We start from the raw sequence: 144179 nt of genomic DNA, 5'->3' as shown, positions 1-144179 counted from the left end.
TATATATATATATATATATATATATATATATATATATATATATTCATTTATTTTTTCACTGAAAAAAACAAAGGTTTCAGGGACGTTATAGTTAGGCTGACATTTCACTTGTACAAAACCTGTGAAATTCAGCCATTACAGTGAACTACAACTTGCCCTCTCGCAATGCACAGCTGATGACGTCACATATTACATCACTCATGCCATGGTCAGTGACATCACTGACGACATCTCAAATTACATCACTGATGACATCATCCAGTGACTGTGAGTGTTTCTACAAAGTTCAAGAATGTTTCCATTTATATATGCCAAGGTGCATTGAGGAATGGGTGTATGAGTGTCTGTATGGATGATTCAGTGGGTGCATGACTGACTGCATAGGTGAGTGATTATACATATCTCAGTGAATGTATGGGCAAGTTACTAATGTGTGTAAATATCTGTCAGTTGGTGTGTAAGTGACTGCATGGGTTGGTGAGTAGCTACATTAGTGTCTATATGGGTTATTGAATGGTTGTCTGAATACCTGTATGGGTGTCTGAGTGTCTGTGTGGGTGGGTGAGGGGGTGTGTGACTCTCTGCATGGATGTGTGAGTGGGTGATTCACTGGGTGTATGGGTAGATGAGTGCTTCTGTGAGGGGCTGAATTGGTAAGTGAGCATGCGTATGGCTGTGTCGGTGAGTGAATGGATGCTTCAGTGATATATGGGTGAGTAACGGCATATGTGAAAGGCAGTATATGTGAGTGTTGGAGTATATAAGTGACTGTATGTGTTAGTGAGTGATTGTGACAGTGGCTGTATGGATGAGTGTGTGCTTGTGTCATTGATTGTATAAGAGAGTAAGTATGTGTTAGTACCTGTATGAAGAAGCGAGGTGGTGTGTGTATAACTGTATAGTTGAGTAAGTGGCAGTGTGATTGACTCTTTGGGTGAGTGACTATTTTATTTATTTATTTATTTATGATATTTGTAGAGCGCGAACAAATGCCCTAGGGCATCTCGGCGCTATGGACGAAGCAGAGTGAGGAGATGAGGGAAAGGGGGACTATTGGTTGAACAACCAGGTCTTTATTTTTTTCCTGAAAGTGGTCAAGGTAGGAGATGACCTGATGTCGGGATCAAGGGAGTTCCAGAGTTTGGCTGTTGATACAGTGAATCTGTGATCGCCCCATGATACCGTTCTGGTTCGCGGCACCGTCATGAGAGATGCATTCATAATAGATCGTAACGATCATTCGGGGACATGAAACGCCAGAGGATTCAAAATAAATCGAGGGCCTTGTTTATGTGGGGCTTTATAGGCAATGCAGAGGGCTTTGAATTTTATCCTATTTTTCACTGCTAGCCAGTGGTAACCTTTGATAGTTTGGGCGATGGGTTGGAATTTTGGGGTACCTGAAAGCATTCTGGCCGCTGCATTTTGTATGGACTGTAGCTTTTTGATGACATTGTGTTGGGCGTTGACAAGAAGTCCATTACAATAGCCTACAGAAGACATCACAAAAGCGGTGACCAGGGTTTTGCCAGAATTGGGGGGAAGAAAAGGGAGTATCTTTTTTATGGATTTGAGTTTAAAGAAGGATGAGGACATGATAGAATTAACATGGGCGGAGAAAGTAAGTTTGCCGTCAATGAGTACTCCCAGGTTTTTTACTTTAGTGACTGGGAGGGGAGGGGGGCCTAAGTCGGAGGGCCACCAGGAGTCAGGCCAGGTGGGGTGAGCTTGCCAAATGTCATGATCTCCATTTTGTTGAAGTTTAGTTTTAGACAGTTTGCGGTCATCCAAAAGTTGATGGCTAGCATGCCATGTTGGAAATTAGCAGCAATTTTATCTCCATTATCCTTGATGGCGAGGACCAGTTTGGTGTCGTCTGCATAGGATGTTAGGCTCATCCCCCAGTCCCTAATGACCTTGGCCAAGTCTGTTACGTAGGGCTGAGGGATGAGCCTTGAGGGACACCACAGGGTAGCATCATTTGTTTGGATTGTAAGATTCCCAGCTGGACAGTTAGGGTGCGGTGGGCCAAAAAGGATACCAGGAGATCTTTTGCTTTAGCTTGAATGCCTATAGCGTTGACACGGTCGATCAAGATGTTGTGATCGGCCGTGTCAAAGGCCGCAGTAAGGTCCAGCAGGATGAGCACAGCCGCCCCTCCTTGGTCAAGGGCAGTTCTTATCTCATCAATGGCTTTGCTGAGGGCGGTTTCGGTGCTATGATGTTTCCGAAAACCAAACTGGGTGTCATCAAGGAGGGAATGATCTTCAGTATATTGAGAGATTTGGTTATTCATCAATTTTTCTGCAATTTCTGCAAATGGCAAGCTAGCTATGGGACGGTAGTTGTTGGTGTTGTCAGCGTCGAGATGGTTTTTTGTAACAGGGGTTTGAGGAGGGTGTCTGTCCAGATTGCAGGGTAAATCCCGGTATTGAACATGGCATTGAACATGTTAGTAAGTTGAGGTGCTATGATGTGAGAAATTGGGATGAGAATGGCCGGTGGACAAGGGTCCTTGGCTGAGCCTGATTTGATGGCATTCATGGCATTAGCAACAAGGGTGGGATTAGTGTTGTGAAACTGCAAAAAAGTTGGGTGGGTCTTCGTAGTAGGAATGGGAGGGGAATCTTTGTTAATATTGTCGGAAAAATTGGTGTATATGTTATTTACTTTATCAAAAAGAATGTAGCTAGGTTATTGCAAAAAGCTTGGGAAGGTTTGGGGGTCGATTGAGGGGGTAGGTGTGACAATTTAGATACAACCTGGTAGAGTTGCTTATTGGAGTTTTTGGCTTGCTCAATTTGGGAGGAGAAATAGCTGCTTTTTGCATGCAGAATTAAGGATTTGTAGTGAGTGAGTTCTTTTTTGTATATTTTCTTTTCTTCATTGGAGTAAGTCTTTCTCCAGTGCCTTTCTTTGTTCCTGCATAATTGTTTCTGCTGCCTAAGGGCTTCATTAAACCAGGGTGCTGAGGCGGCACTCCGATTTTTGGAGGTGGATTTAGTGGGGACTAGTTTATTCATGGCTGTGGTGAGCCATTTAGAGTACTCTCTGGCAGCTATATTGGGGTTGTGTGAGAGATCTGTCATCAGAGAGGGTAACAGTTCTCTGAGTTGCCGGTTGTCCAGGTTTTTCCCTGATCTAAAGGTTTGTGAGGGGCGAGTGTTGTAGCTGGGGTGAGAGAGTGAGTCAGATACAATTGTGAACATTACCGCGTGGTGATCTGACCGTCCTAGAGGGAGGACCTTTGTAATGTTTATATTTTTATCGTTGGTGAATAGACCATCTAGAGTATACCCGGCTTTGTGAGTACTACCCACAACCAGTTGAGTGAGGCTGAGGGATTCTAGATCAAATAGGAGGTTTTTTGTATCGTTGTTTGCAAGATTTTCTAAAGGAAAATTGAAGTCACCTAGGATGGTGGTGGAGTTGTCAGTGGCCAGGGACTCCATCATTTCGGTGAAGGTGGTTAGGAATTGTGTTTTGCTGCCTGGTAGTCTGTATAGGAGGACACCTTTGAAACGTTGGGACGGACCTAAGGCTATGGAGAATTGCAGTGCCTCGCAGGTAGATAGTGGGACTGGGCTGGTGGATGTTTTTAGTTGGCTTCGGTAAATAATGAGCTGTTGTTGTAATACTTTATTCGATAACAGAGTATCATAAAAGTAAATACAAATTCATCACAGTAGGTAATATTAGATAAAAACAAGTTATAGGATATAAAAGCGAAAAAACAGGTTTAAGAACCAATTAAAATACACATCAATAGTAAAAACAGGTCAAGTCTAGTTTGTTTAAAAAATATGTTAATTAATAAAATACTAGTTAATATAATGGCACAATTATACCACTTTATGTCCTACCCCATTCTCAGTTGAACACGCTTTGTACGTATTTGCCATGCTTTCCCCAGAAATTTTGCAACTCCGCAAATTACCATCATGGATGTGGTATCTGTTGTTAAAGTGCGGAGGGCCACTGAATAATGACTTGTTCCCAGCTCTCTACTAACTGGTCTTAACCATCTTCTTCTAGGGCCCCTGTACGCCTTACAGGCAAAAAAGTAGTGAGCAAGGGTCTCAGTGGGATTTGCACACCCCGGGCAGGTAACTTGATGGTAAGAGGATCCTCTCCAGCTTCTAGTAAAGGCATTCAAGGGTAGAGTTCCATATCTCAATTTTAAGAACAATGTTCTGTCTCTCGGATTACTGATGAAATCTAGAAAAGGTTCTAGCTTCCTCTCAGGCTTATGGTCCAAGAACTGGTCAGTTAAGAGGCCCCCCTTTGAATTTGGTGGTATTTATTTATTGGTAAATAATGGCAATTCCGCCCCCTGTTTTTAACTTTCTGTCCTGCCTGAGAATGTTATAACCCTCTGGGGTGGCTACCAGGAGGTCAGGTTCTGAAGAGAGGTTGGTCCAGGTTTCAGTTACAAACAGTAGGTCAAGTTTGTTGGAGATGATGAATTCTGCAATTTCGTCTTTGTGTTTACTTAGGGATCGTGCATTGATAAGTGCGGCTGGGATTATGGTGTTTATTTGTTTATTGATTGTTGTAGTAGGGGGTAGAGAGCATGCTCGTACTCATAATGGGGCTCCCATTTTGTAGTGGCAACATGGGCAGGTGTTGTGATAATAAAGAGGGTCGTAGAGGTTAAAACTGAAGTCTGGACATTTGGTCTGTGAGCGTAGATTAAGGAGGGCCAGGCAACTGTATCTAAAAGTGCAAGCTGATGTGGAAGGCTTAAGATCTGTGGCCCTAGGCGCGGTCCAAGCGGGGACGGGCGCAGACGGGTTGCCTTTGGCGCGCCTCCGCTGCGCTTGCGCTTGCTCTCCACCCTAAGTAGTGTGGGGCCGTCGAGAGACTGGATCGCTGCTTGCGGCAACCGCCGGAAGTGAGGATGTGAGTGTCTGCTCCCGGTGTTGCCCTTCGAAACAAACGGCACAAGCCGGGTCGGAACGGGGCCTCGGGGCACAGAATGGCAAGAGGATTCTAGAGATCAGGTTTTTACCACAACAGTACAGTTTTTAAAAATAGAGTGCGGGTGAAAGTTTAAAAATGCTTTTAACAGCGAAAGCGGCACCTCTTACATCAGGCTGCCCGCGTCCACTGAGCTCGTCCTGTCTCTCCGCCCTATGTAGTCTGGGGCCGTCGAGAGACTGGAGCACTGCTTGCGGCATCTGCTGGAAGTGAGGATGTGGGTGTCTGCTCCCGGTGTAGCCCTCCGAAACAAACGGCACAAGCCGGGTCGGAACGGGGCCTCGGGCCACAGAATGGGAAGAGGATTCTAGATATCAGGTTTTTACCACAACAGTACAGTTTTTAAAAATAGAGTGCAAGTGAAAGTTTAAAAATGCTTTTAACAGCGAAAGCGGCACCTCTTACATCAGGCTGCCCGCATCCACTGAGTTCGTCCTGTCTCTCCGCCCTAAGTAGTCTGGGGCCGTCGAGAGACTGGAGCGCTGCTTGCGGCATCCGCTGGAAGGGAGGATGTGGGTGTCTGCTCCTGGTGTAGCCCTCCGAAACAAACGGCACGAGCCGGGTCGGAAGGGGGTCTCGGGGCACAGAATGGCAAGAGGATTCTAGAGATCAGGTTTTTACCACAACAGTACAGTTTTTAAAAATAGAGTGCGAGTGAAAGTTTAAAAATGCTTTTAACAGCGAAAGCGGCACCTCTTACATCAGGCTGCCCACGTCCACCGGGCGCGACTAGGTATGTCAGTCGCTCTAAGGGTGAGTGGTGGTGTGTGAGTGTCGGTATGGGTATATACGTGTTTATATCAGTGGCTGTATTGGTAAGTGACTGTGGCTGTATTGATAAGTGACTGTGTGTATGAGTGGCTGTATGGGTGAGTGAGTGGGTATGTATTAACTGGTATTGGTGTCTATGGTTTCTAGAATGGTAGTCTGAAATTTGGAATGGGTGTATGAAAGGTTATATTGGGGTGTTAGTAGGTGCATAAGAGAATATGTGGATGATGTCATCAGTGATGTCATTTGAGATGTCATCAGTGATGTCATGGGTGATGTCACTGACCATGTCATGAGTGATGTAATATGTGACGTCATCAGCAGTGCATTGTGGGGTTGCGAGTTATAGTTAGCTCAGCTAACTATAACAGCTGAATTTCACAGGTTTTGTACAACTGAAATGTCAGCCTAACTATAACGTCCCTGAAACCTGTGTTTTTTTTCAGTGAATGTCTACGGTTTTTAAATGCTAATTCCTAACTATAACGTCCCTGTGATCTTTGTCTTTTTCAGTGAATTTCTAAGTTTTTTTTATCTAGCAGTCACGTTTGCAGAGTGGTGGAAAAAAGGGGCTGGGTCTCCAACCAGCTCTCAAGAATTCTGCTGCGTAGGACTTACAGGGGCTACCAGGAGGGCTACTTGGTCACCAAGGTCCCTCTGGAGTAAAGTGGACTTTACCCCCCAACCAGTAATGCACCAGGAGGCACTTTAGTAGAGTGGTGGAGAAAAAGGGCATGCCCTCTGAAGACCTCCTAGCAATCAGGAGGTAACAAGACGGGTAGTTGGCCCCAAGGACATCCTTGTGGGAGAACTACCCCTCCTGTTACCGCCAGTAAGTCCCACACAGCAGGATTGCTGAGTTCTAATAGCAGCAGACCATGCCCCCTTTCTCCACCACTCTGCAAACGCACCTCCTGGCGCACTCTTGCTTGGGGGATGAGGTCCCCTTTGCTGCCTAGGGTTCTTAGGTGCCAACTAGCCTACATGCTACTTCCAGTAAGCCCCACACAGTGGGACTGCTGAGAGGTGGTCGCAGGCCACACCCCCTTTCTCCACCACTCTGCAAACATGCCTCCTGGCATGCTCTTGGTTGGAGGATGAAGTCCCCTTGCCTTTTGAGGGCCTCTGGGGGCTAACCAGCCCTACTGTTACATCTAGTAAGCCCCACATAGCTGGATTGCAGAGAGGTGGTCAGATGCCACGCCCCTTTCTCCACCACTCTGCAAATGCGCCTCCTGGTGCACTGCTGCTTAGGGGATGAAGTCCACTTTAGTCCTGAGGACCTTAGGACATAAAGGGACCTCATATCCCCACCAGCAGTGTGCTGACAGGTGCGTCTGCAGAGTGGTGGGAAAAAGTGAATGGTCTCCGATCACCTCTCAGCAATCCCACTATGTGGGGCAACTAGCCCGCCTTACTGGAGTTAACAGGCGGGCTAGTTGGCCCCTAAGGAGCCTCAAGAGCTAAGGGGACTTCATACCCCAACCAAGAGCACACCAGGAGGATTTGTTTTGTAATTTAGGAAGGGGGGCTGTTTGGTCCCCCCTTCCCTTGATGCTTTTGGGCCCCGGGGACTCCATCTCCCTGGCTCTGAACCATTTTTAAAAAATGTTTTAAATAAAAAAGGAGAGGGGCCGTGTGGCCCCCTCCTGAGGCCAATTTTGGCCTTGGGGCCCCATCCCACGGAGCTAGGCCTTTCTTTTTTTCAGTTACAGAAAGGGAGGGGGCAATGTGGCCCCCCTCCCCAGGCCCATTTCGGCCCCGGGGACCCCACTCCCCGGAGCCAGGCCATTTCATTGTTTCTTTTTTTAAAATTCATTGTGGGGAGCCGGCCATTTACTTTTTAAAATAAAATAAGGAAGGGGGACCGAGCGACCCCCTCTGTGGCCATTTTTGGCCCCGGAGATCCCATCCCCAGGGGCATTGCCAGCTGGTTGGGGACCGCTGAGGAGCCTGTAGGACCCCATGCTAAGCATGGGCGAATTTTGCGAATCTGGCGTTCGGGAATTTTGCGAATTTGCGAACTCGCAGTCCGCAAAATCCGCGAATTCTCGCGAATTTGCAGATTTTTTTTTTGTGTTCGCAAGGATTTCTGCCAGTTCGCAAGGATTTCTGACAGTTCGCAAGGGTTTTGTAACAGTTCGCAATCGCGAACTTACATGTCGGCTCGCAACGGTCACGATTATGTTGTTTCTACGTCTGGTTCATCATCATAGGTTCCCAGCACCCTCTGTTTCACCCCTGCCACCCTCTGTTTTACCCATGCCACCCTCTGGTACATCAATGCCTTATGCCACCCTCTGGTTCATCATCACTGTAGATTATGGGGGGAAAAGCAAGCACACCTGCCTGCTTCAACTGACATGAATTAATTTGGGGTTGATTTATTAATGTGTCACTGTTTTAAAATTCCAGTCTGGCACCTGCATCCTTATCTGTAATTTGCTTTCTGTTGCAGTGCAATTTTTTTTCCAGGACCTTTGTGGCCTACTTGTAGATATTCTATGAGCCTGCTGTGAGGGTCAGAGCAGGGTCATACAATTGTTGCAACTAGCAACTGAACAATTGTTGCAACTAGCAACTGAACTTTGGAGGGGCCCTTGTCAGGAAGCACTACAGGGAACGGTTACTAATGATGAGTTTGAACTTTTGAACCTGCTTTCACTTTTGCAAAACTCGTTTTTCTGCAGAGCAGCATTACAGCAACTTTAATGCCCCACCAAGCTTATATGAGAAAGTTGATTTCTAATCCAAAAGTTATCCAAAGAAAATCAAAAGGCCTCAAATCTAAAAAAGTGCAGGCAAATGTCAGCCTGAGGAGTTATTCTGATAAAAATAATAATTTTCAGAAGGTCTATGCTGCTTGCTAGTAGATTTCATGTGCGGAATTGCAATTTTTGTAATTTCGCGAGTGCGAGATTGTTGCTGCCCGCCGCACCTACATGTTCGCAATTGCGAACTTACACCGCAAAGAAAAAAAATCCGCTGCGTGCGAATTTGCGGATTTTGCGGGAAATTCGCGAATCTCGCGGATTGCGAATTTACCGAAAATCCGCAAAATCCGCGGGAGTAACGGATTTTCCGCCCATGCTTACCCCATGCCTCCTGCATATGCAACATTGACTCATAATATTTCTGTATGAACTGCGGTTTTAGATTTGCCAACATATACAATTTAATGGAGGCACTTTGCAATGTCAATGTGAACAAATGTGAATAATTACTATTATATTCAAGCACACATTTTCATGTGATGTTATTTACCATGTGCTACATCTCAACAATGTTTCAATGACATATCATAGGGCTGTCTGTGAAAAATAAAATGGTGTTAATAGCCAGAAAATGTGAGAAATAATGTCCTTACCTGCTGTTGTGGCATCTCATACAGTGAACGTAACTCGGACAGGACCTCATCAGCTAGCCTCTCCAATTCATCTAGAGTGACGTTAGGGGCCCTGTCCAGTAGTTTTTGCCATGGTTGGTAACAATTCAGGCGAAGCAGTAAACTCAGAGAAGGTCTGACCAGTACCAAAGCTAGGAAGCAAGTGAAAACCATTGGATATTGGCAAAGCAATCACCCTACGTTAACCTATGGGTGTGTACTATGATGCCAGAGGTTACACCTACGAGGTGTAGTATTTTCGTCTGTCAGGACGCCGAGGTCAGATACTCATCATTTGCTGAGCGAATACTTGAAAAATAATAGAACAAATCCCTAGCAACATCTTAAATGGCCGCTTAAGTGGTAAAAACTAATTTAACCATAAATATTTGCTTTTGATAACATCTAATATTTTCTATGTGCAATGGCGGGAGTGAAAAAGATACATGTACATGGGGGAGAGGAGTTGGCCTAACGGCTAGGGCGGTTGACCTCGAATCTGGGTAATCGGGTTCGATTCTTGGCAAAGAAGCTAAACATCCTGTGATTCTGAGCACATCACTTAATCTCCCCGTGCCTAACAAAAATGAACGTGTCCTCATGTAATGCAACTGGTGCTATTTAAAGCGATCTGATACCCGATTCGGGTCAAGTTCCCGCTATATAAAACTCTATAAAAAAAGGTATTGTACACAGCACACTTTTGACCGCTGTTGCCAGTGTTTAAAATTAAAAAAATTATATAATAATTAACAGGACAAATCCTACATAATGAAAAAGTTCATCTTCTCCATGCCAGATTTCATTTAAGAGATTTAAATAAAATATGGCCTTCAGTGAGTATTATCATATTTTTATTTTCCCTTTCATTATAGTTAAGTATATCTTACAACATGTTTAATGAAACCCCTTTTTTGCCTAGGGTAAACACACATGCAGTGGAAAATGTTATTGTTGTGTGCAATGTGAGTGTACGCATCAATAAGTTCATGATCTTTTTGGATTTCATAATAGTGAAAGTAGTACAGAAAGATTTGTTATATTATTTAATCTACATGCATACTTATCTTTCTAAATGTATTTATACAGATAGCCTCAGCTCAACGACCCTGCCAAAGTGCGTAGAATGCAACTTATAATGTTCCACCCTTATCCTGACCTTGCAACCATGCAAAAACATGAAGTCATCAGGACATTTCGCCTAGACTATCAAACTATCTTGGACTTATGCCATCAGCTTGAGCCACAACTTCCGCCTCTGAACCGAAATCCTACAGCAATCACACCTCTGGTGAAAACTGCCACATACTCCTTCCAACACACTGTAGGAGACTGAAGCAGGATGTTCCAAGCAACTTTTAGCGGTATGCCACTGGAATTCATGCCAGTGATACTGACCCACAGGAACAGCTTCATCCAATTCTCAAGTAGTGCAGATGAATTGAACAATGTGAAAGCAGAATGTTATGCTATGGGTGGCATTCCACGTGTCATAGGTGTCATTGAGGCGGACACACAGGGTCTGCTTTAGGGCAGCGCAGCTGGCGCAGTCGCACTGGGTGCTTACCTGGGGAGGGGGCGCTGACACCAGGAGGATCCTGTGTTTAGCAATAATTTACGATTTAAAAACACATTCAGCAGAGTTCCTTGTGCGTCCAGTTTTCAGGCAGCATTAAAAATGTTAAGATAACTTTTGGGGTTAATGTGCCTGCTCGAGAGAGAGATCAGAGTTTTGTCTAGGGGCAGTTTTGACACTCAATAAAGTAGCGCAGAGGGTTCATATGCCTGCTGCAAGGTACGCATATCGTGCCGATCACAGATCCGTATTTTATGTGGATACCTAAGTGGAGTACTGCTTTTGTCACAGAGATCCTTTTGTTACTGCAGTTCATAGGATACATCCTTGATATAGAATAATGACTGTTACAAACTGTCATTAAAGAGCTGCATGCAAACTGCATAAAATAGGTTGGGACGTTCTGATTGTTTCCTCAGTCTTTCATTATCTATTCCTAATGTTGTTGAAAAGTGTTTTTTGGGTAGATATACATTCTTATTAGTAAAGTCAGCCTTTACCAGTGCTTTAAACCAATTGAAATGTATGTGGGAGAGGAGCTATAGATAGATATGGGGCACTTTTTCCTGGTGGTTGTGAGGGAATCCGAGGAGGTTGTCATGAAGAAGGGTGTGGGGGCACAAGAAATGATTGTCACAACTGGCATCAACAGCTCGAAAGTTGGCTTTGTTGACACATATTGCTTTGGTACCACCACACAACAGAGAGCAAGTGTACAGCAACAGGAAAAAGTTTAATTCAACAAATGTTCAGGTGGTTTGCCTAAAAGATGTGTACATCACTAGAGAGTGCACATGCTTCTTTGGATCCACCCACAATTCTTCTGTGGTGCAAAATAGCAGCATACAACAGCAAATTGCACAACTTGTGATGGCCTTGCTTGCTGATATATCTTTGTTGGTATGTCTGTGTAAATATATGTGTTAACACAATTTAGAAAAAAATTCCCTTTTGTGTTATTCACTACTGCTAGGATTAAATTATATCCAAACTACAGTGAACCAAAGGAAAACTACTCAAGTTACAAATATAGCAACACGTAAGCAGATCTTCTTGTTTTATTATTAGCATCTTTATCAAAATGTAAACAGTACTATAGCCGTTTAAAAACACTTTTGATTGCATATCATTCTACACATTCATTAAAAATAATCACAAGTATTATGAGAGTAATGTTTTTTTCCGTAATTCTTTCAACAGTTGTTAACATTATTCAAATAAATCTTGTACACTTATCAATACATTTCACCATATTAAAAACAATAGTTTTATATAAAACAGATTAACTGTGTCCTTACGTCAACGCTTTTTCAGTGTATCTTGTGGTTTGTAAACACCTTCTTCAGGACTCACAACATTAAATCAAACAATGTTCTTTGTACCAAGCCAATTAATCTAAAAATAAATGATACATACAATTAGATGCATGAAATGCGTGTGCTCAAAGTTACATTTTCTTTGGTTCAGTGTATGCCTAAATCATAGTATGTAGCATGGAGCTACAATAAGCCTATAGTTCAGAACTAAATATTCTTTGGATCAATGTATACCAAAAAACATGATTAAATAGCACAGGGCTACAGTGGACCTGTTACTAAAATCCTTATACAATATCTAAATTAAAAGTAGAAGTAAAGTTTTTTGCTAACTGCTTAGTTTTATTATTCTAAAGCAGACTCAACCTAATATTGTAGCCATATTAATATTCATTGCTTACAGCGGTAAACATAGCAGGAAACTTATACTCTAGTTAATCTCAATGTAGGTACTCATGTTTTTAAGACATTCTATGTTCACCTCATCTAAAGAGTCTTTCCCACTCCTCTCTATTATTTAAGGCCTGATAGTGGGTTTAAATTTGGACATAAAGAACTGATCCCTTTGTTTCGTTTTTTATCAATATCACCACCACGTGCTGACACCTTTATTTTTTTCGAGAATGAACCACGTAAGATCTTCCTCCTTGTGGTTCTTCTCAGCCCAATGGTCAACAAGTGGGGCATTTTTCTTATGGTTTTTCAGCGCTGATCTATGTTTAGTTAGTCGCAGTCGCATTTCTCTACTCGTTTGGCTCCCAACTATAACAAGGCCACGACTACGTACATGTTCGAGGCTATTTAGAAAAGATTGAACCTTTATTAAGGGTAAATTAACTTATTTTTTATTTTTTTATTTTATTTATATGGTTTTATAGAGTATGAACCAGACCAGTGAGGGTATCAGAGCGCTTTACAGGTTTGAGGGTGGCATACAAAGCGTTAGGAAGGGAGGGGAAACAGTAGGGGAAGTTGGGGGATACATTATACATTATACAAGAAAAGCACACAGTTTAAGGTAAGAAAGGGGATACATTATACACTGTGCAAAAAAAGCAAGCAGTTTAAAGTTCAGGCTACAAGCAGGATAAAAAGATAGCAATAGGAAGACACAGATGACAGAAGGCCTACAGTCTCAACTCTTAGGTGGGATATCCAGGGGTGCAGCTTTAGGAGTCCTTTGCAGAGCAGTGGATGATGTCAAGGAGGAGGGTGGAAACAGGTCGCTCCGGTGATTGCGAAGTAGTCATCAGACAAGGTATTTGCCCATTAAGAAGATTTTAACAAGGGCGGAAGTCTTCTAAAATGAATATATTACTCTATTAAATAGGATGAAGGAAGGATACACCCCTTATCATTTTTTTAAGTGTATAAGAAAACGAAGTATTACAGTTTATGTAAGTATTTCAAAACAAATCATGATAACATTCTATACCAGATGCACTGAAAACTCTAGTAAAATATTTTAATGGTATTGTTAACAGCTAAAAACTCCCTATACTCCTCACCTGGACGAAGGCAGAAAGAAGATTTACCAAAAATAGCTTCTTTGTCCCGTTACACACTCCGCATTGACATCCAAATAAGGGTAAGCAATGGATATTAATATGGCGTAGAGGGAAGTCACTGCCCCTACATTAGTCCTTGCTTTAAACCTTGTTTGGTTATGGACATGGCACGTCGGTGTGTAGGGGGTGTTGTTTGTCCCTGTGCAATGTGGAGAGGAGATGCGTTTTCACAGTTTGTTCCATGTATGTTTCCGCATTGGCGCAGGTTACATACTGAATGCATGTCAATGTACATTGTGGCTGTTTGTGGGGAAATGCCTATCTGATGTGGGACAATGGTCATTTGTGGGGTTGTGCTCGTACATTGTCATCTCTTGGTTTTCTATATTTGCTTTCATGGTGCATTTTTCCCGCATGGCGCGTGGGATTTGCAGGCCTGTCGCTGGTTTTTGCAGCTTTTTGTATTGAGTTTGGCCTGATCGCTACTTTTTCTGCGTTCATGTTTCGCATTTTTGTGGTGTCGCGTTGGCTTTATCGCAGACAGTTGAGGCGTTGTCGGGGGCCTATTGCATGGTGCCTACGTGATGTGAATACTTAGTTCACATGGCGTTATTTTCCTGCGATAGACTGCGATGTTGAGAGTTGCGTTAAGTTACTTTTGCAATGGTTATCATACGTTCTTGAGAATATGCCCCATAATGTACAATATTTCTTCATCACAGATCACCTGAAATGGAATGCTTTGTGAATGCACTCATTGATCAGACATAGACACTTCAAGTGGATTGGTATCTGATTTGCAAAGGGGAACGTTTCGCCATAGGACAGCTTTCCTGTTGGAAATCGTGTTGGGCATCCTCCAGGGCAATGTGGTCAAGGGGACCACTGGCTGTCTGACCATAGTGTACCCAAACATAAAACATGTATTTTCAAGCAATGTACATAAAAGTTGTCTCCTTCTTTGCAGGCCACGTCCCTGCATTTGCAGCCATTCGCAGGGAGCCTCCATTGGGGCCTGATTATTGAATATTTATTAGGCAGGTCATTTGGAGCCCCTCTTTGACAGTCAGGGCATTGCTACCTGGCTATATATACATTATGCTGTACGGGTATGTAGACAACTTAATTAATGTGCTTCATCAAGGACCAGACAATTTGTTCAATTGTGAATCCAGGAGCCGTACGAGATGTCTTTTAGACACCTAATAATTCAGAAACAAAAACCGACGCTTTTGACACTTTCCATCCCAACACTCCCCAAGGTGAAGATAAGCTCCACCCACCTCTCCGGGAAGCAGACATTTGCACTGCGCCTCCTGCGTGGCTCCAGTGCTCATCTGCTGTGTTAGTGACAGGCCAAGATGTGCAGGCCTGTCACCTCTGTGTCTCACGAACCGTTGGTGCCACTGACACTCCCCCCTTCCTCTTCTCAGAACCCGTAGGAAACATTCTGTGAATAGAAAGCTGCTTTGCCTGGGGCGTGCTCCGAGTAATCACTTCACAGGAACCGATGAGGAAGAGGAAGTGCGCATTATTGGAAACTGTTGCAGCAATATGGCGACCCTCCTGTGTTGAGGAAGACCCGGACTGCTTGCCTCAGAGCAGCTTTCTTCATCTGATGAACGCCTTGATGCAACAGCTCTTCCGGTGTTTCTCTCACCCATGTTTAGGGTTTACAGCCTACACATTTATGTTCATATACTTATAACTGTTATTTGGCCCTTGCATAACACACAACCTGCCTCCAGAATATCTTTTCTTGCTTAGATCACTTTTCTCGTTTATTACTTTCCTCTCTTCTTACTCGCCTTCCTGCCTGCACTGCTGCTCCTGCAGATCCTGAATGTGTCTATTCACCTCCTTTTAACACTCTCTTTCCTCTCACATCCTCCTCTCCTGATCTCTTTTTGTGATTTTCCTCTTCTCTCATTCTGTTTTAAACACTAATTTCTTTCAATCGTCTTCGAATGTTTTCATGTCGCACCCCTCCTGTGCTCATGCTCGTAAACCCTCCATGTTCCACTTCTGACTCCACTGATCCTCCCAAACACTCTAGATTCCCCTGACTCTCTGTGGCCGTCTCGCACTCCCTACTCTTTGCTCATATTCTCTCTCTGCTCTGGGTCTCAATATATCTCTCTTCTCGATCACTTACAGGCCGGTTTTACTTCTCTTGATTCTCTGACCGTTTCCCGTCTCTACTAACTTTTTCCATTCATTGGGGCTTTTCAAATTTGCTCCAGGCCAGGATAACGATTGCCCATGTAAATAAATCACTTTTAGATTCATTGTAACTGAACGTATCTCACGTGTGTACCCAAGAACCTGACATGGCTCCAGACTTCTTGAACCACTCACGTAAAAGAAAGCTGTGCAAATCATTGGCAAGAGTAAGCAGATTCATAAATAAGTCATTCCTAAGACTGGGGTAAGTTACAATCCCTCACAGAAATATAGTGCTCTTTCAGGCCTGGAAATTCAGGAAAAATGCAAACACAACACAGTAGTGGTTCACTTTCACCAACTTAACCGGTTCGTGTTATGTTAAAATTACTTGTAGAGTGCACGTTCACCAAATGGTTTCATGGCGCTAAGGGCGGAGGGGAGAGAAGCGCAGCAGGGAACTAGATTAGATCACCATATGCTTGACTAAATAGCCATGTCTTAAGCTGTTTTCTAAACTGGGCATAGGAAGTCACCGATCTTAACTCCACGGGGAGGGAGTTCCAGAATTGAGGGGCCAAGATGGCAAATCTAGAGCCACCGTGCTTCTTGCATTCGAAAGAAGGCCTTGCCAGCAGGTTCAAATGGGAGGATCGCAAATCTCGAGAGGGGATATAGCATTGGATCTTGGAAGAGATGAAGGTTGGGCTGTTGTCCTGAGGGCTTTAAAGATAGTGTATCCCAGCTTGAAAGCACACCTCTCGGCCACAGGTAGCCAATGCAGATTCTTCATAAGAGGTTTGACGTGCTGCCACTTGGGTAGATGAAAAATAAGTTTAGCGGCTTGATTTTGAACCAACTGCAGGCGTCTCAGTTGATAAGCTGGGATGCCAACATACAATGAATTAGCATAGTCCAAGCAGGAAATAACCAAGGCTAAGATAACCAAGGTCAAAGCTTCCCTGGACAAGAAACTGCTGATCTTTCTTATTCTCCGCAGTTAGCTAGCTGGAACCACTGAGCAGATCTGGGCGTTTAGGGGGAAGTCTTTGGAGAACACTATTCCCAAACTTTTAGCAGAGCTAACTGGCGCAGGGGAGTTACCCAAAGAGGATGGCCAGAAGTTGGAATGACAGGGGTTAGAAACGCCACCCGTGAGAATCAGCTCTGTTTTATCTGGGTTCAACTTAAGTTGGTTGGTATTCATCCAGTCACTAATGAAGATCATGGAGTCTTGAAAGTTGGATACTGAGGAAGCTGAGGAATTGATGTCGAACACCAATTGAAGGCCATCAGCATAGTTGTACGTTTCTACCTTCCTTTCTCTCAGTGAGCGAATTAAGGGACAGAGATACAAATTAAAAAGGAGGGTGGGGAGGAGCCCTGGGGAACCCCACATGTCAATTCCCTCTTTTTGGAAGAGAAGTTACCAAGCTGCACCGCTTGACACCAATTTCTTAGAAAAAAAGAGAGCCACTTAAAATTGGCTGTTAAAATTGGTTGGCAGGTTTACTTTGAAAGTGTGAATCTAAAAAGTCAATTGGCAGCTGAGCAAGTGGCCTACCCCCCGTCACCATAAAAGTCTGTGGTAAAAGACTCTTTGCCATTGGCCTAGCAAAGTTGTGTCCAGCATAGCTCGAGATGGCCTGTTGCATTATGGAATTTCAGGATTTGCACATATCTAAAAATATATATGCAAAGAATCTAAATGGAAATCATTTCCTTGGAAGTGATCTTGAACATCTGGCCCTCCTGAAACTATGGTGGGCATTCCTGGTATAGACCTTCAGAAACTTATTTCACAAGTCCAGGTGTGATTGTTTCATTGTGATAGACAAGACAACTGCATTATCCTTCATCAGCAAGTGCAGTTTGCTGGCCCCATGGACTTATCACAATGATGTATCACTGCTATGGATATGGAAGCTGACAAAACAGGTTTATTCTGGAATTACGAACTTGGTAGCTGATTTGAGTGTCTATTTAAAATCTACAAGCAGGAAAAGAAATATGGTCCATATTTAGGAGATTTACTAAAGGAGCCAGAAAGGGATCTTTAGCATTGGGGTTATTTTGGAAAAGATAAACCTCTCTGCATCTGTTGGGAGCACAAAACCTCTGTAGCATTTCAAGATGAGGAAAGATTGCACTGTTGCCAGCCCCACGGAAGGGTTGGGCCGAGGTGAGAGTTTGGAACTCTGGATTTCTCTGAAGAAGGTATTGAGGTCAGGAACATCTTAGGCTAAACAAATGGAAGCACTATGAAATGTAGGGCCTATGGACACTATAGCATTATTTTATCATGCAGAATAGCAAGTTTCACCGAATATATCCTGTATCTCAAGTAATCATACATGAATTCATATTCTGTAAGTGTACACCTGAGCAAAAATTTTGGTTAGAAGAATAGACTAAAGAAGATAATGAATTAATGCAGTTTATGTAATTTGTAGCACTGTACTTGCTGGGCAATAAACATTAATTTTCTTTGATAGTACATGCACAGAGTAGTGCCAGGATCTGTTACTCGGAGATTCAACTAAATGCTTAATACAAAAATGAACACAAAGTACTTTTTAAAATACACTGTCCATGTAGGGCCATCACGTTATTTGTAAACATCACTAAAGAAGAGCCAACAACACAAAACTCCTGAAGGAATTGTTTTAGAAAACCTTTCAAACATACATTAGATGATCTGTTGAGTAGATCCAATCAAATAAATCAATCAAAATCAAACAAAATAATAGAACATAGTAAATAGTAAGAGGCGTAGTCAATGCTGCGATGTTAATACAATTATTTTACTATATTAATGGAAGTGTACAGTCTTTGAAAACCAATAACATAAATAAAAAACACTTGCAGTTTTTTAAGGATGGTTTTTCAATTGAAATATTATAGATCTTAAACAGTTTAAATACAATTTCCTTGTACGATCATATAGTCATTGTAGGGTCATATAGTCATTTGTTACACAACAGTGTTGTAATGTATTTCCATGAGTGTTTCAGAGAATGGAACTTGTATTACTGAGGACAACTACCTAACCAAATCACAAAAGACTCTTTGCCTAGAGTACATGTGGTTGTATTATCTCATTGTTTCGCAAAGAGTGATATGGGTGAAAAGGTTGAAGTTGTGGCCTCCTAGTGGATTAAAAACATGGGTCATCTTCAGAACAGAAGAAATTGAATAGAATAAAAAATGCATAAAATGTTAATGGAAATGTTTTTGTAAAGACTGTAAAACTGTAAAAAGATATATAAGCAAAACCACAGCCCGTGAAGGCTTTCTTGTTGAAAGATGTATGAACTGCTGAAGGATTACCGCTTCTTTCATCATAATACAACTTGCTGTTTGTGAGAAGTTGGCCTGATATATGATGCTCACTAGTTCTAGTGATCACCTTGTATCAGTCCAAACAACCCTTATGGTGATTGGTTGTAAGTCAGCCTTATAGACCAGCTATCCTAATGGTAGCATGGACAAAGCAGTCTTAGGCTAAACTCTTTTGGCATGTGAAGCCAGCTGTTTTACCACATATAACCCCTTGAATATCAAATGAAAGGACACCACACAGGTAGTTATGAAAATAAACAAGATATTTATTAACTAACATACACCTCTGAACTCTTTATGAGGTCAGAGGGCTAAGCACATGACAAGACTCTTCAGAAAAATACGTTTAAGTTGCACGAATTACAATGGTGCTCTAGGGGCACGTCAAACCATATACTAAGTAAGTAGGTTGAGAAAGTCGATAGAAGGAATGGAGCTGTCCAGAGGCTGTAGGATCGCTGGGACTACACTATCCTAACTTTAGGTAAGTAATAGGAGGCCCACGGAACACGTGTGCAGAGTGTGAACTCACACGCGAGATGCGTAACAAAGTCAATGGACAGTACAATTTACGAAAAAGGTAAGTACGGACAGTTCTGACTAGCTAGGACTAAAACGACTGTAAAACTGGACACTAGGAGAGTCAATCTACCCTTGAGCACCGAAATGCTCTTGTTACCTCACCCACGGGCTGCGGGTGCATATATGTGAAAGTGCGTCGGGTTTCTGCGTTGAAGTCAATGGAGCCTTGAAAAAAAGATGCTGCAGGCGACCAGGAGGAAGCTGTCCGGAGCGATCCAAGGGTGGATCGAGGAAGATGGATACCTGAAAGCAGAGGGGACAATGTTCACAGTCACTAGCCAGTGACTGGAGTGGAACCAGGAAGGAACCAGATGCTGTCGTCGCGATCAGGTGAAGAGTGGACGCTTGACCCTGCAGTCACGTGGACCAGGAGGTGTCTTCGACGACCAGGATGGAGGCACGAGCTGTCCCACGCAGGTTCTCGCTGTCGGCGGTGTTGGTTCCGGATTCGGTATCAACAGGCCTTGGCAAAGGCAACCCATGCAGTGAGGGGAATCGGCGTCTGGTGCGGACCAGGAGGGTCCGGGGTGCTTCTCCTTTGCAGGGAAGTAAGGGCCAGTCTGGAGCAACCAGACCAGTGGTGTGGATTTCAAGGATCGTTGTCTAGGAGGCCACTAGACAGCCGGCAAGTGACCAGACAACGCGCCGAGCAGCAATCAAGAAAAAGGGCCCCACGCAGATCTCGTGAATGCTGGAGGGCTGATCTTCTGTGCAGGAGCTGCTCGGGGCTGGGGCTTCTCAATCCCCAAAGCACTTTGTCGAGGATACCTCAGAAGTCATGCTGGAAGCAAAGTGCAGTTTCTTCAAGATGGCCTGTCCCACATGTCTCGTCGCACCCACGGATCTCAGCTGTGCTGCAGATGTAGGTTGAGGTCGGAGAGGTCTGGAAGTCCAGGTCTCGTAGGGTTCTGAAGTCTGGATCCACTTGGGAAGACGACAAAGTGAACCGCTGGAACGCTTGATGGTGCCTGCTTGTGCAGGGTGGTCACTCCTTGGCCTTCAGTCTTCTGTGGAGCAGAACGTCGAAGTCCAGAGTTTCTTCTTGTAGATTCAATTCAGGATAATCTAATTTGGAATGGGACCGGCTCCTACTTTTATTCTCCGAAAGGGGGCTGTACTATGACTAGGTCCCTCCTTTGGGTGGGACCAGGAAGGGGGGTGGTTACACCCCCTATCCTTTGTCCGGTTTCGCGCCAGAGCTGGGGCTGTAGTGCCCCAGCAACTGGTTTGAGCCGGTGTATGCACAGGGCACCTTGTGTGCCCCAAGCATGTCTCATTCCTTTCAAGCCTATCCTACCCAATACACAAAATCCTGCCTGGGGTGGTGCTAGCACCTCCCAAGGCAGGAAACCCTTTGTCCAAGCCTCCCTCGCTGGAAGGACTCCCAGCAGCAGGAGGTCAGACTTGTGTCTGTGGAGGCAGCATCCATTTTGTGATGCTGAGGCTCGAGTTAACTGTAACCAAGGTTCACAGTTACATACATGCCGTGTCCCTCTAAAAGGGTGGAATGCTACCCCCATCACCAGAATTGGCGAGGAGGTAGTATTCCAATTCGTATGACACCTAACTCGACATGTTTTGATAATACTATGCCAAAGTTAGCAATAACCGCGAGGATTATAATGCGCTTAAGAGTATATGGTATAGCGTTATCATGGAAACAGCTAAAGGACTTGGTTCTGAAAGCTGCAGACAGGCTCAGCTCATGCTAGAGCACTATCTCACATAATTCAAGCACTCTGCCTCCAGGATTGTTAAAGTCTGCCATAGGAGTGACTTATAGGAGTATATGTGTCCATTTTAGGTTTAGATATAGGTATACTATATCTAAAGCAAAGGGTGATTACACCACCTTGCCCCAGCTGATTGATCAGCCAGTTGTGTCAGATTTGGATGGCCAGCCAGAGGTGGCATAATACATGCTGCAGCCCCTGGTAGGCCTTGGGTTCACCTATGCCCTGGGTACCTATGGTACACTGTACAAGGACTTACAAGAGTGACCCAATACCAATTAGATATGTACCTAAGGTACATGGAGTCCATTTTAACAGAGAGAGCAGGAAGCCTGTGGACCTGAATAGCAGAATCCCAAGCCAACTAAGTCGAAAACCAGCAAAACACTAGGCAAAACGTTGGGGGCAACCATAGTCAGATATCCACCTTCCTACACTGTTATCCTACCATCTCAATCCCCCAAGTGAGAGCTGGAAAGGTGGGAGCAGTAGACTCCTTGTTTAGCGATATACCACAAGACCTCCTTCTGCTCTTTTTTAACTTTATCTCTAGCGATACCTTTGGAATCAGGAGAGAAATGTGAATAGGACAGAGGAAGCCCAAAGGTCTTTGAATAAGACAGAAGTTCTGTTTCCCTTGAAAATGGGCCCCTAAATTTCACACTATTGCAATGTTCCTTTCTGTTCTTCATAGGGGAGAACTGCTGGAGAACCTGTTACTTGAATCCCCTACATGCCTCCGTGAACATCTCCTTTTGTATCAAGAAATCTTAAGATTAGGTCTATATCCTGATTCTCCACTCCTCTAGGAGGGACTTTAAATAGTGACAGCAGGTATACCTCTGCCCAGGGCATTATCTTGCCTCCAGAACCTGGAATTTCATATTGTCCTGTTGATTCACCTATCCATTTGCTGCAATATTCTCCTTGTCTGTCACTGTGTATAGGCTCACAGTCTCGCCAGTGGTATAGATATTATTATCCATTTGTGAATGCATCCTTTTTGTGGGTCTTGCTCTTCTTTTGGGGTCGCTGGTAACGCTTGTCATAATTGCCGTCACCTTTGGCATAATGATGCCCATATTTGCTAGCTTGTGGCATAATTTGTGGTCCTATTTCTAGGCATGCATTGCATTTCTTTACATATTGTGGGCATTATTGCCTTAACTGTTGCCGCTTCTGGAATATTGGCCGCAGTTATATATATTTTTTTAGGTGGTACATATATCGACATGAGTGTGATGGGGTGTCTATCCCACGTGCCTGAAACCCCAATGTATCTACCCCTGTCGTCCATCCAAGTGGCGTGTACTGCGAGCGGGAAGGATTTCCTCATCATGATACTCACCCCCACGAGCTGGAAGTGAACCCTGCATGTGCCAACATGGTGTATCCCCATCTGTGCATGGTCTTGCATACATTACCGATCAGGTGGGTTTCTTGAAGCAATACAATATCAGGGGCCTGGCGTTTAATGTATTGGAGGACCACACTGCATTTGATTTTATCCCCCAGCCCCTTGACATTCCAACTCAGCATCTTAACATCTTTGTACCATTGTGTAGCCATGATGGATTAGGATGTTGCTGATGCAAGAACCACAACAAAAAACAAACAATGTTCCCCCTCCCGCCAATCCCCCACCCCGCTGCCCTGCACTCTGGGCGTAGAACTGCCCATCGAAAAACTTGCAGAGTAGAAGAAAAGTGGGGGTGGAGCACTCCACCTCCCTGGCCCCAGCTGACTTGAATGTACTTCCCCAATTAAAACACCAAGTTCGTAGGAGTCAACAGCTGTAAAAATTGCAATAACTAGGTGGTCCACCACCTGATCCAACCCCACCCTAGGCCCAAAGAAACCAATTCAGGTTCAAATAAAGGCTCGGTCTCGTCCTCTGGAAGGCTCCCTCCTCTTTGTTGCTGCGGTCGCGCAGGTTCCCGACCTTCCTGTGTTCAATCCAATCTGCCACTGCTTCCGGATGGTCAAAGAGCCAGGTCCTCTCCTCCGCCTCAACTCGGAGACGTGCTGGGAACAACATTAAATATTTCAGGCCCCTCTCCCTGAGACACCTCTTCACCGCAAGGAACGTGCGTCTCTGCTTTTGCACCCTCTATGTGAAGTCTGGAAAAAAGTAATTTCAGCATTCTCATAGTGGAGGGGGGCTCCCATCCTGGCGTTCTGGAGGATAACATCTCGATCACGAAAGTTCAGGACCCTAGCCAACATCGGGCACGCAGGAGCGCCTGGCCTGGGACGACCGCCCGGGATCCTATGGGCCCTTTCAATAACAAAGAATTTGCTGAGGTCTTTAGGTTGCAGGTGCTTCAGGATAAGGTCTTCAACAACTGCCCCTCATCCTTTTCTGGAACTCCCAAAATGCGCAGGGTATTGCACCAGAGGCGCCCTCCATAGTCGCCCAGCTTCAACTCTGTAAATTTGTGGAAATTCTGAAGGTCTTGGACAACTCCTTGGAGCTGTGTGACATCTCTGATCAAGCTGGTTGTCGTAATTTCCACCTGTTTGATCTTCTCATTTAGTTTGGTCAAGTCCGCCCTAATGAGGTTCACCTCGATTGCCATAGTGTCCATTTTGTGCTAAAGGGAGGTTTTGACATCAGCAATAGCGTCCATAACGTCCTTCAGCAACAAGTCTTCACCTTGCTCACCCAGGGAGGCGCCTCTTGATTGCTGAATCTGCAGCATGTCCTCAGGTGTAGTGTAACGGTCCAGTTTGTTGGATTGTGCTGTTTTAGGCCCTCGGGTTACTGCGGTCTTGCCTCTGTCCATTGCGCCGATACGGGCCGGTACAGGCCCCCCTGTCAGAGTCAAACCAGGCAAATGAGGATTGCAATTGTATAGGCTTGGCGGCCACTGGGCACCCGCCCCACCGTGGAGATGGTTCTGAGATATGGCACATGGCTAAAAATGCTGCAGGCTAGAACGTGCTGTATTCCCTCCTCTGTGGCCGGGTGTCTGCACCTTTTCACTGGCTCCTGGGCCCCTGCGTTCGCTATGCCCTGAGCTGTGTCCCAGTTAGGGTGGAGAGGGGGGAGTTTTATCAAAGTTCCCGCTCCCGTGCACTAATTGGAGCAGGGATGGCTCAGCCGGTGGAGGGGGGGGATTTTCCCTGTGCCCCAGTTCAATAATGATGTCCCCGAGCCCCCTGCTCCTCACCACACCTCCAGCTGAACCATATCAGGCTCCCTCAGGCCCATGGGTCCAGCTCCAGGGTGTCCCGGCGCAGCCTCTGTCCTTTCTCCCGGGGCCTACAGGTAGTCGGCCTCCGCAAACCAATGGAAAATGGCGCCCAAGTCTGGGGCTTCCCAGCCCAACCGCGGCTTCCTCTCCGGGCCTTCGTGGGTGCTTGGCTCCGATAGACGCCAATCCTCGGGAGGAGGGCACACATGCCTCCCTCAGTGGCGGTTGATTTCTGGATCGTCTCCCAGGCCCAGCGTCACCACGGGAAATAAGTGGCGCTGCTGCGTTGCTATCTCGGCTTCTGGCAGCACCGTGGGCGCCGTCTTCAGCGCCGCTAGTAGGCCCCGATCCACGAGCTACCACAACTTCAGCCACACACATCGGTTGAGAGTGGGGGTGGAAGGATTCGGTGCTGCCAAACCTCCGGTGCACATTTCCAACTTCGGAAGGATCGGATCAGGGTAATGGATAGACGTGGGTAAATTCAGGGTGACAGAATTTCATACTAAGCGGTCATCTCGGTTCGATGCTTGGCCACGCCCCATCTTGGCAGCAGTTCTTGATACGGACATCTTTAGTTGTGTGGTCTCCAGCCTGTACACAGTGGTGATCTGGCAAACAATTGGCCACACTTGGAATATTATGGCCATATTCAGCATTATGATGAGCAGTGCTGTCATAATAGTGTTCCTGTCATAATTGTGACCATCCCTGGAATTACTTGGCCATCCCTGGCATGCGATGACAATATGTGAACATGCAAGGCCAAATATTTTCATATGAGGCTACTGCTGTAACTGTTGTTTCATTAGTTATGATAGGAAATTTCATACTCATTCAATTGTTTGCCTCCCTATCAATGGGCTGGTGTAGTCACTACAGGTAATTCTCCATAGTGAGGTCATTGCTATATTTTTTCTGATGTGCTTCCAGCTATAACTTTTAAGTGTTTTTGGTAGCTATGAATTTGTTCCATTGCTCTGAAGTAGTCCTCATAATATAAAAGGTAGGAGTCTCCTGTTCTAACCCAGTTGTGAGCACAGAATAGGCAATGGGACTTGATGCCAAGACGCAATGGAGTATTAAGATGCTCTAATACCTTATTAATATGGCTAGGGCAGGCCATGTGTACACTGCAGTGAGGCAAGGCTATCAATAGTGCAGTATACTGCACCCCATTTACAGCAGATGTTTACTACCAAATCATGGGTTAAGGGCCCAATTTCCTTGTTTGTATTAGGGCATATGACACTTTTACTGCGTCAATGGTACTGGTGAAGAAATGTGATACTATAATGGAGCACAAAGCATCTGTGATGCCTTGGTTTTGCTTACAGGATAGGAGATGAATCCCCATACCATGTATATGATTCTAAGGGAGAGGATCAAATGACATAATCCTGGCAGTGTCCACCAACTGATCAACATCAACCTGATACACATGCCGAAAGCAGATGGACTGTGGTCGTCCCAAAAATAAGTTTAGGCTCATACAGGATTGAACATAGGACCGCTTGCGCCTTAAACAAGGACTACATCCATTGAACAATGAGTTGCTGTGTGGTTAAGCTGGATGAATAGCTTGTGCTATTACATCATCAAGCATTTGTATAATGCCCGAGATCCGCTAATGTGACATCTTAGAAATCTAACAGTGCGCAGTAATTAAAGAAGGGAGTGTATATTTGGTTGGAGAGGTGTGTAGTTGTAGTATGACTTATAGGGGAAGAGTTGGGTGTAGTGTGTGGGTTCCCGACACTGGGTTTGTTTGTGTTGCAGCAAACTTGATGTTGTTGTTATGCTTGCAAATGTACCTAGAATAATATGAGAACTAGAATGTGCTTCATGCAGAATATTTTCAACATATCTGATTGAAGGATAGTCCACGATGAACCATCTCATTGTTAGCGGTGGTGGCTTGACCCAGGGGAACAAACAAATGCCACATTATGTGGGCCTATGGTCCACCAAGAGACATTGAAGGTGCAACCCAGTGAATCAAGAGACTTCACATTACAGGACCTAGAGTGAATCTAGGGCATGGGTCTCCAACCTTTCCTGTAATAAGAGCTACATTTGTTCAATCAAAATCATTGCGAGATACCATTATTAGTGTTGTACTAATGACCATATCTGACAAGATTACCTTAGTTGCCACTCTCTGCAAGAAAACCAGCAGTGATCACCGCAGTGCATCAGAAGGATTGCCAGCAGTAATGCGAAAAAGGTTTTGTCAGTTTAGAATGCCTTTACATGGGTACCACATAACAGCCATAGCTGCAATGCACGTTCATCAAGGTAATACCGTTAGTAATAGGTCTTCCGATTGCCACACGATTTATCATTCAAATACCTGCTTTAAATAAGCTGGTATTTGAGCTAATAAGCTCTAGAAATACATACATTTTCATCTGAAATATACACATTTTTAATTTTGGTTTACATGTATTAATTTAATCAAGCAAAAGCTTCACAGGAGAGCTTCTTACAGGCTGCTGGAGAGCTACCAGTAGCTCATGAGCTACTCGTTGGAGAAGCCTGATCTAGGGGGTGCACCGGGAAGTGGAAAATCACAACCTACGGGAATCCACAAAATACAGCTAAGGGAACTTTAAGGTCTACCTAAAAGGGGAAACGGAGCAACCCAAGAAAATCCATAAGCAACACACTGAATGGGTCTATGGGACCACCCTAAAGAAGAAAGGCGCAACCTATTGTTGTGGGTGAAATTAGTAAACGAAAGTGACCGGTTGTCCATTAGTGATCCTGTGTGTGAAATGTAGTATGATTATTAATTATGAGAAGGAGAGGTTTAAGGAAGGGATTTAGAGGATAGGTTTACACACGGTAAGTATTCTGTTCCAAGGCCTTGCCTGGCCCCAACAGATACAAAGAGGGATGACATTCTTAAAATCTTGGCTGTGTACCTGAATGCGTGGGAAAGAGAGGTTTAATAGAAGTAGTGTTGTCCCCAGTAAATGTGATGAGAGGGTAGTAGTCATGTGACTCGTTTAAAAATTGGATCAGCACAGGTGTCTGACTGTATGTTTTAAATTGTGAAAGGAGAAATCAATATTCAAGACATATAAACTTATTTCAACTCTTTCCACAGAACCACAAACTTTAAGTTTTTGACAAAACTTAAAGGTTTTCTTTTGGATTAACTTGATGTAATTTACAAGTGTAATCCCAATGTCAAAGGATTTAATCGAAAATAAAGTGGCTTGTCCATCATTTCTACGTCTGACACTGTATTTCTTAGAAATCGGTCATAGAATGTTTTCCTCTAATTGAAAGAGTAACCAGCCCAGGGTGTGATCAATTATACAATATCGTACTTTCAAATCCCAGACACAGCAACCAAACCTTGCAAAAATGCTACTTCCAAAACTAGGGTTTCTCTAACTTTTATTGATTACAATATAAATTTGTTAAAACAGATTCAGGAGTCTCCTATCAGGAATCCGATACAGATAAGGAAAGACCTTTTATTAAGTTAATGATGGAATGAGCTGCATACTTTTTTAGGAGCAGATAAGCTCTATATCTGCTTCGTCTAACATCCCATACCCTTTTACAGAGAAGGCACTTTTCTTTAGGCAAGGGAATTGAATTGTCTAACTTGAAAATGTAAATGCCAATTTCAGAATTATTTACAGCATTTGAAATGAAGCGTTACGATGCATCGGTCCGATATACTATATCCAGCAATCAAATCACTGTGAAAAATTGGGTTGTTGGTTTAGGGGGTGTGAGTCCTTCTCAAGCAACAGCCTCAATCCTTGTTAGGTTGAACCACATAAGTCACCAAATTAAGCTGTGTTTAACCTTAGGTAGCTTGGCACAAAAGCAGTCAGGTTTAGCTTAAAGCCAATTTGTAAAGTATTTATGCAGTACACAAATAGTAGTAAACTGAAAACACAACACAAGTAAAATCTCACAACAATTTAGAGTACATTTAAATAAATTGAGACAAAAATATCAAATCCAATCAGTAGAAATGGAAATTTGTAGTTTTAAAGATTTAGATAAAAGTAGCACCAAAAAGCGCAAAGCAGTAATGGGCCGTACTGGATAGGGACAAAGTCACAAGTTCAGGTTGACCGCTATGGAGCGCAGACCAGTAACAGGACCAGGTTTGGCCCGCTGAGGAATGTACCTTATGTCCTTGGTGCGGGGTGTGCACAGCGTTGCTATGCAGGGCTTCGAGTCACTTTGTGCCGGATTTGGTGGAACCTTCAGTTAGGCTGTACAATAATTTTAACCCCAATTCAAATGGTCCAGGACTGGAGGGTCCCACTTGTTTTTTCAGGACTGACTCGGGCTGGGTCTAGGTACAAGTTCAAGATGGTTGGAGCCATTCCTGTTCCTAAGGCTCTGATCAGGCGGTCAGCCAACTAGCCCTTGAAGTCACTCTGGTAGTCATGGATGCAAGCAGAAAAGCAGCTCTCAAGCATCAGGGCAGTCCTCTGAGGGCACAAGGCAGGCTTCAGGCAGCAGGGCAGCCCTCTTGTTGCAGCAGGGCAGTCCTCCGAAGTAAACAGCAGGCCAGAAACAGACGGTCAGTCCTCTGAGAGTCTTTCAGCAGGTCCAGAAGTGAATTGAAGAGTTGGTCTGAGGGTCAGAATTTTATACATGGTGCTCAATTTGAAGTGGGAAAAGCTTCTGGAGTTTTCTTTCCACAGAAGTGTCTAGAATTGCCTGCTTCCCTGTCCTGGTCTGATATTGTCTGGGAGCACAAATGCCTAGTGTGAAGTCCTTTGCTAGTGTGCTGAGGCAGCCCCTTTACAGTGTAAGTGTGGAAGATAACATCTATCCCCCCACCACCCAGTCTCTCTATTATGTGGCTTTATGGGAGGAATACACAAAGGCCAACAGCCACTCACACCTAGTCATGTGACCCAGCAGCATGTTACAGGCAATAAATGGTTACGACAACGAAATGCTAACTTTCTAAAAGTATAATACAAAAAGGAATACCCCTGACACCATAAATCACACAATTGATTTGCTAACAGAAGCCTTTTTAATTGACTCTGTGTTATCAAAAACTGTTTTACTACTTATTTTATATATATTTTCATTAGTGATGCACACTTATTGTTCAGTTTCTATATAATACATCTACAATATTTACACCTTATTCATCATACTGTACATATATCTACATCCGTTCGTCAGAGCATGAAATCAACAATTTTGTTAACTCAAACGAAATCTTACTTTAACTGCAATTTGCAAGGTTATACATTCTCTTAGTTCATATTTGCTTTCAATATATACAACCAAAAAAGTCCTACTTTTTTAATCTTGTCAAGATTAACTCCTTTCTTGATCAAGTCCACATATGAGTCTTATGGTCCTTTTGGCATTGTAATCACCACTTTGGAGTTTACATTAATAATTCATAATACATGTAACCGGGAATCAGTCTTTTGTTTACCAGATATTAGAAAAATTGTTCACATTCACTTGTGATTATATGCACATTTATAGTCTCGCTCGTTGGAAAGGAGACAGAAAGTGCCGGTAGTACGCCGAAGGAGAGGAGACGGAGAGCCCCGTGAGACGCAGTGAAGCGGAGAACAAGAGACATCATGCGAAAATAAGCTCAAAGACATAAATCGAGTGCAAGATTCTCACGCCTAAGGCCCTTGAAAGAAAATAAAACATCGGACATACCGCTCATTGAAGTACACCACAGGAGGGGTGACAATTGACAAACACGCCCCCCAACAACAAGAAGGCGGATATAAAGTTGTCCTACACCACACAAAAATACAGCCCTGAGGAAGACCTTAATAAAACGTGATAATGAAGGTCCAACACCAATAAGGTCGAAACGCGTCGGCGAGACTATAAATGTGCATATAATCACAAGTGAATGTGAACAATTTTTCTAATATCTGGTGAACAAAAGACTGATTCCCGGTTACATGTATTATGAATTATTAATGTAAACTCCAAAGTGGTGATTACAATGCCAAAAGGACCATAAGACACATATGTGGACTTGATCAAGAAAGGAGTTAATCTTGACAAGATTAAAAAAGTAGGACTTTTTTGGTTGTATATATTGAAAGCAAATATGAACTAAGAGAATGTATAACCTTGCAAATTGCAGTTAAAGTAAGATTTCGTTTGAGTTAACAAAATTGTTGATTTCATGCTCTGACGAACGGATGTAGATATATGTACAGTATGATGAATAAGGTGTAAATATTGTAGATGTATTATATAGAAACTGAACAATAAGTGTGCATCACTAATGAAAATATATATAAAATAAGTAGTAAAACAGTTTTTGATAACACAGAGTCAATTAAAAAGGCTTCTGTTAGCAAATCAATTGTGTGATTTATGGTGTCAGGGGTATTCCTTTTTGTATTATAAGTTTAATTGATTCAAACCCCTGTCTCCTTAAAGAATCATCCCCTTTATATAGACAACTTTCTAAAAGTGGCAGTTTCAGCATTTTCACTTAAAACCCGACTTTATAATTTAAGAGGGTTTGAAATTACAATCCTTAAGAGACCAAACTGAAGATTCCCATCGACTCCCAATCACATGCTACCAAATATTTAAATGTAATAGGGTAACCCAATTTTATCCTATGAGGGAGGTAGGCCTTGCAGTAGGGAAAAACAAATTTAAGATTTTGTGACTACCAGGACATGTTAAGCTTAAATGTACATATCCAATTTTTTTTAATAGACTGCACCTTGCCCTATGGGCTGTTTAGGGCCTACTGTCGGGGTGTTTTATATGTATTCAAAATGAAGGTTTGGGCCTGGCAAATGGTTTGTTTTGCCAGCTCGAAATTGCTGCAGGGGGAGGCCTGAGACATGTTGTAAAGGGCTACTTAAGTTGATGGCACAGTCAGTGCTCCAGACCCACTAGTAACATTTAATTTACAGACTCTGTGCATCCCTAATACCACTTTACTAGGAGCTTACAAGTAAATTCAATGTACCAAATCTGGTGCAAGCCATTGTCACCATGTTTAAAGGTGTGAGCAAAATCACATTAGCACTATTTAGCAGTGGTAGAGTGCACAGAGTCCTAAAAAACAAAAAAATGGGTTCAGAAAACAGGAGGAGTGAAGTCGAAAAGTTTGGGGGTACTCTGCAGAGGAGGGCAAGGTCAATAATCAGCGTGAGTTTTTCCACAATCTTACTCTGTTTTAAGGAGTACAAAAAGCTATGTGCTTGAGACTCTGCTAATAGGGCCCAAGAATCTAAACCCAACTCTTTCCTTAGTGCCTGGATCATCAAGTTAGTAGGAAGAGATTTTTTAGATACTGGCTCCTAAACACTCACTTAGTCAATGGTCAAGAGTCAATAGTTCAACCCTGTACAGAACTTGAGGCACTCATTTATGTAAAGTGGTTATTTTTAAAGGCTTAAGCAAATAACCTCCAAAACAGGGGTCAAACCTTTTAGGTGCATTAACAGCGGAGAGAAGAGACTTTTTTAATACAGCTAAATGATGATCTCATTTCAAGTTAGCAGCAAAGTATTTGAAAACCCCCACCTGTTGCAGCACAACATTATTTAGAAACCAAGTAAACTTCTTTGCTTGTTTGGAAAATATCAGTGTATTCTCCACATTGACAACAACACTATTGAAATCACAATATTTACTATGGACCTGACCTTTGTGTTGTACGTCTAGTGGGGTAGAGTCCATTAGAACTAGATCATGAGCATACATGAGACACGGAATATTGATATCTCCAATGTTGGGGGGAAAGAAGCTTGTCTTTGATAATACCATAGTAAGACTCTGGCCTCAGACCATTCATAACTGGAATTGTATCGGTCAGAACGCCATGACCATTCAAATCAACCTGGACCCAGTTACAAGAATGCAACTGTAGGATTATAATTAAGCAGCAAATACCATGGAATACCATAGCTCAATAATATTGTCCACAGTCTACCACAGTCAACCAAATCAAATGTGGTATGTAATCAACAAAACAGCAACATAGTTTGCCCGTTTTTGCAATCTATCTCTTCACCTTTGTCCAGAAGACCATACAGTGCTCCACAGTGGAATAAGTTTTCTTAAATCTGAGCTATTCTCTACGGATAATGCCAAGCCCAGATCTCAACAATGTTTGAGCATAGATCTTAAACATTGTGTTCAGCTGTGTGTTTTAATGTGTTCTTGGCGAGCTCCCCTGTGCTGTCTTCCTTATGAATCGGATAGATAATTGCACCCTGCTATGAACTGGCTATCATCCCTGTGGCTGGGACGCATTTAAAGAAAGGCCTAAAACATCAGTCCATCAGAGAGGGCCCATCTTAAATAGGATAGCAGGTAAACTATCCAGACCACCTGTCTTCATCAGCAAAGCTAAAAGCTCTGCTGGCTAGGGGGTTGTCCTAAAGTGTACTGCATGCATAATTAAGGGTAGATACGGCCCTATCTTACCAGGCAGTGGAGACTCACACTTGTGGCAGCTGATACTAGTTCAGGTGCACAGGCAGGCAGACCCCAATGAGCCCTTATCTATAAAATGTGACTAGTCTGCTTTTACTGCGATTGGTGAAAGATATGGAATCTGCACTGCTGGCTGGGGTTGTGGGGTTGTGGGGATCAAACCACTGACCAGGAAGATATAGACCAAAGCCCAGCAGATGGAAGTCTCTGTGGATGTTGCATGGCAGACATTTACTGCCCAGGAGCCACAATAATCTTACAGCCTGACTTAACAGAACAGTCACAAGGACACCTTCATTGCACAAGGTTCAAAGACTTGCAGGAAACATTTCAAGTTTATTTGTGGCGAATCTGTATTAATTAGAAACAAAAGGGGGGTCAAGGGGAATGTTTTATGACCTGTCTGCTCGCTCCCCTACATCAAGATACATAACACACAATAGAGCAGATCAAGTCAAGGAAAAGTATGTGCCTACAGCAGTACCCGTGCGGTAACTGCACAGCGCTAGAGGGTAGTCTTACTACCCAGCGTGTTTTTAATCCTTGACACCAGGACTTCTGTTTAAACGTTTCCTGTAGTCCTGTTAGTCAATTTTATTTTATTATTTGAGCACTGCACTTTTTTCATTCACATCATTTGTAGATGTAGATTATGTTCATCACTTTCGACATCCACTCCCGCATTGGCACCATGTGGGCGGACCAGGGATGGCATGATCAACAGTTCCCACGTGACGTAAACTCCACCACATGGGTGGTCTGATGGGAACTGTTTCAGCCTCCCGTCACCAACAGCTTATACTTTTGGCAGCCTTGCTTCACGCATTCACCACCAGTACTGCACGGGTACTGCTGTAGGCACATACTTTTCCTTGACTTGACCTGCTCTATTGTGTGTTATGAATCTGTATTAACCCTGACTTGTTCTGTAATTTATGGGAGCTCATATTCCCTCCTTTCGGGCCTGAGGGAGACATAGAGATGGGAGACATAGAGATTTTTTTCCTCACTATTACGGGCCAATTACGATCTCGTCCGGAAAGCATTCCTACCGAATCAGTTCTGGAATACTTTCCGAACGACTCGACCATGAGCTACCCGAACGACGGATCACAATGCAATGCATGTTAAATCCCACGAGTCGTACGGAATGCAATCCATCTGACCGAATCATCTGGAACCAAGCACGATGCGACCGACTCCTTCGCAAATGCTTAAGAATAGTATTCCTGTTTGGAATCAGACTCAGTTTACCCCGCAAACAGATGATGATGCATCTGACGCGGTTACTGATGACAAGTGGAAATTGTCAAAAACTGTATAAACAAGCATTGGCAATGCCAAAATCAAAGAATAAATAATCTAAGTATTAGCCACACTCACCAATTCACCTTTAGAAAGAGCCAACCACATGGCCATGATCCTTTGCTCTAACACAACTGCTAAGAGGTCACAGGATTTGCCACACATCCCCTGCTTTCTGCCTCATGCACTCACACTTCACCCACCACACAACTTGCATAGTTTTTGTCAAAACAATTGTCACAAACACACACTCTTTTTCATATTCACACTTACCCATACCTTCCCACTCACCCTCACCTTTACCTTCACCCTCACCTTCACCCTCACCATGCCCCAGAGGACACAGCCCCGTTTTTCAGAGAAGGAGTTGGAAGTGTGTAGTGATGAAGGTCCAATCAGGAAAGTAGTTTTTCAAGATGCTTTAATCCATGAAGATAACATGTAGTAAGGTATAGGACATCATCTAGTTATGTGGTAGATCAGAGCCCCACCAGGAGCTGCCTGTCAGCTGCTCAGCCCATGACCAACTGTCGCTCTGCCTCTCTGAGTCCCAACATTCCGAGGCATCATCAGACTCCAACATTCTAACGAGTCAGAGCACAGGCACTGGCTGAGCAGGGGAGATAAAACACCTTACAGTATAATATGCAGCATACTACATATCTCCTTTCGTTCTAACAGAAGCATTAAACCAATAAGTGAATAACAAATAGCGAGAGAGAACAAAGGAAGAGATAACAAGGAAGAACAGCAAAGGAACAGAAACAACGTCAAGGAAAGGATTAAGCAAAGCAGCGTGAAGAGACAGGTGGAAGAAAACGAAGAGGAAGAAGAAGAGGAGGAAGAGAAGAGTAAAGCTGAAACCGATAGAGATAACCTAAACTCCACGGACATAGAAAAGATGTGATATAACCTAGGGCGCAGAGACTTTTTTAAGTACTTACAAGTGAGGTCAGTTCTGGTAAAGAAACAGGGAGGAGATATGAATTTTCAAAGAATCGAACTGCTGGAATGTGTAAGGGAAGAAGGGGGATCCTCCATCTCGCAATTATACGAAGAAATTTGTAAATATAAAAAGGATGATTGTGATAGAATGTATGTGAAGTGGAGAGTCAAACTAGGTCTAACAGGAAATGAGGCAGAGAAGTCATTAAAACTGTCAAATTCAGTCTTAAGAGTGGCAAATTTACAATCTCAGCAATATAAGACTATGTTTGAACTTTATTACACTCCTCATAAAATAGCGCAGTGGGGGGGAAATAACGGGGGCATCTGTCCGAGATGCCAATCCACACAAGCAGATACAATTCATATGTTTGCATCATGCCCCTCTCTGGATATATATAAAAAATCTTTGGAACAATTTTTCTCCGATTCTCTGGGGATACATTTAACTTTGACAGATGAAGTTATGATTTTGGGTGTAGTGAGGGCGGGTGTAGATGTTCTTCACCATGAGTTTCTGTATTTAGCTATGACTCTCAGCAGACTATGCATAGCTACACTCTGGAAGGACCCTAACCCCCCAACATTAAAGCAATGGATCTCTCGTGTACTGGCCATATATATATTAGAAATGGCCCTATATGAAAAAAGAGGGAGGGGAAAAAAAGAGGCTGGACGGAGGATATGGGCCCCAATAATTGAATGGAAAAGGAGGCTGGGAGAGATTTAAGATGAAATAGGGGGAAAGTCAGACGCAATTAAGAATATGTGATATTTCTTAATGATGGTCTTCTATTGTGTCTGAGATGAATTTTTCCCATTTTTAAAAAAAAAATTTTACTTACTCTTCCCAGTCTAAAGCTCTTTGCGTATTTGGAAAAAAATGCTTTATTAGTTTTAAATTTGGCGATAATGCTTTTTTGAATTGCAAGAATATATATATATATTTTTTGTTTCTGTTTCTCTGGCAATGTATTATGAATATGTAATTCTGATGTTGATGGAAAAAAAAAAAAAAAAAAAGATGTGAGGAAAAAAACAAGTATCCAGAAGATGGAAACAACAAGGGGCAGAAAAACACAGACGCACCAAAGACTAACCTCCGAACGCACCCACTGGCCAGGCAGGCAGGAAGGGAAGGAAGAAAAAGGCACGATGCAAAACGGACACCAGCCTCCACACAGACACAGGAAAGAGGGAGTACTAGATTTCCTCCTGAACAGGGAAGGAAAAGAATGAAAAAGAATGAAGGAAGGCTGGAGGCAAAAGACGACAACAAGAAGTGTAGATCCAGATACCAAGGATGACAATGTGAATGACACCACGAGGAAAGCTGGACGAATAGGAAAAAAGAGAAGAGGCAAAGTAGATACATACAGTATAACTAAAACGTCCCTCTATTTTCAATAAACAATATAAATACGACATAAATGTAAGTGTAACATTGCGTTATACAAAACACCAAAATTACAAAATGTAAATAGACAATCAGTCAAAGGGACTAAAACCCATGACTGTCATCTACTCCTGTGTGAGGAGCACTGTAAATGGGACTTAAACCCATATAACACCCTATGTAGGGTGACTGTGTAAATGTAAATGGGTAAAAGACCCATAAAATTGTGCCCTGTGTAAGGGTACTAAGTAAATGTAAAATGGGACTGTGACCCCCTAAGACGCCCTGTGTGAGGGTGAAAATGTAAATGTAAATGGGACTGTAACCCATAAAAGGGTGCCCTATGTAAGGGTAAAAAACGTATGTTACCTATTTAGGCAAAAGTATGTAGGCAAATGGGGCTAGTGCCCATTCCCATCCCTGTGTAGGTAAATGTAAAAATGTAATGACTCCATAGTGGATGCACAATGAATAAATAGTGCGTATGGCATATGTAAAATGCACAATGAGCTCCTGTAGGTGAGTGCCCATGTAAGCAGAAAAGAGAAGTGCACATATGCCATCCCTATGAAGGGAAACGTATGGTTTAGGATATAAAAGTATAAAGTGAATAAATGTACCCCTGAAAGTGTTAACAAAAGTCCATGTGGGTAGAATGGTGAGCTGAAACAAAACCCACCCAACAATCTCATGCAGGATAAGTGTGAGTAAAAGTACTTGTGTAAAGATGTACCTAGAACAAAGACAGGTGGACAAGGGGTATCCATAGCCACTAAAATAAACAGCTTAAACCACAAGTAAAAAAAAAATTACAATCTGTGACTGTTCGAATAAATGAGCATGCTCTGTCCACTGTGCTTAGTACTGAACCCATGATTTGTGTAGCACAGATAAAACGGTGTGTATTCCAGAAAACGGGCCACGCAGAGGTCACATGCTTGCACCCATTTTTATTAAAGTTCCCGGCTGCTCTCACCACAAAGAAGAGCTTTTGAACTTTAGCACTCTTCAGGAACATCTTCAAGTTTGTTTTGCCTTACTCGTGGTGTACTCCTCATGTAAAAACTTATGACTGGGAATGTGGTTCTCTCCTCAGACTCTCTGTGTTCCAGCTGACTGTGCATTATTGCATTTCAAGTCTCAGCCTGGTCTTCAAAGTTTGCTATAATGCTGATGTGTGTAACGCAGGATTACAATGACATGAACAGCCATTACTCCTACAGTTAGCAAAATTAATGTTACTTGTCTTCTCCCATGTATCTTCTCGCTCTGCCTTGCTCTCTCTTTCCCTTCTCATTTTCTCTGTCACTCTGTTGTTCCTTTCTTGCTATCTGTTCTTTTTTCACTCTCGTTATCTTTTATCGTATTTTGCAGTGATCTTCTGTTAGAAGGAAAAGGGATATATGTAGTATCCTGCATATATATTGTAAGGTGTTTTTCCTCCCTTGCTCAGCAAGTGCCTGTGCTCTGACTCATTCGAATTTTGGAGTCTGATGATGCCTTGGAATGTTGGGACTGAGAGAGGCAGAGTGACAGCTGACAGGCAGCTCCTGCTGGGGCTCAGATCTACCACATATCTACATGATGTCCTGTACTTTACTTGCAGGATACTACAAAGTGCTTGTAGATGAAATAGTCAGAGTAGAGCCACAGTTATTTGGGAACCAAGTCCAACAGACCCCCTGTCCCAGAGAAATAGGACGTGGGACAGGATAGTCAATAAGGTGAACACTGAAGCACATTGCCTTCACATAATGGATGATATCAGGAACAGATACTATGATGTTAATCAATCACATGTTTGTTAAGCACTACTACTCACCCGTGAGGGTCTCAAGGTGCTGTTGGAGGGGGGGTTCACAGGTTCCAGTCCATCAAGGAGGGGGTCTGTCGAAAGAGGGTAAAAAAACTGCTGGCCAGATAACACGCCCAGAGCCGGCAGACTGGCGGTGGCCCTTCCTGCACCACCTGTGCACTTTGCTTCCTGGGAGGAGACGGTGCACGCCGTCCTTCAGCCGGAGAGGGTCTATGGTCTACCAGAAGCACCGGAGTCTGGTAAGTACCTATTCCACATTCAAACAAACTTAACAATTATACCTCTTTAGACATCACTGTAAAGGATACAGCTATACAAATGACTGTTAATACATGAAAAAAGTAGAGTCAATGTGCCTGTGATGTGTATGTCATATTGACAAACAACATACCTGCAATGAAATTGAAAATGCACAATACTGGGAGGAGCCAAGCCAGCAACCACGATGGCCGCCTGACTCCTCGGCTCCGCTGACCCGCCCGCTTTCTGCCCGAAGCGCACCGGATCCTGTTGTCTATCCTGTCTGGAAGCGGGCGCTTCGGAACCGCGCTGGGCTTCCGACTCGGATGATGTGCTCCCCGTCGATCGGCTCGCTGTGGACCCGGAGCTCCGTCCTCGTCCTACCCCTCCGTGGCGTGTGAGGGTCCGGGTCTTTGTTCCTCAGTGCGGCTGCCCCTGGACTCGGCAACAACGAACGCCTGCAGCGGGAGGGATCGGCGGCTGGCGAGATACTGTTGCAACAATTGCTACAGTTTGCCGACCGACCCTCCGCGCCTCCACGCTTGCTCTGGAGATTGTAGCGGGCGCTACATTGTATCTTTCGCCCGACTCAAGATCGGCGCTGGACGAGTCCCCGTTCCTTGGCGCTGCGGTTGACGCCATCTTACTGGACGCTCTGCATCTCGGCTCGCAGCTTCTGGAGAACTGCATGGGTCACTCTCCATCACATGAGCAGCTTCTAGCAGAATCCGGGCAGCTGGAGTTTGCTTTGCAACGTTGACCCGTGATAACTGCGCCACTTCATAGCACTATCGGCTTTGTCATCGGGATGGGCTCCGGCGGACGCTCCAGCGGACGACAACATGGCGACGCCTTCCGGGTACAAGAATCTGCTGCTGAGACACCCATTGTGCTTGCTGATGTTTTACATGCCCTACGCGACCTGCGATTATTTATTAAGGCGAGCGCCCGGGTCCTGGGGGACCGTCTGGATGCTGTGTTGCCTGGAGAGCCTTCGAACGATTGCACTGCTTGCTACCCCTCGCCAGCCCTGCTACACCCGGTGATCGGTGGTGGTGTCCTGCGTATCCTGCCGTGTGTTGCAACGCGGAACCTCCCGGATGAATCGGCTGCCGGGCCCCCCACCCTGGATGTGCTGAGACATGTGGCAGTGGACCCTGCCCTTCGGCTGGAGACTTCTTGTTGGTCGACCTGCTTTGTGCCCACCTTGGGGGCCCCCAGAGTGCCCCCCTGCTCTGCCAGGAGATTGTTGCGTTGGCCCTGGCTAGTCGGCCTTCAGGTACTGTTGCTGGGTTTCCATCCTGATTGGATAGTTACTGACTGTTTGGCGCTACGTGGGACAGATCTCTGTGTGGGGTTTTTGGCTTGGTGGTGGTCCCTACATCTGCGCCTCTCGTCTAAGATGGCCGCTGCCCGCCCGGACTTCATTGTTAGGCTAGATCGACGGGGACAAGGCTGACATTGTCTTTATGTTTTCCAGATGGTCGGATGCTGTTATGGGTGACGGAACACTAGCATTGCTGGGTTGATGTATGCTACTACGGTGTCGGGTCGGAATCCGAGGAGGGGTGGCCAAGGGTGGACGCGTTAATTGTATGTTTCCTTTACCTGGGCCCTCCCCCGGTCTTCTGTGACTTCTTTTCTCTCTTTTCTTTCTTCTGCATTTCGGGTACTCTTTTTGGGGCGACAGACACTCTGCTAGGGGGGGTAGGCCGTAGCCTCTGCATGTGTGTAGGGTGGGTCGGGTATTCTTATGTTTGTTTTTTGTTACTATGGGCCTTGGTTTTATTTCTTCTACTTTTCTTCTTTTTCTCCTCCTTTTTCTCGGGGTCATTGGGTGGATTATTGTGGTGTGGGAGGTAACTGCCGACCGTAGTATTGCTTGCTTAAAATTTCTCCTGTCCGGTCTTCTGCGGTCAATTGCTTCGCTCATATTGTTTGCCTGATATTGATGCTGCTACTTGCCCACTTATGTCCTGGATGATCTATTTTGCCTCTGATCCTCTTTAGCTTCTTTTATGGACATACTAAAAACTTTAAAATTAAACCTCACTTCTCCTGAATCCCGGTGGCATGTATGACTCCAGTGTAACTCAGTTTTATCCTGTTTTGTGCTCCATTGCTGCCGGGTCGCCATATAGCTTGCTACTCTGCTTGAGATGCTTCCGAGGCCGGCCGGATGGTTGTAGGCCCGTATTTGTATGTTTCTACTTTGCAATAAAGGTTTTCAAAAATTAAAAAAAAAAAAAAAGAAAATGCACAATACTCTAACCATGTACATACTCCTTACAAACTCACAGCTAATTTTTGTGCCTCAAACACCAGTCACAGGTGTCAGCCATCTTGCCAGCACATTTTCACTCACTGCCAGGAAAGCTGAGTCACAGGTAAGCTCTTTGGGATGGCTGGGAAGGTGGGTAGGCACAGGCCTGATGAAAGTTGTAGTCACAGCAAACACTCTTACTCCCATATAGCCCAACAAGTCCACCTGGAGCTATGCTTTCCTCACAGTGAGTAGAAAAGTACTGACAAGATAGCTGACACTGGGGACTGGTATCTGGAGCTCAAGGCCTTGATGGGAGCTGTGGTCAACTCAGACGCTAGGCAACAGGGTCAGACATCTTGCCAGCACATTTTAACACACTCTCAGGAAAGCTGAGTCAAGTCACAGGTAGGCTCTTTGGGATGGCTGGGAAGGTGGGTGTGGGCACATGCCTGATGGGAGTTGTAGTCACAACAAACACTTCTCCTCACACACAGCCCAACAAGCCCACCTGGAACTATGCTTTCCTCACAGTGCGTGGAAAAGTAATAGCAATATGGCTGACACTGATGCATGGTCTGGAGCAGAAGGTCTTGATGGGAATTGCAGTCAACTTAAACAACAGGCACCACTGTCATACATCTTGAATGTACACTTCCCTCATTGTTAGAACATGTTCTCATTTCTCATTTGCTCAGGGACTGCATAGTTCCAGGTGTGCTGTTTGGGCTCCCTGGCAAGGTGTTTGGAGGAGAGGGCATGATGACATTTGAATTCAGTTTAAACACTCCTCCTCCCACCCAGTACAAACAGATACCCAGGAAGCATGTTTACCTGATAGAGAGTAGAAATGTACATACAAAATGGCTGACACTGTCAACTGGTGTCTGGACAGCTAAGCCCTGCTGGGAGTAGTGGACAAATAGGCACCATTCATCAGTGACAGACATCTTGCAAGTATATTCCCACTCACTGTCAGTGAAGCTGAGTTACAGGTAGGCTTTTTGTGCTGGGTGGGAAGGTGTGTGGGAGACAAGACCTGATGGGAGTTGTAGCCATCGCGAATACGCATCCTCCAAAACAGCCCTGCTAACTCCTCTGTGCCTATGCTTACTTCACAGTGAGGGGAAGTGTACTGACAAGGTGTCTGACACAGGTGATTGATGTTGATCTTGTAGCCAACTCCTATCCAGGCCTTGTGCACCAAACACCATGCAACTGTGTCAGTCATCTTGTTAGTACACTTCCATTCACTGTCAGGTAGCCATTGGCCCAGATGAGCTGCATGTGCTGGTTGGGAGAAGGAGTGTTTGTTGTCACTACAACTCCCATCAGGCTCTGTCAGACACACACCTTCCTACCCATACCAAATAGCTTACCTGGGACTCTGCTTTCCTGACAGTGAGTGGCAATGTGCTGCCAAGATGGCTGACACTGGGGATTGGTGTCTGGAGAACAAGGCCATGATGGAATTTGTGGTCAACTTTTACAACACGCACCAGTGTCAGACATCTTGATAGTACTTTGCCACTCACTGTTAGGTAGGCATAGTTCGAGGTGTTCTGTTTGGGCTGGCTGGGAAGGTATGTGGAGGCTTAGGGCCTGATAGGACATGGAATCTGGGCAAACACTACTCATTCCAAACTGCACAACAAGACCATCTTAACCTATGCTTATCTGAGAGTGAGTGGAAATGTACTAGCAAGATAGCTGACACTGTTGCATGGTGTTTGGGGCACTAGGCCTTGTTGGGATTTGGATTCAAGTTTAACACCATGCACCAGTGTAAGCTTCCTTGCCAGTACACTTCCCCTAACTGCCAGTTAGCCATAGTCTCCAAAAAGTTAGCTGTGCTGGGTGGAAGGAGGAGTATAACTTACATCAGGTCCTGTCCAACATACACCTTTTCACCCACCACAAACAGCTCAACAGGAACTAAGCTTACCCACAGTGTTTCAACATGTACTAGCAGGATGCATGACACTCGACACTGGTCTCTGACTGTTCCTCAACTACCAACAGGGCCTTGTGCTAGAAACACAAGGCACCAGTGTCAGCCAGCTATGTTAGTACATATCCACTCACTCTCAGGAAACCATAGTTCCAGAGGTGCTGTTGTTCACGGTGGTACAGGCCCTGATGGGAGATCTGGCCATAGATTACACTCCTCCCTCCACCCATCCCTACAGGCCCACTATGAAGCATGCTTACCTGACAGTGAGTGCAAAGGTAACAACAAAATGCCTGAGAGTGGGAGCTGGTGTGTAGAGCTCAAGGCCATGAGTGGACGAGTTGTAAAGTCAGACACCAGTGACCAGTGTCAGGCATCCTGCGGGTACATTAAGACACACTGTAAGCCTAAGTCCTGTTGGAATGTTTGCACTGGGCGGGAAGGTGTATATAGGAAAGGGCCTATTGCGAGATGAAGTTGGTGCAAACACTCCTCGTCCCATACAAACTAAATAGCTCATTTGAACCTATGGCTACCGGACAGTGAGGGGATGTGTACTAGCAAGATGGCTAACACTGGGGACTGATGTCTGAACCTATCACAACTACCACATTTGCCTCTGGGCTACAAACACCAGCCACCAGTGACAAAAATCTTGCAAGTACACTGAACAACACTCTTCCTGGTGGCTTGTTGGGGCTGGGTGGGAGGAGTGTAAGTTTCACAATTAGAGCACACGCACACAAACCACAGTTTATCAAAGTTCTTTACCACAAAATGTCAGAAAGCCTAAGTTTGAGAACTCATCTGTCTATGGAGTCAATGTACAAAATGCATGATCCGTCTACGCACTAAGCTAAGCAGTCACACATTTTGCTACTCACAGGCATTCACATGTGTAGAATGAGATGAGAACAAGAAGCACCTCACTCACACCTTTCCAAAATATATCTGGGAAGAGTAACAGACTGAGTGTGTGTAGGCAGCAACACCAATGTGACTGCTAAAGACAAGCCCTAAGCACAGTACCCAGGCCACAAAAATACCTACTGGGAGAGAAAGACTACGTATGTCACCGCTGAAAGTAAAGATGTGGACAACAACAACCCACCTGTGTCACACACCAGTCAATTTCTCTGGACAAGTAATGTCAACCAAACACAACATGTCAATGAATGCACATAGCTGGACATGTCCATCAATCCACAACTTGTTCGAAATACATTGTACTCCAAAAACATAGGCCCGCGTCATGGATGATGGAGGCCAATCTACATACATTAACTCATCATTAGGTCTAGTAGCCTATGTAACGGGTATGATTTGAGGGGCAGTGGACATTCCCATCAATCATTGTGCCTTTTATGTACTCACAGGGCAAGCTGGGAACACCACTGGAAGCAACCAAGACAGCCAGTCCCAGACTCTGGTAGACCAGGATCTCTCCCAAGTAGAGGTCTCTCAACCATCTTCGGACGATGAGGAACGACCTGGCCCATCAGGTGTGGGTCACCCCACAGCACCAGCAGCGGCTACCTCAGGATCCTCCGCGACCACTCCCCCCTCAGCTGACAGCACCTGTCATGCTTTGGACCGATTCGGAAGATGTGACAGATGCAAACCTATCACTTTGGCTGCATAGATTTAAGACCGCCTCTGCTGTTTAGATATGTCTGTATGTTCCCTAGACACTTCACTTGCCTGCACTACCCACATCATTCCTTGCCTCCCCTTCTCTCTGCTGCTGATACCACATCCTCTAGGAGCTACTATGGCTTGTACAGTGCTCAGGGCCTAAGCTTTCACAGAGGAGGAGAACAAGGCCCTGCTGGACACCCTCCTGCCACTGTACAGCCAGCTATATTGCAATCCAGAGGAGTAGGTAAGTGATGATTAAACTGCATTTTCACTGGACATGTGCAATTACCATTCACTGCTAGCATTAGGAATCTAATTGGCAAGCATCTAAATTGTTTTTTTTTTAACTCTAACAGTGTGTAGGGAACTGTTCTGGACAAGTACACTGCTGTAGAAGTGTGTGTACTGGGGTAAACATCTTATCACTGTTCTCATGGGACAGAGTAATCATTGAACACAGGACAACTGCACATAATGCCATATGCCTACCCCTTGAACATTGTTGCCAATCTGACCATGACCAATGTGGTCAAGTGTCTGACTCAGAATCATGTTGAATGTGAACTAAAGGTCTGTCCCCATGTCATTCTTACAGGTCAAACCCCATGAGAAGGCCACAATATGGAGGATCATTGCCCGGAAAGTGTGCGACCGTCATTGCCACAAGAGGTGGCAGGACCTTCGTGGCTGGACCAAGAAGATCGCCGAAGTTCAGCTCGGCCTGTCACTTCCAGGAGGGCGACAAACCCTGACCCCACACATGCTCCAAATCCTAGCAGTGGTCTTCCCTGACCTGGATGGGCAGTTGAAAGCCAAATGGCAGCAAAGAAGGGGGTGAGTGTGTGGCTTGTCGCACACCTTTGTTAAACATGCATGTTACAGTACCTTAGCCTGCTGCCCATTTTACAGGTTACTGCCAAACCCACTGATCATTTTTGGAAGATGCATATGCACAAGGATCACTCGATGGCCGGTTATGCCCCTTTCATCAGGGAGATGTGAGTCAGTTATGTTCAGAGAAGTGACAGTAGTGCCGTGCTCATGTGTTTTCCACAAATTATGCATGTGCATGGAGGTAACCTTCTGGAGCAATGCAATTGCACAGCATGTGCCAGCACATTGACTAATGTATGTTCTCGGTGTGGTTTCCACAAATCTGTGAAGCATGTTGTTATTGGAGCACACAAGTATGAAGAGGCCATGCTATACATCCCTGCAGCAGGTGATATCAATATTGAGGCCTTGGTGTGTTTTGCTCGCTCATTGTGCCAATGTTAGGTCCAAGCCGCGGTGCCCAGTGTTGTAAAATGTCTCCCATGTACCAATTACAGGTATGCTAACTCTGGTTATCTACGTTATATGAAACAAAGGTGCTTAGCTTATTAAAACATAATTACAATACAGTATAGGAACACAATGGAATACTATACGATATTAGGTTTTCCTAACCCAGCCGGGAAAGGAATTTATTTTCAACGAACAATGTCAAAAAATATTCAATACATTTAAGATAACATGACACAAGCCTGTGCCGTACCAAAAGGGGAAAAGAAAAATAGAAGTAAGGTGAAAGGGTGTTTTTCAGGCAAAGGAAAAAGGAGCAAGAACAGGGCACTGTAAATAAATCAAAGATCAATAGCAGTGTCGCCTGGAGTGGAGTGTACACAATCTCAATTAACAATGCTGTGAGTGTGAACCCACTCATTAGTGTCGACGTTTCGATCCCTAATGCTCAACTAGATACATGGGATCATCATCAGGACTTTAACAATAAACAAAGCATGCCTGAAGGAAAAATAAAGCCTGTTAGGAGAAAACAAGAGAAAAGAATTTTTTAAAAAACTTAAGGAGTACTTTACACATGTCTGCCAACTTTGTATCACACTCGGATTCGCAGTGCGTGAACCGGTGCAAGTGTTTGTGCCGGGTACTGGAACATTAAAAACAGTTTTCACAATACTCGGAATCGCAGTGGCATGCGTGAGTTCCTGCGCCGAAGGACTGTGTGGTGATAGTGATTGTTCCAAAGGGGATTGGAATTCTCATTGTGCTGTGATAGTGCAAGGCTTGGGTCGGTTTCACTATTATTGTGACTAGGGGTGAATATGAGGAAGGGGATGAATCTGTGAGCCTACTGTTAAAATCAGTTCATACCTCTGTTGTTCGAGGTGAGGAGCCTCATATGGGAGGTTTCCTACGATTCCAAAGTTGTAGCGGTAAGTGTCACACAATTCTGGGGGCAAAATTTAAGTTGGAATTAGGTTACGAGTCCGCCTGTTTAACAAGCAGTGAGAAAGTTAGTCCTATTCAGAACGTACCAGGGGGTTATCTGTCGTAGTGGTCCTTGGTAAGGTCCATTCGTATTAGTGGATTTCTGCGAATTGCCACTCGTTACCCATTTTGGTTGCGTCTGATAGTGATACTGAAAATATAAATATAAGCGGGAGTAAGGTTTTAACCAGACTTCCAAGACACGGGGCCAGGAAGCTCCGGACTATAGTGAAAAAAGTTCAGGGAGACCTACCTTTTACTCTTAGTGGGAGCGGGATACGGGCTTTTTAAAGTGTAGGCAGCATTGTCCATACACAGGGCGCCACCAGTTTGGCGTGCAGGCGCTGAAATAAGGAAGGGAGGTTTTTTAGAACGCAGCTCCAGAGCGGGCCACGGTCTGAAAGATAAAGACGCATGCTGGTGTACTTACTCAGTCTAGATGGAGACTCGCCTCTGCCCGGGATACTCGGTCAATGCCGGTTTCCATGCTGTAGCTGGTGCCAGGGAGCGATTTGTATACTCCCTCATAGGTCACGTGACTATTACGGCGGTTGCCATCTTGGAAAAGGAAATTATCATTGGTGGTCGCCATCTTGGAATATATGGCTATGCGGACCGAACGTGGGAGTGTGGTATATCAATAGTGACAGTGACATTGTGACATTAAGAGAGATGAGTGACAAAAATAAAGCAATATTAAAATAATCTGGGCCCAAATCTGTTCTTGTTTTCTATATTATGTCCTGCTTTCCTGTTAAACGTTGTAGTCATTTTTTGATTTCATCTTCGAACAGTACAGTTTTGTTTTACTCTCTCTTAGTTACGTGAAGCTGTTATCACAGTTCATTAGTCCAATCACAGTAATGTAGTCCAATCCTCACTCCGATTGAGACCTGTATGAATGGTATTGAATTGAATGATGGATTTCAATTCCTCCCGGTTAAGCAGTTGCTGTAGATTACCACCTCTTTGTGGTAGTTTGACGGACTTCAGGATGGTCCACCTCAGGTCATCTGCTGTGTGATTCATGTTGGCAAAATGTTCAACCAAAGGAGCGTTTGGGGTTTCACATCTTATACGACTCCGATGCTGGCTTATCCTTGTTTTTATTTTTTGTGTTGTTTGCCCTACATACACACGAGGGCAAGGGCATAGGATCGCATAAATTACATTGTAACTATTGCAGTTCGTGAAATCTTTCATGTGGATTGTGATGTTATTGTGACTAAAAGTGCTCCCCTCCAGTGTCAGATCACACACAATACATTGACCACATTTAGCATGACCTCTAAGTGGTGGCAAACCCCAGTTTGATACAATTGTATTGTTTGGGGGTGGTGCAGGTAGGGCCGCTCGGACAAGATGGTCTTTTATGTTTTTACTTTTTTTGAATGCAAACAAGGGTTTGTCAAAAGTTAGTTGACCTGAGTTTAGGGTTGGCCAGTGTCGCAGAATAGTTTTACGGATTTTATTTGAGATTGGATCTGGATCTGGCGTCGCTATATAGACGACATTTTCCTAATATGGAATTCGGACAAGGAAATTCTGAATTCATTCTTACATTGGTTAAACAATAACTGTGACAATCTGCAGTTTACTCTCTCACACCATAACACTGAGATACCATTTTTAGATCTCACAATTTATCATGAGGAAGGCGAGTTATTAACTCGCCTTTACAGGAAACCAACAGAACGGAATACTTTACTGAGATACGACAGTAACCACCCCAAAGCTCTCAAAGACTCACTTCCCTATTCACAATTCCTCCGGATCAGACGAAACTGTTCATCAAAAGCTGACTATTTCAGGGAGGCAAATGTCCTGTGTTTGAAACTCAAAGCAAGAGGTTACCCGAGCAGAATAGTGAGAAATGCCTCAAAACGAGCATGGTACTGTCCGAGAGAGACACTGCTCCAACCAAAAACTAGGACAAATTCTGAAAGAATAGCTTGTGTCACAACTTTCTCTCCAATCTCAAATAAAATCCGTAAAACTATTCTGCGACACTGGCCAACCCTAAACTCAGGTCAACTAACTTTTGACAAACCCTTGTTTGCATTCAAAAAAAGTAAAAACATAAAAGACCATCTTGTTCGAGCGGCCCTACCTGCACCACCCCCAAACAATACAATTGTATCAAACTGGGGTTTGCCACCACTTAGAGGTCATGCTAAATGTGGTCAATGTATTGTGTGTGATCTGACACTGGAGGGCGCACTTTTAGTCACAATAACATCACAATCCACATGAAAGATTTCACGAACTGCAATAGTTACAATGTAATTATTGCGATCCTATGCCCTTGCCCTCGTATGTATGTAGGGCAAACAACACAAAAAATAAAAACAAGGATAAGCCAGCATCGGAGTCGTATAAGATGTGGAACCCCAAACGCTCCTTTGGTTGAACATTTTGCCAACATGAATCACACAGCAGATGACCTGAGGTGGACCATCCTGAAGTCCGTCAAACTACCACAAAGAGGTGGTAATCTACAGCAACTGCTTAACCGGGAGGAATTGAAATCCATCATTCAATTCAATACCATTCATACAGGTCTCAATCGGAGTGAGGATTGGACTACATTACTGTGATTGGACTAATGAACTGTGATAACAGCTTCACGTAACTAAGAGAGAGTAAAACAAAACTGTACTGTTCGAAGATGAAATCAAAAAATGACTACAACGTTTAACAGGAAAGCAGGACATAATATAGAAAACAAGAACAGATTTGGGCCCAGATTATTTTAATATTGCTTTATTTTTGTCACTCATCTCTCTTAATGTCACAATGTCACTGTCACTATTGATATACCACACTCCCACGTTCGGTCCGCATAGCCATATATTCCAAGATGGCGACCACCAATGATAATTTCCTTTTCCAAGATGGCAACCGCCGTAATAGTCACGTGACCTATGAGGGAGTATACAAATCGCTCCCTGGCACCAGCTACAGCATGGAAACCGGCATTGACCGAGTATCCCGGGCAGAGGCGAGTCTCCATCTAGACTGAGTAAGTACACCTGCATGCGTCTTTCTCTTTCAGACCGTGGCCCGCTCTGGAGCTGCGTTCTAAAAAACCTCCCTTCCTTATTTCAGCGCCTGCACGCCAAACTGGTGGCGCCCTGTGTATGGACAATGCTGCCTACACTTTAAAAAGCCCGTATCCCGCTCCCACTAAGAGTAAAAGGTAGGTCTCCCTGAACTTTTTTCACTATAGTCCGGAGCTTCCTGGCCCCGTGTCTTGGAAGTCTGGTTAAAACCTTACTCCCGCTTATATTTATATTTTCAGTATCACTATCAGACGCAACCAAAACGGGTAACGAGTGGCAATTCGCAGAAATCCACTAATACGAATGGACCTTACCAAGGACCACTACGACAGATAATGCCCTGGTACGTTCTGAATAGGACTAACTTTCTCACTGCTTGTTAAACAGGCGGACTCGTAACCTAATTCCAACTTAAATTTTGCCCCCAGAATTGTGTGACACTTACCGCTACAACTTGGGAATCGTAGGAAACCTCCCATGTGAGGCTCCTCACCTCGAACAACAGAGGTATGAACTGATTTTAACAGTAGGCTCACAGATTCATCCCCTTCCTCATATTCACCCCTAGTCACAATAATAGTGAAACCGACCCAAGCCTTGCACTATCACAGCACAATGAGAATTCCAATCCCCTTTGGAACAATCACTATCACCACACAGTCCTTCGGCGCAGGAACTCACGCATGCCACTGCCACTGCGATTCCGAGTATTGTGAAAACTGTTTTTAATGTTCCAGTACCAGGCACAAACACTTGCACCGGTTCACGCACTGCGAATCCGAGTGTGATACAAAGTTGGCAGACATGTGTAAAGTACTCCTTAAGTTTTTTTTTAAATTCTTTTCTCTTGTTTTCTCCTAACAAGCTTTATTTTTCATTCAGGCATGCTTTGTTTATTGTTAAAGTCCTGATGATGATCCCATGTATCTAGTTGAGCATTAGGGATCGAAACGTCGACACTAATGAGTGGGTTCACACTCACAGCATTGTTAATTGAGATTGTGTACACTCCACTCCAGGCGACACTGCTATTGATCTTTGATTTATTTACAGTGCCCTGTTCTTGCTCCTTTTTCCTTTGCCTGAAAAACACCCTTTCACCTTACTTCTATTTTTCTTTTCCCCTTTTGGTACGGCACAGGCTTGTGTCATGTTATCTTAAATGTATTGAATATTTTTTGACATTGTTCGTTGAAAATAAATTCCTTTCCCGGCTGGGTTAGGAAAACCTAATATCGTATAGTATTCCATTGTGTTCCTACACTGTATTGTAATTATGTTTTAATAAGCTAAGCACCTTTGTTTCATATAACGTAGTTATACCCATGGTACTTAGCTATCCGTTGGGTCCCCCTTGTTTCTAAAAAACTCTGGTTATCTGTCATACTAAGCTGTCACATAATTGTGTGGAAGATTCCATTCTATCAATTCAAAAGAGTGAGTCCATGTGTCTGACTCTAATAGTGACAACACAAGTCAAGTCATAGTTTATTGTATGATTAATTAAAATCTTTACAAATTTCCAAAAGAAATAAAAATATTTTTTTACATTCACAATTAAAACCAGACAACATTAATGATAGCCATTAATGATCACTGAGTAAATCAAAATCCAAATGTACAAAACAACCTTTCTGATCTAACGGAGCAATTTTGACCAAATAGTATCAAATTATCTCAAAGCAGGAATGTAATCTCCTTGTATCAATACACTCCTTTGTTGGGCACAAGATATGTTATTATTGTCTATCCTTGTGTAAAGTTTTTTTTTGTGTAAAGTTTTGTACTTTCAATGTAGTATGTAAAGTGTGTCTTATTGATAATATGGATTGAAATTGGTTTTGTAAATAATTGTGTATGTGTTTGTAAATGTTGTACAGAATGAATTTTTTTCTTCTTTTCATACATAAAGTTTGGTAAAAGCAAATTTAAACAACACTTAAATCAAAAGGTATAAATAAAATACCAGTGCAAACAAAAATTAGTTGTGTTTGACCAATAATCGAGACTAATGAGAGCTTGAAATAATTGTGGTTTAGGCAATTTTGTTGTTTATTGATGAATGTAAATGTATCATAAGATGATAGCACTAGTCAAAATTATGTTGTTGTTTGAACTGTGAGGATATGTGATGTTACCTATGTGTCAAGTACATACAGATGTTTTATGTGATTATTTCTTAATTTTGTTCACAGCATTAGCATCGGCCAGCGTAGGAAGCAGTCCCATGGATATATGGGGACCAGTTCGCCAGTCTGGGTTCAATGCAAAGTCGGACATGGAAGGATCCATTGGCGTGGAGGGTGAGGGTAGCCAAACTAAGGGAAGGTCTGCAACAACATCTACAGCATCTGAAGACCAGTCAAGCTCCAGTGATCACTCCATGGTGGTGGAGGAGACAGGGGATGTTTCCTCTACATCGGAGTCCACCACTACCATCTCCACCCTCCCAGCTGTTCCCAGGACCAGTGTCCATGGCCGGTCCCGTGGCAGAGGACCCTTCTCCTTCACGCAAGGCACCTCACCTCCTCCTCCTGTCTCCCCTGCTACCATCAATGTGGAGGCCATCAACATCCTGAGGCAGATCTCTGTGGGGGAGACAGTAGTGGTGAATGTCCTCCATGGGTATACCACTCATCATACACTAATGATATCATTCCTGGAGGGCACTCACTCTGACATGTTTGTCCTACACAGATACAATCCGGCTCTGACCTCCACACTGACGGTAGAAATGTCCCAGCTCCAGCTGTCCCTCCCCCTCCTGCTTCTTCCCCATCCACAGTCCCAACTACCCTCCCTCACCCAAGCACACGCAAACACACACCTCAAAAGCCACATGCCGCACACACACAGAAGAAGAAACACACTCACACACACACTCAGGAGACAGACAGCACACTCACCACCAGGGACATACCACCAGAAGACACGCATGCATCCACAGACACTCCACAGACCTCAGAACCCTCTGCCTCCCCAACCACAACCCTTGCCTCTCCTGTTCCCCATCTGCCCAGAAACTCTTCCTATGTGACCTTGGCCTCTTCCATACTGGCCCATCCAAACCCCCTCACAAGAAGAAGAGACAACTCCCCCCCCCCCCCCACCCCCTCCGGCCCTGATATCTAAACCTGCCACCCCCCTCTAAAAGTCCAAAACCCCTCCACCAACCCATACTTACACATATCAGACCAGTGCCTCCTGCCCAAAAAAGCCCTCCCAAACAATCTGAGTCCCTTCATGTTGCTGTACCTTCCATTAAGGGTTATACCATTCCCAAAAAGGTAAAACCAAGCCCATCCCACTCTCCATCAAGCCTTCACTCTACAGCTGTACCGCCCTCAGTCTGAGACTACCACTGCAGTGGACCCAATGCCTCAATCTGACCCAACCACTGCAGTGGACCCACACACCCCTCCGGATCGCATCACTTCCAAAACCCTATCCAGTCCTCCCTAGTTTTGTCCCTTTGGTACCTGGCATGCCCCCTATATGCCCCTCTCTGGGGAGGTGACCCCTTGCAGTGTTGGTGCAGGCACGAGTCTGTGGGCAAGTTGTTTATGCCCATTGAGCGTATGTACATTTATGGACTGGCCATTGGCCTTCAGTTATCTTACATTTCTGACCCTCCATGCAGAATAAAGCCTGTTTTAAGTTTTTAATTGCTGATCTCTGTGAACTGTGAAGCATGTACAATTAGTTGTGTAAGTATACAATGATGTCAGTATGGCATGTATTGCATATGGTCCATGGGTATGTTCCCTTTGACAGTATGTTGTCAAGATTTTGGTGTCGACGTTTGCTGGGTGTCATCTTCCACATCAGTTTTGGCTATGAGTATGACATGAAGTCACAAACCTTTACTTTCTTGCATCACAATTACACATAGGGCATGCTTTCATATGTCAACCTAGTGCCAGTGTTTAATTGTGCAACATTTTTAAATGAGCATGCTGCATATGTTTGTGATGTACTGAAAGACACCTGTCTCATCGATACACCTGGGTACATATGGAGTTTGACTACATGGTAGTGATTTTGGACACACCCATGTACACAAACTAATAGTACAAATCTTTCATGTGGCTTGATAGTGGGGGACCCATGTCTGTGTCTTCTTTAGATGTGGTAGACTTGTGCCAATGACAACCTTGCCACAGGTGGCATACCACTGTAGGCAAATACCCTTCATGGCTGTGTACTCATCTGATGCATTTCCTGAGCCCATGGTGAGTGTAAGGTGAGCAGTATTCTCACAATTTTCAGACCTTGTTGTCTCCAAGGACTCCACTTTCTGCAGGGGTTCATGTTAGGCAATGAGTGTGCTGTCTTAATAGTCCATTGCTTTCTAATTTATATGTCAGTCATGCCATCCTGCTTTCGTTTGGGGACATCACGTGTATGGTTTTTTTTGTCTGTCCATGCTTAGATTTCATATTTGCAATCACACACCAGTTGCAGTTGAGAATATGAATTGTGTGTATTTTGTCACTTATGGATGACTGACAATGGGGACCATTTAAGCTATGATTATTGCTGTTCCAGGTCACACAGAGCTGAACTAGGAGGGCTGTTAGGTCTGTTGGATTGCCCAGGGCTATATCTGGTAAACCAAGTGGACAGTGAGTGCACAGATGAGATGTGTGTCCGAATAGTGTGCAGATGCTATAGGAACCAGTGTCAAATCCATGCTCTTAGTTGGCACACAGGGGAGGATGTGTTTTTTTATGTGAGGCCTAGCTGCAGATGTGTTGTCTAAGGTTCATATTGCATGTGCTGAGCTTGCTTAAACAAGGGCAAAGGTGAGAGTGACTAGTCTTTCACATTTTGAGATGGAGTGGAGATTCATATGTCATGGTGGCAGGACGAATTTTGTGATTGTCAGAGAGTGTAAGGTATGAGTTATGTTCATAGGCAGTTCTTGTGTAGGAGACATGAGGTATCCACATTCACCAAATGTGAGTGGTTAAACATACAAGGGTGTGAATCAGAGTATGCAAGCCTGTTAGACAGGTTAAATCCTGTGCAAGGTATTGTAGGAATAGGTAGATGTGATTAGGGTATGACCAGGCAAATAAAGGTTGGATTCTGGCAGGAGATGAGTGCTGTGGTCTGTGTTACTACAGTGAGCGATGACTGTAAAGGGGAAGTTTCAATGAGTGAAGATAGTTGTTAATGTGAATATGTCAATGGTGGTATGGAGCATGGAAGTCATATGTGGCTGTGCAGGGCCACAGTGAGACAAGGTTAAACTTGTCATTTGAAATAAAGTGGTTAAGTGTATGTCAAGGGTATACATCAGTTGGGAAAATTAGGGTGCTGAGGGGTGACATATGCGAGGTTGTATAGTTGATGTATGTTGTGTTTGAATCTGTGGATGCATTCGTTTTAGAAATGTCAATCCATAGAGCTTAAGCAGAGTATGGTGGGTGTATGTTTATATACAAATGGCTGAGGACATATTCGTTGAGCAATGCAAGTGTCTTGTTGTGAGATGTGGTGATGTGTTAAGTGAGCATGTCAGAGTGGCCTGTGATGCTGCACTTTGTGATATGAGTGCAGTCCAAGACATTACTGAAGGTGCAACTGGTGATAAAGTGGTCCATTTGACATGTTACGTTTGACATCTTCTGAGGAGGTGATGAGTACAGTACATTGTGTACATGTCATGTACGTGAGAGGTGTTGTGTACATAGGGATGAAGAGTTGTTCTGTGAATGTAGGTGTGGATGTAAGGAGGACAGCACAAGCGTGAGTTTTTTTTTATCAGTTTTGAAGAGTTTGAGTACAATGCTTGAACTTGTGGAGGACATCTAATTTTCTGTCTAGATGCACCAGAGGGTGCTTATGACATGCTTGTGTGTGTATGATAGTTTTGAGAGATGAGCATGTACTTTGAGATGGATATGAGGGAGGTCATAGCCGCACAAGTGGAGATCAGGCAGGCCATGAGGCAATGTTAAAATGTACATATGTGCAGAATATGTGTATGTAAGTAGGCAAAAACAGTAGCCAGAGGAAACATGATGTGGAATGTGTTTGCTGCTGCTTGCTGTCTGCCACTAAATGGTTATGTCTGATTGTTGCAAAGGCTGCTCTGAGTACACTGACATATGCAAAACCTATTGTCCTCGCAGGACAATTTGCCTCCACCTAGCATTGCCTTGTCTGAGTTGTGTGTGGGCAGCTGTGTGGAGATACCGTTTGTAGGTAGTTGTAGTCACTGACTGTTCTTTCTTGCCCTTGCTTACTGCCTTTTGATGGAGGTGGTGATTGCTTATATTGAAATGTTATGATGCCGAAACATTGGATTACAGTACATTGCTAAAGGGCTATAGCCCCCTCAAGTGAGAAGTCAATGATGTGTGTTGTTGTACCACCTGGTGTCCGACTAATCCAGAAATGTATCCCCACACCAGTAGACTACACATGCATGGTTATTATTGGCATACTGACTTTGAATATTCAAGGTATGGGGACACTAAGGGAGAAGGACTCATTGTGATGATATATCTGGTTGCGCTGAGGAAAACACATTGCACTGTATGCAAACACATGTGACACAGGAACATTACACCCAGTTTCAATCAGTGTTTGAATTGTCAAGGTAACGCTTGTGTGTATGCATGGGTGCTCCCATTTTGCCCATTAAACACTGCCCCAGAGCGTGATGGAAATATGTCTTTGTGAAAGGTCTCCTTGACGTTTTCCTAGATTTTGAGACAGTGTTTCAGTGCCATATGTGGACATAGCAGACTTCATTCTGCACATATCCCTCATCCTCACAAAATGTACCCATATCCCCTGGCTTGAAAAAGGCTATGTCCATTGTGTTTGGGAGCCACAGATTGAGCCACCCCAATGGCATCCTCACTAGTACTGGCAGCTTATCTTACACAATAGGCTGTGTACTAGACCCTCCAACTCTGCTGGTGGATCCTACGCCCAGAGACTCATGCATACTCCTACTACTCTGCAGGACACAATCTGTACATTCAACATGGGATACTACAGCCTGAGGAGTATGATGCAGAGTTGCTGTGAGTGCTATTCAAAACAAATTGGAGGTACCCCTGTTGTGTATAGCAGGGAGGGGGATAGTAATATCAGAAAACTTAGAAGTCCCTGTTAATCCCAATAATGGGCAAAGCCTTCCTGTGGCTTTCACTATAGAGGAGGTCTGGCTAAGGGAATAGTTTTTCTATATATTGCTAGACATTATACAGATGCATCACATAAGCTAAGGAAGATACTGAATTTCAAATCAACAGTTAAATGTGACGGACAAACACTTGTTGTAAAGTTAAAAAATATAGAATTTATTGCTTTCCTCCCAAATGGGTTACAATCTAAAACAATGTCATAAATTCATTAAAAAACCACAAACCGTGGTTCACGTAGTATATTACGTTCAAGAAAATGGTTAAAAAGACAGTCAAAACAGTCTAAACAGTCGACGCAGCGTTTCTGTGCTTTCTTTCTTTTGACACCTTCTTCAGGACATTTGGACTATTGACGCCATATTATTCTGTGTCATGGGCTTTTATTCACACGGAGGAGCCACCGTCAATGAGGGGGAATTCACGTGGTCTTAGGACCTGTAGGTATATCTGTACTTTTCTGAAGAGACGTTCCGAACGTTTTGAATTGCTCGGGTTCTTTTGAGTATATTCTTTGTACATGAGCCTATTGATTGTAGAGCGGCCTCTTCCACTACCCAGAAGACGACTACACGGAGGAGCAGGGAGGCCGCTCTACAATCAATAGGCTCCTCCGTGTGAATAAAAGCCCACGGTTGCTTTGTAAAGCTCTAGGAAATTGAATAACCTGAGCAGCTAGCAACCCACTAGAAAACCCATTGAAAATCATCTGTTTCATGACACAGAATAATATGGCGTCAATAGTCCAAATGTCCTGAAGAAGGTGTCAAAAGAAAGAAAGCACCGAAACGCCTCGTCGACTGTTTAGACTGTTTTGACTGTCTTTTTAACCATTTTCTTGAACGTAATATACTATGTGAACCACGGTTTGTGGTTTTTTAATGAATTTATGACATTGTTTTAGATTGTAACCCATTTGGGAGGAAAGCAATAAATTCTATATTTTTTAACTTTACAACAAGTGTTTGTCCGTCACATTTAACTGTTGATTTGAAATTCAGTATCTTCCTTAGCTTATGTGATGCATCTGTATAATGTCTAGCAATATATAGAAAAACTATTCCCTTAGCCAGACCTCCTCTATAGTGAAAGCCACAGGAAAGCTTTGCCCATTATTGGGAATAACAGGGACTTCTAAGTTTTCTGGAGTTGCTGTGAGTGACATTCTACAAAGATGACTGTGCACACATACAGATTGGGAATGGTGTGCAGCGTCCACAGTCCACACCTGGTGACTAAATCCCACATTGTTGTAGGCGTTTCTTTATTTCAAAACAAAGATGGATTTTGTCGACAAATAATTAAAAGATGAATGCGACACAACCACTTCCAGGTAGTTGTATTGGGAGGCACTGAAATCACTACAGAGTGGCTGGGTTTGTGGAGTAGTGTGTTGTCTGAGCCAATATTCTATGGGTTTTTAATGTATACAGTGGCATCACAATGTCATACTTTTGTGCGTTCATTAGAGTTCTGTTGCCCTGCACTGTTTCATTGTGTGTTGTGGTGGACTCATGCATTAACTATGCGATACATACATATGTGTGGTTATGGATATTCCTGTTCCACCATCAAAAGTGTGTTTTTAATACTATTTGGCAGACTATATGTACCTACCTGATGATGACATTCCCTCACTGGACATGCACGACATGCTAAGGACTCATGGTCGGATTGGAATCGGAATGATGTTCGGGCACTCTGAAAGTAATTGGTAAACATTCTGTGAACATCTCTTTCACTGTAGCCTCTGTGCTTTTACTGGTCAAGTGAGGTTTCACAAAGGCACACTACTGCTGATCAAGATGGTGGTGTTTAGGTTAGACTATCCAAATGAGACTTGCCTCCCTGCAAGGCCCCTGCATACAACGCAATCTCCCTGCACCTGTCTCGGTACGCAAGGCAGTGTGCAAAGGTGAGTATTCTCCAAAGGCTGTCCCTCAGCCTCATATTACAGCACAGCTGGTGAGTGGACAACATACTTGCGCCACATTACAATGGCCTGGTAGGGACTGGTGAAGTAAGTCAGTCTCTTGGTGTGATTTACAGAGGCCCCAAAACCGTGACCCACATGTGACGCTGCTGCACCGTCCCATCGACCATGGTCTAATTTCACAGATAGCCAATCCAAGTCTATGCAGAACACTTTCTGACCAAAGTCAACACCCATAGGGCTCTATGATCTTCAGCCACCTCGTCGTGTGTGTCAGCCCAGGCTGAGACAGCTTCCACACACACACATGCAGTCATTGAGCTGCTGTGTGTGGCTGGTCTGTTATGTTTGTGCATTATTACCTGAGTATTTCACATGTTTTTAACGGATCATTTACTAGATGATGAGGCTTTATTTGTTTTTCAACAGTCCCTAGAGCACCATCTCCACTCTGCCCATTCGTCAAACTTGCCAGTTACTTTTGCTGCCACAGTGTGGGAATGTATTTCCTGCAAAATGACCTCTGGGTTCGTTTTTAAAGACTTCCTGCAGCATTCCCTCCACCTGTCGGTATTGAGCAACTGTTATTAACTGGTGTTAACCCCTCCTACCCCAAATTAGCCTCTACATTGCTGGTGGTATTTACTCCCCAATACCAGCCTGAACTCTACATTGCTAGGGGTATTTAAACCCCCAACCCCAGGTTTGCCTCTACATTGCTGGGGGTATTAACCCCCAATTCCAAGTTTGCCTCTACATTACTGGTGGTATTAACCCTCAACCCTAGGTTTGCCTCTGCATTGCTGGGGGAATTTACTCCCCAATCCCAGGTTAGCATCTACATTGCTGGGGGTATTAACCCCCCAAAGCCAGGTTTGCCTCTACATTGCTGGGGGTATTGCCCCCCAAACCCCCGGTTAGCCTCTACATTGCTAGGGGTATTAACCCTCAACCCCGTTTAGCTTCTATATTGCTGGGGGTATTTACACCCCCAACCCCACGTTTGCCTATACATTTCTGGGGGTATTTACCCCCCAAACCTAGGTTAGCCTCTACATTGCTGGGGGTATTAACACCCCAACCCCAGGTTTGCCTCTACATTGCTGGGGGTATTGACCCCCAAACCTCAGGTTAGCCTCTACATTGCTGGGGGTATAAACCCTCAACCCCGTTTAGCCTCTACATTGCTGGGGGTATTTACACCCCCAACCCCACGTTTGCCCGAACATTTCTGGGGGTATTTACCCCCCAAACCCAGGTTAGCCTCTACATTGCTGGGGATAATAACTCCCCAACCCCAGGTTAGCCTATACATTGCTGGGAGTATGTATCCCCCCACAACCCCATGTTAGCCTCTACCTTGCTGGGGAGAATAACCCCCCAACCCCAGGTTAGCCTCTACATTGCTGGGGGTATTTACCCCCCAAACCTAGGTTAGCCTCTACATTGCTGGGGGTATTAACCCCCAAGCCCAGGTTAGCCTCTACATTGCTGGGGTATTTACACCCCCAAATCCAGGTTTGCCCCTACATTGCTGGGGGTATTAACCCCCCATCCCCAGAATTGCCTCTACATTGCTGGAGGCATTTACCCCTCAAAACCCAGGTTTGCCTCTACATTGCTGGGGTATTTATCCCCACCCCAGGTTTGCCTCTACATTACTTGGGGTATTAGCCACCCAGCCCCTCCTTTGGGTCACAATTGCTGGAAGTATTAGCCCCCCCCCCGAAATTTGCCTTTGCATTGCTGGAAGTAATCTCTCCCCCAGTTTGGCTGTAGTTGTGCCCCTGCTTTCTCTTGTATAGTCTTTTGCGGGATAGTTGCGTTATTGTATAGGGGTGGGTGTTGGACTTACTGTCTGCGATGATGGCGTTTGGGGTGGTAGTATTCTTCGTAGGCGTAGATTATGGGGATGACGTGCGCAATGGGATACATGGCTGCACCGCCTCATTCGCCGGAATCTGTGGTGCGATTCGGAGCTGAATTACTCGCCTTCCGGATGCTCTGACATGTTTGTTATGGCGACCTATTCGGAGCATGGGAAGTACGCATCGTATTTGGGCGTTCGGAATCGGTCTGGGAAATGCCATTGGATTACTCCATATTGCGTTTCCGGAGGTTTCTCATTAGGAAAATGAAGACGGATTTAGAATGACCAAGCCTTTCGGTAAGTAAAGGGTTTTGGGCATCGTAATGCGTTGTTTGGTAGAACCGGATCCCAGTACAAGTCGTTTGGAAGACCTGAGTCCGGACCGCTCTGGGATGGCCTTCCTGGCGACATCGTATTCGGGCCCTTAATATTTAAACAGAGTCCCACTTACTGAAGTTGGATGTCTTAATTCTGGAAGCGTTTGAACCATGCCTGTACTGCTTGCACTTCCAGAGATATTGCGCCTTCACATTTAGATATTATCTCTAAAACCCAAATTATCTGGTGGTTGCCCAAGGTCCTTTGGGTATCCACACTGCCCACAAATCTTACCTTTCTTCATTTTTGAAATACTAGCCAATAATGTTTGGTACACCAAATTATTTCTTTGTGGTGTTAACCCAATTCCAGCATTAGCAGTAACCCTGGGCAAAGCACTACGCTACGCTCGCGTAGTTTGTGAAGTTTGCGCAACTGCAAACTCCGCAAACTGCGCGTAGCACAGTGGAAAAATCTGTAGCGTAGCGTAGTGCAGCGGTCATTTTTTGCTTGCTCGCGGTCCTCAACGTCAAGTTGCCGACCGCGAGCAAGCAAAATGACATCCTCGTGAGACTTTTTCCTTGTTTGCGATAAGCAACATCAGGTTGCTGATTGCGAGCATGGAAAATAAATCTCCTGGTGAAATTCTCAATGCGGGGAGGTCAGGTTTCTCATTGGGAGTGGTAGCGCATGCTCGCGACCGCTTGCGATGAGAAACTACCAGTCCTCATTGAGAAAGCTGCAGCTCGAGTAAAAATCTACTCGAGCGGCAGAAAAGAACAGCTCGCACTGTGCAAGATGCTGTTTTCAATGATTGCACAGTGCCGGATGCTTGTCCGCACTGTGCAATCATTGAAAATGACATCTTGCACAGTGCGAACATGCTACCACGCAGTTCGCGTAGTGCTACGCGTAGCTCACGTAGTGCGAAATGCACTTCGCGTAGCTACGCGTAGCGCTACTTTGCGAACTACGCCCACCCCTAATGCAGTCCCTCTCCAGAATACTGATGCAAGGGACTAGTTGGGACAGTAGCTAGTCTCCTCCTAAACTGTGTCCAGAAGAACAGACACCAATTGCCTGAGCCCCAGTAGCTCTGTTAGCTAGACTTGAAGACTTTGGAAAACCAGTCCCTTAGCACCCTCAAAGTATTCTTTTTAGTTTGGGAGAGAGACCCTGCAGGGTACCCCAAGGATCATCGCTAAGCCCCCCACTCTTCAACATCTACATGGCCCCCCTCGCTGCCATCATCAGACAACATGGACTCAGCATAGTATCCTACGCCGACGGCACCCAACTCATCCTCTCCCTCACCCAGGATCACATCACCACCAGACTCAGCTTCCAGGATGGTATGAAGGACTTTGCATCCTGGATGAGCAGTAGCTGCCTGAAGCTCAATTCGGAGAAGACAGAGGTCCTCGTCCTTGGACCTTCCCCCTCCGCATTGAACAACACCTGTTGGCCCACCACCCTTGGCAGCCCTCCCTAGCGCCACAGACCATGCCCAAAACCAATCCCCGACCCCTCTCTCTCCATGACCCGACATGTCAACGCTGTCGCTTCCACCTGCTTCAACACCCTCCCCATCCTCCAGAAGACCTTCAAATGGATCCCCCAGAATCAAGGAAAACCGTCACCCATGCACTCATAATCAGCAAACTGGACTACAGAAACGCCCTCAATACCGGGATCAACAAGTCACTGCGCCACAAACTAAAGACCATACAGAACACAGCAGCAATCTTGTCCTCGGCATCCCTCTACACGAACACATCACCCAACACCTGCAAAACCTTCACTGACTCCCAGTTGAGAAGAGAGTAACGTTCAAGGTACCTACCCATGCCTACAAATGCCTCCACAACACCGGCCCCAACATATCAATGATAGAATCTCCTTCCACGTACCCAAGAAGAACCTCTGATCCGCCGACCTTGCCCTTGCCGATACCCCAGTGCATCCGCAGAGCAAGAACCAATGAAAGATCCTTCTCCTTCATTGCGGCCAAGACCTGGAAAGAGTTCCCGACATCAGACACGCCCCCACCCTGCACATCTTTAGGAAGACCCTCAAAAGCTGGTTCTTCAACTGATTGGATCTGCTCTCTGCCCCGTCCCTCAGCACCTTGAGACCTTTACAGGTGAGTAGCGCACTTAAAATACCATGATTGATCCTGTTAACTTTCTTGGTTGGTGGATTTTAAGGTAACTTGATTTTTAAGACAACTTTTAGATTCCTAGCCACCTACATTCATACACAATAAGTTGTCTCTCATAGCCTCCGGGACTGCTGAGAAACTAAGGCAAAGGGCTAACTATCAACCCTATCAAAGTCCTTTCTGGCTTCGAATGTTTGAGTGCTAGTTGGCTAGTAAACATCTGCAATGTTCCTATGTGTGATGAACATATCAGATCATGGTTATTCTTGTCTATATGCTCAGGGACACGTGTGACACGTGTGACACCAGAATATTGTCGGAATGTCATCTCATATAAATATTATGCCCCATTGGAATTGATAAGAAGAAAATCTACCCGCAATGGAATGATATGTTAGTAAGAGATATTAGGGACCCAATATTTCATTATACAATATTGCGACATTCAACGTAGGTGAAGAAACCACCACATATGACTGAATGGCTCCATATTCTTCTATAAAGCCTACATAATATGCTCCAGTAGGAGAATATTCTACATTATCACACGCCACCTTTTTTTGTCAGGAGGTCGCTCCTCACTCTGTAAAGATTTGATCAATTGCCTCCTGTTAGCAGGCATACACCCATAATCCTGCTCCCCCAGTATGCACAAAAGTAGCCCCCTCATTCGCCTCACCCCAGCATAATGCAATATGACTATAAAGAAACTGCAAGTGTATGATACTGCTAGGAGTATTACTCACATCTTGCAAAAGTGTTTTACACGACTGCAGCATCTTCCCTTTAGGCAAACAAAAGTCTTGTTTACATGTTTCAAATGATGTCATTTGTCTGTTCTCAAAAATCTCTCTTATCATGCTGCATCCTCCTTACTTCAGTTCCAGAACCTAAGGCCATCAGCAGCAGGGGTAAAGGCAGAGTACATATGCATCTGAGAAAAGGGCGCTGGAAAGGAGGTAAGTGATGTGAGATGGGTTCATTTTCTCTGTATTTTAGTAATGTGGTCATTATCAGATTAATGAAAGGTAGCTAGGTCTATGTTTAGGCAACCATACATTCTCCCAATATGGTTGAAAATCTAACTGCTCAAATTCCAGAATCACCCCAGGCAGGGACATGTTGTGGTCCCCTACTGCGAAGAGAATTTAATTGCAAAATGGCTCACATTGAAATCTTCACCTCCCGCTCTCATGCCCTTTATTAAGTAACTATTTATTATCAGAATGATAATAATAATTACGATTATTATTATTAATTGTATTATTAGTAGTATCAGTAGTAATAGCAGTAGTAGTAGTAATAGTAGAAGTAAATATCGATTAATTACTTAGTAAATAATATTTGCCAGGTTTTATCACTAGCACCACAGGGCCTGCGTTGCTTAACTTATTGTTCTACTTACCTATCCATTCCTGGCTACCAAAAGAGTTCTCTCACTCTCCTTTTCATGGCTCGCAAGTCAATAAGTCCTTCATGAACAAGCTCTACAATCCTGAACGTTATAGCCACAACCAAGGCATCCAATCAACGAGGTTTGACAATAGACAATTCCAAAACAATATGATGGAAACAGTCCAATTCAGCAGGAGATATTTTACAAGTTGGCCATCCTTGATTCACATAATCCACAACCGTCCACTCTTGCTCTGAAATAGCATCATTGGTGATTGTGAAAATGGTGCTCACTTCTGCTTTCTCATCGTCCATAATGACGCTCTCTTCACAGTCCTTCTAAGGCAATCTAGAAAGACAATCAGCCATTATATTCTTTATTCCAGGTGTGTATTCAATGCAGCTCCTGCAACCTAAATTGCCGCTTGGCAATTCTGGGCATGAACCTACTACCACCTTTTGGGGTAAACAAATCAACCAAAGGCTTGTGATTCAGCCTAACAACACACTCCAATCTCCACAAAAACTGATGGAAATAGTCGACAACCTAGGAGCAAGCTAGGCCGTCACGCTCGAATATCAGTCCCAGTATGAATGGCTGTCTTCCTTTAAAAGGCATGGGCTAAATCCTTAGGACTCTGAGAAGATCTGTGCTGCTGATCCCTGCTGAGAAGGAGCTAGACTGTGGTATGCATTGAGAACTGGTCTTCCACTGGCAAAGCTTTAAAACCTGAGCTGCTACGCTGCTATGGGCTGCTTTGTGCTACTGTCTGAGACAGAGATTGGGGTTGACCCTTTATGGTCCAGGACCTCTCGCAGCTGGTCATCCAAAGCATTCCGCTCCATAAACCACTGCTGGCCTGAAACTGGCATGTGACCATGGGAGGGACACCCCTAAAGGTGCCTGACACCACTGCAAGTCCCTGCACCCTGCAAGAGGCCCCCTGTGAGATGGTCATCCTCATTATGGAACTATCCACCCCACAGATCTGAGGCCTGTGTACGACCCTTCAAGTGGCCCTCCGCTTAGTGGTCTCTCACCACTCTGAGCCTCCTGCAACCGGAGTCAAACTGCACTTAGGGTCCGGCATCCCTGATGTGACTATTGCAAGTTGCGATGAAGACCCGCTCATGGCCAACACTGACACCGTGTGATTCCTCTGTAAGATCCCAAGAGAGCTCCAGAGCGCATGTGCCTGGTTAAATCCAAGATTCAATTCATGTATGATTGGAGCCCTGGAAACTTAATCACGAGGAAACTGGAATTAATATAGGAGCCACAGAACTTCTTACATTTACCAAGCCTGTTTGCTTAGTATCAATAAACGTGTCCTCCCTGCTTATTAAAGAAAGACCATTGCTGTAACAATCTGTTTATTATTGTGAGTGACACATGTACTGCTCGACCTTCATCCCACCACCCTCCAAGAGTGCACATTGACCTTGTTTCCCTTGAGAGTCAAAGCCTATGAAGTGGGCCCTTTGCCCTCAGAGAGCTCCCAGCAGTATCTGCTGTCTGTGTATCGAAGATCAGTGCCAATGCTTGGTGCAAGGATTTCCCTATCTGCCCTTTATTTGCACAGGTGCTTAGCCGTCCTGAACCTCTGGTGCAAGGGGGGTTACTTGGTAATCCACTCGGAGGGCAATGGTACCTGTGGGCCCAGAAGAACTGTGGGAAACAACGGGAGTAGAGGAGGGATACTGCCCAGGAACCAAGCCCTCCCTCGGACCCAGAGAAGATACCTCCGAGAAACAGATTTCTAATTTAAAGTTTTTGGAAGGAGGTGGAAACTATAAACCTATCGTTTTTCTTTTTCCTTCTTTGCAACATTTCTACAGCACGATCCTGAGAGTTCGGAACCTGCCACATAGCGCTGAGGCTTCAATGAGTTACAAATGCGTCATGGGCACTCGTGCAAGCAGGGAAATGCCACTCGAGCCCGAAGTGGATAGTAACAGACAGTCATAGTGGGTTTAATGGACCCCTCACACTGGGCTCCTGTGCCACTGCACCTGCTGCACTAACGCTGACGCCACTCCTGTGAGGTTAAGATGCAGTGTGCTGGGCCCACCTCCTCATCGCGGGTGTGTTCACGGTCAGTTACTGTGGTGTGTGTGCTCACACACACATGTGTCATGATTGTGTCACTAAGTCTGGTCAGTGTGTTCCTCTTTCTCCGGTAGTCGAAGGGGGATACGGGCGAGGAGCCTCATCATTGTGCAAGACCCCCGTAGGCACGGGAAAGGGGAAGGGCTGTGACCACGGGGGTCTCTTGCCTGAGTCACGAGTCACTGGGTCTATAAAAACGAAGGGAATCGCTGTCTCTGCACGGCGCCAGTCAGAGAGGACAGCCGCGGAGAGGCCACACACCGTATAGTCAACCTACCAGCAGGTAAGAGATTCGCCCTGTCCGAGAGAGGACATAGACCGAGTCATGTAGCGCTCGTCGACCTCTCTCCCCCTACCCTCCCAACTGCTGTATATTATTATGTTATAAACATATTTTTTGTACATCACCGTATGCAACCCCAGCACCAGTGCAAGGCGCCTAGGCCCTGTGCCAGGGCTGCACCAAGCTGGCACAGCATCTCTGTGGTTGGGGTGACTGGGAGTGACGCCCTGTGACTGGCACTGAATCCCGTTTTCTTCTGTGGCACTGGGTGCAGCATGCCAGCCCCTGTGTGTGTGCCCCCGGGGGTCAGGCGTCCCCCCCAGCTGATGGAACCAGGCCCTGTTCGCCATCAGTAACGCCCATCACAGGCCACAAGTGACGGCGGGTAGGCTGCGTCACGGGAGGTCACGACCCTTCTTGGAAAGCAGCCGTGGCCCCTGCAGCGCGAGCCTTGCCAGGCACTGGGGTCAGGTGGCGCTGGTGGAGACGGGGATGCTTGGGGTGCTGGGGACCGAGCGCCCCGCTCTTCCTGAGCCCTCCCTGGCATGGTGATGCTGGGGGCTGCCGGGGTAGGTGGGGGTCGGGCAGGCCGTCTCTAACTCTGTCCCTTCTTGGTAAGCAGCCGTGCCCCTTGCAGCGCGAGCCTTGCCAGGCACTGGGGTCAGGTGGAGCTGGTGGAGGCGGGGATGCTTGGTGTTCTGGGGACCGAGCGCCCTGCTCTTCCAGAGCCCTCCCAGTGGATGTTGATGCTGGGGGCTGCCGGGGTAGGTGGGGGTCGGGCAGGCCGTCTCTAACTCTGTCCCTTCTTGGTAAGCAGCCGTGCCCCCTGCAGCGCGAGCCTTGCCAGGCACTGGGGTCAGGTGGAGATGGTGGAGGCGGGGATGCTTGGGGTGCTGGGGACCGAGCGCCCCGCTCTTCCAGAGCCCTCCCTGGCATGGTGATGCTGGGGGCTGCCGGGGTAGGTGGGGGTCGGGCAGGCCGTCTCTAACTCTGTCCCTTGTTGTCTTTCAGCCATGGGTCCCGTGAGAGCTGCCCTCCGGTTGCTGCTGGCACTGGGCTTCTTGCAAACAGCAGCGTCTTCTTTCTACGGTAAGGCCTTGTCCTGCAGCCTCTGTCCCTCTTCCCTACTCGCCCCTGAGCGCACATTCCTAAAACATGCTGGTAAAACTGTGCAGAATGAAAGGTGGAGTCGGCCCTGCCATGCTTTTAGCCTATAGTCTACAGGTTGTCCCCCGAGTTAGTACACCCGCTTTGGAGAGTGCCCTGTGCGGCGGGTGTCAGGGGGTGAGGCCGCTGCCGAGGACACTCTGGGCTCTCGACTGCTGGACGCGGGTGAGATCTGTGCGGACTGAGAGCCCTGAGCGGAAAGGTGACTGAGTGTGAGGGTAGAGGCCAGAGGCCGCCGTGACTTCGGGCTGGAGGGGACCCACTGACTGTCAGTTATGATGAATGTTACAATGACTGCCTGCTATGAGTGGGTGAGCTGTGCCTGCTATGAGTAGATGAGATATGTCTGCTATGAGTGGGTGACATACATCTGCTATGAGTGGGTGAGCTGTGCCTGCTATGAGTGGATGAGATGTGCCTGCTACGAGTGGGTGAGATATGCCTGCTACGACGAGTGGGTGAGATATGCCTACTATGAGTGAATGAGATGTGCCTGCTACGAGTGGGTGAGATATGCCTGCTATGAGTGAATGAGATATGCCTGTTATGAATGGGTGAGATATGCCTGTTATGAATGGGTGAGATATATCGGCTACCAGTGGGTGAGATATACCTGCTCTCATTGTTTGAGTCGTTCAATACTAAAGAGATGGTGCAGAGGCAGGCGGGACTCCCTCTAACACATAGCAACGCACATTCAGAGGTACTGTACCAGTTAACGCGCACTCTTCTCGATTGCACACATTTGTGCAGTGAATGAGGACTGCGCAGTCAGGGGTATTGAACAGCAATGCAAGCTTGTAGGCAGAGTACATCAGGATTTGTTGCACACTGCCGTGAACAGATCCATTAAGTAAGGAAGAGAACGATATCATGTTATCTTATCTCCTCGGTGCACAAGTGGTGCCTAGAGGTAGCTTTAGCTGTATGGTAAGAGCTATTGTCAGACACAACACACAACACACAATACAGAACGCACCATAAAACATACATAGACAGACAGGGGCTTTTGAACAGCCAATGTCATCCATTGGCTGATGTGGTTGAGTGAACTTTTGGCATTGGCTACCAGGATTGCCCAATGGCACTTCACTGATGTAGGCATCCTTCACGGTAGACACCCACCAGAGGCGCAACTAGAGCCACATTTCGGGGGAGGGAGGGGAGTAAGAGAAAATTTCGGGGGGGGGGGGGCTGAAACTTTAAGCAATAGGCAGAGTGGAGCTGCAGGGGCTCTTGGAAGGGGTGAAACAACAACAAAGCCTCATTAACATGCACGTGGTCTTTTTAAAGTTTTAGAGCCCTGTGAGTGCTGGGGTGCAGCTGTGTGTGTGCCCGGGAGCTGTCTGACACACACGACGGAAGCCCTTTGATTCCAATGGCTGATGCGCTCCTGACACCCACACACAATCATTGGCCCCTGCACTCTATCGGCTCAGTCTCACCCACTGCTTATCCATTCTTCCCAGGTGCTTCTGTCTCGCTCATCATTTTTAGATCTAGCTTCGATCGACCTCTGTGGGGTTTGTCCACCCCCTACAGCCATTGGTTACGATCTGTGGCGTATAGAAATGCTTACTTGTTACTGTTGCATTTGTGTAAATCCCCTCCTTTGCTGCTTAATTCCGGCCCTGGCGATTTCACTCAGAGAAGGTTTTGTTTGGCCATCACGCTGTACAGCCTCCTTGTTTTTCGTTTTCATTCCCCGGCTCGTTTCATTTTGGTGGCGGCTCCAGGTTTCTCTTAACGTCGGTGTGCTTCATTTAGTGTCCTCGTGGACAGTGCACTTCTCTTCGCCTCCAATGAGATATCGGGAGCTACAAGAGCAGTCACTGCCAGTCACAAGAATGCAGTTCAGATGCAAAATCGGATTTTGTGCGACGATTACTGACACCGCGGGATCAGAGAGGCACCGAGCTGGATGCCGAGCCTAGCCTTGACAGGAAGCATCTATTGCATTTAGCGCCTTACCTCAGTGGTGCCCTCTTCACAGCGCTGCTTGGAACAGCAGCATGAAAGAGGGAAGTGAAGCAACAGGTCAGGAAAGACTCAAAGTGCGCCACCAGGAAAGAGTGCGCGCAGCCCAGGAACAAGCAAAGCGCCCTGAAATGAAGGGACAGTGGGCGCTAGTCGGCAGCTCAATATAAAGGGACTGCAGCGCCACATGCGGCAAGGCAGCATTGCCGTTCCAGAGGCAAGGCAGCAGTGCCATTCCAGAGGACAGGGCGGGTCGGTTTTAGGCAGTCGCCCCAGACAGGTGTCCCTGCAGCAGGACAGGCGAAATCCTAGATGGCCATGGCAGCCTCAGAAACATGTCCAGCGTCGGATTGGCAATGTGGGGACTGGGGCAATGCCCGAGGGGCCAGTGTCCGAGTTCCAGCTGTGGGCTGCTTTTTTGAGCAGTCTGGGGGGCCGATTCAGACGGTGTCTCTGTTGTTTAGATACAGCCAGCGGCCCAGTGGGTGTCTGAGTGGCCCATCTGGAGGCAGATGGGCGCTCATTACCTCCTGTTTAGCAACAGGCAGAGGTGTCACTCACGTTCTCTCATTGGGCCGCCCATTAATGTATGCATCCTGAGTGGGGCAGGGGGTCTGAGCAGAAGTGGCTTCACTTGTTTTCAGGTGTGTTTCACCAGTGTAAAAGAATACATGCATTATTTTTATCCCCTCCCAAATTTTTTTATTACATTTTCGCCGCAGCAGGGTTTGGAGGAAAGGCAATATGCAAATGTGGGCCACTTTTTTTTTATAGCGTGCCCGGTCCAACCCTGTGTATGGCGTCTTCATTTTCAGATGAGCGTGTCAGCACTCTCCCTTGAGAACAGCTGAAACAGGATGAAGCAGGCGCGTGGTACATACTTCTGAGGGGATGCCATCCTTCATGGTACATTCTTTTGAGTGACCAGCATCCTAGGCACGCCACCGCCGTCAGCGACGAACCCCACTTCGCAGAGCTCCCTCCATACATTCACTGACTGAACCATTCTAATAATCTACCCTTCTTAACGAACTGCCCGGAGGATATGAACGCCTTTCTACACAAAGGTTCACTTTTTCGAAGCATTCACATACGGGCGCGACTGGGGGTGGTGCAGGACACTCAGGGTGAAGGCGGCGACAAAACGTTCCAAAGGGCATCATTTTCAAGAACCCGAAGGTAATACACAAACCGATATACCTTCATCAGAATTAAAAGTCTTTACTAAAGCCTAATGCGGCGATGTGCTTATATCGGTTGAAAAAAACATGTATTTTTCATTCCAAAGTAACCGGGGTTTGCTCAGCGCCTAGATAAAGAGGACTAACTTTTGGCCTGTTCGCATCAGTTACAATGGGCTTGTCGCGTGGAGATTACTCCGCGAGTTTCAAGCTTTCAAGGCCACTCTGTCTCTAGTTGGGCTTGGCTTTATTTCACGTTCCTGTCCTCAGTCACATCCCAGATCAAAATAATAAAACACGTTACCATTATGTGTCTTTCAAAATATTTCATGTCTGGCAGGCTCTTTTTAGTTGTCAAGGCCCTCAGAAAAAACGTTTCTCTCCCTTATCTAAGCCACTACTGTTTTTTTCGGTGTTGCCAGGGCTTTAAGCGGGCCGGGTCCTGCCGTGCTCAGCACAGGCACTTTTTAAAAGCAAGTGCTGAGACAGGGCACTATCTATGTGCCCTCACTCTCAGGATGGAAAAAAAATCTTTACTCTGTAGCAGTTCCCTGCTTTTGACGTAACTTTTATTTTTTTTGCAGTTTTTTATTGCAATACTCGAAGTGCTTTACATGAGCACCAACAAGGACACATTGATTTATTCTTTGGTAGGCACAGAGATGAAGTGATTTGCCCATAAACAAAGTCTAGAACAGGCTTCCTCACCTCCAAAATTGGGAGCACTAGCCATTAAGCCAGTACCTCTCACGCAGGAGCTAAAGCATTTTCAATATCAAGTACAAGAAATCCATAGTTGTATGTATGCATGTGGAATATTTATCTTATGCAGCTAACAACCTTTGACAAAGCCAATAGTCCTGGCTTGTAGGTGTAATGTTACTTGTCATATTATATAAGTGGAGGCAATGACACACAATACCAGTGGGGCGGCACACTATACTAAGCACAGATTTTTAGCATAAATTTTTTAAGGAATGCCCTTAATTATATCAGCCACGTCGCTTTGAGAGACCCCCCAGTTTTTTCATCCCACTTAAAGCCCTGACTTTTGCAGTTATATTCATGAGATGTTTACTATATTTGTGGATATCTTTACTCAAACAAAGCGATTGCTCCCATTGATTATTTCATTATTACCGTTTGTCCTAACTGCGCTATTCTTTAACAGCCACCGTCACGGTTGGATTGGAATTAAAAATCGTCCCGGGCACGCAAAAATAAAGTGGCCTACATTTGCATATCGCCTTCCCGCAAAACACTGCTTCGGCGAAATTTTATTAAAAAGGTAAAGGGGAGCTTTGAAAAAAAATGCACAGATTAGTTTACACTGGTGAAACACACCTGAGAACAAGTGAGGCCACTTTTGCTCAGGGCCTCTGCCCCGCTCAATATGCATAAATGGGTCAGCCCAGCGAGAGAAAGGGAGTGACCCTTGATAAAAGGGAGGTAATGGATGCCCATCTACCTCCAGAAAGGCCACTCAGGCACCCACTGGGCCGCTGGCGGCATCGAACAAAGCAGAAACCGCCCAAATCGCCCCCCCCAGGCTGCTAAAAAAAGCAGCCCACAGCTGGAATTTGGATACCGGCCCCTCGGGCATTGTCCGAGTGCCTGCGTTACCAATCCAACACTGGTCAACGTTCCCATATTTTAGTAATACAGTTCCACTGCTGCTCTACGCCCGGCAGGCCTATGTCGTCACTGTATTGAAACAAAAGTCAGGGGGTGCTGCCTGGCTCCTCCCACCGCTTCTATTGCGCCTTGCTCTGCACTGCTCGCAGCTGTTGTGAGAGCCACTGGCGTAACGAAAAGTGAGGGGGCCTCCCTGCACGGTACTTAGGGGGGCCCCCTCCGGGCTCAATCAGGAGCTCTTCCGGCCAGAGTTCAGTGCCGAGGGGGCCCCTCGGAGCTAGGGGCCCTCCCGCACCGCATGGGCTGCGGGGGCCTGTGTTACGCCCCTGGTAAGAGCCTGGCTCCCCAGGGCACAATAGGGTCGACTGCAAAGGTGGACGGGAATTGGAGGTGAGTAGCACGCAGCGTTTATCATTGAAATTCCAAAGTACAACTAGTCACTGATCAGGTGGCTATCTTGCAAATGCCAGTAGGCAGTTTGCTTGTTTATTCCTCGAATTTTACACTCTTCTTTGAAATATAGGAAACAGGAATACGTCTAGGCTCCAACTTGCTAGAGACAGCTGTAGTGACATCATTCAGCATTTGAAGCCCGATGATATCTCAGGGCTGAGCTGTCCTTAGACTCTCAGTAGCGTGGTTGTTGGCACTGAAGGGTGTTGGGCAGGGCACGTGGTGGAACTACTGGAAGTAAACAGGGCTCACAGGGCACATTCAGCTCCTTTATGACTAGGGTGACCAGATGGCCCCATGTACCCACTGGCCACCACTTTTTCCATTCCTGGTCTTTTCTTTGACATACCTTTCTTATCAGATGCTGAGGTCCAATTGGCTCAAATAAAATGTACCAAGTCTACATCTCCCATAATGCACTGTTATGTAGGTAAGCCTACTAATAACTCTGCAGAAGTAGCAAGGGTAGAAAAAATAGTACAGCCAGGGAAAACATAGATGGCAGTCCTGCTAAATCTTCAAGAGAGTGCTATTTTTGAAAAACGTGACAACGATCAAACCTAGAAATTAATAGTTGCCAAAAGGGTGCGTTTTTGAAAATCAGTCGAGATTGCGTAGCCTAGGAATTTGAAATGATTTTGGACTGCATTATAGTGATTAGAATTTTGTTAAATATACTTAGATCTGATTGTTACCTAGTATTATATTAATCACTTGTTTATGTTAGTCGAGTGGTAATCGTGTAGTAACAATCTCCAAACTCTCTGGACAAGCCATAAGAAATGCTTCTGGAGATCAGGATGCGCAGTTAAGGCCTCAGACGGTGTATATGGCGTGTCACAGACACTCTAGTCAGATATGACAGTGATGTCATATCATTTACTGCAGTGCTTAGTTTAAGCTGGTGGTTGCAGCACCCAGGATAATGTGTTGCATGGATAAAGACTTATAAGTTCCCACAGGCGAGACCAATTGCATTGCAAATGCTTCTTTTTAACTGCACAATTCTTAAAGGTTATCAGCCATGTTGCAACGGTAAAGCTGGGGCCAGCGTCGGCTATAAATCGGATTGGCCGGGATAACGCCCTGGGCGGAAAGAAAATGTGGCATTTGTTGTGGGGGCTGGGGTCGTAGCGGTGTGACGGAAGTGTGGGAGGAACATGGGAGGTGGGCAGGGAAATTATGGGGTGATAACAATGATTACATTGAGGTACATCAAGGGCTGATTACACCGTCTTTAATGGAACTCGACTGAGATCAAGTGGAATGGACGCGCTGCTCTTTGCATGACATTAAGTCAGGCAGTTCCCAGATGCGCCTCTGAATAACGGCGCCCTGAGCTCAGCTCGCCCATGCCCAAGGCCGGCCCTGGCTGGGGCATCGACTCATGAGTGCCCCGAGTCACGCCGAAGCGTGTACAGTGGCCACCGTTGACTCGTTCTCAGGTATTGCAGTCTACTCCAGAAAAGGGGACTCTGTGAGCCTCTAGTGGCGATCTGAGGTACTGCAAACTGCTACAGAAAACTATTCGTGATGGATTCCAGAACCTATAGTAATAACATAAAATACTCCACCTGCTCCTGAAATAATTTATTTCTGACTCCAGGACCTCTGTTTCTAATCAAGGCTCCTGCAACTTGATCTTTTGTAAACACCTACAGTACTGCAGCCTGCTAGAGAAAATATATGTTTCTCACTACAGTGACTTCTACTAATGACCAAAGGTACTGCAGTCTGAAACAGAAACATGATTTGTTTTTGAATCCATGAAAACTACTGCAGAAAAAATTGCTCTCTGACTCAAGTGACCACTAGTAACTATCTAAGATACTGCAGGATTCTACAGAAAGGTCTTACCTCTGATTGGAGACATCGCTAGTAACAAGCATTAGCAAAGCTAATTTTCAGTTACAGCCATATGTATTGGCTTTTCCAATTCTTGTTTAAAAGACTGAGACCGGTGGGCTTTCCAACACTTGTTACACATCTGCTCTCTGTGTCTCCTTTTCCCCTGGTTGTTTTCCTTACTCTTTCCCATCGACCCCATGTACATTTGCCTACTTCTCACCTGACTTTTCTCCTTAAGCATTTTTTTACCTTTCCCTGTCTCCACACCGCCTTTTTCCTTCCAACTTCTTTTTGCTTTTTCTCCTGGCTTTGCTCTTTGCTTTGTTTCTTTAATTCTCTCTTTCTTGACCTGTCCTTTTTGATTTCAAGGAACTATGGATACATGTATTAATAAACGGGAAAGGTTTACTCCCTCGAACTCTTCCCACGCTTTTGTGTATAGAATTCCACGGCAACTGTGAGAAAGCCTGTTGAAAATTGTATTTTCTCCTGAAAATAGCATGATACACCGGGCGAATTAAAAGGCTGTAGTTTGTTTTTTCATTACACAGGCTGAATTCGGGTAGGTACTGTTAGTTTGACAGCAGCACTTGCAGATACGTGTCAGACTGTAGGCTCTTCTTATAAATGGCACCACTGTGTGTTTTAATCTGAATTTCCTCTTTGCAGATGGGCTGGAAGAGGTGGAGACTTCCTTCGTTCTCAGGTGTGCTGAAGAAGCCAAGCACCTGGTGGATGCCGCCTACAAGCAAACGCGCCAAACGTGAGTCACGAAGGTTTGGGTATTACCGGTCATATCTATAGGAACATTTCTCAAGTGTAGGAGTAACAGGGAGGTATCAAATCCCGCCATCAGGCACAGAATGCCTGGCGGATTCCGACGTCTGACATGCCTCTTTAGGATTCTTTATTCAACTTCTGAACCTCCATCTTTCACCATCAAAGCTGACATCACTTCCTGTCTTCTGGTCTCTGACCTTCTCGGACCTGCACATTCACCGCTGCCACTACTACCCAAGATGCTCTTTCAGAGCTGCCACCATAACATGTTTTAGAACCGGCCCCTTCAAAATAGGCAACTACCTGAGTCTGGCCTTTAATCTCTCAACTCGTCCCTCTACAGCTGCCATCGCTGTTAGAGTGAAGAGAGAATTCACCATAGATCACCACCAGACATCCTATCATTGTTAAATCTCTGAACTCTGACCTGCCCTTTCAGAGCAATCATAACTGCCCGAATTCTAACTCAGCCCTTGGAGCTTCCATCACTGCTGAATCTATCATTCCGCCATCGGAATTCCCATAAATCCACGAGATTCACTCTATATGCACCCGATTGAGATCCGCCACCTCTTATCGAGCACCACTTCCTCCTAGGCTCTCTGGTGTCTGCTGGTGAAGCGTGCGCCACCGCTGTGTGTATGTGGGGTGGGTTTGTCTACCTTGTATGTGTGTCACACCTCCCTCTCTCTGATGGTGATGCCCTCATTGCAGCTTGTGATACTACGTCTGTTCTGTGTATGCGTGGTGGCTTAGTCTACCCTGCCCTTGTGTGTCACACTCTCCTCTCTCTGATGAAGCATTCGGTGCTGCTGGTGATACTATGTCTGTTCTGTGTATGTGGGGTGCTTAGTCTACCCTGTATGTGTGTCACACTCTCCTCTCTCCGACGGTGAAGCATTCATTGCTGCGGGTGATACTATGTCTGTTCTGTGTATGTGTGGTGCTTAGTCTACTCTGTATGTGTGTCACACCTCCCTCTCTCCGATGGTGAAGACCTCATTGCTGCAGGTGATACTATGTCTGTGGGGTGTCTTAGTCTACCTTGCCCTTGTGTGTCACACCTCTCCTCTCTCCGATGGTGAAGACCTCATTGCTGCTGGGGATACTATGCCTGTGGGGTGTCTTAGTCTACCTTGCCCTTGTGTGTCACACCTCTCCTCTCTCCGATGGTGAAGACCTCATTGCTGCTGGGGATACTATGCCTGTGGGGTGTCTTAGTCTACCTTGCCCTTGTGTGTCACACCTCTCCTCTCTCCGATGGTGAAGACCTCATTGCTGCTGGGGATACTATGCCTGTGGGGTGTCTTAGTCTACCCTGCCCTTGTGTTTGCCACCTCTCCGCTCTCCGATGGTGAAGCATTCATTGCTACTGGTGATACTAAGTCTGTTCTGTGTATGCGGGGTGGGTTATACTACCCTCCCTGTGTTTCACACCTCTCCTCTCTCCGATGGTGAAGCATTCATTGCTGCTGGTGATACTATGTCTGTTCTGTGTATGTAGGGTGGCTTATACTACCCTGCCCTTGTGTGTCACACCTCTCCTCTCTCCGATTGTGAAGCATTCATTGCTACTGGTGATACCGTGGACCTAATCTAGTTTAGAGGACAGATTACTGTGTCACAAAGATGATTGCTATCACGTCCGCCTTATAACAAGTGTATATCCTAATGTACTTGTAATAAGGTGGATGTGATATCCATCACATTTGTGATGGAGTACCCGCCTTCAACTCTAATCAGTACCTATGTTTGCTCTGTGTACGGGGGTAGCCATGTGTGTTGTGCCTCGTTTCTCTCTGCCGGTGAAGTATGCCACCCCTACTTTACTTCAGTTCTTGATACCCTGACGACTAACTCCACTCCTCATTCCTCACACCTAAAGAGATTATGTAGGAATTATGTAGGGATGTCTTCTTCCTGAGGCCAGCTGTCCAAATTTGTAGGATTTAGTAACAGTGCACCCATTTATGACAAGACCTGCTTGCCCTCATTACGCGTGGGCACTTTGAGCCAAATTTGTACTTTGAGTTTTACTGTGATTCACCACATTATTGTTACCATGTAAAATCTGATGGAATTAGTGCCAGCAAAGACACTGCACATGCAGAGTTTACAAACCACAGAGAAGGCAAAAATATGAAGTAGTACCAACTTAGCCCTCATTCCGAAGTGCGGAAATCAGAATAGTGCAACAACATAACCCCATGGTATTGATATTTTCTGGCACGACATTAGGATATGCAACACAAAAAGAGGGTCGACGGAATGCTGAACATTGTCAAACATTCACCCCTAGTCTCAGATATGAGTATAATCCATCATTATTTTGCTCAGCATGCCATTCCAGTCTAGACCCAGCCATATGCAAATCAGCACTGACCCTGCTCCTCATAGGAACAGTCCAGCCCGAACTGCCAGGACAGGTCCTCCCTGGACCGGAAAACAAGCATCCTGGAACCGGTTTTGGGTTATCACCCCTCATCAGCCAGGCTCGCTTGAAACTCAGCGCTTCAGCCTTCTTTTTCTAGGGCTTCAAATTTGGAGTTTGATGGTATTACCCCCATAAATTACACTGAGGTATAAGCTGCAAAAATTGTGCGGGCAAAAATAAGTCGGTGTTGTAATTATTGCAATACTTGGCATCTTAATTCAGGCATGAACTCCTATGCGTGCACAAATCAGCATTTACAGGCCACATTACGTGGACCTTAGTATTGACTATTTCAATTTACTAAACAGGTATTGAGACGAATGGTGGTCTGTAGAAAACCAAGTAGACAAGTTATTTAGTGATACAGTCCTGTTACTACAATACACAGATGATCTGCTCCTAATATCCATTCTATTGGAGGATTACTGGAGGACTGTTCAAGGGACCCTTTGCACATCAGAATTTCAAATTGTCAAGACTAGTCTAGAACACGTTACTCTTAGGCTAAATCTTTGTCTTTCTGTTTTGCCTGCAAGAACCCCCTGTCCAAGCTCACAATTTGAAAATCTTTCCTAATGGGGAGCTACAGCATGCGAGGAACACATTGTTGTAGAGAAGTTAGTTTAATAAAACAAGATAAAAGGGGTACACTCAGATTCAGATCTAGCAACGAAAAAAGTAACTGCACTACAGAGCTCACTTCTTTGATGAACATAAAAGTGAATCTGAACTTTAAGACCTGTAGCTCGAGTCCTCAGACGCAAGGTTTGCACTGCTGCGGTGCTGCTTATGATCTGTGTGTAGAACAATGTCTTCCTTTGCAGCACTGGCAATTGACACATTTCACTAAATATTGAAGACACACCGAATTGACCAGACCCAAATTATATTTTCCCTTCCCAGTTTAAAGAACAAACTGAAGCAGGGGAGCCTCTCGCCCTCGGACATCATGGCTTTCTTCAAGCAGCCGGTGGCAGGCAGCAGGACCGCCATCCGGGCAGCGGATTATATGGAGACCACCTTCCAGTTGTTGAAGGAGAGGGTGGAGAACTCCTACCAGAGGCCCTTCAATATCACAGGTAAGAGACTGTTGGATAGCCCTAGGAGGTGATTGTTCACTAACCAGCAACTAGCAAAGCGCTGCTCAGTCAAACCAACCAGAGAGGGCCCAGGGCAGCCACCGGCCGGCTGTTTAGTGTAAGCACTAAAAGACTGTTTAGTATTAATTATCAGATATTATATATTATAGCTGGCAAGAAGCTGCCCTTGAGAGACCAGTGAGAGACTCATCAGCGGGTTATCCAACTGTAGGACATCAGATACAACCACTGATAGTCAATCAATCAATGAATCAAGGGTTTGTTAAGCGCGATTACTCAACCGTAAGAGTCTCAAGGTGCTGGGGGTAGGGAGGGGGCAGGATCCATTGCATCAAGGAGAGGGTCGGTCGAAGAGAAAGGTTTTGAGGTTTCTTGCGAAGATTGGAACGATGTTGTCTGTCTGAGGTGGAGCGGCAGGGTGTTCCAGTTCTTGGCCACGAGGAAGGAGAAGGAGTCTGTTCATTCTAACGCAACACTGACAGACTGCTTAGTACAACCAGTAGTAGATTGTTAAGTATTGTCACCTAGATAATGTTCAGCAAAGCTACCAAAAGACTGTGTATTGCAACCAAAGAGAGACAGTTCAGACATTAACCAACCAAAGGTGGCGCCACACATCCACTGAGAGAATGTTCAGAAAGTCTCCAACCAGAGGAGACCGAGTACTACCAACAATAGACTGTACTGCATATGAAAGAAGTACAACAATCAGCAACCTGTTCAGTAGAACCAGCTAGAGATTCGAATATGTTGAGTATAATTAAGAATGTAGGGAAGCTGAAAGTAATTCCTATTTCAAGCTATCCCTGACAGATCAGTGGCCATTTTGGAATGGGTTAGAAGACCTGACATTCACTGCAACCACTGGCTTGCAGTAATGGAGACTGACTCACTTGAACCTGTACCAGCAATCATTGTCCGAAACCAGCCCTAGCAAACAGCTCCATGGCACCCAGCTCCTTCCCCCAGGGGGCCGGACCAGCAGTTTGCCAAGTCTGGCCTTGATGGGCAGAGAGAGACTCAAGTCCTCCAAGTACGACCTAAGCCTATGACCAAAAGAACATGACTCCTGAAAGCCAAATTCCCTTAATTCTCCATTCCCAGAGTTTAGGAAGGGGTGGTGGAGGAGGCTTTGTTGATGGGTGGAAGACACTCTCTCTGAAAAAGACTTTGCTTTTGGGAAGGGATCTGGGTCGCAGCCTTTATAGTCTAGATTGGAGCACTTGAGGTATAACCACACCAGTAAGGGCATATATTGTGTTGAGAAACCACTATTTCAATAGACAAAAGTTTTAAAATGAAGCATGTTCTGATTTTGTACTATATTTTTTAAAATTCTTTGTTAGTTGAAATTCTCAAAATCTCCTCAGTAATTGTTTCTTGAAATGCACTAAAAACACATTTCTTTGGGTAGACTTTTGCAGGTTTGCTATCGTCCCTTGGCTTCTTTCTTGAAATATCTATTCTACTGAAAATTCGTAATTTCCATTGTGGTTGTATTTCTAATTTTCGGCATTTTTTAATTTGTAATCGATTTAAAATGTCCCCAAAGTTATTTATCCTTTTGTTTATCAGACATATATCCTTCCAATCTTATTTGGATTTTTTTTGTACAGTGCCATATTTCTCTTACATTTTCCAGAATGCACTTTGTACATTTTATACTTAAAGAAGACAAGACTATGCGCAGATAAAGGAACAATTTGAGATGACCAGTAAAACAGCTCCCAAGCTAAACAATTAAGGATTCTTTGGGAAAAATAATTTTGATAAAAGTGCCTGAATTAGGCAAGCATGGTGAAAAAAAAATGAAACAAAACAGGGATTGGAATGGTTTGGCAAAAGTAGAGGGAGTTAAAAAGTATATATTCAATAATATAGGGGTTGGGAGGATTAGTAACAATTCAATAATACTTTTGCTGTAACCGTTTGCAGATATACTCACTGCTGAACAGCTTCACTCCGTCTCCAAGGTCACTGGTTGTGCCTATCAATCAATGCCCACAGTCTGTCCGAACAGTCGATTCAGAACCATCACTGGCGAATGCAACAACAGGTAACTGTGCTCACCTTGGCTTCCTTTGACATATAATGCCTGTGGGTCACTCTGAGCTATAAGTGGCCCACTGGAGTTGTGTAACTGTGCGGCTATGGTGTTTTTCCGCATAATTATGGATCTGCCACAATTGTTACATAATCCATCATCTGTTGCATAGTCCCCAGATTTTAACAAAAACAATTGTTCTTAGCTCAGACAGTTCATTCATTTGTGAAAATGCTGTGCCGTGTTTTGCCGCGCAGTGTAAGGACCCTTTGCCAAAGTACACTGGTCAGCATTCTGTTGCTAATAGCTATGTTTAGATGTACTAATGCGATGCACCCCATGCCCAGACAGTGTTAGGAAGTGTTAATATTACAAAATAATGAAGTAATACTATCCCAAAATGTACCCCATTACGCCACATAATTTGGTGTTTCTTGCCGCATAATTTCCTAAACCTAGCCATATAATTACGTCATCTCTGCCGCATAATTCCAGCGACTCTAGATATGAGCACCTGGTCCTCAGTTGGAGACTGTCATACATTCATTCAAGTTGTGTTTAACATGCTGTAAATTGTTTGCCATACATCTAACTCTCCCCTCCAATGTAAATTAATATGACAAGAAATGAGGAGGTCACTACAGAGAATGGATTATCTGACTACTTAATTTTAAAAAGGTGCCTTTCTCAGAAATGGGAGGGTTCATGTAATGTTCAGCACAATAAATTCCTTTGGACACCGAGAGCCTCCCCAAACAGGGAAGTTGCTATCAGTCCTTTCATGCAGTATAGTATAGTTAATATGTGCTTCAGGCAGGATGCTCTTAGTGGAACATGCACAGAACCAAATGTAGGCTGGAGGAATTGAGTACAGCCTGCGATAAGGTGACACCTGTCTTTCGGAATGTCACTTGCCATTTCAGAGGAGGAGGTGTATCACCTGTTGAGTAGATTCTTAATGTTGTAAGGACATTGTTTCATATCACAAAGGCATCATCTGAATGAATAGAAGAATGACTACATGAATGAATGCATCATTTACTGCATAGTATTTTAAACCATTGCAACTCAAGCGGGCTAAATATGTTTTCATCAACAGGACACTTCATATTATAAAATACAGTTAAAAAAATGTTTTTAGTAGAACATACACACAAAATCTGGTGTCATGAAAATCATATTATATTATACATCTAAGCAGCTGCTACTTCTCACAAAATACGGTACAAAAGGGGGTGGTGATGGACGGAGCATCTGAATCAATCAAACACTCACACCCAGTCAAAAGATCTGGGTATAATCCATCACCGTTCTTTAGCCCACTCTGCCACCCCAGTTCAGACATGGCTATATGCAAATCAGTCTGACCCTGTGCCTCATGGGAGTAGTCCAGCCCGAACTGCCAAGCCATGTCTTCCCTGGACCGGAAACAAGCTTCCGAGGACCGGTTTCTGGCATTCCAGCCGTCTTCAGCCCGGCTTGCTTGAATCCAGTGGCAAAGTGAGCAAGGGACTCACTTCTGAGCATACCCTGCCACACTTATGGTGGCCAAAAGCGGTACAAAAGGGGGTGGTGATGGACGGAGCATCTGAATCAATCAAACACTCACACCCAGTCAAAAGATCTGGGTATAATCCATCACCGTTCTTTAGCCCACTCTGCCACCCCAGTTCAGACATGGCTATATGCAAATCAGTCTGACCCTGTGCCTCGTGGGAACAGTCCAGCCCGAACTGCCAAGCCATGTCTTCCCTGGACCGGAAACAAGCTTCCGAGGACCGGTTTCTGGCATTCCAGCCGTCTTCAGCCCGGCTTGTTTGAATCCAGTGGCAAAGTGAGCAAGGGACTCATGTCTGAGCATATCCTGCCACACTTATGGTGGCCAAAAGCGGTACAAAAGGGGGTGGTGATGGACGAAGCATCTGAATCAATCAAACACTCACACCCAGTCAAAAGATCAGTGGGCTAAAGACCGGTGATGGATTAAACCCAGATCTTTTGACTGGGTGTGAGTGTTTGATTGATTTAGATGCTCCGTCCATCACCACCCCCTTTTGTACCGCTTTTGGCTGGAAGCTGAGCTCGTCATGAGGCACAGTGGAGCTGTGCTGATGACGAACTGAGCTCGTCATGAACAATGGGATTCATGAAATATCAGCACAGGAGGAAAATATCACTAGCAGCGATGGTGTTAATGCATTCTGCACATCTGTTCAGTAGTAAAGTACTGTATGTAGATTTCTAACACCATCTTGAATTTCAACCTTGAAAACCTAGTCATAACTGGAATAGGGCTCTCCGTGTCCTTCAACATCCTTCTCCCCTAGCAGTATTTCCCTAAACGGTGTAACTGAGAGGACAGGCATGGAGGTGGAGTAGTTCTTATTCATAAGATCACATTAGGCTTCTGAAAACTTCCTGCTGTTTTGTATGACATCTTCCAATGTATTATTTATTTATTTATTTTAAGGTATTACAGAGCGCAAACTTGACCCCTGAGGGTATCAGAGTGCTCTACATATTCAAAGGGTAGTATAGAGCGCAGTAAATCACAGGATCTGTACATCATAGAGCTTACAGAATTGCGGGGTCATAAGGTAGGCAGGAGATTCCAACAAGTACTGCACATTTGGAAAACTATACATCGGGGTATTTTACAGAGACACAAGTCATACAATAGGCAGGAAATCACACGAGTACTGTACAGGGTCGCAGGATGAGGCAATATTCTCTTAGGTAGCTGAGGAGCAGGTTTAGCCAAGGAATTTACCTATGAGGAAGGATTTAGCCTCTTTTTTGAAGCGTGCAAGGGAGAGGATTTGGTCTGATGTCCGGAGGGAGGGAGTTCCATATTCTTGGTGCAGAACCGGCGAAGGCTCGATTGTAGGTTTTTGTTTTCCTAAAGCGTGCAGGCCGGAGGAGGAGGGTGTTAGCCGATCGTGAGTTTCTGCTTCCTCCAGATATCACAAGCTTCTGTGCAAGATACGCAGGGGAGTTAGAGTGTAAGGCCTTGTGCATGATGCATACCAGTTTGATGTGGATCCTAGCCTCGATGGGAAGCCAGTTCAAAGCTTTCAAATGAGGAGTGATGTGATCGAATTTTCTCGAGCCTGTAAGTAGTCTGGCGGCTGTATTGAGGCAGGCTTTTAAGGGAGCTAGTGAGATCTTAGGTAAGCCGGAGAGGGTGGAGCAACCATATTCCAGTCGAGAAATAACTAATGATTGGACTGCTAGTTTTAGGTCAGGAGCGTCAAGAAAGGGTTTCAATTTCCATAGGTAGCTCAAGTGGAATCTGGCGGATTTGGCCATTGCGTTGACCTGGTCTTGCATGTTCAAGTTGTGGTCCAAGGTAATTTCCATAGATTTGGCCGAATCCACAATGGTTGGAGAACAGTTTAAGGTAGTGATGGCTTTAATCCATGTCTGGATCTCAGGGTTGTTCTTGGCGGGGAGATCAAAAGGAACTCAGTTTTCTTAGCATTGAGTTTAAGTTGGTTTGAGGAGAGCCATCTGACGGTCAGCTTCAGAGCCTCATACAAGGTGAGGATCTCCGCAACGGAAGAGATTTTTATGTAGATCCGAGTGTAATCAGCGTACATATGGAAGGAGATATTTGCAGTGCAAAGGACTTCGGCTAGGGGTTCAAGATAGAGATTGAAGAGGATGGGGGACAATGTTGATCCTTGCGGGACTCCCACCGTGACCATGGAGGGGGCGGACAGTTCGCCGTTGATTAAGAATCTCTGAGATCGGTTTTGAAGATAGGAACTAAACCAAAGACAGTACCATCTAATCCCATTCTCAGTTTAAGGCATTCGAGTAGCATCTCGTGGTAGACCGTGTCGAAGGCGGAGGATAGATCGAGGAGGATCAGGAGACAGGTTTTATCTTGGTCAAGGGCTAGAAGAGCATCATTGACAGTGTGGAGCATGGTGGTTTCAGTACTGTGACCCGGTCTGAATCCGGATTGGCAGTCGTCAAGTAGATGGAAGTTGTTGATGTGGTACTTAGCTGTGTTTGGACACACTTTTCCAGCACTTTGGCCAAGAGAGGAATGTTGGAAATTGGTCTAAAGTTGTCTGGGGAGGCTGGGTCCAATGACAGCTTTTTCAGAATGGGGAGGACTTGGCCAGCTTTCAGTGAGGCCGGTATTGATCCCTGTCGGAGAGAGGCGTTGATTATCGCAGTCCAGCTGGGACTAATGGATTTGGCAATGGTCGCCAGACAGTTCGAGGGGAGCGGGTCGTTGAAGTGGTTGTTAGGGTTCAGGGTTGAGAGGATTTTAGCGACAGCTTCTTCATCATAGGGTGTGAATTCGGACCAGTGTGCTAGATTCTTCAGTGTGGACCATGGCGGCAAGGGGAGAGACATTGGAAGGTCAAGGTTCAGAGGGGGGAGTGAGGCAGCCTTGAGTTGGATATCTAGGGCTTTCATTTTGTTTGCGAAAAACGAGGAGAAATCCTCGGAGAAGATGAGAGACCTGGGGGTTTCTTTCGTTGTTTTGGACAGTTTGTTCGATTGAAGTTTGACCATCTCAAAGAGTTTGCGAGGTCTGTTCTGGGCACTTCCTAAGGAGATCTTCACTCATAAGGCATTTACTCACAGACAAAATGTCATCTACCACCCCCTATTAAAGATAACACATTTATTGGAGAGTGCATGGACTTCATTATGTTTCAACTGTTGTTTCCTGAGGCCAGCTTCTTCCTCTGTCATTTCATCTGTATTAGAGTGACATCCAAGACCAATCTGTCAATCTATTGCCTTCTTTCCTTGTTGACAGCATTTTCATACAACGCTTTTACAACTCCTCATAGTTTAAGGCCTACCTTCTTGATATACCTTTGTCCGCCAAAGACCTCATACTAGTGGACTGGTCTGACCATTTTCAGATTTAATTCACTCTGGCCTTTGGCCACCAGAAAAGCTAATGACAACAGAAACAAGAGACAATGTGGTTTCCTGACACCAAAACCATAAACATTACAGCTCTTGTCAAGAGCGCTAGATGGAATATTTCCTCATGTTGGTTCTCAGAAAGACATTAACAACATTACAGAGGAATACTGTAGCAACAATTGATGGACAGAATGCTGGCATGGTGAGCAAAAGAACAAAGAATTTACTCCAGATCTGTGATTGGGGGTGAGTGTCTGAAAAGTTCCAGCACCCCATTCATCATCTACTTGTGTTTGTTTTGTTCACCCTCACCGTGCTGGGTATGCCCAGACATGGTTCCCGGGCTCACTGTGCCACTGGATTCAAGCTTGCCTGGTTGATTAAGAGTGATTCCCCTGTTAGAATTGCTGGTACATAGTTGGCAGAGGAAGATATCTTGGTCCAAGTAGGGACCTTGCTTCCTAGTCAGGGTAAGGGGGATACACTTCTAACATAACTCCTGCTCATCCCCTTGGTAGCTTGGCCAGAGCAGACCGGCTTTTCTCAGAGGCAGTGGATGAAGCATTTTTGAATACATTGAGGAATACGGTGAAAACACCACAAATGGACAATACCAGTTTATAAAAATAAGTAATCTTTATCTCAATCAAAACAAGATCAAACAACAAAAATCCACCATACAATACTCGTAAAATTAGTTACTGTGCAAAATAATAAAAAAAGGCAGCATTTGATCGGTGGGTAACTCATTATGGTTCACCATGCAATGTTTAACACAAAGATTATTAGCAGAGCCTAATCCAAGCATTTGTTGCATTTGTCTTACATTCTCGTTGTAGGAGGAATCCGCTTCTCGGTGCTTCAAACAGGGGGTTTGCTCGTTGGCTTCCTGCGGAATATGAAGATGGACGTTCCCTCCCCAAAGGATGGACAGAGAACAGAAGAATAAATGGATTCACACTCCCTCTGGTAGGGTATGAGAGGCTGAGCCTATGGTGAAGTAGGAGGTGCTTCTGCTCTGTGATATGACTGATGGTGGAGCCCGTGGTTAAGAGGGGAGTTGTCTATCTACCATACGATAGAAGGGTTGTACAAACCACGTTGTGTAGTAGGGTTCACCAATTCAGACAGATTACTACTTGAATATATCAGGGGCCACATATGCTCCAAGGGAAAGTAGTCAGTAAAATGTAGATAGGACACCCAACTTGGAGCAAAGATTGTTTGTTCAACCTCCCGATCCTACTGACTCTCATAGCGTACATTCCACGCACAACACTCACATCATTCCACGTATGCATCATCACTTAAGCAGTGTACCTCCATGACAACGCACATACAAATATATCAAGTGTCATTACTTTGCTGGTGATTATTGCTACATTTATATCCTGATTCATTACATTGGGTACATCTTTATTCCCCATATCAGTACAGGTAAGTATGTTTAAATAACGAAAACATAGTAAAAAGGTAAAGGAGATAAATAGTATTAATATTAAATGATTTAAACTTGATTAAATGGCAATTTAAGTGAATACATAAAATATTAAGTTGAAATAAAATGTTTTAAGACTCCAGCACACTTCCTGAAAACAAGAGAATGTTTTTAAAGGAGAGGATGGGTGTCCACACACACAGCAGAGAAGGCAGTGTTCTCACTTTGAGAGCATAACAGGTCTAGCCATGCTAGAAATGGGAAGGCGGTCTCACTTCCAGAGAATGAGAAAGTGGTCTTTTTCTCAGAAAGAGAATGTTAAGTCTTATTGGTTGTGGAAGAATATAAGTCTCACTTCAAAAACATGTGTGTGGAGGCATCTCATTAGAGAAGGTGGCTCACTCTTCGAGAAGAAGAGATGATAATCAATTTTTCAGGAGAGGAGTTTGTCGTCTCACTTTCACAGAAAGTGTGGGGTCTCCAGTCTAAAGGAAGAAAGGAGAACGTCATTGGGAGAGGAAATGACAATGATCTCTTTTCTGGATTAGGAAGGAGTGGCCTTTTAACTGTAGACAGAGGGCTGATCTCATTTTTAGAGGAAGATGGAATAGTCTGAAGAATTAAGAATGTGTTTAAGCAAGTTGTGTTTATATAAGGAAGACCATCATCTTTCTCTGTTCTTTATTGCAGGCACGTGCAGTTTCAAACCAGATTGTCCAGTTTCCAAACAATGAAATCACACTGGATAATGAGCGGTCACTCACCTTCATGCAGTTTGGTCAGTGGACAGACCATGACCTGAGCCTTTCTCCAGAGACTCCAGCCAGAACCACCTTTGTTGAGGGCCTGGACTGTGACCACACCTGTGTCAAGGCACCACCTTGCTTCCCACTGATGGTATTATGCAGACCCTTGTTTACTGTACCATATCTGTTCACATGATAGGAATCGGCTTCCTCTAGTGCATGGGTACTCACAAACTTTCTGTCGGGGTCAAAATTACAGTGTGGTTTCTGGCCGAGGGCCGCACCGGTAGGGGTTGGGTCAGTGCGGTCATGGTCAGTTGGGGTGTAGGGGGGGCTAGAGTAAAAAAATCAAACCCGTTTCAAAACATTAGACAATGAGACAATGCTGCATTTCAAAAGCAGATGTAACTACAAAGAGCACATTTTGATAATACATTTTTATTAGCAGACAATAGCAATCTTAAGAGCCACTGCATAGCTTCATATACACTTTGACCCCAATTCCATCACAGCCTCACTCTCTGTCAGTCAGTCTCCCTCTCTCTCTGTCAGTCAGTCTCTCTGTCTCTGTCAGTCAGTCTCTCTGTCAGTCAGTCTCTCTTTCAGTCAGTCTCTCTCTCTGTCAGTCTGTCTCTCTCTGTCAGTCAGTCTATCTCAGTCAGTTAGTCTCTCTCAGTCAGTCAGTCTCTCTCTCTCTCTCAGTTAGTCTCTCTCTGTCTGTCAGTCTCTCTCTCTCTGTCAGTCTCTCTCTCTCTCTCTGTCAGTCAGTCTCTCTCTGTCAGTCTCTTTCAGTCAGTCAGTCTATCTCTCAGTCACTCTCTGTCAGTCAGTCTCTCTCTCAGTCACTCTCTGTCAGTCAGTCTCTCTCTCAGTCAGTCAGTCTCTCTCTCTCTCTCTCTCTCTCCCTATAAGTCTCTCTTTCTCGCAGTCAGTCTCTCTCTCTCTTCCTGTCAGTCTCTCTCTCTCTCTCTCTCTCTCTCTGTCAGTCTCTCTCTCTCTGTCAGTCTCCCTCTCGCTATTAGTCAACCACTCTTTCTCTCTCTTAGTCAGTCTCTCTCTCTCGTAGTCAGTCAGTCTTTCCCAGTCAGTCTCTCTCTGTCAGTCTCTCTGTCTCTCTCTCTCTCTTTCAGTCATTCTTTCTCTCCCTCAGTCAGTCTCTCTGTCAGTCAGTCTCTCTCTCTCTTTCAGTCAGTCAGTCTCTCTGTCAGTCAGTCTCTCTTTCTCCCTCTGTCAGTCAGTCTCTCAGTCAGCCAGTCAGTCTGTCAGTATCTCTCCCAGTCAGTCTCTCTCCCAGTCAGTCTCTCTCTCAGTCAGTCTCTCTCTAAGTCAGTCTCTCTCTCTCTCTTTCAGTCAGTCAGTCTCTCTGTCAGTCAGTCTCTCTCTCTCCCTCTGTCAGTCAGTCTCTCAGTCAGCCAGTCAGTCTGTCAGTATCTCTCCCAGTCAGTCTCTCTCCCAGTCAGTCTCTCTCACAGTCAGTCTCTCTCTCAGTCAGTCTCTCTCTCTCTCTCTCTTTCAGTCAGTCAGTCTCTCTGTCAGCCAGTTTCTCTCTGACAGTCAGTATCTCTCTCAGTAAGTCTCCCTCTTAACCAGCCTGTCTCTGAGTAAGTCTCCCTCTCAGCCAGTCCCTCTCACTGTTAGTCTCTCTCTCTCGATCTCTCAACCAGCCAGTCTCTTAGTTAGTCAGTCAGTTAGTCTCTCTCTCTACTCTCTCAACTCTCTCTCCACTCTCTCTCTCCAATCCCACACTCTCTCTCTCCACTTTCTCTCTCTCTCCACTCTCTCTCGCTGTCGCTCTCTCTCCACTTTCCTACTCTCTCTGGAGGGCCATGGGTACATTACTTGCAAGGTCCGCAGGCCGCCAAATGAATTAGTAAAGTAAATTATTCTATAAGCTAGCCAATAGTGCAGCTGTTGAATGAAACATTAAGGCTGTCATCTACAAGACAGCTGTAATAGAACAACCCCCAAACAAAATAGTTTTCAATTTGAAGAGGGTCAGGTACTTGCACCTCATTCTCTCTCCAAATGGCTAAAATGATGCCAAACAATTTCTCAGGCTTTCTCAGAACCAGGTCAAAAGTTCTGTAGCGCTACTCGAAAAGTTCTGGATCTCCTTCACTCTGAATCTGTTGAGAGAATATGGAAACATTCTTCTTCTTAAAACATCCTTAAGCCTATGACATACTAGGGTTCTAATGAATTGGTAATACATAATCTGGCTGCATAATCTTCACTGTTTTAATACGAACCCAATTGTTACATTGTTCTTTAAAGCACTCCGATATCATTGCTGGAGATTGCTTACATTTACAAAGTGTGTGTAGTAAATACAAAATATTTATTAAGAGAGTCTAGATTTCATTTTTAAGTAAGAAAATGAAGATTCCCAGCCTTCAAATCGCAACCTGGCATGATAAATCATGAGTGCTCAACCTATAATCTGGGGGTGTGATTGTTGGTAGGAATTCACAAATATACATATAGTGACTGTAAACAGAACTAATTTACTTACTTTATAGATATCCTGAAAATGTGCACTGATCCAGCCATTCTGGATTTATTTCTGACAGTCCAGCTATAGTTTATTTGTGAGATACTTCCCTCTTGTAATTATAAGGGCCATCTGACCGTTTTTTCCAATGAGCAACAACAGTAACCACCGCTATGTCTTCACCACCAGTAACATTCCAATGGTGCTCCATCAAAGGAACCTTGAGATGTGACTTTCCAATTGTCTATCAAAGACCTTCCAAACATTCAATGCCAATAACCGATCAATACAACCATCAGTATATTGCCACCTGGGACAACCTATCAGTAGACCCTGAAATGTCTCATACCAAAATCAAAATCAAAAAGTTTCTGAATCACCCATTCAACAAAACAACATTTAAATGTAGCCTACGATGCTAATAAAGAATTTTTTAAAGATTGAATAAATTAATGAATAAATTAAATAAATAAATGCTATCTAGGATGTCACAGTCTTCTTCTTTATTACTCAAGCCATAGAACTACCTCAGAGCTTTCGGAGCTCTGCTTTTAATGTTTCTTACAAAAATTCCCATACGAGTTGTACATCAACTTTCTCCTACTGATGTCCCTATATCTCCTGTAGCCTAATCAAAAAACACCAGCCTACTATATCTCTGCCTTTTAAAATCCATCCATGGAGGTTTATGATCACCACATTCAGAGCTGTATCTATAGAACCCATACAAGATCTCTACCTCTTCTTTACCATAGAGACATGTTTAAATAGTCCCCTGGAATAATATATACAAAGAACCATCACCCACACCTACGTATAAAAAGTATCCTCTGAGGTTCATAGTCTTCTTATTCAATCCACGCAACCCACCAAATACCTCAACCTTGTAAGACGTTTCTATATCTCCACTGCCAATAACCACACTCCTATACCACTGCCCTATCTCTACCTCCAACAACTCATCAGGTAAGCTCTATCCTAGATAAACCATTCAAGTACCTACCAAATATCGGGTTCCTTCAAAGTGGCATTTATACTCCGATCGCAACTGACTTTGTGCATTTACCTTAAAATGTCATCTAGTCCTATGACAAATTGCCATCATATCATATATCAGAATAACAGACTATCTTCTCCTGTGATGTTTTTAATGCAGATTCCACCCAATGATCCAAGAATTGCAAACAGAAGTGACTGCATTCCTTTATTCCGCTCGGCTCCAGCTTGCAACGAAGGATCACCTGTCCGTGAACAGATTAACATTTTGACATCATTTATTGATGGAAGCCAAGTGTATGGAAGTGACATGGCATTGGCAACCAGACTTAGGGATCAGACAAACCAGTTTGGTCTGTTGGCTATTAACCAGAGATTTACTGATAACGGCCGAGAGCATCTTCCCTTTAACACCATGGGAGAAGACTTCTGCGTCCAAACCAACAGATCTTCGGGCATTCCATGTTTCTTGAGTGGTGAGTAGCATCGTTTCTGCCTATTGTGGATTTGTATACTCAATTTTACGTCCATGATTTCTGAAAACTTTAAAGTGTATCCTTTTGTACTTGAAAATATTTTACAGAATTTCAGAGAGCTACAAAGCACTATTGCCTGTTCTGACAATTGAACGTATGTCGTTTTAATATTATTGAGCACCAGAAATGCAAGGTCTCCTTACCAACTCTTATTCCCAGTACTCAGAGACATAAACTGTTCTGCCAGCTGCCATAAGCTTACCATATCATGGGCCTCCATGGGGTGATCAATGTACAATCAGTCCTGGATCTTCTTAGTTATTTCATTCTTCGAGGCTATTTGTCTTTATTTATTTCTTTACTATTTTTAGATTGTCCAAAATTTCAAATGATGTTAGAGTGAGAGAAGAATAGAGGAGGTATAAATGTGAAATGAAGAAAATAAACAGGAGTGATGTGTGAGAATTCAAAAACAAAATGAGCTTTGGGAAACAGCCAGCGTTTAGGAAAACCTTTGACTGTGGGAACAAGAGCTAACAGTTTCATGGCTGGCAATTCAAGAAGGAATCACTTTCTTTGCAATCTACTGATATGAGAACAAACGGATGAATGAATACACTTACATATCATAAAGTACAAAAGTAAAAATAAAAACTTTTTGAGTGTGGAGCCAACCGTGTTGTTGCCAATAGTCAAACTTATTGTTGGCCAATTTGGTTTCCTGTTCTACTGTGGTTTCTTTATGAACTGCCCATGATAGACGTGTGGGCCCTAGAGAGGACTTTAACCTGCACTCTTCGGTGACTGTCGGTGACTGTCGGCGACTGCGAAAATTTTATAATATGTCTCATGTGTTTCTTTCTATCCAAACCTTGTAAAACTGGATAGACAGAAATAACTGGATCTTTCTGTTGGTGTTAACTGCCATAACTTGGATGCCATGAAACTAGCACCTATAGTAATGATGACCTGCTCAACAATTACACAAAATCAGTAAATCAGTACTGACCTACAGTGACCTAGTCAGTCCGATCAGTTAATGACAGCAATTAATCTTACTACCCACCAAGAAGTCTGAGGCTCTCAAACAAGAAAGGTGGGGTCCACATGGAAAACTAAGGAACAGGTACTGTGATGCAGAGCTCTTTGGCAACAATAAGGACGTTCACTTTCGCATGTTAGGCGATAACAACTTGCTTTCCAAACAAAGCCATACTAGCTCAGACATAAACCATACCCAGTGGGTCTAATATATCTTTAATCTCCCAGAGGGCGATTTGATAAGTAATAGTTAGTTATGCAATGGCAAGCATATCCTATCTATCAATACTGTCAAGATACCGCTTTAGGAGCTGAATGTGTGCTCCTTTAATATACCTGTGATGCTTGAACTGTACGCAATCTCGGCATCGGATTAAAATGCCAACTTTGTAAGAAATTGGGGTATTAGTTGAGGCCGGTGAGTACCCACCTCAAATATTTACCACAATTCTTGTCAAGGTGAACCCTTAAAGTCACTAAACTAACCTGAGCTCAACCCCCAGGTAGCTATAGCACAGAGCAGACAGGCTTAACTTAGAGGCCATGTGTAAATTATGTGTGCAGTATTCAAACAGTAATTAAGTCGAAAACAACACTAAAAATCCCAAACTAATTTAGAAAAAGAGCGAATGTAATAAATAAAATGACACAGAATTGACAAAACCCAATAAATAGAACCAGAGTTATTAATTTTTTAATTCAGAATTTTAAATTCGTGCTAAAAATAGTTATATGCCAACTGCAGTCATCTGGTTGCACATGACCGGGTCATGGGTAAGCTTTAAGGTTGAAAGTGATGGAGCACGGATGAGATACAAGGACCGAGTTTGTCCCAGTCAAAAAGTTACCTTCTCACTTAAAAACTTTTATGGACCAAAACGACTTCAGCAGGGCAAGTCAGCAGGCTGTGGCCGAAGCTGTGCTCAACATCAACGGAAAGCCGAAGTCCATAGTTTTTGTGAAAACCTTGACTAAGAAGGGAAAGTGAAGAGTGGGAAAAGTTCAGGTTTTGCATTCAAATAGCTCTTGAGGTCGATCGAATACTGGTGGCAGCTTGGTTCAGTGACTCTTTTTACCTTTGAACATACAAACATTTCTAGAGTTGGGGTTTCCTCAGTGGGAAAAAGCTGCAGGCTGTAGTTGCAGAGGATTGGACATCGGCCAATGCTGCTTGACGGCAGTACCACTGAATCGCTGCTGCGGAGGAGAACACATCAGGACTACAGCAAACTCACCCCAGCGGCGATGCACCCACTGTGGACCAGCTTGGCAAGTTGTTTCCAGTCCCACGCTGGTTCTCAGGGCAAAAAGATAGCAAAACGTTTCTTAGTCCCAGGTTTCAGCAAACCTTAGAAGGAGTACTCTTTGACACCAGCCAAGTGTCCAGGACCACAAGGATAGCACTTGCTGATCAATACTCACTGTAGCAGAAGGGTCCAGGGTATGGTAATTTGGAACTGGTGAGCTGGATATGCAGGAAAAGGCATCTAGAAGCTTGTGTATCCCTGTAGCCCAAACAGGAGGTCAGCTTTATGAACCTTGGAATCCGCTTCCTTGTTCTGGGTACATGAAATAGAGCAGGTTCAGCCTACAATGCTGCTCTATGGTCCCAGACGCAAGACCCAGTCCTCTTCTGTTCTTCCACAGGCTCAGAGATGATCTGGGGAGGGTACTGTGGATGTCATATTTATGACTGGAACCAACCTGTGGTTGGGGCAACTCCTAGGCACTTCCTAAACAAAGGAGTAGTAGTTCCCAGGGGTGGCCCTACCCAGTTTTGTCATAAGAACAAAGGTCCCTAAACAGAAATAGAAAAATGTACCACATAGGGAATATATATATAATGCCTAGGAGCTGTCCAATCAACTTTTAAAATGTCATTTTATGAATTCATGAAATAAAAAATAATCTGTACGGTTAGTTACCCCCACGGGCGCACTTATACAGTTATAAAAAAACACACACACAGGCTAAAAAAGTGACTGACAAAAAATACACAACTCTGTAAAACAGATCACTCCTTCTCTGTGTAGTGAGCAGATACAGCGAAGCCAAGGCGGGCCTTGAATTCACGGTATGTCCAGGGATGAATTTATTTATTGGGTATCAATCACGCTTACTGGATCCAGTGATTCATACTGGTTTTTCACATTCACAACAAATTACTTTCATGTACATTTCCCGATATCAACCGTGTGGGCACTTAATTGGTGAAGGGGAGTACACTCTACTGGAATATCCCCGCAAGTCTGTATTGGCCGATGTGACGCCTTAGCATACTGCCAATGTATGATACATAAGATCTTTCCTACGGTTCTCCTATTGATTTATTTTCTTGTCATCTTGGTTTATGTATCCAGGCAAACAATATATTGTCCTGGGGCTGATCCCTAGATTTGAGTGGTATGAAACGTTGTCGACCTAATCACTCTAACCAGGCTGATTATGAAGAATGAATTAATGGGTGCAGCAGCATTGTGTTTTATAGAGTTGTGTCTTTAATTCTTTTGTCTGCATGTGTGTTTTTGATACCTTTGAAAGTTCCCCCCATAGGATAACTACAGCTCCAGATTATTTTTTATGTTATGTATTATTAAGATGATGTTTTAAAAGTTAATTGGATGGTTCCTGGGCATCATTTATATTTTCCTTGCATTATATTTTTGTATTTCTGTTTATGGACCTTTGTTCACTATAACATAATGCTACTCTTGGTCCTTACACTTGGTCCTTACACATCCTTCGGTTTTCCTTTGTCTTCAAAACAACCTACTTACGACCTACCTATTTTTGTAGCACTTCCTTTCTGGTCTACTACAAAGAATCCCACAGCCCTTACTCCCTAAATCCAACATGGCAGAACATTTCTTCCCCTGCTGAGAGCTACCTGTGCCCTCCTAGAGGTGTGGCTATGGAAATGGGCAACCCTTCCCCTGTGGTTCTGAGGCAGCTCCCTCTCCTGTAGGGATTGGGACCAGCCTTACTAGAGGACCAATCCAGGGGGGTCTTGCCAAGGTATGATCTACATCTACCTTAGATAGGGTAGGTCGACCTTTAAGTCCACCAAGTGCCTGGGCACATTTTCCAAGCTATCCTGTCAAGGAGAGGAGAACGCCTACCCACACCCAAACCACCGGTCTTTGTATTGGGATCAATTCACGGCTCACTGCCAGGGAGCCATCAGCCGCCAGGTAACAGTGGAATACTTACAGAGAGGCCTTAGATGCTTTAGTATAACTATTTAAAAGAGTCTATGGAATTGTTTTTTGCTGTTAGGAAACCAAAATCAGCATTAACATGTGTAATAATGTATCCCAGTGTTTCGCTATGGAAGAAGCTAGCATTGCCACAATGAAAATAGCTTTTAGGCTGTTTCACCTTAAGGACATGTGGGACAGTAAACCTTTATATGTACTAATTTTAAATACCATGCATTATGTCTTTATGGGCACTTAGCCCTACCTCAGGGCTGACTTATTAGTATTTCAAATGAAGGTTTAGGTCTGTCCAAAGGGTATACGTTTATAGGTCGAATTGGCAGTTTTAAAACTGCTTTGCCAGAGCTAGGCCTGGGGTCGGACTGCTATAACACTGCCATGGGCAGCACAATAAGTGCTGCAGTACACCAGGGATATTTAACTTACAGGCTCTGGATACATTTTGGAGGGACCAAAAGGTAAGTAAAATATGCAAATTAGGGGTATGCCACTATCATCATGTTGAAAGAGGTAACACAGGCACTTTATTCCACTGGTTAGCCAGGGCAAAGTGCACAGAGTTCTGTAGCCAGCAAAAACAGCCAATGCAACAATCTGAGGGAATACCCAAAGGATGGGTATCCACATGCAGCCTTAGATGTGAAAATAATACTTTGCTCTGAATTATAGTTGTTAAGTGACAGGACTGCTAATCTTGTCTGTAATGCTTTTCTTTACATCAAGGTGATCCCAGGACGAGTGAGCAGCCAGGCCTCACAGCCTTCCACACAATTTTCATGCGAGAACACAACCGTGTGGCCAGGGAGCTGCGGCGGATGAACCCTCGATGGACAGGAGAAACTCTTTATCAGGAAGCCAGAAAAGTTGTAGGAGGCATTCTCCAGGTATTCCAGAAAGTACATTTGTATGACTAAATTTGAAACCGTTAAATGTGTGTTGTTAAGACCAAAAACAATCACCTATGCAGAAGTAGCACATATAATGTGCCTGAAAGTAGCATGAAAACCATGGCCTGACTATGCCTAATAGTAGTGTCTAGCAGTTTTATGCACCCACATTGTCAGTCCCCACCAGAGAAGGATTTTATGATACTTTGTAGAGTCCATTGTACTGACCACAATGTTAGCTGCACCAGCTTTAGTGTCAACCTCAGCAGATATATTTCACAGTACGATTTGACAAAATGTACTTCTGCAAAAGGTGTAAGGGAGAAGAATGGAAGCGTTTTATGTATTAACTGGCGCATTTGTAGTGTAGTATCCTGGATGAGTTATTCGTAATTGTGCAAAAGCAGGACTGACCAACACGGAAAGCTAAACCGTACTACATGGTACATCCACCTTTATGGCCTGTTGAAGTGTAGTTTTCTTGTTGGACAGTCCTATTTGTGACGGAGTCAAAGAGCGAATTAAATCCTTTCCAAGCAGGATGGAAGCCTCCTCGTACAAACACAAGTGCAACAATGGGAATGATCTAGTATTGAGTACATTGAACTGGGTAACAATGTTAGTGAAACAGTGCAGGGTAAACTCTACACACTGTGAAGCAGTCAGAGTACATTGTAACACAGAGTGATCTATTCCTGGTGAAACTATACTATAGTTTACAAGAGTGAGAGAGATCTACTACTGGTGATACAGTATTGACTGTCTAATTTTCAGAGTTATCTGTCTAACAGTGAGAGTGGTTCTGGCTTTAGATACCATCCTGGATTGAGTCGAGGTAAAAGTGATCTTGTGCTCGTGATACTGTATTAAGTAACACTGAGAGGCATTATATGGTGTTGATATTGTACTGCGGAACAGCTGCCGATGCTGCACCCTATATTAGTGAGAGGTCCTGTGCTAGTTACACTATACTATGTAAAAATGAGAGTGAACCTGCGCTGGTGATACTACACTGTGTAACAATGTTACTGAACCTATACTGGTGATACTACACTGTGTAACAATAAGAGTGAAACTGTGGTAGTGAGAATATAGTGTATAACAATGAGAGTGAACCTGTGCTGGTGATACAATACTGTGTAACAATGAGAGTGAACCTGTGCTGGTGATACAATACTGTGTAACAATGAGAGTGAACCTGTGCTGGTGATACAATACTGTGTAACAATGAGAGTGAACCTGTGATGGTGATACTATTCCGTGTAACAATGTTACTGGACCTATACTGGTGATACTACACTGTGTTACAATGAGAGTGAAACTGTGATAGTGAGAATATAGTGTATATCAATGAGAGTGAACCTGTGCTGGTGATACAATACTGTGTAACAATGAGAGTGAACCTGTGATGGTGATACTATTCCGTGTAACAATGTTACTGGACCTATACTGGTGATACTACACTGTGTAACAATGAGAGTGAAACTGTGATAGTGAGAATATAGTGTATATCAATGAGAGTGAACCTGTGCTGGTGATACAATACTGTGTAACAATGAGAGTGAACCTGTGATGGTGATACTATTCCGTGTAACAATGTTACTGGACCTATACTGGTGATACTACACTGTGTTACAATGAGAGTGAAACTGTGATAGTGAGAATATAGTGTATATCAATGAGAGTGAACCTGTGCTGGTGATACAATACTGTGTAACAATGAGAGTGAACCTGTGCTGGTGATACAATACTGTGTAACAATGAGAGTGAACCTGTGATGGTGATACAATACTGTGTACCAATGAGAGTGAACCTGTGCTGGTGATACTATACTGTGTAACAATGTTACTGAACCTATACTGGCGATACTACACTGTGTAACAATGAGAGTGAAACTGTGATAGTGAGAATATAGTGTATATCAATGAGAGTGAACCTGTGCTGGTGATACAATACTGTGTAACAATGAGGGTGAACCTGTGCTGGTGATGCAATACTGTGTAACAATGAGAGTGAACCTGTGATGGTGATACAATACTGTGTACCAATGAGAGTAAGCCTGTGCTGGTGACACTATCCTGTGCTATAGGGAGAGTGATTCTATGCTGGTGACACTTTGCTGTGTAACATTGTGAGTGCACAAAGCATGCCAGACCACGAGAGCACACAAGTTGATTCTCAATTAGCTTGTCCTCATTGGACAGCAGTGGCTGTCATTAACCTAGGCACCCTGACTCTGTACCAAAGGCCTAAAGGGTTCAGTTATAGCTACCCTAATGCATAAACTACCACAGCATCTTTCTATTTTTATGCAGAAAAAGATCACCAGACCCATCTAGTCTTTCCATGTGTATATTTCTGCAACACTGTAGGCACAATACAGTCTCAGATTAGGTAAAAGCCTTGCATCCCCTATTGGCTGTTTGTTTTTATAAATTTAAAATATCCTTGTAATGTTTTTTTTCTTCCAGAAAATAACCTACAAAGATTACATCCCCCTTTTGATGGGCAATGAAGCAGCTGCACGAATTATTGGTACCTACCGGGGATACAACGAGTCCGTGGACCCACGAGTAGCAAACGTGTTCTCCCTCGCCTACCGCTTTGCTCATGCCTCCATCCAGCCCACGATCTACCGCCTGGAGGATGGGTACCGCCCGCTGACTGGGGCAGCTTCTGAAGTTCCACTCCACATGACTTTCTTCAACAGCTGGAGGATCGTGAGAGAAGGTAAGACAGTACCCCATCTTTCTTGCCAAAACAGCACGTGCAACACCTACATATGCACAGCATACTGCAAGGAGGTAAAGGACAGAGGGTTGCACAGAAAATCTACTTGAAGGCTGCCCACCATATGTCCATGGACAGTCATGAACAGACAGTGATGTGTTATTTTGCTGGGGCTACACCTATCAATTATAAGTCATTACCAACTTAGTAATGTTGACAAAAACGTTAGCGGAGGCACAGCACTGAAACTGAGGTTTCTAAACAAAAACAGCCACAGGAATAAAATGTGTGATAAAGCATCTAGTAGGGTGGGAAGGAAACTCTTAGACTCATCTTACATGGACACTCCCTGTTACAATAGTCTTCAATGAGGGGTGGCCATCTCTGGATATGATCTTACAAACACTATGAGCCAAATGTACAGGACAGGGGCAATGAAGGCCCTGTCCAATTGCCGTCAGGCGCTTAGCTGCTCAATTTAGAGCTCAGTTTACGGCACATCCACTTCCATCCCCACCACCGAGCCAGTCAAGCTAACTCCATCAAAAATGGTCATAGTTCAGCACCCTTGACAGATCAGATGCACCACTAAGTGTTGCAGAGCCAGCATCATGAAGGATTGCTCTTTAAAAGGCTAGTGAACTATCATGAAAAGATAATTAAACTGTTGAAAACATTCATGGAAATTCACCTGAATGTTAGGGAGACAACGTGTCTGGGCATTGACTCCTTGCCTTACTTTTGTGGGGACTCATCTTACATGGACACTCCCTGTTACAATAGTCTTCAATGAGAGGTGGCCATCTCTGGATATGATCTTACAAACACAATGAGCCAAATGTACAGGACAGTGACAATGAAGGCTCTGTCCAATTGCCGTCAGGAGCTTAGCTGCTCAATTTAGAGCTCAGTTTACGGCACATCCACTTCCATCCCCATCACCGAGCCAGTCAAGCTAACTCCATCAAAAATGGTCATAGTTCAGCGCCCTTGACAGATCAGATGCGCCACTAAGTGTTGCAGAGCCAGCATCATGAAGGATTGCTCTTTAAAAGGCTAGTGAACTATCATGAAAAGATAATTAAACTGTTGAAAACATTCATGGAAATTCACCTGAATGTTAGGGAGACAACGTGTCTGGGCACTGACTCCTTGCCTTACTTTTGTGGGGTAAATTTCCAGAATCCATATCAAAATACCATCATCCTAGAAAGGTATTGATGCAAAGTCCACTAGTCATTTACTCCCAAATATGCCTCATCCTGATAGAATGTCAAAATATTGGGTATTATGTTATGAATATCAATTACTAACATATTGTAACATTTCGTAAAGGTGAGCATATATATGGAAGAATAGATTTACTATTTGTTTTTTAACTGAGTTTTTCATAGTTAAGGAAGACGTCAAAATCTAGTCACAGCTCAACAGGTGATCTGCAAAATAGAATGTTTAACAGACATTTCTTGCGTGCAACCAAGGGTTCAGTCAATACATCAGAGATGTTACGTAACTGTGTAACTCATAAGTGCACCCTATTATTTAGGATTCTCAACGTGTTGACTAACAACATTATCATTGCTAAGCGGGCCTAAGTCTTCATGATAGTTTTTCCATGTTTCTACGTTTTCTCCCACCAGGGGGTCTGTGCTTACTGCAATCATGCATATTTTTCTCACTAATGACTACTCACTAACATGCTTCTGCCACTCTTTAAATCTCAGTCCCCCAGCCTGTTTCCGAAGGATCACCATTCACATTTTAGTAAGAATTAATCCTAGAGTCATCAGGAAGAACTGCATGTGCATAATTCTTGGTTGTGGGTGTGGGTGTAGGCCGAGAATGCAGTGTTTACGTTCCAATTTAACTAGTTAACCATTAGTCCTCTAAAGAGCTGGACTACCCCATTCCAAAGTATCTATATCAGTTTTCATTTCCAAATCATGTGGAGTAGGTCTTAGGGTTGAAATAGGTTCTATGCAGGTACCTAATGTGGGTGAGCCAAAACCAAGGGTTTCTGGATACTATATGAAAATAACCAGACATCCTAAACCACTGGTGGTCAGTGCGTAGCCCCTTTCCCATTTAACCCTTATCTGTAGATCCTGATTTGGTCAGTTAGGATATACTTATTTATTTATTTATTTATTTATGCAATTTTTAAAGCGCTGCAATTACCCATGGGTGTCTCGGCGCTGAGGGCTAAAGGCTGCCGCCAATAATTAGGACTCTAGATAGCAATTAGAAAGATAATGATTAGTCGTAGCTTTGAGAGAACAGCCATGTCTTTAGCTGTTTTCTGAAAGTGATAAGAGATGGGCTAGATTTTATATTCAAAGGGAGGGAGTTCCATAGCTTTGCAGCTGCTATGGTGAAACATCTGTCTCCCCATTTGACTCTCCTTGTTCTGGGTATCTGAAGCAGATGAGCCGTGTTGGAGCGAAGCGTTCTGGAGGAAGCCAGAGGCTTAAGGGAACTTGTAAGGAATTTAGGTCCCATATTGTTTATTGCCTTATAGACAATACAGAGGGCTTTAAACTTCGTACGGCTTTTGACTGGAAGCCAGTGCAGTTGGTCCAGGTAGCACGATACAGAGCTATATTTTGGGATGCCCAGAAGAACTCTGGCAGAGGCATTTTGTACCATTTGCAATTTAGAGATGATCTTTTTTTGTGCGTTGAGGAAAAGGGCGTTGCAATAGTCAGTGCGTGAAAACACCAGTGTAGATATAAGTGTTTTTCCAGCAGTCATGGGTAGATATGGGAGCAGTTTTTTTATTTTCCTTAAGATGTTAAATGATGATGATACTACAGCGTTCACGTGATGATGGAAAAGGAGTTTATCGTCAAATATTACTCCCAAATTTCTGACTTTGCTGACAGGTTGCGGTGGGGTTCCCATTTCCTCCGGCCACCATAAGGGGGACCACAAAGGCTGAATACTTCCAAAAAGCATGACCTCTGTCTTAGTTGAATTAAGTTTTAGGCAGTTGGACGCCATCCAACTGCTGATGGCCCTCATGCCGTCCTTGAAGTTTGCTGCAACCTCAAGTCCATTTCTGTGTATGGATAGTACCAACTGGGTGTCATCGGCGTATGTTGTTAGGTTGATGTTGTAAGCTTTGATTACCCTCGCTAAGTCCGAAACGTAGATATTAAAAAGGGTCGGACTTAGCGAGGAACCCTGAGGGACTCCACAAGGAAGGCTGAAAGTAGGAGACGTGAAAATACCTAGCTTAACTGCCTGTTTGCGGTCGGCCAGGAAAGATGAGATAAGGTCTCTGGCCTTGTGTTTGATACCGATGGCCTCGACACGGCCGATCAAAATAGAATGATCGACCGTGTCGAAAGCCGCCGATAGATCCAGCAAAATCAGGACAGCCTGTCCGCCATTATCCATCGTGATCCTTATTTCATCTGCCGCCTTGATCAAGGCAGTTTCTGTCCCGTGACCTTGTCGGAAGCCGAACTGGGTGTCGTCTAGGAGGTCATTATTTTGAATGTAGTCAGACAGTTGTTTATTCATGACAGATTCAAAGATCTTAGCTGGGAAGGGTAGGGATGCAATAGGACGGTAACTGGATGGCAATGAAGGATCAAGTGACGGTTTTTTGAGAAGTGGCCTGATTACAGTATTTTTCCAAATAGTGGGGTAGGAACCTGTTGAAAACATAATGTTACAGATGTGTGTCAGAGGTAAAGTGATGATGTCTGGAATAGTATTAAGTATGGAGGGGTGACATGGGTCCAGAGGGGAACCAGATTTAATTGACAGAATTAGTTTATGAATGTATTGTGGATGTATAGTAGTAAATTCCGTTAGAGCAGTGGGAACCGAATTTGTTTGAGTATTTAGTGGGTCCGTATTGTTGAGATTTGGAGTGAAATCCTTAAATATAGATGTGACCTTGTCGGAAAGGAAGTCAGCCAAATTGTTACAAAGAGTTTGGGATGTTTCAGGAGGAGGGTTGGAAGGTTCGGCAAGGTGGTTTACCACTTCAAACAATTTCTTCATGCTGCACCTAGCTTGATCTATTTGGGTGGTGTAATAGATATTTTTTTCTATTGCTATATTCTGCTTGTAATTATGGAGTGCAGCTTTGTATATTGTTTTGTCTGAGGAATTGTAGTGTTTGCGCCAGTGGCGCTCAAGGTTACGACAATGTTGTCGTTGAAGTCTAAGATTTTCAGTAAACCATGGGGCTGAAGGGACCTTCCTATTATGTTTGGAAGTTCTGGAAGGTGCGAGTATGGAAAATGCCCCCTCAAGAATGGAGGTGTATCTGGTGGCGGCATTATTGGGGTCAATTTCGTTGTCTATGTCGCTGAAAGCGTCAGTGAGAATCTGAGTGAGCTGATTGTAATCCAAATTTTTCCAATCTCTGGCAGTACGGTAGGAATTCTGAGAGGAAATTGTAGAAGCTGTCAATTTAGTTTTAATGTCAAATAGAATGGCAAAGTGATCTGACCATGTTAGAGGAAGAATTTTGTTCTTGATGATATAAGGGTTGTTGGTAAAAATACCGTCAAGCGTATGTCCTGCCTTATGAGTAGGAGCAGTTATCAGTTGTACAAGATCTACAGAGAGCAGATCACTAATAAGCTGGTCGGTGTCTTTATCAGTTTGGGATTCGAGATGAAAATTAAAATCTCCCAAAACAGTAAAGTGTTTATGGTCCATGGCTAACTCACTCAATTGATGGAGTTGTGAGAGAAAAGTGGTGCGTGAGCCAGGAGGTCGATACAAAAGAGTGCCTGTGAAAGATTGATTCGTGGTAAGAGTAACCGTAAAGGCAAGTGCCTCACAGCTCCTGTGCTTTAAGTCGATGGCTTTGACGCGGAGGCTGTTACGGTATATAATTGCAATCCCTCCGCCTTTATGTGCAGAAATGCGGTCCTGTCTATAAACACAATAGTTTTCAGGCATGGCAGCTCTAAAATCTGGTCCAGATGCATCGTCTCCCCAAGTTTCGGTAAGAAATAGGAGATCGATGGCATAGGTATTAAGCAACTCTAATATTTCAATTTTGTGACATGGAAGCGAGCGAGCGTTAAGTAGTGCTGCATGTATCAATTTCTGTGGTGTAGGTATGGCTAAATTACAATTTGTGCAAAGAGTGCAGAGAAAAGGCCCTCCAATAGGATCAGATATTTGGCATATGGGGGGGTCATGTAACTTGTGTAGAGTTTTATTTAGGTGGTGCAGTTCGTTTGCTGTATAGACTAACCTTTTTGTCGACAGGGGTGTAAGGGAGGTGGCTCTGGGCTCGGTCCAGGCTCGGACGGGCGCAGACGGGCTTGGCTTAGGCGCGGCTTCGGCGCGCCCGCTGCGCCAGCCCGCTGCGCCGTCTGGGGGGAACGCACATTTTATACCTAGGTGAGGAGGGTGGGAGTCCTGCGCGACTAGAGCGCTGACCCCGCTACCCCCAAGATGGCGCCCACCGCCACCAGACGCTGAGCAGCTGTTCGAAAACGGAGGTCGGAAAGGTAGGATCAAGCGTGTTAAGAGTGTTAGAGTGCCTGTAGTAATTCCCAGTTACATCTCTAGTCAGAAACCCCCCTGAAACAATTTTTCAAAACGATGTCCAAGTTTCACGTAAAAGAATAAAAAACGCTATTACAATTAGTGCAATCTCGATTCTGATGTATTGGTGACAAGCTATTAGCTCGCAGCCCCTGTAGCAGTCACAGGGGAGAGCTACTAAGGCGATGCGCCCACCGGGAAGCCTACCTTAAGTGTGCTGGGAGGGCGGGAGTCCTGCGCGACTAGAGCGCTGACCCCGCTACACCCAAGATGGCGCCCACCGCCACCAGACGCTGAGCAGCTGTTCGAAAACGGAGGTCGGAAAGGTAGGATCAAGCGTGTTAAGAGTGTTAGAGTGCCTGTAGTAATTCCCAGTTACATCTCTAGTCAGAAACCCCCCTGAAACAATTTTTCAAAACGATGTCCAAGTTTCACGTAAAAGAATAAAAAACGCTATTACAATTAGTGCAATCTCGATTCTGATGTATTGGTGACAAGCTATTAGCTCGCAGCCCCTGTAGCAGTCACAGGGGAGAGCTACTAAGGCGATGCGCCCACCGGGAAGCCTACCTTAAGTGTGCTGGGAGGGCGGGAGTCCTGCGCGACTAGAGCGCTGACCCCGCTACCCCCAAGATGGCGCCCACCGCCACCAGACGCTGAGCAGCTGTTCCAAAACGGAGGTCGGAAAGGTAGGATCAAGCGTGTTAAGAGTGTTAGAGTGCCTGTAGTAATTCCCAGTTACATCTCTAGTCAGAAACCCCCCTGAAACAATTTTTCAAAACGATGTCCAAGTTTCACGTAAAAGAATAAAAAACGCTATTACAATTAGTGCAATCTCGATTCTGATGTATTGGTGACAAGCTATTAGCTCGCAGCCCCTGTAGCAGTCACAGGGGAGAGCTATACCACCCTGTAATGTGTGAAAAGGGGACAACCATCCAGTCTCAGTGTCAGTAAGGGCTTTAGGGTGCTAGATTCTGGTGATTATCTGGAAATCACCTCCAATTTGGTGGGTGTGGTTTTTGACAATCGTGAGTAGAAGTGGAAATGACCCAACTGCACCCCCTAGAGTAGTCAAGCTTCCTCAAAAATGAATACCACTACACCGTTATACAAGTCCCCCTTCATGTCACACTTCCCTTTGGTCCTTTACCTTGCCCTTACCGCTAAGTATGGGTGGAAAATTCGTTCAGCTCGCGGAATTTGTGAATTTTTGGCAATTTCACGATCCGCGAATCGCGCAAAATTGCCCAAAAATCCACAATTCGCAAGTTGGCGGATATTTTTTTCTTGTTCGCGCTTCAAAAATACAATCTTGCGCGCGCGGCATTGACTTACCATGATTCTGCGTTCACTGATGAGTTTTCCTCCCTGTTCGTGAGCGCTGCGAGGTTTTGATAGCTGGCCGAGCGACGTCGCGATCGCAAACACGTCAATGCGACCCGAAACAGGAAATTGAGAATGTGAACACGTCATTGCGACCCGAAACAGGAAAAAGGCATCGCGAGCAGGCTGGTTAAGTGGAAACAACATGTTTGCGACCTTTGCGACCGCATGCGCAAGTTCTTGTTCCCTAACTGGTAAAAAATCTTGTGAACTCGCAAAAAAAATTCGCAAGCTCGTGGAATTTGGTGGTTTTTGCGAATCGCGAATTTGAGTATCGCGAATTCGCAAATTCCGCCCATGCTTACTTACCGCCATGTAGAGCTTGCAGAACTCTAGAGACCTCCATAATGGGACTAGGTGAGAACACAGTGTTTTCTTAATTACTAGTCAAGTCAAGTCAAAAATTTGTATAGCGCACTACTCACCCAGAGGGTCTCAAGGCGCTTGAGGGAGGGGGGTTCATTACTGATCAAACCCATGCCAAATGTTTGAAAAGAGTCTGACCACTGGATCTCTTGCCAATAGGGGAGAAAAACTGATATTTAAGGGGTCTGTCTCTGAGATGTTTGTCTAAAAACCTGCTTTTTCTTCCCTGTATTTCTGTTAGCGACTCGGGAAGTTGCTGTAAATGGGAAGCTAAACAATAAATGTCCATCACGCTTGTTTAGGCTCTGACTCTCATATGACACGTTTAGGGTAGCCAGTTTGATTATGGGGCACTTTCACAGCCAGAGCATAGATGGAATAATATTATTCAGCTCTTGGAATATTTTCCTAGAGAACAAAGTAAAACTTCTTGAAATACACACGAGCAGGTAGATAGTACCACCATCTCCACCAAGGCCACCCTACTCAACAAAGACTGGGAATTTTGACCAGAATGCCGCCGAGTTTCGAGTCTCTGGATTTTCTCAGCCCTTGTTTGCTTCAATCCAGCATTCCTGGTCTTGCGAAAATGATGCCTAAGTATTTAAAGGAAGGGTTCTGCCACATGAGACCCAGTTCATGGTAAACTAACCTTCTTCTGTGTGCTCTGTGCCCAAAGTACATAATTTAGTCTTATGCCAACTGGTGTGAAAAACAGTCATGTTGCTGAATATATAAAGTACTAGCAGCCCGTCCCGACGTTGTCCGAGTATGAATTGCTGCTTGCCAGTAGTATATTGTTTTGTAGGATTTTGTTTATGATAGCATTTCTTATCTGTGACAGGCCTGTGAAATGCTCCGATTCACAGTGCACTGCTGATGCACTTAAGAGTGCGCTTTCAGTAGCGTGTGAACTCGAGTTTCCCTACTTTATTTTTCCTTGCAATATTATATAGCGCGAACTCAACAACATGGCATTAGCGCAATTTACATTACAGAAGAACACATTCATTTGTGGTAGGCACGGGGAGACAAAGCGATTTGCCTGGAATCACAGGATGTTGAGCTGATGCCAAGATTCGAACGTAGCTCCCCAGCTCTAAAGTTGGCGGGAGGTGTATCTAAAACTGTATGTCGGTGCTGGCCATCAATGAGAGAGACCTGTGCATTTTTCAAATGGGTGGTGAAAAAATATGAGTATGTTGCTGGAGATGTGGGCCGCCGTTGCTCCAATGTACTTACCGGGGGAAGGTAAACACCGATTATTCCGCAACTTTCTTTCCGCATACCATCATTCCGCATACTTTCATTACGAAAGTACCATGACTCCGCAATGCCATTATAACGCATGGCATACATTTTATATGCTTTAACCACGCATATATTTACAACGAAATTCGTTGTAAATGCATGAATGGTAAAAGCATGGTTTTTTTATGTTTGGATAAGGTAAGTATGGGTATAGGGGTATATGCTTTGGGGTGCTGAGGTATATGTTTTGGGGTGTTTGGGTATTTTAAGGGTTCAGATATAGTTTTGGGTTATGGGGTACAGGGATAGTTTTAGGGTTTAGGGCTAGGTTTGGGTTTTGTGGTATAGTGGTATTTTTAGGGTTCAGGGGTAGGTTTGGGTTTTGGGGTACAGGGGTATTCTAAGGGTTCAGGGCTAGGTTTGGGTTTTGGGGTACAGTGGTATTTTTAGAGTTCAGGGCTAGGTTTGGGTTTTGGGGTACAGGGGTATTTTAGGGTTCAGGGGTAGGTTTGGGTTTTGGGGTACAGGGTTATTTTTAGGGTTCAGGGGTAGTTTTTTGTTTTTGGGGTAAATGGGTATTTTAAGGGTTCAGGGCTAGGTTTGGGTATTGCGGTACAGGGGTATTTTAGGGTTCAGGGGTAGGTTTGGGTTTTGGGGTACAGGGTTATTTTTAGGGTTCAGGGGTAGTTTTTTGTTTTTGGGGTAAATGGGTATTTTAAGGGTTCAGGGCTAGGTTTGGGTATTGCGGTACAGGGGTATTTTAGGGTTCAGGGGTAGGTTTGGGTTTTGGGGTACAGTGGATTTTTTTAGAGTTCAGGGCTAGGTTTGGGTTTTGAGGTACAGGGGTATTTTTAGGGTTCAGGGATAGGTTTGGGTTTTGAGGTACAAGCGTATTTATAGGGTTCAGGGCTAGGTTTGGGTTCCATACAAAAAAAGTAAGGTTCTCCCTTCTATTTCTTCACCAGTTTGCCATGCTCTACAGCACTGAGGTGTGTATCCTCCGCGAGTGCAATAAGGACACAGTCTCATTTTCTCTAATTTTTTAAGCCCATCCCGTTCCATATCATGCCTCTCACCCTCCCTGCCATCTAATGGGTGTGTTAAGATAATACAACCAATGCCTATTCATAGTGCCTCATAGTAATGCGTTGCTGTCGTATCTGTTCAACTCCCTCATGTTTTTACAGACTATTACACTTCTGTGGGTAAATCGAATATCATGTATAGTACCTCCCACCCAGGAAACAGTAATATTTCAAATTACTTGAGACTCAGTCATTATCGTTTGCGAACAGATCCAGCTCTTTAAACCAACCCTATATACTTGCATCTTATTCCAATTCCAATTTAAAATCCACCCAAAACCAAAAAACGTCCTTAAGAGGAAAGGGGGGAGGGGCCTCAGAGTGCACTGGCGTGGTGCTCAGCACTGTCTTAAAAAAACAGCCAAGGGGTACCTTCAGCTCTCTTTTCCCTCTGGCCACTGAAAACAGGAAATCAGTACCTTCCATGTGGCATGTTTATTTTTCAACTTGCAGTGTTCCATCAGAATTCACCACCACTCTACTAGTCGCAATAGGAACATCTCCTATGGGTGAGTTGTCAGTCAAGTCCATCCCCTTCGTCAGCAGCTTCACGAAGATGGTGAGGGATATCTTAGCTAACTATTAAATCCCAACTCTGGGGTTGTGAAGAATTCAACTCCATCATCTTTAAGTACTTTCAGCTTGGTGGGAAAGAACATGGATGGAAACATCTTTTACATGCTTCGCGGAGACATCTTTTTACCTGCTTCAAAGAAGCTGTGATGTGGCAGTGGTTGGATGTAGTCAAGAAGAAACTGTTTTTTCATCTCTTTCCATTGTGCATGTTCGATGTGAAGAGCCACTGAATAGTGGCATCCCATATCAAAATTCCAGATGCGATCTTGTGGCCAGGTTTTTGGCATGCTGCCAGTGCCCTCTGAGCCCGTCGAATTCAAAACAGTTTAGATAATCCTTTCAGTTTCAAAGTTTCCAGCAACCGTTTCCCATGAAAAAGTTTAGCAGTGGATCCGTCTACAAGTTCCATGAATCTGAGGAAGTGGAGGCTGTTGCCTCCGTGTCTACCTGCAGCATCTTCTACCCTTGCCTCCAGAAAGAGGTGGTCCCCTCTAAATCAATTATTGTAGCTCACATTTCTAGTAGTTTTCTGGGATGATTTTGTGTGCAACCTCTGTTGCCTTTGTCCTTTCAGCCACCTTCATGTCAGCTTTGATGATTATCATCTCAACGGAGACTGAGCCTATCCTGAGTCTGGGGGACATTCAGGACTCTGATGCACCTTCATGATGCCACTTGCTGTGGGCATGTCAGAGCTTTTCCACCGATTCATCGCAGGATCACCCCTCCCCACCACCCCCCCCATGGGTTGCTTCTTTAGGGCCAGCTGTGTATGGTAGAATCTTGTTAGCCTGGGTATGTCATCCTGGTTTATCTTTCACCATGATTAGAGTTCAGTATGTAGAAGAATTCCCTAAATATAAATCTGTCTAGTGATGCTCTCAGATTAATCTTCACCTTTGCTATAGGTATATGGTTGGAAAGCCAACCAAGGGCACACAATTCGACGAAACTTCTGTACTGAGTTAAAATGGCATCACTTGAGGCTAGGAATCCAAGCCTATGTTGTACCTGTCAGGTTGATGTGTGGCCACGGTTCAGTGAGCTCTGTTTGTCAGGAGACCATCTCAGCCCTCCCCCAGCATGTGCACTTTGTGAAATATGTAGAACATTTACTTCACTCCTGTTTGTACACATCCATGATACAGACAAAGCTGCATCATGTATCCACCATATCTACCAACGTTTTCAGGGTAAAACTACTGGGAATTGATGTCCTCCATTTTAACGACGGTCCGCACAATGGATGGCTCCGTTGATCAGGAAACGGTATAACCTCACCAAACACGAGCATGGTGTAGAGCACCGCTGCAGCAAAGTTCTTCTTTCCAGCGCTCACTCATGGTGCAGGATGGCTTTCGCCCACCGCCACTGCTTTAGGGAAGGCCCTAATTTAAGATCAAACTCCATTCTACTTTTTTCTCACTGCCGTCGGTCTGCAGATATAGGCACCTATCATCCAGTTCTCCTTTCATACAGTTCTGACAGGCCCAGGCACAGCCACCCCACCCCCTTCCGGGAAAAACCAAACAGGCCTCTCCGACTATCAGTGCTGTCACCGAGCGGCACCTTAACCCTCCTTAACCCCTCGTACAGCTCAGCAGCACCCGCCTCCTCCCAGCGTCCTCCACGTCTCAGCAGCTGATTGGGTAGTCACCAATGCACCACTGCCGGTGTCTGGTTGTGTCTGCACTTCAGCAGTTGATGGGCGTCATTTTGCTTTCTCAGAGGTGCGAGAGGTTACCAGAGCCTGTAGTTTCAGGAACACCTCACGTCATCACCCACAGGTTACTTTACAATTTTAGTTGAATACTGAAATCAAACGGCTACATTTGGGTCAGGACTTGGCGCGCTGATGTTTATGGATGGCTGGCGAAGCTTCAAAATACACCTCAATATTTATCTCAGTGGCCACGCTCCTTGTAAGTTTAGTGTTCTTCACTGCACATTCGCTCACCTTGACCAGTTTATTAAAAACACTCAAGAGGAAAGACGCTGAGATTTTTACTTTGGTGTCACGCTTACTGGATGAATATTTCTATCATCACAATAATAAGGAGCAAGAGGGAAAACCCCACTATTAAATAACGTCCAATTTGAAGCAATATTCCCTCTAATTATTTTTTCCATGTTCAGCAACAGAATGCAAATAACCTTTTCTCATCAGTGTGCGGAACCGCGAGTAGCGGTGAGTGCGCAAGTTACTTCTTCCGGTGCAGCAGGAGAGAAAGTGGGAGGACAAAGGGGTATCGATCAAGATGTTTTTTTAAGTTGTAGCAGCACAGTCGCTCTAATAGATCGTTCTATTTGAAACTATTTATTTGTGGGTCATTTGACATGAAAATGAGTTTAAAGATTAGGCTTCTCCGCACCCTAGTTGATTTTTGTGCGGATATGCTTAATTCTGGATATAAAAGTGTTTTGATCACCACAAAACGGGTTCATATCTTAATATGAATGAAGCATTTATTTGGGGCTAAGGTTGATCAGGAATCTACCAAAAGACTTTATTAAACTTGAAATAAATGCTAGACACAGTGACAAAACCTATAGTACTGCTTTTATGAATACATGTTACTTTGGGGCTCATTACGATGTCGGGCGGAATAACTTCGCCCGACACGGTCTCGGTCATGGGACTGACCGCATTCCTACATTTCACAATGGGAGCATGCATTCTGTCCGTAAACCAGCCGTAACGCATGCTCTCATTGTAAAATGGGAGTGCGGTTCATCCCTGCACCCTGTGGCAGGCACCCGAAGGTGCCTGCCACATGGTGCAGGGATCAACAGGAGGGCACCATTAGTGCCCCCTCGGCCTTCAACAGGAGGCCGTGCACACAAGGGAGCTTTACTGGGGGCACCCAAAGATGCCTTCCAACATGGTTTCCATGACAGACAGGCCGGCATGGAAAGCATGGTGGAAACCATCATCGTAATCTCAAGGGTAGAAATACCCGCCCTTGAGATTAAATGACGCATTCTGACTGGCGAACAGGTTGTCCGAGCCCATCACAAGCCAGCTGGAATGACTGGTCGAATTCCTTTTCGAGCACCTCCATTTTAATGAGGCGGTCGGAAAAGAATCCGACTTGCAGATTACAATGCGGTTCGAAAGGCTCCGACCATCCGAATCGTATAGTAATTGTCCCCTTTGTGTCATTAACAGCAAGAAACACATTTACTAATGGAGAACATTATAGGAAATAACATCTTTATTCGTTTATATTCATAACCAAGAAAGAACATGATATCACAATACTTATACATAAAAGGCATAAAACAACATACATACAAAATAGATATAAGTTAAATATACAATAATAAAATACACAGATATATAAACCTCATAATAATTACAACCCCATTATCTCATATATAAATAATCGAATGATGGCACCAACAAATGTAATCAGGCCTAGATCACCTCATCTCATAGCGTCTCTTAAAAAACAGGACACTGTGAATATAATGTGTTCACTGGATAGGAGCTGGAGAAACATGAATGCAGGTCGAAATTGCTTAAAATAAAAAAATGTCAGTAGAGGGATGATGTACATTTTGATTAAACTAAAATATCTACAAAACATCATGAAATGTAGGGCATCCTGCTGAGGTACATTATAGCAGCCTCAGGGATCCAGGGTAACTGACGAGTGCATCCACCAGGCCAGAGAATAAAGCAACATTATAAACATAAAGTACCCCAAAAACTTTCATGTTTTGTGTCTTACTACAAAGTCTGCATACTCCCTCCACAGTAGGAGTATTATAGAACTGGAAAATACTGAAGTGTATATATTTAAATAACACATTCTTTACTACCGTTTTACATCCTGTTTAAAGATTTTTTAAATGTAGTCTTTGGGGTCTGTACTGTAAGCAAAGTGAGAGGCACCTCTGAGGCGAGATAGGTAAATAGGATTGACATAAGAAAGAGACCCAGCACTACTCTTGTAACGCCATAATTGTTGCATCACTCCTGAGCACTGACAATTTTGCATGGTTTGTAGGGTGCATTTAAAGCAGACCTCTATAACTTCATGTTCTCGCTCACAGATATGATCCCACACCATTAAATCTGTCTGCAACCTCGCCTCTAGGACCCACCAGGTTCTGCCACTGGCAACTCAAGTGAAAACGGTGTCTGCCTCTTGAGTTTTTTCCACAGTACTTTATGGACATGCTCTAATCCTGCTTGCTTGGAAGTGCTGGGTCTATGCAGTGACTGCTTCCACAGGTTCAGAAACATGGCAGTTTGTTAGATTAAGGCCTCCAAATGTTTTGTTGGCTAAACCTCAGATCATCCAGTAATCTGCAGGTCTATTTTTTGGTAGAACAATTGACCTCACTTGACCTTGCTTCCTCTCCCTCTTGGTGGAGCTTCATTGTCTTCAAGCCCGCAGCAAGTACAATTTTAAATTCTGTATATGTCATTGTAGATATGGGTTTGCTTCCAAATCTATATGTGAATGCATAGAAACATCCATGCATCGCCCATGGAATGTCTACTTGATGCAAAATAATGTAAAGTAATGTGTTTTTGTGTTTTGCAAAGCTACCCAAACACCTTTCTGCTTTGCTTTGTAAACGTCAAAAAATTATTACGGCATCTGATCTGCATCAAAAAAAGGCACACAAACCCCACACAGAAATCTATTCAAACCTGAGACTAAGGGCCAGGTGTACGACAGGATTTAGCATGCCCAAATGGGTTTGCGACCCGTTTGTGCATGCTAAATCTTTGTGGGTCATGTACAAACACTATTTTGCGACTCGCAAATAAATTGTGACTCGCAAAATAGTGTTTTGTGACTCGCTATTACGAAGGGGCGTTTCCTTCCTAATATCAACCCCAAAGCCATTTATTGCGGTTGCAAAACACTCACAAATTACCATCCTCTTCAAGAGGGTGGTAATGCACTTGCAAAAGGGAAGGGGTCCTTACGGAGCCCTTCCCTTTTGCAGAATGCATGGGAAAATATTTGTTAGGGGCAGGCAGTGGTCCGAGGGACCACTGCCTGCCCTTAAAAAAGATAACGAATACCTTACATTTTTCTGTTTTAAATGCATACCATTTTCCTTTAAAGAAAACGAGCTGCATTTAGAAAATACCTTACTTTATTGAAAAGCAGTCCCAGACATGGAGGTCTGCTGAGCCCAGCAGGCCACCATCCTAGGCAAGGCCAGCCATTCCCAATGGGGTTGCAAATTGTGAATGTCTCATTAATATTCATGAGCCTCGTAATTTGCGACCCCATTGGGAATCGCAATCAGTGTCTCTGACACTGTTGTACATTCTAAATTGAGACTCGCAATTTGCGACTCGCAATTTAGAATGGTCGTACATCTGGCCCTAAATTCTCTAATTGACCATTTTAAACAAATACCCTCTGTGAAAGGGACATGTGTCCATATTCCCCACTAAATGTAAGCTTATATTCACACATTACAATCAATGCCACCCTGTAAGCCTGTGTTCTCACTGCTTTGAGAAAAAATATCATTATTGTTTTCTTATTTTCAGTAGGGTCTTTTATATAATTGATCCATCTCCTTATAGTTGTTTATTCCAATATGGCTTATTGAAAATCTCTTTAAAGTGTACCTAATTTCGTAATGAGTGTACACATTTACATAGTATTGTGGTGGTCTATTATTAGCTCTCTATCTTTAGACATTGACATTGCTAAATACTTTAATCCACATGGACATACAATCATGTATATTATGCCCCAGAACTACAATTTGTGAATTTCTATTTTCCCCAGAAGTGGCCCAGCTGTGAGTCAATAAACCTAGACATTTTGTATGTTTACACAAAGATCAGCTGCCACAAGGATGATGTCCTTGTACTCTAGGAAGATTTCAAGCATAACGTGATCATATTGTGGGAATTTCTTCATAGGCTTCGTATGCATCAACTGATTCTACAAGTTTCTCATCCTTTTAAAGACAAAGAGTGGTTGATTAAGCTGCATTGTACATATTTTAACAGTCTTCTTCGTGCTTAAGTATTTCTTTACTATTCAGGTACTCATAGTTGTATGTAGATACGCAGGATCCTGCCCTTTCAGTAATTCTGATGTCTTCATTAAGGCACTCTTTATTTATTTTAGGCTGTTTTTGCCTCTACTTAAGATTTTAATTGGGTAATGTCTTTTGTCTTTGTTTTTGCATATGGTCACCGACTTTTTTTTTAAAGGTCTGTGCTATCAGAGCCGTTCCTTCGGAGTTGTTAATATTGGCCTCCTGGCAATTCTCTTCAGAGTTTCTATCTGTAGGTTTAAAATGTACTTTACTTTTACATTTCTCATCTTTGGACTCCAACCCCAAGTCCAGGTGCGCTGCAATTTCAAATGTATGTTATGTTGGTTGGTTTATCTAGCCTACAAGCTGGCTAGCTGTTTTCTCATTATCTTCCCAGATGGCTACGCTTCCATCTATATAGCTTCAACACAGCATGAAACTACTTAGACAGAGGATACCCAGCTAGAAAATATGTTTATTCTCAAAGGAACGAGTATAGAGATTTGCCAGACTAGGCGCAAAATGGGAGTACGTGAGTTCCTCCTGTCTTAGTTGAAGACCTTGTTGGTTAGGCCTTTTCCATTAGTTGCATCAAGTAAGACATGACCATGTTTTACAATCATATGGTTCCCCCTAAATTTCCTGTACACAGGTTAAGATGGCTCTTTGAAGGATATCAGTATAGAGAGGTTCTACAATGAGTGTAATCAAGATCTGTTTGACAGAGTGAAACTCAAACACCTGTAAAAAACTGAGGGTGTCCTTGGTATCTGCACACACATAGGCATTACCATTACTAAAGGAAGGCAAAAAAACAGCACAACACCTAGTAAAAGGTTCTAACAAAGACCCTTTATTGCAGAATATAGGCCTCACTATGAGGAAAGGTCAAAATCAGTATATGCTAGTTTCAACTTGTTACGGTATTATTCTTTGAACATATCCTTCCACAGACAGCCCGAAGATCGGATTTAGGTCAGTAGCATGGGTGAGGCACACTTACACCTAGTGGGTGTCAAAGATTGACCTTGGAAATGGCATTGTACAGCTTATATACAGTGAGAAGAAATCAACAACCCAAACTTTCAAATGGCCAAGTGGAGTGAGGAAAAATCCAAGTGTAGGTTTGTAGGTGATTCAACATTGATAATTATTGACTGATTTCCAAGGTATGTAATTGGCTACACTGAAAAGGCTTAAAAATTTGCATTTTCTAGTTTACAACCATAGTGAATCTCTTTTGCTAAATTACTGATAGGAAGCCAGCTAATCCGTTCACAATCAGCATTTATGTTATGTTATATGGCACATATAAAGCGTGCAGCTACTCGCAGGAGTGTCCCGGCGCTAAAACAAAGCGCACGCAACAACTAACAGAAAGAGAAACTCTGCTTGCGAAAAGTAATCCATGGGGTTCACAGCTGAAATAGCCAGGTCTTTAATTTACGCCTAAACGTGAGGAGGTCTTGCGCCTGTCTGAGACCTAGTGGCAGAGAGTTCCATAAACGAGATGCTGCCACTTGAAAGGATCTGCCCCCGATCCTCAACAGCCTGACCTTGGGAGTGAACATCAGAAGTTGAGCGGAAGACCTCGGAGTGCGCTGGGGAATGTAATGCTGAAATCTTTCATTGAGGTAAGGGGCCCCAATCTTATGGAAGGCTTTAAAGACCAGCACCAATGATTTAAAATGGATCCGTTTCTGGACCGGGAGCCAATGCAGGGAGACCAGCCAGAAAAATGACCTGCCAGAAAAATGGGCATGGCCGCAGCATTTTGGATCACTTGAAGACGGCCGACCAGGTATGCAGGAAGACAAAGGTAGAGGGAATTTACATAATCCAACCTAGAGATCACCAAGGCCTGTACGACCATCTTTCTATACGAGACAGGAAGTAGGGGGAGGAAGTTTTGCAGCATTCTCAACAACCCAGAGCAGGTTCCGGCCACTGGTTGTATCTGGGCCTTCATTGAGAGGGTGGAATCCAGTTTCACCCCTAAATTTTTAGCTGTGGTCACTAGTGCTAAAGGGGGAGGACATATCTTGCGGCCACCAATTAAGCCAGGCATCGCAGGGGCCGGAGTCAAAGAAAATAATCTCAGATTTATCTGAGTTACATTTCAATTGGTTACTTTTGAGCCAGGAGAAAACCTCAGATAAACAGTTTTTAATAGTATTGCCACTGAACTTGGCCCCCTTCTCACATGTGAACAACAGTTGGGTATTGTCCGCATATGAATTTTTTTTCGCACTGTGCTTCTCGGCTATGAGTGCGAGAGGGGCCATGTACAAATTAAACAGAGTGGGGCTCAAAATTGAGCCCTGAGGAACTCCGACGTTCATAGGCAGTATATCGGTGGAGAAAGGAGGGGACCAAATAGTTTGTTTACAGTTTTTAAAAAAGGAGGTGAACCAGCTCAATACAGTACCTCCGACACCCCAATCCTCCAGTCTGCTGAGCAGTCTAATAATGGGTACGGTGTCGAAGGCAGCAGAGAGGTCCAACAACACCAGTCCCGCATTTCCTCCTTTGTTCAATTGGGTTTTCATAGCTTCGGCAACATCCAGTAGTGCAGTTTCTCTGTGAAATTAGCCCTGAAACCGGACTGACTGGAATGAAGTAGATGATTGGCCTCCACGCATTATGTGGTAATCATATTGACATATTTCTCCAACACCTTGGAGAAGAAAGACAGTAGAGAAATAGTCTTGTAATTAAAGGCTGCAGCAGGATCTGCCGATGGTTTTTTCAGCATCTGGAGTATTTTGGCGTGTTTCCATGACTGAGGCATAAGGCCCTTCCGAAGAGCAGTATTAAGAATTAGGTTTACTGCAGGATTGAGTTCCTCTGCAGTCGATGATAGTATTTTAGCCGGGCAGGGGTCAGAGGGTGAGCCAGATTTGAGGGACTTCATAGTTGAGAGGGATGTTTCCAAAGGAATAGGAGGGAACTGCAACCAAGATGGTTCAGTACAACGCCTAGCGACAGGCGCTAGAGCAATGGCTGCATCCAGAGCTAGCGGCTCTGTTTAAAAAAAGTCTTGGATAGTTTTGATTTTAGCATGGAAAAAACATGCCAACAAGTTAGTCCATTTATTAGTCATCGTAAACAGGCTGCTTGTAGACTTAGGAGCTGCAACATTTTTCACGATGTTAAAAAGTTCTCTGCTTTTATTACTAGCCTCATTGATTTTAGTAGAAAAGAAGAGTTTCTTTCCCTTGCGAACATTTCTGTAATGCTCTCTCAAGGCTTGCTTGTAAATGCCTTTTTCTATGGAATTATAATTTGCCCGCCATTTCCTTTTAAGGCGTTTGCACTCACTTTTACTTGCCTTCAGGGCCATCGAGAACAAGGGGGAAGTGACTCGGTTAGTTTTAGTTGACCTCATAGTAGGGGACCCATTTCCAAAGCGCGTAGTTGGATTCAATGCTTTAAAGCGAGCACAACGTCCTCTAGGTTACCACTCAGGGGGATATGGTATTCACTAAGTGCTTTCTGCATAGCCTCTCGGGAAAGGGATAATCATAATCAAGGCTAGCACACTACCCCCAAACGATCAGTACGATGGAGTCCAATGCAAACATTGCAACTGCTCAGGATTAGCCCAAGCACAAACCATACACGTTCTCTCTGGCTTTCCAAAAAAACAAAAGCACTTCTTGGGCCTGCACCAAAATTTACAAGGTGGTTAAACAATAACATATATAGTACAAAAGTAATTACTCTATTCAAGTGGAAGGCTCCTTTTGACTCTGTTAAATACTTTAACAGAATTTGCATGGTTTGCGTACGAGTGAAAGCTAACCAGAAAGTGTAACTTTCATTTCCTCTCATACAGCCACTGCTTATGTAAACTGATGGATTTTCTAAAACTTCTTTGCTCTTTCAATATAGTCACAATCACGGTACAGATGTAATAATCCTTATTGATAATTTTGTTTTGCAGGTGGCATTGACCCGCTCCTCCGTGGCCTCATGTCAAATCGTGCAAAACTGAACAGGCAGAATCAGATGGTGGTGGATGAACTGCGAGACCGTCTCTTCAAACTATTCAAGAGGATTGGACTTGATCTAGCGGCTATCAACATGCAACGAGGCCGAGATCACGCCATCCCAGGTATTGACCCTTTTAGGTTGGGATAAATGAGCTTAGTGGGTAAACCCTGGTATCCCAGGTAAGGAACCAGATGGAAGAGAATAAAGCTTCACAGACAAGTGACTAGGAGAAAAAGACAGCATGAATTCTAGGTAAAAAAGACAAAGGGGAGAGAGAACAAGGCTTCACAGGTAAGAAACCAGGGAAGAAGGGAAAGAGAGATGCCTTAACTCAAGCCAGCAGCTATTAAACCATAACAAAGAGAGCTGAGCCTTCCAGGTAAGTAGCCTATGGGGCAACAACATAGTTTTCAGATAAGAAACTCTGGTACAGCCCTGTTGTCCAGAGTAAGAGAACATAATTGTAGATGTGCATTAAATAGACTTGTTCAGTTGAAAGCGAAGGCTTTTACCTAAAAATGTTCTTGTCTAGTGTATACGGTGGCAGTGGCGACTGGTGACATTTTGGGTAGGTTGCGGTGCAAAACTGCTACTTATACTGACCTCTCACTGTGTCAAGCAAGCAAAGTAGACCATCGTCAGTGCAGTTGTTTTATTAGTAGGTTTAAATATCAATCTGCATTAACAGTACATTTTTGCTGAATAAAACTGTGCCTGGTAGAACATTGCTATATGCCCAGCAGTACTGGCTGCCCAGCTCACCATTATTTATGCCAGAAGTAAAACCGTGCTTTTCAGATAGTGTTGTGCTGCTCATCAAAATGTGAGCATCAAAACATAAAATATAACAGAATCTACCAGGATATTTATATTGATACATACTTGAGCATTGCCCTAATGTTGGAGGTTTAAGCCAATAACTTTAGGGTTCTACTCTAATATTCTCAGGCACTTTTTTCAAACGATGCTTGTTATGTCAGCCTACCCGAGGTACTGGTAAAAAATCCCAGTGTGATGCACAAATATACCAGAAGGTTGGGCAAGTACTGCAAATGACTACTTAAGCTTGTCAGTTTTCTGCGAAATGTGCCAGCCTGCCATGGGTGAGGCATGGAGGCTCAGTTCTGCAATAGTGTTTCTTAAACATGTCCTGGCTGTTCAATGTGCCATATAGTGTTCATCGAACATATGTTTTCTTTCTTCCCTTTACATTTAACTCTAACTGCAGTAGGCACAACCCACCCCTTAACTGTACAATCAAAGCATAAACGTCCTGTGCAATTACACATATGTTTGAAATAAAACCCACAAACTGTTATTAACAAATTGGAACTGCCCAGGTACCAGATTTCAACTTCCTCTCACTCTAGTTCTATATGGCTTGTAAATTTTGGAAAGGAACTAATACTTTTACTGATTTCATAAAAGGAAACGAGTGGGAACATTTACAGATGTCATAAGTGAAACTGTTTTTCCACCAGAAACTCTTTTCATATCAGAAAATAACAGCCCAAAAAGGGGTTAAAGTCATTAAGTTTAAAAAGCAGGCTGAGGTCCCTGGCCTTTAGTGATCTCCTATGGTGGTTATGGAAGATGGTTTTAAGAAGTTTATTTTAATATCTATTGTCGCTGGTACACCACAGGAGACGAGGGTGGATGAAGAAAGAGGCTTTATTAAATGAACATCATAGCGAACACCTCAGCCACAGCTGTCAATATCAATGTTCTCCAAAGACTTACGCAGGAGCCTCAAATAGATTCTTGGCCACAACAACATTCTAACCGCATCAGCAAGGGTGCGGGGAAATAACATTCTGTTGTGGAGAGGAAAGGAAAGATGCAAGCCAGCGTGAGTCTCCTCCCCTTTTTCGGAGGATACCATAAATCCCCCTTCTATACAAACATTAAGTTCACACGAAAAGAAAAAGACCCAGGAACTCTGGGATGAGAACAAGAACAAGGAGGAGAAAGAGAACCAAGTATGGTAGGAGAGAGACCAATAGAACATGAAAACATGTGAAACTATAGTGAGCATATGGTACAATAATTAATCTTTGAGGAAACTTGGACGGCATATCTTTATTGCACTTGACCTGGTGTGAACTTTGGTTTTCTCAGTTGTCAGCTGCAGTGGGTGCACTTGCTACTACAGGGGTCTCACTCTCGCCTTCTCCAAGTGCGGCAAGGTTTTTGAGGGGGATAGTGTACTTCACTGCCCTCCCTAGGTTCCAAATTCTCCCGTCTTGAGTCTTAACTGCATTTCTGAATAACTTTATAATTCTCAAAGGTCCTGTAAATTTGGACCACTTTGCTCTACCCGCGTGAGCTTTGACGAAATCACCCACCTTGAGACCTATGCCTTTGACTGCATGTGTTCTGTCATACCTTGCTTTTTTATCAGTCATGACTCTGTTACCTATCACTCAAAAAAATATTCTTAGAGAGATCTTACCGCCCTTTGTGTCACTTCATCCAACCTGGTACCAACCTAGAGTTGGGCTTCCTAGCTTTCATTAGTTCAAAAGGTGTCAGGTTTGTAGTTTGATGTGGCGTTAGCCTATATGCCTCCTAACGCTTCATCATCTCTTCCCTTCAGCACATCCCATTGACTCTTGCTAACTGGATGCTCTCCTTCATGGGTTTGTTCAGCCTTTCCACGATCCCACTAGCCTCTGGGTGATACAGAGCACAGATCTTGTGTTTTATTCTATTGCACTCTAAAAACTCCTTCATTTTATGGGAGCAGAATTGAACCCTGTTGTCCATCTGTATGGTACTGGGTAACCCCTCCCTAAGGAACACTTCCAGCAGGAACTCAATGACTGATTTTGTGGTGATCTCTGAGACAAACTTCAACTCGGGCCACTGGGTACAAGTCTACCAGCACTAATATATACAGTGACCGGTTCTCTCCTGTTGATGGTCCAATTATGTCTAGGGCTACAACCACCCACGGGCCCTCTGGTGATGATCTACAGTGCAAGGGTGGCGTATGCAACTTGAGTATCTTATCACTAGAGGAGCATGGTACACACTCCCGCATCTTCCTCTCTATGTCCAAATCCATGTTTGGACACAAAAAGTCTAAACATAGCCTTTGTTTAGTCTTGGTAATACCAAGATGTCCCTCATTGGCCAAGTTGATCAGAATGTCCCTTAAAGTTCCGGGCAAAATTAGCTTCATGCCACGGAAAAGACACTGATCCACTATGGACAGTTAATCTCTAACCATCCAGAATGGTTTGAGTGACTCTATTATTTGTCCTGGACTGAGCATCCACACTGTGTCCTTTCACATACCCTCCGAAAGAGTGGGTCAGTCTTCAAACCTTCCTTTCACTTTGCTTGTTCTACCACACTTTCTCATTTTGTAGGCCCAAAATGTCATCCTTCTGTTTGCTAGCATAATTTTTCTCCTCCCATTGGTACCCTACAATGTGTGAGAGACAATCTGCAGCATGGTACGTCTCCACCTCGAATGTATATTTGTGTAGATTCACCACCTACCTCCTGATCCTACTCAAGATAGAGTCTAGTCCTTTTTTTGTCAAAACTTCAATGAGAGGTTTATGGTTGGTCCTCAAGTCGAACTTGATTCCCTATACAAAATTTCTAAATTTGTTAATGACCAAATGTGCAGTTAAAGCGTCCTTCTCAGTCACAGAGTAGTTCATCTCTGCCTGGCGCAGCGATCAAGAAGCAAATACTTTTGTCTCCTCCCCCTTTTCACACTCTTGAGTCATGGTGGAGAAGTGTGGCTCAATGATTAGAGCGGCAAACCCTGATGCAGAGGTCTAGCCCGGGACCAGGGTTCAATTCCCCGCCTTGGCGGGTCTTGGGCTCAAAAATTCCACGGATCTGATAATTCTCGCCTCGGTGCCTATTCCAATCATGGAGTCCCACTCTGCAACTCTGGGCAATAGCTTGCTTAATCTCCACAACGGCCCCCACAACGCTAAGGATGCCTGGCCTCCACCCTTGGGGGTGCCCAGGAGTGGAAGCCTCACAGGGAAAGCCAGGATGGGTTCCACAGCGGTATTCGTACAAGCGCCTTGAGACCCTTGCGGGTGAGTAGTGCGCTATACAAGTATCAATTTACAATTTACGTGGCAGCTCCTTGGCCTTTGAAGCTAGCATATGCTGTTATAACCGTTCTCCTGCCTGTTAAGAATGACCTCAGGTTGGGAGCATCCGCCAACGCTGCTTTGGTATCCTCAAACTCTTTCTGACACTCCTAACTTCAATCAAACATTACCTCTTTCTTTAAAAGATTGCGAATCTGGTATGTTCGCGTAGCAAAATTCTGAACAAACTTATTATAAAACTCAAACATACCCACAAAGGATTTGACTTCCTCTTTGGTTTTAGGTGGTGTAAGGTTTAGTATGGTGTCTTGCAGCTCTGTTTTAGGTAGTATGCCCTCTGCTGTCACTATGTCCCAGAAACTCTATTTCATTGTAACCTATTCTGCACTTTTCCTTTTTTACCATATGTTCCTGCTCCTGGAGCCTCATCAGAACTTGTTTGAGGTTTTGGTCATGTTGTACTCCATTCTCCTCAAATATCAGTACATCATCTTGGTAGCATAGCACCCCAGGGATCCCTTGGAGTAGATTGTACATAATTCTCTAGAAAACTGCAGCCGCTGACACAAGTCCAAACGGCATACATTTGAACTTAAAGCCCCTATGGGCGTGATAAACGCCCACAGTTCTCGTTACTTAGGGTGCAGTTTGACTTGGTAGTATGCAGGATTCAAATCAAGAGTTGAGAATACCTTGGCTCCAGCTACCCTACTATTCATTTGAGTGATGTTCGGCAGCGTGTATTTATCTACTATAACCTCTCTGTTCAGTGCTCTGAGGTCTATGCACAATCATACTGCCCGTCACCTTTCTTGGCCACTACTATCGGTGCCAGCCATTCTGTGGCCTCCACAGGCTCAATCACTTTCAAACTGCCGTTTCTCCAACTCCTCTCTTACCGCCTGCTACATGGATATAGGCAAGTTCCTCACCTTGGCTGAGACCAGCTGTGAGTTTTCTTTACGTTTTATTCAATGAACATAGTGTTTATGGCACCTCAACTGTTCTGAAAAAACTTCAGGGAATTCTTCTTCAATCTTCACTTTGAATTTGCCCTCTGAACCAGAATGTGAGGGTCTTTATTGGGGTTGAGATAGATCCCAAGATCCTTTTGTGCCACCCTAGAATTATTGTCCCACCTGTAGGATACATATATATTAGTAACAGCATATCTGTCTTTATATGCCACAGCTCCCCAAAAGAAACAGCTCATGTTTATCGGTTGTCCCCCATAGCCTCCCGGGTTTACATCTATTCTTTGCAGTTTTGTCTTAACCCTTGAACATTTTGTCATACATATCTGCTGAGATTATTGTTAACTTGGAGCATGAAACAAACATTGCTTCAATCTTTTGTTCCTCAATACTTTTGAAGTCCCTGGGATTACCCACACCTCTTCCTTCTATTTGCAAATCAATCTCATCACACACTTGTGTATTTTCTCGTCTAGCCTCCTTCTATAATTCATGTAACTCTTGCAACAGATCTTAAAATGAACTTTCCTCCCGCACTTGTTGCAAGTCACTTTTAATGCTGGGCACTCTTTGCTGTTAGTCAAATGTCCCACCTTCCGACACCTATAACAGTTTCCTCTGAAACTCCAATTATTCTGACTCTCCTTTGGCTCTTTTTTGGCTCCTTTAACAACCAGACATTGCTCAGATCATCCACAATCTCATTCACTTTTGTTTTCCCTGCACAGTCATGTTTTATCTTGCTCACTCACGGCATCATGTGCTCCACTTGTTTGGCTACAATTACCAGAGTAAGCACCAAGATATCTAATCAACAGCCTGACATTTGTAAAGGAAAGAGCCACAATATCAATAAAGAAACTTTGATATTCTGATACATGGGCAAAAAGAATCAACAATTGAAGTGAAAGTATTAGGAAAATGTACCCAGATGGCTATTTGGTCAGTAAGCCGTTTTGTGCTGTGAGCTTCAAAATGGGCACATTACAACACAGGAGATCTTAGATTCCACATCTGAGCTCCTTTATTATGGAATCCTGTCCCATAAGCCAGTTTAGGCGTGTAACCATATGCACCTTTCATCCTGGGATGTGTTGTGTGGCTTTAAAAACTGTAAAGTATGACATTAAAAACAGCAGAATTCAAATTTGTGTTTGCTAATGAGCCAAATCAGACTAAAGATGTCATACATGACATGAGTACAATTCACAGCTATGCCCCTAGATATCTTTAAGTGACGCCAGTGCCATGGTACATTGACCTTCACTTATAATTTTGGAAGTTGCTTTCAACCTTACACCTTCTCACCACCCAATACAAATGTAACTGATTGCTGGTTCTGGGTATAAATTAAAAAATTACTTTAATCTCACCACTGTTCTGTCTAACTCTCTTAATAGAGTATGGTGCGTGGCGGCGTTTTTGTGGACTCTCTGAGCCACAAAATCTGGCAGAACTCCGAAGCGTCCTGAATAATGGTGACCTGGCCAGAAGGTTGATGGCTCTCTATGGGACTCCCAGAAATATTGATATCTGGCTTGGAGGAGTGGCAGAACCTTTTGTTCCTGGTGGAAAAATTGGACCTCTTCTAGCCTGCATTATTGGAAACCAGTTCCGAGTGGCCCGGGATGGTGATAGGTAAGTGCATCACTTTTTAGAATATTTTTTATATTTGTGTAAGGAGATATGTCTTTCTCAAACAGTAGTAGCTCTTGATTTGTGGTGAGAGACCCCTGAGAACAGTTCAGAGATGGCTAGGTGTCCTTATGGAGAGAGTGTGTACCTATATATGAAGAAGACACTAAGTCTGTGGGAATATAGCCTAGATCTGTGTCTGTTGGAATACACCCCTTAAGTTTGTATCTGTATAGAAAATTCCCTTTCAGTCATATGTCTGTTGGGATACATCTCTTTAGATATATATAAATAAAAGAACTACTTTCACTCAAACCAACTTGGATTTTTGTGTTGTGTCTTAAAAAAGAAATTATCCTTCTGTTCAAAAAAAGACCGCCTTGGAAGAGAGGAACACATGCTCACACCTTCCCTTCTACTTAATCAATACAAGGTTGGAAAGGTTCAGAGCCTGAAGCAAAAGTTTGTCCAGCATTTTAGGAATCAATATCCAGTACCAGGATCTCTGGACCATTTGTTTCCCTTAGAAATTAAATGTGTACAAAGATTCCCCTTCTGGCCTATGTCTGTTGGGTTAGATCTCTTTATGTAAATATGTGTAAAGAGAATTCCCTTCAAGTTTAAATCTGTTAGTACAGACCTCCTTAAATTTGTCTGTGTACCTTACAGACCTGTGGGTGACCAATGATTGGTAATGACAAAGGAGAAGAAACAATGTATACAAAATTACATAGCAGTTAAACATTGTTTATATTAGCTTCTGAATGACAATTATTGTATTCATAATCTCTGTTTGCGTGTCAGTTCAAATGAAACTTCTAGCTGCAGCCAAAATGTTTCATCACTCAGATTTCTCTCAATTCAATGAGCTGTATGAAAATTCATGCAGACAACACAAAAGGTTATATTTCTGTAAATAAATGATGAAAGTCCTAATTTTGATTTAAGTAGATGTAATATGTAAATGTTCGGAAGCCTAATCAGTGTGGGCATATTTTGAGTGCAGCAATCACTCTGGACAAGTATTGAAGGCACATGGTGAGGCAGCACAGGTGTGGTATCCTCTATGGCCTAATAGAAAAAATCAGTCACTTCTTGTTAAGATTACCAGATGCCTCCATCAGGGAGACAATTTTCCAACCCTATACTTTCCTTTATCAATCTATTGCATTCTAAAAGGGGCACTAACCCAATTGGACTATATATCTAAAAATAGTGATTTGGAAAAGGAAACCCACATCTCAAACATGGGCTCCATGATGCAGGGGACTCATCTTTTATGCTTCTCTCCAGTCCACGATTGTAATGGGTTCATGAAGCAAGACTCTGCTGAGAACTTTACCATTTAATCTGACATTGCCCAGCAGTACAATAATGCTAGGTGGTGATAGCAGGCGCAGACCACTCACTCTGCAAAAGGGATTTACTCAAGTGCAATATTACACACTTATGGGTAATACTGTGCATGAGTTAGGACTTTAATGTTGCAAGGTCATCTTTTGTGAATTGCTTGCAGCAATACATCTGGCTATGTGCATGTGCAAGTTACACTTACATGTGCAAGTTGTTTTTTGGATCGGGCGTTGTCTATCTGGATATGCATTTCATCATGCAGTGCAAATTTTAGGTTTGGGGTTTAATTTGTGTATGCCTCAGGGGCTAGAAGGAATGTGATATTGGCAGTTGTAGCCAATAATACTGGGGTGAAATGTCTCTGAAATTTGCGTTGTATGTCTAGCAGACCTTCACCATGTGTCCTTCTTTCTTTCCAACACAGGTTTTATTATGAGAATCCTGGTGTTTTCAGCAGTGCCCAACGACGCTCTCTGGAAAGGGCCACACTGGCGCGAGTCATTTGTGACAACACAGCAATCACTGAAGTGCCGAGAAATGTCTTCATGGCAAACAGTTACCCGCAAGATTTTGTGCGTTGCAACCAAATTCCTCCCCTCGATTTAAGTCCCTGGAGGAGCCGAGGCTCTGAGCCTGGTAAGTTCAGGACGATACATAATCTTTGGGTTTTCCTTCCCAGGGGTGTGCAAGTACTATCCCTGAAATAGGGGATTCTTGCAGATTCTCTGACTGGTGCTGCCTGCTACTGGCTACAGAATCCCAGATAGTCCTATTTTGGTGGTGATAGTTTTCTAACTAAGTGAAAGATATGCCTAGTATTACTGGAGTGTCCTTGGGTGCATAAGAGATTAGGGCCACACACCCGTTCCAATGTTGTTGAGAAGGTTCACTGTAATTCCTCAAAGTCAGACAAATGCCTGAAAACTCCATTACCCCTTTGACTGTCCTCCTTGTCCCAGTTCAAACTACTAGTGGAGGGGCCCCATACCAGAGTTTCCACACATTCTGTAAAAACATACTATGTACAACAGTTCTTTATCTAATTTACATTGCTATGATGTATAAATACACTCCTCTTTCCAAGATTTCCAGTTCCAGGTTAGACGCTTTTTCTGTTTTAATTTATATGCTTCCATTTTGTCTCGCTCAGCTGGCAAATATTCAGTTTAGTGGTCCGAGGTACCATTCCCGCTCACAGGCTGGGCTTGGGCAGGGACCTAGTTCTGGTCTCAGAATGCGTTGCATGGAAGCCACTGGGGTCAGCATTCCCATCGCTTAGTGGTGTCGGGAAAGAGTAGCACATGTTTCCTTTGTTCCATTTTCTCATTTCGCGATATGGGAGTCGGTAACTAGCAACCCATATATACAGAACCATTCTGCTAGGCCGATTGTTCTTCTGTTTGCAGCTATGAAGGCCAGAAAGGTAAGTTTCTATACATTGTCTGTACCTAATTCCACATATACGTACCTTGGTGATATATATCTTCACAGTACTTAGGTGTGGAGTTTAGATTAGTAAATACTTACATCTCTTTATGAACTAACCTTTTGCTTTTTTGTCCCTGGATATTCTTTTAAAAATATTCTGTTCCATCCATTTCGGCATTCAATATTCACATTCCCAGTCGTATTTTCCAGTACCAATAAGTAATCTAGACATTATTGTTTTCTACCACTCACATTTCTGTTCACATCCAATCCCTACCCCTCATCTGGATTCAGTTTCACACACGCTATCTTCCTCGTACATATCCACTTTTTTAAATTCATGCATATAGTGCGTCCTACTTGTGCTTGCCTTCCTTCCCACATCAGACTTCTATCCTACTCATATATAGAGTATGTAAATCATGCTTACCTTACGCTCAGACACACCCACCTCATTTCCTAACCCTACCCACCTCCCTCTATTCATTTAGCACTGGTTGAATTTGCCCTCATTTTATTTTGCTCCAGTAACACATGTTTTTCTTCCACAGAGGATGAAGATCCCACTCTGTAGGAGCCAGCGATATCCAGACCGAAGCTCACAAGACATTGAGCTTTCACACCAAGCAAGGCAATCTTACCTTTGATCCTACATGGTCCTTTAATTGATGCTGCTCTATCACCGTTGGTTGACAGTTATTTAATTACTTCTGTGGAAACTTCAATCTTGCAATCTTCCTACCAGTGATCCTCCACTTCACGCCAGTGTCTGGGAAGATATTTTTCTTGAGAGGCACATTCACTTTAATGTGTCGTGAGGCCTTCAACAAGATCCCACAAATGTATGGAATGATTTTTAATACTGCAGTTCCACCCTCAGTCCCAGCATATAGGGTGTTATATGATCTTGCACACCATTGTAGTGATTGCAGAAACCTTCTACCTGAGATTCTACACCTAACCTAGTACATGGAGAAACCTTCTTCCCCAAATCCAACATCTAGTTCTAGTGCTTGGAGGGACTTTCATCCTGGGATCCTACACCTAATACTAGTGTTTGTAAAGCCCTCCATTCTGAGATCCTAAACCCAATCCTGGTGGGTGGCAATACCTTCTTTCTGAGACTGTACACTTAATGGTACTGCATGGTGAATCCTTCATCCTCAAATCCTACACCTTATCCTAGTTTTTGAATAAATCTTCACCCTGAGATCCTACACCAAATCCTAGACAGTGGAGAGACCTTCATTGTGAAATCCTGCACACAATCGTAGTGTTTGAGTGATATTCATCATTAAAACCTGCACCCCATCAAAGTGTCTGTATGGACTTTCATCCTGTGGGCCTGAATGGAGTCATGGATACTAGAACCTGCCATTCTACACTCACCATACTCTAGTTAGAAATGTCAGCCTAAGATTTTATGCTCAGCCCTAGTCACTGGAAGGACCTTAATAATGAGATGCACCACTAGACTGCAGTATTCAATTGAAATACCTTTGCCATGAGAGCCTATGCTAAGTCCTTTTCTATGTCAAGACTGCCGTGTATCAATCCTAGGCATCAATCTGTTCATGATTGTCATAATCCATTCAGCAGCAAGATTCCTCTTCTCAGCTCCACCTGAAAACCTCTGCATCACTCGTGTGAGTGGTGGATCACAGTGTTTGGTTAATGGTAGAATCTAAAAGGATGTGAATAATGAAGTTTATCTGATTTGATTCCTAATTCTAGGACAAAAGGGCACATAAAAGACCCTCAGGTATGCTATAGAAAAAGTCTCTTTAGATGGTTTTTCACATATCATGAAGTCAGAAGATCCTGCAAGCCTGTCTCTACTACTGTGTTCATGAAAGTCATATGTTTTCCTGAAGTATATATTGTTCCCCTTCCTTTCAATTGTCTATTATGAGATATTTGCACAAGATAAAGCTGGAAGCATACTTTCCTGTAATTCTAGTTTGTATGCTCATCCAATTGTTTTGCAACGTATTCGGGGTCAACTATCGAAATGCTGCCATTATTCCAAGACTCTGAATTTAACATGTTATTTTTGTTATTAATAAATATGTTTATTGAGTCCTACTATTTTCTATGTCTGTTTTTAACACCTTCTTCTCCGCGTCATTAATTCTAAGGAGGAAACATTTTCTATGGGACTTTGGAACATGTAAGGATCAGTGCTTATTTGATGATGTGCTTGTCAATAGATTGGCTGTTAGCCTTCAAAGAGTGTACTGAAACATGGGAGTTTCAGGAGAATGCTTACTAGTTGCTCTTTAGCTGTGTTCCTTTGGAAAGAGCACATTATTGCCTACCGAACGCTTGGGTTAATTTGCCAGGCCAGGCAATGAACCTGGACCTGTGCCTGAAGCAGCCAGAATATAGGTTCTCCTGAGTATGCTCTTCCCTAAGGCTGAATGTGCTACTCCTTTGCCCTGCAGACACCACTTCTGTGATGCCATTCACAAGAGAGCAACACAGCATGTACCCATGTTACAAGTATATCACCTTCTGACGCCCTCTCCTTTCCATGCTACATTGCACGACCCTCTAAGCTCCAGTGCAACAAGTGTACTCAGGTCTCACACCAGCAGTTTCTTTAATACTCCTGCTGCCCACTCCAGCAGCAACAAAGTTGAAGAGTGTGAGGTGTGGGACTGCTCACTCTTCATGTAACACTGCCCCTCCTCCCACCTGGGTCTAATGACTTTACAGTGCTGTCTATACTGAGCCACTTGCAAGGCTGCTTCCTGTCTCTCACAGGACAGTAGGGGTGCCTCTTTTGTGCAGCGTTGATAGCCATGTAGCTCTAGTAGGGTTCACCACCCTCTCATGCCTACTCTCCGGTTTAGCATTGTGTTGGATGATGAAATGTAAGAGATAGACATGCATTTTTATGGTTTTCAGTATGCAGTTAGCTTTGAACAGCTCTAAAGGTCCCTTTATGTTATTTCTTACGATGTATTCTGCTTATCTCGATACTGAACTGGGCTACAAAATCTGAAATTCTCTGTAAAGTTGTGGTCCTGAGCTGGTATGGTTGGAAGGAGAACAAAGTGAAGAGATCTGAAAACTAAGGCCATTTGTATCCTCCCATAATTGAGTGTAGATGTAAAGAAGCGGTCAGATTATTTAGCTATTTTGACCTGCACTGAATGGACTATAATAAACTTCTCCAAAAATGTCCAGTGAAGTGTGACAGATCTCTTCATTTATTCCATGCCTGTTCATTTGGTGATGGGTTTTTTTGTCTGTACAGTGCTGGATGCCCTCATAGCAGGTCAGAGCAGGTATGTATTAGGCTAATTTGATAGGTAAAAGTTGCAAGTTGTTGACAACTGTGTATTATGAGTCATTAATGATTTTCCATTCCCGTCAATCCGGCTTTCGACCAAAACATTCAACTGAGACTGCTTAACTTGAGATATCAGATACCATTAAATTTATAACGGATAATGGCAAGAAGACAGTCCTGGTCCGTTTGGACTTGTCTGCCGCTTTTGATTCCATTTCACACAACATCTTGTTAGCCAGACTGAGATCTTGTGGCATATCCAATTCCGAGCTGGCATGGATTACATCTTTCCTGTCAAATAGGAAGCAGGTGATCTTGTTGGGATCTTTTCTTTCACCTGCACGGACTGTGTCCACTGGTGTGCCACAGGGGGCGTCACTCAGTCCACTTTTGTTGTTCAATATATATATATATGGCCCCTCTCATCTCGTTGATTTCGTCCTATGGGATTGAAACCTCGTCATAGGCAGACAACACTCAGTTAATTTTGTCCCTGGATAAGAATTCCACCGATGCAGAAGAAAACTTCAAATCTTGCTTTGCAGCAGTTATAAAGTGGATGAAAGATCATCTTTGCTTTAACATCGATAAAACTGAGATCTTACCTATCGATAAAAATAATTATTTTCAACCAAAGGACTGGTGGCCTGACGACATTACAGCCCCTCTCCCCCCCTACCCCCCCCCCCCCCCCCCATCGACGGTGGAGTAGCAAAAAATCTGGGTGTTTGGTTCGAATCTTCTCTTTCGTTTACGCCCCATGTCCTGAAGACAACTGGGAACTGCTTTGGGCTTATAAAAATCCCGTTAGCCGCCAAGAAGACAGTGGCAGTGGCTCTCATACTATCGCGGCTGGACTACTGTAATAGCCTCCTCGTAGGAATTAATAAAACTATCCTGAGGAGACTACAGGTAGTCCAGCACGCAGCAGCCAGATTGGTCCTAGGGCTCCCGCTCAGGGCATCGGCCTCGGCCGCCCTGAAGACCCTCCACTGGCTTCCAGTTCATAAAAGAATTTTGTACAAACTACTAATGACGACTTTTAGAGCACATCGTCAAGTGGGCCCAACTTATCTCTCAGCACGATTTGAGTGTTATATCACTGCAAGAACTCTAAGATCTAGTGCTGCAAGCTTGCTTAAAGTGCAGAGCTTTAAATTAGTAACCCACTGTCCTGGGAGCAAAGGCCTGGAACTGCATGCCAAAGGAACTTCGAGAAATCGAATGGGAGGGGCAGTTCAGAAAGGCATTAAAGACCTGGATCTTTGGGATATCTGATGCCCGCTGTTTAGACCTAATTTAGGACCCATTCTATGTAATCTGAACTTTGTTATTTTCAGCGCCAGGAGACTCCGTTAGGAGTGACAGTTGCGCTATATAAGCAGCCCTTTTCATTTAATTTAATTTCATTTATTTTCATTATGGTTTTAGTATTATTGTGGGACATGGCAGTTATATATATGGAAGTACATAACTACAAAATGTCATGGCGAACCATAGTTCAGCCTTGTTTTGCTTACCTGCATAATGAGAGCAGTGCAGTTTGCTGGTGAGTTGTTTGGAATTTGTCGGTTGGAAGCTGAGGACTGACAGTGAAGGTGTGACTGTTTTCTGGGCTGTGCTGTCTGTCTGCAAGTGGTGCAATCATCTAGGAAATAGACACCTTTTAAACTGTCTTTGGGAGGGTATATGGTTGAGGGTGCTACTAGTGCTGGCTGGTAGTGAGTTCTATACTTTGGCAGCTTATTCTGAGAAAGCAGTGCCTCCTACGGATTTCTTATGGTAAAGTAATACGATTATAAGTGGTGGAAACCTGGAGGGCACTCTTCATTGTGGTTTGTATTACTTGATTATCATTAAATTGTAGTTATAGCAGTACTTTTCCTTGCGAGGGTCTGTAGATACTGCAGAGTGCCTTGAACATTGCCTTTATAGCTATAGAAGCCTGTGCAGCAATAGCAGGACTGGGGGTATGCGTTCTCTTGGGTGAAGGCAGAGAAGAACCATTAAGACTGCATTTTGGATGAGTTGTATTGTGCATATAATGAATGTGGGTGCACCAGGGTACAGGCTGTTGGCAGGGGTGGACTGGAAACCAAAACTGGCCCAATCATAGTGCGTGGCTGGCCACCCGAGAGTGTTGGGGGTGCGGCAAGCTGTTTGCTAGGGCCAGTTTTGACGGACTTTTTGACAGGGGTCGATATTGCAGCTATGCTGCAAAAATGTCCCTGTAACAAAAACGGCCCTCTAGGTACCCAAAACCGGCTCCCACCGTGGCGGTCCACCAGGGAAATGCCTGGTGCCCACTACAGCCAGTCCGGCCCTGGCTTTTGACATAGTCAAGCTTGGATATTGAGAAGATTCTCTGCTACCGGCTTCCAGAACGAGTCATTCAAACTTGGACCCAAGCAATCTCTCTCTCCTCCCGCAACCCCTCTATCAGTAATTATAGCCCGGCTGGCACCGCTTTCTGGCAAAAGTCAGATCATTGCCCAAGCATGCTATTGAAATCAGGGATTCGCTTTCTTCAGGACACACCGATATTGGTTTCCTAATGGAAAACTGGCTCAAACAGAGTTCCATCCCTGCTATTATGATGGCTATCCCTGATGGCTACCGTATTCAAAGACCTGATAGGCTGTCCAAGGTTGGCAGAGGTATAGCCGTTGTTCATAAAGACTCTATTAATGTATCCCTACTCGAACAATGTAGTGGCAATACATTTTCAGAATGTATTTTCAATCCCACTATTGTTGGAAAGGTGCACTTACATATCGGCCCCCAGACCCCCTCCAGGATTTCTCGCCACAACTTATGGAACTAATTGCCCCACATATTATCTCCACTAAACACTTATTACTTTTAGGAGACTTCAATGTCCGGTCTGGAAGAAAAGCTCGCTATCAAGTAAAGACTTGACTACACTACTCCGTTCCTATGAACCACTGGTTTCCCCCCTTAATACTGCACACTCTGGTAACTTGCATAAACCTTCCGTAATCTCCTCTTTCCCCCCCAATACACATAGAGTCACAAGACACATCTCTAGAGGTATAATGGAAAACAACCTCATGGGAGTCCTCATCATACATAAACCCACCACAACACCCATCAAAACGCAGCTAAAATGTATTCTTCTAAAATGTAGGTCGGCATGGAGACATGCAGCCGACATAGCGGACCTTATTCTCACTAATGAACCGGACCTACTAATTTTGACCAAAATATCATGGCTTAACGAAACTTCCACGCCCATTTTAGACATATTAGTCCCCCCAAATCACAACATCACAAGACTTGATAGATCCGATAGACCAGGTGAAGGTATTGCCTGCGTACATCGTAACATTATCTCAGGGAACCGCTCCCAATCACCAGTACTATCCTCCGTTGAAAACTTCTATTTAGACATCACTAGCAGTAATAAACCAATATGGTCACTACAGGCCTTCTAGCACCAGGGGATAACCTCACCTTCATTGAACATCTCATGGATATAATAGTTACAAATGACGGTCAACCTAATACGCAAATATTCCTTGGTGACATCAATCTCCACTGGGATGACCTAGATGATCCAGGAGTCAACAGCCTACATGCTTTTCTTGCTGACCTTAAACCTACCCAAATCTGTGACAGCCCCACACATGATGAAGGCGCAACCCTTGATCTAATAATTTCCTAAGTGGACTCCACTCAGCTTGAATCGATTCTCCCCTGCGACTGGTCTGTCCACTACATCATTACATTCCACATCAATGTAACAATTAAATTACCTTCTATCCAACCCACGAGAACAGAAATTTGGAAGAGGAACCTAAAAAATGTTGATTCCGGCTTACTCACAACCTCTACTCAAACATCCTGCTTTCATCCATAGGCTTATTGGATGTACAAGATCTGACTAATCACTACTTCCACTCCATGAATACGGTACTAGACAAACTAGCTCCCTTAAAACTGAAAAGTGTCACCACAAAAGACTCAAAACCCTGGTTTGATGGTAGTCTAAATGAATACAGGTGATCTCTAAGTCTAATTGATTTAAGATGGAGATTGTCACTATTATCTGACCACCTCAAGCTATTAAGAAGCACGAGAAATGCCTACCACAGTAAGATCAGACGTCAAAAGCAGACTGCTTCAGCTAGCAATTAGACCATACCAAGAACTGCCCCAAAAAGCTATTCGAATTAATCAATCTAAGGCTGCACCCCACCGCCCACAAGCTAACCCAGACTCACTTCCCAATTGCGAGGAATTTGCTTTCTTCTTCATATGAAGACAGAAAACATAAAGACGGACCTGCTCAATGACTTAAAATCTGATACTCACATGGACACTTCACGACTCCTGCTAGGAGCCCCATCCACATGCTCCACAAAGTTCGACCTCAAAAACCAAGCATCGTGGTCCTCCTTCCACACCTACAGTGAAGAATCTATATTAAAAGCGCTCACAGGCCTGAACCCTTCCACCCACGTCACTGACCGTCTGCCCGCAAACTACATAAAAGACTTCACCCCACTGCTATTTGATTTGATTTGATTTGATTTATCCATTTCTAAAGCGCACGAATGCCCGGAGGCGTCTTGGCGCTACGATTTGTCCATTTTCCTGTGCAGGTCTGGAGTTAGCGCAGTTTATGCAGTGAATAGCCAGGTTTTGATTTTCTTTCTAAATATCTCCAAAGTTGGACTGTTTTTTATATCTAGTGGTAGTAAATTCCATGACCGTGCTGCGTGAACGAGGAAACTTCTTCCTCCCCAGTTTGATCGTTTAAACTTGGGTATCGCTATCAGTTTTTGTTGTCCAGATCTGAGTAGCCTGGAAGGTTCGTAATGTTTCAGGTGTGTTTTCAGGAAGTGAGGTCCCTTGCCCTGCAGTGCTTTGTAGGTCAAGCATAGTGATTTGAACTTGACTCTTTTGGCCACTGGTAGCCAATGGAGAGTCTCTAATTTATGACTAATAGGCTGGAACTTTGGAATTTCCAGTATTAGTCGTGCCGCTGCATTCTGGAGTCGCTGCATTTTTTCCATGATTTTTACTCTGGCTCCCGCATATAATGCGTTTCCGTAGTCCAATCGAGACAGTGCAAGAGCTGTCACTACCGTTTTACGTGTGTCTTGAGGCAGATATGGGAGTATTTTTCTTATCATTTTTAATATCAGCCAGAAAGACGAGGCTAGTTTGTTTACTTGGGCTTCGTATGTTAATTTGGTGTCTATCATGAATCCCAGGTTTTTAGCCTTCTCTGAAGGTTCTGGTCTTGTTCCCAGTTCAGGAGACCACCAGTCTGGGGACCAGATGTCTGCATTATCTCCCAGAATCATTACCTCACTCTTCTCTCCGTTGAGTTTGAGGCAGTTTTGTTGCATCCATTGACTAACTTTTAGCATGCATAGTTGGAATTTTTTGGCTGTTACTTTATTGTCTTTGTCTATGGAAATGACGATTTGTGTATCGTCAGCGTAGGATATTGGCGTAAAGCCATTTTCTCTTATTACTTCAGCAAGGGGGGGCCACATATAAATTAAAAAGTGTTGGGCTTAATGAAGAGCCCTGTGGGACACCGCATGGTACCTTAAAGGAGTCTGATTTTGCTTCTCCTAATTCAACTGTGAATTTTCTGTCCTTAAGGTAGGATGCAATGAGATTACACGCGTGGTCGCTTGCTCTGGCTTCCCTAATACGTTTTATTAGTATCTCGTGGCTGACCGTGTCGAAGGCCGCCGAGAGATCTAATAGCACCAAAGCGGCCTTTTCTCCATTGTCTAGTATTCTTCTAAGTTCTTCGGTGGCCGTAAGGAGGGCTGTTTCTGTTCCGTGCCCTTCGCGGAATCCGAATTTAGAATGGTCAAGCCAATTATTGTCCAGTAGGTACCGTGAGAACTGTTTGTTGAACAGTTTCTCCAGTACTTTTGCGGCGAAAGGGATCCTAGCTATAGGTCTATAATTGCTGGGGACTTCACTGTCTAGATGGGATTTTTTCAGTAGTGGCCTGATCAAAATGGTTTTCCAATCATTTGGAAATATGTTGGTGTTCAGAATTACTTCAAACAATTTTTGTAGTGCTGGTCCTATTTGTTCTGAACATTTTTGCAATACCTTCGGTGGACAAGGGTCTAAGGGACTGCCTGAGTTGGTTGTCATTATTTCCTTAATAATTTGTTCCACTGTAGGTAATGACCATTGGAAGGATGGTGTACAGCTGGGTTGGTTGTCTAGTTTTGTGTTATTGGTGGAGTTTTGAGTTATATGATCTATCTGATTGTTTTTAAATAGTTCATATACTGACAACACTTTATTCACGAAGAAGTGGCCTAAAGTATTGCAGAAGTCAAGAAGGTATTGCAAAAAGTCAGATGATATATTCTCGGGATTATTATTTTCGATTTTAGCAAGTTTTTTGACTACTGCAAACAGATCTTTACTCGAGTTCTTGGATTCGTTTATTTTGTGTACGAAAAATTTGCTTATTTCTGCGATTATCATATTTTTATAAGTGGCCAATTAATTTTTATAATCTACCTTTAATTTGGGGTCATATTGCAATCTCCACTTTTTCTCTGCTCTTCTGCAGGTCTGTTTTTGTGTTTTTAAAGTGTCCGAGTACCAGGGTTGTGAGAGTGACTTCCTTTTGAAGGTCGCTCTTTTCTGAGGTACGGAGCTCTGAATTGCTGTTTTTAACCAGTCGTTGAATTGCGTGCAAGCTATATTGCTGTCATTATCTAGCATTGGAAATGAGGAGTTCAGTGTCTCTACTAATGTTTGAGGGTCGACTTTTGACCAATCAGGATAAGTGACTCTCTTGGGATTTGCATTTGGTTTTTCCCGGTCCTCTTTAGTCTCTAGCTGGAAGGATACTAATTTGTGATCTGTCCATGCATTCGGGTGGACTTCTACCTTTGTTAATTTTTGGCAAGATGTAAAAATACCATCCAGTGTATGTCCTGCTACATGTGTATCTAGATGGACTTTTTGGTCTAGATCAAAATTAGCCATTGCCTCTTTAAAGGTGTTAATCTTGGGGTCTGTGGTTTTCTCCAAATGTAGATTGAAGTCTCCCAATATTGTATAATCTTGGTTCATTACACAAGATTCCAGGAAAGGGCTTAATGATTCAATGAGCGGTCTTTTTGCATTTGGTGGTCTATAAATTAGTAGTCCATTGAAAGTGTAATTATTGGTAATCATAATTTGAAATGTCATGGTTTCACAGTCAGGGTGGCTACCTTTTTCAGAGCTCTTAATCCTGAGGCTTTCTTTGGCTATAATCGCTAATCCTCCTCCCGTTTCATTTTTCTATCTACTCTATATAATGAGTATTTTTCGGGTATTGCCAATGAGAGGTCGGCGTCGGATGCTTCATCCGCCCATGTTTCCGTTACAAACAGTACATCGACTTCTCGATTTTCAATCATATAGGCGATGTGGGTGCTGTGTTTTACCATTGATCTGGCGTTTATTAGCCCTGCCTTTATGGTTCGTCTTTTAGTATTCTCTATATTGTTATCTTTAAAAGTATTTTTTGTGTTATTTATTGTGGCGAATTTGAATTTAAGAGGGCAGCAAGGACATTGCTTACCTTCTTCCTGCAGATCTATTGGTGGGCACGTTGCGGTGCATCTTAATGTCAGGATTTCTTGTGAAGTGTATTTCCTACGACCGGTCTCTTTATCTTTTTGAGCAGGGGGTCTGGCCCTGGGCTCTGTCCTGGTGCGGACGGGCGCAGACGGGCTTGCCTTAGGCGCGCCTTCGGCGCGCAAACGGCGCTCTCGCTGCGCTAGTCCGCTGCGCTTCCTCTGGCAACACATGATAAAGGCGGGTTAGGGGGCGTGGCCTGGAAGGTGGGCGTGGGCAAAAATCTCGCCGGAATGGCGTCAAGGAATCGTTGCAGCCGGCGTGTGCTAATGAATGCTCTCAGCTGTTTGTGGTAGGCTTAGTTTTAAAACAGATACACAGAATATCACAATAATATTTAACATTTTCGGTCTGAAAGTGCTCCCGGCGTGTGCCTGCGGAGTCCTTGGCAAATCTGATTACGGCGCTCGGTTTGGCGCTTAAATAGGCTGCCTATGGGGGGCGTGGCCTGGAAGGTGGGCGTGGGCAAAAATCTCGCCGGAATGGCATCAAGGAATCGTTGCAGCCGGCGTATGCTAATGAACGCTGTTTGTGGTAGGCTTAGTTTTAAAACAGATACACGGAAAATCACAATAATATTTAAAATTTTCGGTCTGAAAGTGCTCCCGGCGTGTGCCTGCGGAGTCCTGGGCATTGCCTCAATGGACCAAGATTATCAACTTCTCTCTCCATCAAGGAACCATCCCAGAAATCTTGAAAGCAGGGCAGGTAACCCCTATCTTAAAGAAGCCATTAGCGGACCCCTCTGACTTAAGTAACCCCAATATCCAACATCCCCACTCTGGCCAAACTTTTAGAAAAATGTGTCCATACACAGCGTAGCAAACACATAGACCTATTCAACCTACTCGACCAATACCAATCCGGCTTCCATGCAGGGCACAGCACTGAATCAGCCATGACCCACATAATAGATGACGCATTAAAAATCCTTGACAAAAACAAAGCCTCTCTATTAATCTTGCTCGGCCTTTGACACCCTTAAACACAACAATTAGATTGATCTCTTGAAATGCAGAAAGGGATTATCTGGATCCATGCTAAATTGGTTCACCTCCTTCCAACAGAATAGATCACAGAGGTTCAAGGTTAATCAATCCTTATCCAAGCCCATCCCAGTCTATCAGTTTTTATCCCTGTTCAACCCTGCCGTCCAGTGCCCTCCGCCGCCCTGCTGACCTCCTACGCCCGCCTGCAATAACATGGTAGTAACTGGGATCCTGCATCACTGCTCAGACCATCCCCTGCAGACTTCTTACCTCGGCTTGGATGGCGGCCATTGTCCCGGTCGTTGGCTCTGCCGGCCTGACTCCTGCTATCCAGAAACTAGATTCCCAGACCTGAGGCGGAAGCCGGGTTCTGGAGGTACGCTATCTTTGTTTTTAAAACTGTGTAAATTGCTTTTAACTGTTGATTTGAAAACTTCTAAAAGCCTACCTGACCTCGTTGGGAGACCACTTTATTCCGCCCTCATACCACGCAGCCGACTGATCGCTGCTGCGGTAATTGTTTGTTGTTCAGCGGCCGCCATCGCAGGCGTGCTCGCTAACCACGCCCCCTTGAGGCCACGCCCCCCACCCTGTTAAAAGGCGCCGTATCTGAAGCTACAGCAGAAACTAGATTCCCAGACCTGAGGCGGAAGCCGGGTTCTGGAGGTACGCTATCTGTGTTTTTAAAACTGTGTAAATTGCTTTTAACTGTTGATTTGAAAACTTCTAAAAGCCTACCTGACCTCGTTGGGAGACCACTTTATTCCGCCCTCATACCACGCAGCCGACTGATCGCTGCTGCGGTAATTGTTTGTTGTTCAGCGGCCGCCATCGCAGGTGTGCTCGCTAACCACGCCCCCTTGAGGCCACGCCCCCCACCCTGTTAAAAGGCGCCGTATCTGAAGCTACAGCAGAAACTAGATTCCCAGACCTGAGGCGGAAGCCGGGTTCTGGAGGTACGCTATCTTTGTTTTTAAAACTGTGTAAATTGCTTTTAACTGTTGATTTGAAAACTTCTAAAAGCCTACCTGACCTCGTTGGGAGACCACTTTATTCCACCCTCATACCACGCAGCCGACTGATCGCTGCTGCGGTAATTGTTTGTTGTTCAGCGGCCGCCATCGCAGGCGTGCTTGCTAACCACGCCCCCTTGAGGCCACGCCCCCCACCCTGTTAAAAGGCGCCGTATCTGAAGCTACAGCAGAAACTAGATTCCCAGACCTGAGGCGGAAGCCGGGTTCTGGAGGTACGCTGTCTTTGTTTTTAAAACTGTAAATTGCTTTTAACTGTTGATTTGAAAACTTCTAAAAGCCTACCTGACCTCGTTGGGAGACCACTTTATTCCGCCCTCATACCACGCAGCCGACTGATCGCTGCTGCGGTAATTGTTTGTTGTTCAGCGGCCGCCATCGCAGGCGTGCTCGCTAACCACGCCCCCTTGAGGCCACGCCCCCCACCCTGTTAAAAGGCGCCGTATCTGAAGCTACAGCAGAAACTAGATTCCCAGACCTGAGGCGGAAGCCGGGTTCTGGAGGTACGCTGTCTTTGTTTTTAAAACTGTAAATTGCTTTTAACTGTTGATTTGAAAACTTCTAAAAGCCTACCTGACCTCGTTGGGAGACCACTTTATTCCGCCCTCATACCACGCAGCCGACTGATCGCTGCTGCGGTAATTGTTTGTTGTTCAGCGGCCGCCATTGCAGGCGTGCTCGCTAACCACGCCCCCTTGAGGCCACACCCCTTCTTTTTTCTCATATCATGTGCCTGGGCAGGAAGCGCAGCGGACGAGCGCAGCGGGAGCGCCGTTTGCGCTCCGAAGGCGCGCCTAAGGCAAGCCCGTCTGCGCCCGTCCGCGCCTGGACGGGCCCAGGGACCAGGCAGAATGAAGAATTCATCAG

At 44.2% G+C, this 144179-nt stretch overlaps 1 protein-coding gene across 1 annotated transcript; it reads left to right on the top strand.

Moving 5' to 3' along the window:
* Window positions 1-67022: 67022 nt before the first annotated feature.
* Window positions 67023-132435, top strand: LOC147729755 (eosinophil peroxidase-like). Its single transcript, XM_086954641.1, has 14 exons — window positions 67023-67121; window positions 68133-68210; window positions 76052-76145; window positions 79500-79675; window positions 81632-81752; window positions 87479-87608; window positions 88768-88974; window positions 92471-92786; window positions 97769-97929; window positions 100404-100662; window positions 120826-120996; window positions 127335-127572; window positions 129347-129558; window positions 130902-132435. Exons 2-14 carry the CDS (start codon window positions 68135-68137, stop codon window positions 130922-130924), a joined length of 2184 nt encoding a protein of 727 aa, XP_086810767.1. The 5' UTR covers window positions 67023-67121; window positions 68133-68134; the 3' UTR covers window positions 130925-132435.
* The last annotated feature ends 11744 nt before the right edge of the window (window positions 132436-144179 follow it).

Source organism: Lissotriton vulgaris, chromosome 2_1, assembly GCF_964263255.1.
Source record: "Lissotriton vulgaris chromosome 2_1, aLisVul1.2, whole genome shotgun sequence".
NCBI classification, from domain to species: Eukaryota; Metazoa; Chordata; class Amphibia; order Caudata; family Salamandridae; genus Lissotriton; species Lissotriton vulgaris.
Note: the sequence above shows the minus strand (reverse complement) of the source record. Positions and strands in the feature narration are given on the sequence as shown.

What these genes read in the sequence shown, in the direction of transcription:
- LOC147729755 (XM_086954641.1), top strand. Translation starts at nt 68,135, where the DNA reads ATGGGTCCCGTGAGAGCTGCCCTCCGGTTGCTGCTGGCACTGGGCTTC. An exon ending in TTGTAGGAGGCATTCTCCAG is followed by an intron (nt 97,930 to 100,403) that starts GTATTCCAGAAA and finishes TTTTTCTTCCAG; the next exon opens with AAAATAACCTACAAAGATTA. An exon ending in CTGGAGGATCGTGAGAGAAG is followed by an intron (nt 100,663 to 120,825) that starts GTAAGACAGTAC and finishes TTTGTTTTGCAG; the next exon opens with GTGGCATTGACCCGCTCCTC.